The sequence below is a fragment of the Phoxinus phoxinus genome (genome assembly GCF_949152265.1).
Source record: "Phoxinus phoxinus genome assembly, chromosome: 4".
NCBI classification, from domain to species: domain Eukaryota; kingdom Metazoa; phylum Chordata; class Actinopteri; order Cypriniformes; family Leuciscidae; genus Phoxinus; species Phoxinus phoxinus.
Window position 1 is genome coordinate 37,600,952 of NC_136879.1, and position 144,179 is coordinate 37,745,130.

General features: G+C 38.7%; 8 protein-coding genes and 1 long non-coding RNA gene across 22 annotated transcripts; 5 read left to right on the top strand and 4 right to left on the bottom strand.

Annotated features, from left to right (window-relative positions):
* The first annotated feature begins 1,816 nt into the window (after nucleotides 1–1,816).
* LOC306996981 (claudin-4-like) lies at nucleotides 1,817–3,152 on the top strand. Its single transcript, XM_079609969.1, has one exon. It carries the CDS (start codon nucleotides 1,908–1,910, stop codon nucleotides 2,790–2,792), a length of 885 nt encoding a protein of 294 aa, XP_079466095.1. The 5' UTR covers nucleotides 1,817–1,907; the 3' UTR covers nucleotides 2,793–3,152.
* A 1,659-nt stretch (nucleotides 3,153–4,811) lies between these two features.
* cldn8.1 (claudin 8.1) lies at nucleotides 4,812–6,967 on the top strand. Its single transcript, XM_079609968.1, has one exon. It carries the CDS (start codon nucleotides 5,281–5,283, stop codon nucleotides 6,184–6,186), a length of 906 nt encoding a protein of 301 aa, XP_079466094.1. The 5' UTR covers nucleotides 4,812–5,280; the 3' UTR covers nucleotides 6,187–6,967.
* A 6,943-nt stretch (nucleotides 6,968–13,910) lies between these two features.
* On the top strand, nucleotides 13,911–17,408 carry LOC306996977 (claudin-8-like). Its single transcript, XM_079609965.1, has 2 exons — nucleotides 13,911–14,309; nucleotides 15,618–17,408. Exon 2 carries the CDS (start codon nucleotides 15,664–15,666, stop codon nucleotides 16,696–16,698), a length of 1,035 nt encoding a protein of 344 aa, XP_079466091.1. The 5' UTR covers nucleotides 13,911–14,309; nucleotides 15,618–15,663; the 3' UTR covers nucleotides 16,699–17,408.
* Nucleotides 17,409–17,468: 60 nt separating this feature from the next.
* LOC306997534 (general transcription factor II-I repeat domain-containing protein 2-like) lies at nucleotides 17,469–19,304 on the bottom strand (the record flags this gene model as incomplete). Its single annotated transcript, XM_079610839.1, has 2 exons — nucleotides 17,469–17,833; nucleotides 17,951–19,304. The coding sequence occupies 2 exons, from the start codon at nucleotides 19,302–19,304 to the stop codon at nucleotides 17,469–17,471; spliced, it is 1,719 nt and encodes a 572-aa protein (XP_079466965.1).
* A 3,922-nt stretch (nucleotides 19,305–23,226) lies between these two features.
* On the top strand, nucleotides 23,227–69,856 carry grik1b (glutamate receptor, ionotropic, kainate 1b). 5 transcript variants are annotated; one of them, XM_079609920.1, is made up of 17 exons: nucleotides 23,227–23,841; nucleotides 23,928–24,019; nucleotides 40,649–40,816; nucleotides 42,723–42,980; nucleotides 45,385–45,566; nucleotides 47,162–47,215; nucleotides 49,261–49,434; nucleotides 51,198–51,341; nucleotides 57,014–57,121; nucleotides 57,217–57,258; nucleotides 58,794–58,907; nucleotides 58,985–59,188; nucleotides 60,802–61,025; nucleotides 63,996–64,114; nucleotides 64,701–64,918; nucleotides 65,935–66,160; nucleotides 67,888–69,856. In XM_079609920.1, the coding sequence occupies exons 1-17, from the start codon at nucleotides 23,807–23,809 to the stop codon at nucleotides 68,175–68,177; spliced, it is 2,652 nt and encodes an 883-aa protein (XP_079466046.1). In that variant the 5' UTR covers nucleotides 23,227–23,806; the 3' UTR covers nucleotides 68,178–69,856. The 5 variants fall into 5 exon arrangements, with proteins under 5 accessions (XP_079466046.1, XP_079466048.1, XP_079466044.1 ...); XM_079609922.1 differs by having other exon boundaries at nucleotides 57,220–57,258; nucleotides 67,888–69,855; XM_079609918.1 differs by having other exon boundaries at nucleotides 23,227–24,019; nucleotides 67,888–69,855.
* Nucleotides 69,857–74,146: 4,290 nt separating this feature from the next.
* LOC306996949 (NACHT, LRR and PYD domains-containing protein 3-like) lies at nucleotides 74,147–101,505 on the bottom strand. 2 transcript variants are annotated; one of them, XM_079609909.1, is made up of 12 exons: nucleotides 101,364–101,505; nucleotides 87,750–87,894; nucleotides 87,461–87,571; nucleotides 86,805–86,921; nucleotides 86,317–86,433; nucleotides 85,339–85,389; nucleotides 84,140–84,226; nucleotides 79,471–81,270; nucleotides 78,451–78,630; nucleotides 78,148–78,321; nucleotides 74,645–74,823; nucleotides 74,147–74,285 (listed from the first exon to the last, which is right to left on the bottom strand). In XM_079609909.1, coding segments are annotated over exons 2-12 (2,874 nt in total). In that variant the 5' UTR covers nucleotides 87,806–87,894; nucleotides 101,364–101,505; the 3' UTR covers nucleotides 74,147–74,283. The 2 variants fall into 2 exon arrangements, with proteins under 2 accessions (XP_079466035.1, XP_079466036.1); XM_079609910.1 differs by lacking the exons at nucleotides 86,805–86,921; nucleotides 87,461–87,571; nucleotides 87,750–87,894; nucleotides 101,364–101,505 and adding an exon at nucleotides 86,711–86,724.
* On the bottom strand, nucleotides 91,490–99,738 carry LOC306997535 (uncharacterized protein; the record flags this gene model as incomplete). Its single annotated transcript, XM_079610840.1, has 18 exons — nucleotides 91,490–91,624; nucleotides 91,719–91,811; nucleotides 91,929–92,057; nucleotides 92,276–92,333; nucleotides 92,672–92,827; nucleotides 92,901–92,983; nucleotides 93,073–93,189; nucleotides 93,692–93,742; nucleotides 95,336–95,457; nucleotides 95,546–96,229; nucleotides 96,307–96,454; nucleotides 96,538–96,740; nucleotides 96,852–96,968; nucleotides 97,055–97,256; nucleotides 97,356–97,495; nucleotides 97,590–97,919; nucleotides 98,160–98,609; nucleotides 99,732–99,738. 18 exons carry the CDS (start codon nucleotides 99,736–99,738, stop codon nucleotides 91,535–91,537), a joined length of 3,180 nt encoding a protein of 1,059 aa, XP_079466966.1. The 3' UTR covers nucleotides 91,490–91,534.
* Nucleotides 101,506–110,658: 9,153 nt separating the features above from the next.
* On the top strand, nucleotides 110,659–113,904 carry LOC306996997. Of its 8 annotated transcripts, XR_013797226.1 has the most exons (9): nucleotides 110,660–110,726; nucleotides 110,843–110,937; nucleotides 111,028–111,166; nucleotides 111,546–111,586; nucleotides 111,873–111,900; nucleotides 112,025–112,143; nucleotides 113,131–113,230; nucleotides 113,313–113,408; nucleotides 113,547–113,904. It is a non-coding gene; the product is annotated as an uncharacterized lncRNA (long non-coding RNA). The 8 variants fall into 8 exon arrangements; XR_013797224.1 differs by having other exon boundaries at nucleotides 110,659–110,726; nucleotides 111,546–111,900; XR_013797225.1 differs by having other exon boundaries at nucleotides 111,873–112,143.
* A 2,541-nt stretch (nucleotides 113,905–116,445) lies between these two features.
* On the bottom strand, nucleotides 116,446–136,601 carry LOC306996953 (NACHT, LRR and PYD domains-containing protein 3-like). Of its 2 annotated transcripts, XM_079609916.1 has the most exons (9): nucleotides 136,151–136,601; nucleotides 134,555–134,645; nucleotides 133,972–134,049; nucleotides 133,354–133,545; nucleotides 129,230–131,014; nucleotides 119,922–120,095; nucleotides 118,761–118,934; nucleotides 117,888–118,061; nucleotides 116,446–117,099 (listed from the first exon to the last, which is right to left on the bottom strand). In XM_079609916.1, exons 2-9 carry the CDS (start codon nucleotides 134,590–134,592, stop codon nucleotides 117,003–117,005), a joined length of 2,712 nt encoding a protein of 903 aa, XP_079466042.1. In that variant the 5' UTR covers nucleotides 134,593–134,645; nucleotides 136,151–136,601; the 3' UTR covers nucleotides 116,446–117,002. The 2 variants fall into 2 exon arrangements, with proteins under 2 accessions (XP_079466042.1, XP_079466043.1); XM_079609917.1 differs by lacking the exon at nucleotides 133,972–134,049.
* Nucleotides 136,602–144,179: the final 7,578 nt, after the last annotated feature.

Sequence of the window (144,179 nt, forward strand, 5' to 3'; positions counted from 1 at the left end):
ATCTTATTTTATTAATTGTCTTTCCTTTAGGTTTGATGCATAATTCTTTGATTTTGGCATGATAGGATTTTAACTAAAAAGAGTTGCATTAATCAAATACACTCTACCCAGCTGTATATACAAAAGTAGATAAAAACATGCTGATAAATACTGGCCGTCTGCATGAGATTTGCATCTGACATGCTGAGATATTTGAGCAACACCCACATGCATTTATTAGCTGTAAGTGAAACTACATGTAAGCTATACACTGATGACTGATGTTAGATGGATTAGATATCGTGTGTGTGTGTGTGTGTGTGTGTGTGTGTGTGTGTGTGTGTGTGTGTGTGTGTGTGTGTGTGTGTGTGTGTGTGTGTGTGTGTGTGTGTGTGTGTGTGTGTGTGTGTGTGTGTGTGTGTGTGTGTGTGTGTGTGTGTGTGTGTGTGTGTGTGTGTGTGACACAAGCCATCTCAGGTTCCACCCTCTCCATCTCTTGTATAGCGTTCGTTGTATTTGCGTTTCTTACCTGGAAGTGCTGTAATACCTGACACACACCTGACCTCTCACTGAGAGACAGCAGCCGAAGCTCAGGGGAATCATGGTACATTTATGTCTATGAACCTTTTGATAAAATAAGTCAGAGATCTCCATATGAACTGAAACATTTCTCAGCAAATTCTTCCACAGATGAAACATTAAATGATCTGATTCTGAGCTGCTATCAGCATTCATTTTGTTTCTCTGTAGTTTTAATTGATGTAAAATATTGATATTGATTTTATTTTTTATTTTTCCTAAGAAATCTTAAAAAACACACGTATGAGACAAAGTTAAAACTTGAATGAAATATTACTCGGAACACAATCCGAGTATAGTGTAAAGTAATTATATATATAGTTTTGTCTATAATTTTTATATATTTTTCTTACACCTACAGTGCTAAATCATTTTTTTATTTTATTGCCCAAGCTGGATAATATTTATTTATTGAATTATTTACATCTTGGATTTGTTTATATTTATAATAATAATAATTGTTGTTGTTGTTGTTAAATGAGGAATAATATTGCATATACCCGTGTTATGAAATGTCAAACTACAGGTGAAACTCGAAAAATTTTAATATGGTGCAAAAGTTCATTTATTTCAGTAATTCAACTTAAAAGGTGAAATTAATATATTATATAGACTCATTACATGCAAAGTGATATATTTCAAGCATTTATTTCTTATAATTTTGATGATTAAGGCTTTTTTACTATTAGTTTCACCTTTTTAAGTTGAATTACTCAAATAAATGAACTTTTGTACGAAATTTTTTCCGAATTTAACCTGTAGTCATTGTCATTCACAAATGTATATATATTTATTGGTATTTATATTGTATTCATTTTATATTACAGTAGTCAACATTTGAAGTGGATCAAAACAGTTCATCAAAGTTGTCCTAAGACGAGAACGGGTATTGTTCAAAATTCATGTATAACTTTGATGAAAGGTTTTGATGAACTTCAGATGTTAACTACTGTATTTTTAGTAGTATTAGTATTATGTATTTTATAACTTGAAAATTACCTTGAAATCTTACCTTGAAAGTTACCATTTACCGTAAATTACATTTTAATTTAATTTTAAATAAATCCTATACACATCAACAAGCTATTTTGTGTTTGCATTGAATATAATGCTCATGTTTAGAAGTCACCTAATGGCAGAAGTCATTTGTTTGAATATTTCAAGTATCACCAGTTTCCTTCGAGGTGATTATCAGATGTTTTTAGGAGGAGGAGAACCAGTCTGATCACATAACATCATTAACATTTTTTCTTGGCTGTAAATATGTGTCATCTGGATTTTCCGGTCTCATTTGAGAAACACCGCAGTGAAGGAGAGCTGTGTTCTGTGTTTGGTTCTCCTCGACCATCATGTCTTACACGGCCGGGTCTTATATGGCCAAGTCCTATGCGGACAAATCCTACGCAGGCAAAGCCTATGGGGGCAGTGTGTACACGGGCTATCCCAATGAGAAGTCTGCGGAGGAAATATACGAGGAGCAGCTCAAGGTCGAGAAGAGGAAGAGACGGGAGTCCATGTGCTGTGAGGTGGTGGCGCTGGTCATCGGCTTTTTCGGATTGGTCGGCGTCGCCGCCGTCACGGGCCTCCCGATGTGGAAGGTGACGGCGTTCATCGAGGAGAACATCATCACGATGGAGACGCGTTGGGAAGGCTTGTGGATGAACTGCTTCCGGCAAGCCAACATCCGTATGCAATGCAAGGTCTACGATTCTCTGCTGTACCTTCCAGCCGAACTCCAGGCTGCCAGGGGTCTCATGTGCTGCTCCATCGCGTTGTCCGCCTTCGCCTGCATCGTGTCAGCCGTAGGAATGCGCTGTACCCGTCTGGTGGACTCCCGTCCCAGGACCAAGCACATTGTTTTGGTGAGTGGAGGGTGTTTGTTCCTGGCCGGCTGCTTGACCACCATCATTCCCGTGTCGTGGACGGCTCACGCCATCATCCGAGACTTCTACAACCCCTTGTTGCTCGACGCTCAACGCAGAGAGCTTGGGGAGGCGCTTTACATCGGATGGGTCACTTCTGCGTTGCTCTTCTGCGCCGGGGTGATTCTGCTCTGTCGACATGCCCCGCGGACACAGGACAGAGAGGACATGGCTGCTGTGATGTATCGTGCCGGATCGGCCCCGTATAACTACAACTACAGGCCCGGATATGGATACCCTTACGGACAACCCGCATATCAACCGGCCTATTCTTCCGTTCCACCCTCAGTCTATAACCAGCCGAGATATTAAAACACACACAGCGAGCGCTGCACTTTACCACTAAAACCTCCCAAAGAGACTCCAGTGCTGAAAGAACTTGAGATGGGAACGAACATTCAGAAGAAAATGGAGCCTATTTGTTGATAATATATGACTGTATATGTGATGCTTGATTTTTTTAATGCATTTCCTTCTTGCCTATATTATAAAATTCTGTTCATAATTTACACTTGTACAAAAATAGGATGAAATGTGCTACATTTAAAAACAGCAACGTGGGATATTTCCACACAGATTTAATGTTGACTCTGTGACTTTTTTTTTTCACTTTGTACATTTTTAAAGCACTGGTTTGACTTTAATTATATTAAAAAGATATTAAAAAAATTATGTGTAAAAAGAACTGTGGATGTACTATTTTCTGGTCTAGTCTCAAAACATTCCCTTCCTGGATCTAACAGCATGATTTTGCTGTTTTTTCGACCAGCATAGTTTTGGCGACGCTGGTCGAACCAGTTCAGGTGGTTTTCCAGTGTTTGTTTCTCTCGTGTTGTCAGAGGAAATGTTCCACAACCTCAAAATGTCACACCCTTAATGCAAATTTACCAGCAGACATGAGTGACAATGACTGTTTTTGTGTGACAAAAAAAAAAAGATGTGCAAGTGCATTAAATCTTGAATTACTTATGGAAATGAACTTAATACCAGAAGGTCATGGTCACACTTGTCAGTCGTCTTGTAGAGAACAAAAACTCGTTTTTTTACTTGTAGAGAAGAGAAACTCGAGTAGTGCTTTGACCATACAAATGTTGCCAGGGTGTTGCTTTGATGCTGTGTTCTGTGTATTTTTATTATCATGAATTAGAAACATGCATAGAAAACCTGGGTGGTAGCACATAGCAACAGGTTAAAAAAGTCAAATGGACTTACAAACATTCTTGCTAAGGCGTTCTGATTGTTTTTGATATGTTGAAAATGCTTGACCATACAAAGGTTGCTAGGGTGTTGCTATGCAGCTGCTAAAGTGTTCTGAGAAGTTGCTTTGCAGCTGTTTAGACCCTAGAAATCTCATAGTAACTTGATAAAACCACATTTAGAACACCTTAGAAAATAATTAGTTTCTTATGCTTGGCGGTTGCCCCAGAAAACCAAAGCAATTGGCTTTATGCCCAGCTGCACTACTTCCTGAACTTCAGCCAGCTTCTTTGTTTCCTGTCTTCCATTTTTGGACAAACTGATTAATCCAGGTGTGTCTGATTATTGTTACTGAGGTCAGGCACACCTGGATTAATCAGTTTGTCCAATAATGGCAGACAGGAAACAAAGGAGCTGGCTGAAGTTCAGGATGTAGTGCAGCTGGGCATAAAGCCAATTGCATTGTAACATTCTAAAAACAAAAAAACTCTTAAGCAGCTGCATAGCAACACCTGATCAACCACATAGTAACATTCTAAAAAAAACACACAGAACCTCTTTAGCAGGTGCATAGAAACACCCGAGCAACCACATAGTAACATTCTAAAACCACTCAAAACCTCTTTAGCAGCTGCATAGCAACACCCGAGCAACCACATAGTAACATTCTAAAACCACTCAAAACCCAGCAGCAGCTGCATAGCAAGACCAGAGCAACCAAATAACATTCTGAAAGCCACTCAGTCAGAACCTCTTTAGCAGCTGCATAGCAACACCCAAGCAACCACATAGTAACATGCTAAAATTCTTGAGTTTACAAAGGTTGCTAGGGTGTTGCTATGCAGCTACTAAAGTGTTCTGAGTGGTTCTTAGCATGTTGCTACTGTATGTGGTTGTTTTCAGTGGTTCCCCCAGAACGCCCTAGCAACCACATACACTCTAGAAAATGCTGGGTTCTTTCAACCCAATTTTGGGTAAAATATGGACAAACCCAAAGTTTGGGTTAAAAATGTAATGTAAAAATTTAACCTGATGGCTGGGTTTGTCCATATTTTACCCAAAATTGGGTTGAAACAACCCAGCATTTTTTAGAGTGTAGCAACATTCTAAACACCATTCAGCATCAAATGGAATAGCAAAAATAAATCTCCAATGGTGCAAAAATGACACGCTTCACCTTTCACTAAAAGCAAAACATCAGCGTTAAACCATCAGCTGATGTTTTTGAACATTTCAGACAGCAATTTAATGAGGCACAACACCAATGGCGTTAAACATTGACAGCAGTGTTGGCTTGTATCTGGTGGTTCAGTGATCCCTGCGTTTCCTCAACAGGATCTCTGCCAGAAAACATAGCCTGCTGAGCAAACATCAACACGGCTACGTGCTCCTCCTCCCCCCTGAGCGACACAAAACCAGACACAAACACTCACGGGGGGATTCGATTTCATAGCAACCAGCCTCGGCGTTCCCTCCCTCCCTTCAGCAAGAGGGCGGAGACTGGGAACAGGTGAACACCTAAGAGCTCCCATTCCAGCAGGATGCAAATCCTCACACTTGAAACCTGTCCTTGCTGATCTGTGGCACGCAGGCTTCTGGAGTCATGGCGAACGGCGCACTGGAGATTGTGGGAATGTGCGTGACTCTAATCGGGCTTATCGGGGCGGCGGCCAGCACCGGGATGCCAATGTGGCGGGTGACGGCGTTCATCGCGGAGAACATCATCACGATGGAGACCCGTTACGAGGGCTTGTGGATGAACTGCTTCCGGCAGGCCAACATTCGGATGCAGTGTAAAGTGTACGACTCCCTGCTGGCGCTGTCCCCGGACCTCCAGGCCGCACGGGGGCTCATGTGCTGCTCCGTGGCATTGACCGGTCTGGGTTTACTAATCTCCATCGTCGGGATGAGGTGCACGGCATGCATTCAAGACAACGACCGTGCCAAGCGTATGGTTCTGATCATCTCCGGTTGCATGATCCTAGTGGGCTGCTTCTGCTGCCTCATTCCCATCTCATGGACCGCACACGCCATTATACAGGATTTCTACAACCCTTTGCTTCTCGACGCCCAGCGTAGGGAACTTGGGGAGGCGTTGTACATTGGTTGGGTGTCGTCGGCCTTCCTGTTCGCCGGTGGTTGTATATTCACTTGCTGTAGCATCCCCTCGGACAAGGGCCCAGACCCAAGGTACATGTACTCCAGGAACGCCGCACCCTATGTGGCCTATCAGCCACAACCCGTGGCCTTCCATCCGCAAGCGCGGTCCGACTACAGCCATCCGTCAGGACCACCGTCATTCATTCAGACCTCGTATCAACCGTCCCGACAGCAGTCGTTCATTCAGCCGTCGCACCAACCAACCAGACAGCAGTCGTTCATTCAGACGTCGTATCAACCGTCCCGACAGCAGTCGTTCATTCAGCCGTCGCACCAACCGACCCGACAGCAGTCGTTCCATCAGCCGTCCCGACACCCGTCCGCCCGCAGCGCGGTGGCTTATCTCTGAAACCCACAGGCTTGTGTATTTGTGTTTTTGAAAGTTTGTGTGTGTTAGAAGAGAGATGGAAAGCGTGGACTTCTAAACTTTTTTTTTTTTTTTTTTAATAAAATTGTAACATTTAAATGGTTTTAAATGTAACACATTTAGTCATACATTTCATTTTTGCACATTTCATTCATGGGAATTTTTTATTAGAATTTTAATACAGTTTCTACTTTGGCTTTTTAAATATCTAAGAGCAAATGAGAAACAGAAAGGACAGACTTTAAACCAAAGGTTTTAGATGACGTAGTTACATTGTACTTACTCAAATAAGCACTGAGTAATATTAATGAACTTGTGCTTACTATAGAGTTACGGTTAGGGTTTGGTTTAGGGTTAGTTACTTGTAATTATGCATAATTTACTGTTACTACTATAGTAAGTACATGTAGTAACGTGTGACTACGTCGGTTTAAATGTAAAATAAGTTGCTTGCACATTTAATTTATTCCCCAAATCAATCTGTTTTTGACTATTTGAATGTCATTGCAACTAATTTTTTTATTTTTTTTACTTTGTAAGTAGGAGAATGTTTGAGAACTGTGACTGAGATAAAGATTATATATATATATATATGTATGATTGATCATACCTCAGGACGTTGTAAAGTGTGTTACTTGAGGCATTACTTCAAAGCTGTCTAAAATATAAACTAGGAAAAGTGTTAAATATTCAGATATTTTTGTAAATATCAAAGCACAAATCAATGATTTGAATCAATAAACATGTGAAATATCTTTTAGGATAACATATTTGCTTTTCCTCCTCATATCTTTCCGCATTTACAGCTCATTTTAAATGGTAGTGTTCTGTTTCCTTTGTGTATTTGCTCAGTAATAGTTCTTAGAAGAAATCTGTTCATCTCTAAGCTTCAGAGGACGTGTTTTCTGAAAAAGTCACGGGGTCTGGGTTACAGGCAGGTGCTGAATTTGGTGATTTAGTTCAGCTCAGTGCGTTCAAGATCTTTATGCCCTGCGGCTTTAGATAAATAGAAAGCCACTGTGAAACGTAAGACGGCTATTGTTTCTTGCGTCTCTGTGTAGACACACCCAGAGCGAGTGAGTTACACAAGAGCTGCTGGTGTTAGTATAGTAGTGGATCAGAACTTTCTGGGAGAGTCCAATCCCAGAATGCATTGTGATGAGCTCATTGAAGAAAGAAAGGGCAAAAAAAAAAAAAAGATGGTTTCATTTCATTCAATACCAAAAGTAATGATAAAACAATAGCTAGCACCCTTATAAACCATGTAACATACTATGTATGTATAGTAATTGCAATAACTGGTTAATAATAACTAGGTACTAACCCTGAACCTAAATGTAATGCATGTATACTTACAGTACCTTATATTACCCAGGTCTTTCTTTTCTTTCTAAGTACACATAAGTGCATGTACTGTAAAATAAAGTGCAACCCAAAATTATTTTACAATATATATATATGCACGCTGTATTTTTATGATTATAAGGGTATTGCATTATTACCTTGGCAATATGCTGAATGCAGAACACTATTTCAGTGCTATTTGTTTGAAGACAAAAGTTACTGCCTTGTGCCTCGGTAGAGCGTTATCTCTAAATCACTCACTTATGAGGTTATATTTTAGTTAGGATGCTTCCTTCGAAGTTCACTCTGTAGGCAGTATAAGGCAGCTCACTGGGTTTGAGAACGGAGCCTGTATGGACTGTGGTGTCCTCAGAGTTCAGGCCGCTAATGCAAAAGATGTGGGTCATCACCAGGGAGAAGTGACCTTGATTAGACTATTACTAAAGTCATCGTTGCTATGTTGCACTAAAGATGGTCTACAACTGGTGCTTTGGATCCAATGACAAATATAGCTGCAAGCAGCAATCACCGGGGCCAAGCGCAAGCAAGACGACAAGACATGCCAAAGTGGCTGGGAGTGTGAGACCCACTGCAGCAAGGAGCAATTAAAGACATTTGAAGATGAATTTTGGCAAAATGGTTGAAAAATCACATACATTAACTAAAAATATGATTATCACTTTCGACCAATAGGTGGCGCAGTTACGAAACTGATGTGATGTGGTCAGAGTGAAGTGACAATGACACTTACAAAGTTTGGTGTCAATATGTCAAGGCATTGCAGATATAAAGCCTGAATAGTCATTTTGGCATCATGCCTCAACTTTGCCACTGCGGTATACGAAAACGGTTTCGTCTATCGACACGAAATCCATAACTTTTACTCGGCACGGTCTGGAGATGACACGATCCGATTTTGGTGAAAATCGGACCTTCGGTCTAGGAGGAGTTCGAAAAAGTAGGTTTTAAAAGAAAATAAAGATGGCGGACAGGAAGTTTGGCTGACTATGGCAAAATTGGTATCTATGTTTTCAGCATAACCCAAGGAATCTATTGAGATCAGTGTCATTACTATAGGCAAATTTATTCAAAAGTTATTAGCATTTTTGGAAATTTCATTATAACTTTTGACCAAAAGGTGGCGGTGTCTCATAAATTTTTGAGTACCTTTAGGGCGTTGTACTGATGACCCATACTGAGTTTCGTAACGATACGTTCATGCGTTCATAAAATACAGCATTTTAGCACATAATTCAAAATGGCCGACAGCCAAAATGGCCGATATGGGAAAATTGGATATCAGTCAACTCAGCACGACGCCCTGAATCTAACGAGACCACTTTTGTGATTTTTGGACAAACCGTTCAGAAGTTATAAGCAAAAACATAAATTCTTCATATCTCCGGACCAGTAGGTGGCGCTGTGCCGAAACGCAGCATGTAGCCTCAGGTCATGCTTGTGATGACATGTACCAAATTTGGTCTGAATCCGATAAAGCGTTGTGGAGATACGGCCTTACGTCTGTTTTCGCAAGCGCTACGTAAAATTTATTTGCGCGGTATTCGAGAACGGTAATTCGAATCAACTTGAATTCCATAACTTTTGGTCGACAAGGTCTGGAGATGATCTGGTTCATTTTTCGTGAAATTCGGAGCAACGGCCTAGGAGGAGTTCGAAAAAGTAGGTTTTTCGGAAAATTCAAAATGGCGGGAAAACTATTATGACGGAAAATGACGTCATAGGCCCTGTCCCAAATGACGCACTTCATGTGGACTTTCGGTCTCGTGGACTTAAATTGCGCGTGCTCGCTGGGTCTACGAGTCCGTAGACCGTCCCATTCATCATGTTAACGCTCTGAAGTGTGCTCAGCAGCGCCCCCTTTGTACCCTTGAAGCGGTCTTCCGCGAAGCCCGCATAGATGCAGGCTTCACGCACTTTAACTACCCAGAAATCCTTGTGAATTTGCGAAAGGCCAATCAGACAACGAATGGGAGGAGCTTTCGCTCACGTTAACATGAGAAGAAAATATTTAAGTGTAAATATCATTATGTTTTTTATGACCTATGCCTACATTTTACCAGTTGTTACAGTTTATACAAACATATGGTCATCAACCAGTGGTTGATGTCTCAAACATAAATAAATATATATTTATATTTAATATAAACATAAATAGTGCACTGAATAATAGGCTACAATCGCATTATGATTTATTAAATAAATATAACCGAATGTCAGGGCTTTACTGAATCATATGTAAATGTAGAAATATAATATTTAAACAACAACCGCACCGTCTTCCTATTTCCGGCGTGGCGATCGAGTCTGTCCCAAAAGTACCTCTCAATGCGCCCTCGTGGACTCGCGCCAAGGGCCCTATAGGTCTGCACTACATGACGTCACCAAAGTGTGGACTCTGAGGAAGTCCACAAGTCCGGAGTGTGCCATTTGGGACAGGGCCATAGGGTGCAGTCGAATTGTCATGAGCTCAGGAATCAGAGGAAAAAAGAATTTTGTTTCTAGCCCTTGTGGTTCAAAAGTTATTAGCATAAACATGAGTGAAACTTTGGACAGCTGGTGGCGCTAGAGGGAATGAGTTGGAGACTCCAAATTTGCTATGGTGATAGTTCAGGCTGTCCTCTATCACTGTGCCAATTTGTATAAGTTTCCCGCAAACGGTTCTATAGGCTGCCATAGACGCCCAGTCGGAAGAAAAAGAAAAAGAAAAAGAAGAAATATAGCTGCAAGCAGCCATTACGGGGCCAAGCGCAAGCAAGACGACAAGACATGCCAAAGTGGCTGGGAGTGTGTGACCAACTGCAGCAAGGAGCAATTGAAGACATTTAAAGATGAATTTTGGCAAAATGGTTGAAAAATCACATACAATAACTAAAAATATGATTATCACTTTCGACCAATAGGTGGCGCAATTACGAAACTGATGTGATGTGGTCAGAGTGAAGTGACAATGACACATACAAAGTTTGGTGTCAATATGTCAAGGCATTGCAGATATAAAGCCTGAATAGTCATTTTGGCATCATGCCTCAACTTTGCATCTTCGGTATACAAAAACGGTTTTGTCTATCGACACGAAATCCATAAGTTTTACTCGGCACGGTCTGGAGATGACACAAACCGATTTTGGTGAAAATCGGACCTTCGGTCTAGGAGGAGTTCGAAAAAGTAGGTTTTAAAAGAAAATAAAGATGGCGGACAGGAAGTTTGACTGACTATGGCAAAATTGGTATCTATGTTTTCAGCATAACCCAAGGAATCTATTGAGATCAGTGTCATTACTATAGGCAAATTTATTCAAAAGTTATTAGCATTTTTGGAAATTTCATTATAACTTTTGACCAAAAGGTGGCGCTGTCTCATAAATTTTTGAGTACCTTTAGGGCGTTGTACTGATGACCCATACTGAGTTTCGTAACGATACGTTCATGCGTTCATAAAATACAGCATTTTAGCACATAATTCAAAATGGCCGACAGCCAAAATGGCCGATATGGGAAAATTGGATATCAGTCGACTCAGCACGATGCCCTGAATCTAACGAGACCACTTTTGTGATTTTTGGACAAACCGTTCAGAAGTTATAAGCAAAAATAAATAAATTCTTCATATCTCCGGACCAGTAGGTGGCGCTGCGCCGAAACGCAGCATGTAGCCTCAGGTCATGCTTGTGATGACATGTACCAAATTTGGCCTGAATCCGATAAAGCGTTGTGGAGATACGGCCTTACGTCTGTTTTCGCAAGCGCTACGTAAAATTTATTTGCGCGGTATTCGAGAACGGTAATTCGAATCAACTTGAATTCCATAACTTTTGGTCGTCAAGGTCTGGAGATGATCTGGTTCAATTTTCGTGAAATTCGGAGCAACGGCCTAGGAGGAGTTCGAAAAAGTAGGTTTTTCAGAAAATTCAAAATGGCGGAAAAACTATTATGACGGAAAATGACGTCATAGGGTGCAATCAAATCGCCATGAGCTCAGGAATCAGAGGAAAAAGGAATTTTGTTTCTAGCCCTTGTGGTTCAAAAGTTATTAGCATAAACATGAGTGAAACTTTGGACAGCTGGTGGCGCTAGAGGGAATAAGTTGGAGACTCCAAATTTGCTATGGTGATAGTTCAGGCTGTCCTCTATCACTCTGCCAATTTTCATAAGTTTCCCGCAAACGGTTCTATAGGCTGCCATAGACGCCCAGTCGGAAGAAAAAAAAGAAAAAGAAAAAGAAAAAGAAAAAGAAAAAGAAAAAGAAGCAGAATAAGAACGGGAACAGATACAATAGGTGCCCGCACCTTCAGTGCTTGGCCCCTAATAAGAACGGGAACAGATACAATAGGTGCCCGCACCTTCAGTGCTTGGCCCCTAAAGAAAAAGAAAAAGAAGAAGAATAAGAACGGGAACAGATACAATAGGTGCCCGCACCTTCAGTGCTTGGCCCCTAAATATAGCTGCAAGCAGCCATTACGGGGCCAAGCGCAAAAGCAGACGACGAGATATGCCTACATGGCTGAAAGTGTGAGACAAACTGCAGCAAGGAGCAATTAAAGACATTTGAAGATGAATTTTGGCAAAATGGTTGAAAAATCACATACAATAACTAAAAATATGATTATTACTTACGACCAATAGGTGGCGCAGTTACGAAACTGATGTGATGTGGTCAGAGTGAAGTGACAATGACACATACAAAGTTTGGTGTCAATATGTCAAGGCATTGCAGATATAAAGCCTGAATAGTCATTTTGGCATCATGCCTCAACTTTGCCACTGCGGTATACAAAAACGGTTTCGTCTATCGACACGAAATCCATAACTTTTACTCGGCACGGTCTGGAGATGACACGATCCAATTTTGGTGAAAATCGGACGTTCGGTCTAGGAGGAGTTCGAAAAAGTAGGTTTTAAAAGAAAATAAAGATGGCGGACAGGAAGTTTGGCTGACTATGGCAAAATTGGTATCTATGTTTTCAGCATAACCCAAGGAATCTATTGAGACCAGTGTCATTACTATAGGCAAATTTATTCAAAAGTTATTAGCATTTTTGGAAATTTCATTATAACTTTTGACCAAAAGGTGGCGCTGTCTCATTAATTTTTGAGTACCTTAAGGGCGTTGTACTGATGACTCATACTGAGTTTCGTAACGATACGTTCATGCGTTCATAAAATACAGCATTTTAGCACATAATTCAAAATGGCCGACAGCCAAAATGGCCGATATGGGAAAATTGGATATCAGTCGACTCAGCACGATGCCCTGAATCTAACGAGACCACTTTTGTGATTTTTGGACAAACCGTTCAGAAGTTATAAGCAAAAATATAAATTCTTCATATCTCCGGACCAGTAGGTGGCGCTGCGCCGAAACGCAGCATGTAGCCTCAAGTCATGCTTGTGATGACATGTACCAAATTTGGTCTGAATCCGATAAAGCGTTGTGGAGATACGGCCTTACGTCTGTTTTTGCAAGCGCTACGTAAAATTTATTTGCGCGGTATTCGAGAACGGTAATTCGAATCAACTTGAATTCCATAACTTTTTGTCGGCATGGTCTGTAGATGATCTGATTCAATTTTCATGGAAATTGGAGCAACGGCCTAGGAGGAGTTCGAAAAAGTAGGTTTTTCGGAAAATTCAAAATGGCGGAAAACTTTTCATGGCGCAAAATGACGTCATTGGGTGCAATCGAATCGTCACGAGGTCAGGAATCAGAGGAAAAAAGAATTTTGTTTCTAGCCCTTGTGGTTCAAAAGTTATTAGAATAAACATGAGTGAAACTTTGGACAGTTGGTGGCGCTAGAGGGAATGACTTAGACACACCAAAATTGGTGTATTTAATGTTGGGACTGTCCTCTATCCGAATGTCAAACCATTACAACTTTCCCGCGATCGGTTCTATGGGCTGCCATAGACTCCCAGAGCGGAAGAAGAAGAAGAATTATTTTTGGTACGGGAACAGATACAATAGGTGCCCGCACCTTCAGTGCTTGGCCCCTAATAAAAATAGACAATGCAATGAGCAGCAACCAAACCTCCTGTCCAAAATGGTCACTGACTATCCAGCTTATTTTTTAATGTTTGAGCGTGAAATTTGTAACTCACATGGTTCAAGTTATTTTAGTTGTATAAAAGCCCATCATGCTGATTAATATTGCAAACTTGTATTTCTTATCATATTATTTTAATTTTTCATTGTAGTCATGAACAGACTGATTTGTAGCGCAAATAGTTTTAGCGTTTTTTTTTTTTTTTTTTTAAATAGCTGACTTCTGCATTGGTGCCAGGTAAGGAGGATAAAAGCAACTCATTTCCGCTTCCAATGCACTACTTAAAACCAGACTGGCGCAGCTGCTCCCTCTAGTGATGAAGTATGAGGATCCTATAACTCTGTCTTAGTCAAGGTCATTGTTCATCTGAGTGTGTTTACATGAGAGATGCCATTGTTGACAGAATATGAGCACTGGACAGTAAACACACCATCAGCATCTCTACATACCCTCATCATCCTGGACCAATCAGAAGACACCACTGCCACTTTCCCATAACAAAAAGAGTTATCATTAAGATGTATAATAGCACACTGCCATGTGGATCTATGTGGACACTGACTGTCCAATTTGATATAGGAACAACATTTAGGCTACCTTTCTAACACACCTGTGTTTTGTGTTCAACACGCGGAGTCGGAGACCTCTGGATTTGGACACTAAATCACTGCCCAACAGGATTATCTTTGTTCAGAACAGGGTGAGTGGATTCCTTCATTTGTTGAGGATAATTTCCTGTCATTGGAGGAGATGTTCATTCAGGACAGGTTCTTTTGTTGAAAACAAAAACATCTAGACAGAGAACAACATCATTTTTGATAGAAGTCTCTTATGTTCACCAAGGTTGCATTTATTTGGTCAAAACTACAGTAAAACTATTGTGAAATACACTGCCACGGCCAAAAAAAAGAAAAAAAAGAAAGTCGCTGTTTGGATTTAAACAGGCAAATGTTTAAGAGTCTATGATTGGATCATTATTGCAGTGATTATTATATGATAATTATAATGATTATTCTAGCATGTTATATTTTTGGCAACAGTTCTTAGCTTTTCATTTCTTAAACATCCATGTAGGAAGATGCATCATGGCCATATTCCAGGATGACAATACAATACAAGATCTTGACCAAAAATGTATGCTATTTCCATCATGAGGAGGTGCATCATTTTTTGGTCCAGATCTTGTATTGTCAATTCAAGAGTCCAGCACTCTGTAAAGTCTCCTCCAGCACATCCCAAAGACTTTTAGGCCGTGTGTCCACCAAAGCGTTTTTAGCCAGCTGAAAACGCTAGGCGCTCTGCTGGAAAACGCCGAGCTGCGGGCGCTTGAGAGCGTTTTGGCAGTGCAATTTTTTTTTCCAGTTGAGATGCATCGTTACTATGATACAGAATATCCGTTGGTCCGTGTTGTATTAGTCCCGCCCCTCCTCCACTGTGATTGGACGGTTGGCTAAAAAGTGACAGTGATGAGCGCCTCGTTACGCTCCTGGCGTTCTAAAAACGCGGCGTTCCCATTGAAAAATCGTGAAAAGCGTGAAAAACACACGGCCTTAGTGAATTTAAGATCTGGACTCAGAGGAGCCGATTCATGTGTGAAAATGATTCTTCATGCTCCTCCCAAACATTCTTTCATAGTTTGATCCTGATGAATCTTGACATTGTCATCCTGGAATATGGCCATGATGTGTCTTTCTACATGGTTGTTTAAGAAATGAAAAGCTTCACACTCCATCAGTTAGGGTTAGAAGAACTGTTGCCAAACACATAACATGCTAGAAACATACTAATCACTGCAATAATGATCCAATCATAGACTCTTAAGCATTTGCCTATTTAAATACAAACAGCAACTTTTTTTTTTTTTGGCCGGGCAGTGTATTCAAATATCTGTTTTCTATTTGTAGCTAATTTATTCCTGTGATCAAAGCTGAATTTCCAACATCATTACTCCAGTCTTCGGTGTCCTTCATAAATCATTCTAACATGCTATTTGTTTCTCTACTTTTAGGAAAACCAATTAAATAGACAAAAGCGTGTGAGGCCGGAGGTCAGTGATGGTTCAGGGCAAGTGTGACCTCCTCGCTCTGTGCCTGGGCATCATCGGTCTGATCGGGACGGTGACCGTCACGGGCCTCCCCATGTGGAAAGTGACGGCGTTCATCGGGGAGAACATCATCGTGATGGAGAGCCGCTGGGAGGGTCTGTGGATGACGTGCATCAGACAGGCCAACATCCACATGCAGTGCAAAGTGTACGACTCGCTGCTGTTCCTCTCGCCGGACCTGCAGGCGTCCCGAGGCTTGACGTGTAGCGCTCTGGTGCTGTCTGCACTCGGGCTGCTCGTGTCTCTTCTAGGCCTCCGTTGCACGTCGTGTCTCAAGGATCAACCGCGTGTCAAAGGCATGTTTGCGATTGCCTCAGGGGCGATGCAGATTTTAGCGTCCTTTTGCGTTATCATCCCGGTCTCTTGGACGGCTCACACTATTATTAGAGACTTCTACAACCCTCTACTGCTCGACGCACAGCGCAGGGAACTAGGAGAGGCGCTGTATATCGGTTGGGTAGCTAGTGCTTTTCTTATGGCGTCTGGAGTTATATTTCTCTGTCGTCGTGCTGGTCCAGGCTCATCATTTTATCCACATCGACATGTTAATAAACCCGCTTTAAACCGCTTCCAAGTACCCTTTAACTCTATAAGACACCAGGCTGTGCCCCAGAACAACAGCCTCTCCATTCAGCAGCCTTATGCGTTCAGCTACGCCATTACGCCTTCTAGTGGTCAACATTCACCCTACAGTGTGCCACCGGTGACCACTGGGTCTTTAGTGTACAGTCACATCATCATGCCACCTCAGAACCTGAACTATCATGGCCCAAATATGATGCAAAGCCAGTATGTTTCCAGAAACACGCTGTACCCCCCTCAGCTTTCCTCACACTTCACAGGAAGCAGCGGCAGCGATCCCTACGCGTCCTTCACCTCCGGATCCGCATTTCACCCTGTGCCGCAGAACCCGCTCTTCATAGGGTACGGCTACTCCAGGGTGCAGTCGGACAGCTCAGACAGCAGCTTCGGATTGCGTATCTAAGTTTTTTTTTTTTTTATGTAACCCTATTTCAACATTTATTTTTAAATACTAATCATTTTAGAGAAACTAGAAGTGGCAAAGTCAGCATGAAACTAAGGTTGCGATCGTCTTTTGTTGTCTATTGTGCCGTTTATCCGAGTGAAATGGCTTCTCAAACAAGAACAAATGTAGGGCGGGACTTGATTTTGTCTATGGAGAATTGATTGGATGGTTGTGGTTTGCTATTGGTGGATCTCGTGGGATTGACAGGTTGCCCCGCCCTCATAAATGTCATCAGAGAGGAGAAGAGATGTCGCTGTGAGAGGAAGGGGAAGGTATTTTGCACTGATAAATCATAAATACTGCAATATTCTAAAAAATAAAACAATTATACTTCGGTTAGTTAAAAATTCAAAATTCCATAATTCCAGAAGGTTTAATAACTGCATATTCTTCTGGGTTTACCTCTTTTAAGTTCATGTTACATAACTTTTTTAGTTGTTCATGATTACATTTTGTTTTTTATTATTTTCACAAATAGCAAATTTTCAGCAATTTCAACCCGATAAAATATTTTACTGGGCCGCATCAAGTTTCCCCCCCCCCAAAAAAAAGGAGCACAGCTGATCCAACCTTCTCAATCTTTATTATTAACTGTTCTTCAACATGAATGTTTCTTTTGAACATAAACTGTTCCTCTAAATTTGAACATTCATTTCTGAACATGAACGGTTCTTTATGAGCTGTCCTTCTGAACATGAACGGTTCATCAGAACATAAGCTTCTCTTGCCTACTCCTTGCTGCCAGAGATCTGGCAGCGCTTCCTCTCACACAGCTGAGACACATTTGGCTTGAGGGAGGAAACAGTTGAAACCCTCAGTGTGGCTTGAAGATGCTCATCAGTAAGTCTGGACCTGTACTTTGACTTATTGAAGTTCATGGTGGAGAAGAGCTTTTCACATAGATATGTGCTCCCAAAAAGGCACATGGTCCGCTTGAACATCCTGGAGAGCTCAGGGAAGGTGGGTGGCAATTCTCTCAAAAAATTTCCAAGTTTGTCAGCATTTCCATTCACCTCCCTGAACTTGGCTTTGAGTTCAGAATTGCACTGCAGGTCAATGAGCTCCATCTGAAGTACAGGAGCAGCATCTTGCACTTCAAAGGAGAAGGGGTCAGCAAAAATTTGAAAAGTGGCTCTGTGCGTCTTGAAGTCTGCAAACCTGCGATCAAATTACTCCTGTAGCTTCATAATGGCATCAGCATACTTCTCACCAATGAATGGTGTGCCTACATCCATGAGTGCCTTGCATGCTGGAAAATGGCAGAGGTTTGTCTGAGAGAGATGAGCTTTCCATAACACAAGTTTTGTGGAGAATGCCCTCACATTGTCATAGGCAGCACTCACAAGCTGCCCCTGGCCTTGTAACTTCTTGTTCAGTACATTCAGCTCCTGTGTGATGTCAACAAGAAAAGCTAAGTCCATGAGCCATTTGGGATCACTTAACACAGGAACAGCCATCCCATCCTTCTCCATGAAGGCTTTCACTTCTGCTCTCAACTCAAAAAACCTCTTTAAGACGTTTCCCCTACTGAGCCAACGTACCTTTGTGAAGTAGAGCACATCCTCATATTCTGACTCTATTTCGTCCAAAAAGGCACGGAACTGCCGGTGCTTTAAGCCCCTAGATCTGATAGTGTTGATGCATTTCACAACAACAGACATCACGTTGTCAAACCTCAGGCATTTGCCGCAAAGGGCCTGCTGATGGATAATGCAGTGCATAGCAATGGCCTCCTCCACATTCTCCTCTTCCAATTTTCTTTGAACAAGTGCCACCAGTCCATTTTTCCTTCCTGTCATTGATGGCGCTCCGTCGGTCGTTATTCCAGCAAAACTCTTCCATGATAAACCTGCATCCTCAATAGCACCACACAGCTGGCAGAATATCTCCTGAGCGGTGGTTTGACCACGCATTGGAATCACAGCGAGTAACTCCTCGATCACTTCAAAATTGTCGTCAACACCACGGACATATACTGCGAGCTGCGCGGTATCAGTGTTATCTGTGCTCTCATCAAGAGCGACTGAGTATGCACAAAAACGTTTGGCTTTCTCACGCAGTTGATCATATATGTTTTCTGACAGGTCAGAAATGCGCTCTGCCACTGTGTTAGCTGAAAGGCTGATGTTGCTGAACTGACCCTTCTTTTCTGGACAGACTTTACTTGTAGCTAGTAAAATGCACTTTTTGATGAACTCGCCATCCTTGAACGGCTTACCGGCTTTCGCAATCATTTCACTCACCACATAGCTAGCTTCGACTGCTGCTTCATTCTCTTTCTTTGCTTTCTTGAATAAATCTTGTTGCCTCAATAGACATTTTTTAAGATTGGCGACCCGGTTCTTTCTCTCATCTCCCTGGTATTTTATATACTCCTCAGCATGTCTAGTTGAGTAATGACGTCTGATGTTGTATTCCTTGTACACCGCAACTTTCTCTGTGCATATGAGACACGTAGGGGTGCCCCTGTGCTCGACAAAAAAATATTCCGTCTCCCACTTTTCCTGAAATTGCCTGTGCTCGTCGGCAACCTTTCTCTTCACGGCACGTTTTGAGAGAGACATGACTGGAACTGGGTGATGGCATATATTTTCCGTTCGCGGTTGGCTATGACAACTATTGACAACAAACGCCCCTGGGAAGCTGTGACGAGACTATCTATGGTAGCCCATAAGTGATTTAAAAAAAACGCGCCACACGCAATGACTCAGCAAAAAAAAAGTGTGCTTCAGAACAACGCGCGGGCCGCACTAACATTAAACTTTTATGTCAAATAGGGGGCCACAAAATGAGGCCCGCGGGCCGCGAGTTTGAGACCACTGTTGTAATGAGTTGTTGAGATGGGTTTCTTTGTTCAGTTGACCACAAAAGAAGAATGACCAAACAGTTGTTGGTCACCATTGACTTCCATATTATGAAAAAAAAATTCAATGGAAGTCAATGGGGGCCAGAAACTGTCTGGTTACCAACATTCTTCCAACTATCTTCTTCTGTGTTCAACAAAAGAAAGAAACTTATACAGGTTTAGAACAGAATTTAGAGACAAAATGTACTTTTTTGGGTGAACTATTTCTTTAAAGTAGACATTTTGCCAGTGCCTTTTTTCATAATGCTTTTAAAAATGTGAAATGGATTAGACATCACAGCTGAGAACAGAAGCTACTGAAGGGTTTAAGACTGTCGTGGTGTCATTTTCCAGAGTCTTTGTCCCATGAGATAAAGTGTCAGAATGCAGGTAGTAAACAGAGGGTCCCGCACCAGATGAGCAACTGCCCTCGAGTGTGAAAGCTAGCGGATGGAGAACTCCAGGTAAAACTGTCAATGGATGCACATAAAGTTGTGAACTCAAAGCTGTGATTGTCTGTTATGAATCCAGCCCTCATAAACAACCTTTGTTTGTCATTGAGGCGTGTGGACAGCAAACACTGAATCAGCATCCAGCACATCAAACCGGTTTTTGCCCTGTGGGATGATATTTGCTGGCAGTTAAGAAGAGGTGTGTTAGTCTCTAAATAAACAGCTGTGAGTTTGTCCTCGAGCTGAGAATATGACAATATTTGAAGAGATATTCCCATGGTTCTCTCTTTTCAGCAGACGGGACAAATATTACTGTACTGTATTGCCACTTGTAAATTTGTAAATTATTTTATGCAAGTGTCTGCTGTTTTTCTCACTTGTGACTTGTGAATATGTATTAAATAGAGGAGATTGGCTAGTTGTCACAGAGTCTGTCTCAGTTCAGCTATCTTGAGTGTAATGGTTTGATAATGTGTGTGTTTATTCACCTTTCATTGCAATCCTAAAATAGGCTGTTATTGACTTTAAAAGTGTGATAACTTGCCCTGACTTTCATCGTCATTATGATGATTATCCAGTAGATGGCCTTACTGAGCATGTACTGTAGTTATCACCCATTTACAAGTGTAGCTTATTGAGGATTTCATCTATTTTTTGTTGTCATTTTGATAATTGTAAGTTGTTTTGCGAAACAGCTTACATGGATTTCTTCCCTTTGTTACACTCTAAAGAAATACACAAACAATGACAACAAAAATGTATTACAATTTGTAGTCGAGTGTGTTGTCAAAGTAAACACCTCTCGAGTAAATCATCCTGTAAATGCATTAACCAGCGTCATGCTTTATCTGGCTCTGTTTACAGGGGCTGAACTGTAGGCTATCCTCCCTCTCTAAATGATCTGTGATCCAGATCCTGTCTCTGTAATCCCTCTAATGCCGTATAGACCCACTGTCACAAAGAGCTAAGGGATACGGGTATAGCAATCACCTCTTAAACCACGTCCAGAGCGGAGGAATCACTTTCAAAAAGTTTTTTTTTTTCAGCTGACAAACAATAAAAACATTGACAGCCAATCAGTATCCACCCTGCTTTAAAGAGATTGAGCATTTAAAGGGTCCTTTTTTTTTTTTTTTTTTTACTGTAGTATAGGATATAAATACGATTATGTTTGCAGATATTTAAGAAACATGCAGAGTTCACATACTGTACTTGTTTCTCTGAAAAACTAATTTACTGCTAGTTATTCTGCTTTAAAATATATGCGTCACGTGTCAGAATGTCTGTTTTTATTTTGGTCTCTGTGATCCCACTAGTATTTCAACATCCCGGGTTGCCAGAAAGCACAACGTATTGCAACTATGGTCAGATATTGCACCTTTTTCCACAAACTAAAAAAACTCAATATCCATCTTAAAAGCTCAATCAGCCGAGGCATATTGAAACGTGGATAAATCAACTCAAATGATAGTTTAAGGCTTGTCGCCTTCTATTGTCAATAGCGCTGGTTCCTGTTGCGTGTCCTCAATCTGGCAACCCATGGAGCATTGAGTCTGAGGAGGGTGAAGAAATCCAAATTAAAATATTTTGAATTTGGACTGCAGTACCTATTTCAACCACTAGCTGTAAATATTACACACTGCACCTTTAAAGCCACAAACTATTGCTGTGTTCATGGCATGTCGTAATTACCGTAAATATAGCTCTGTATGCTTTCAAATTGCTCTTGCGGTACTTTGATACACCAATCGGTCTGCACAGCGCTGCTTCAAGTCAAACACACCTTAAATCTGCAGTGGTCAGGTGGTAGGCCTACAGCGGCCACATGGTACAAGTTTACGCGTTGTAATTACAAGTTCTAGAAGCACGTGAAGGCTTTTTACAGTTCAGAAGCGCTACAATAGTTACGACATGGGATCTTACATAACTGCTGCAGCACACGCTTACTTGCTTTGTTATTGTTATTGTAGGCTATGTGTAACACTAATTTTACAGATGTCATGAAGTCATCTTTTTTTGAGACTTTATGACGTTCTATTTAGAGTTTTTACCTTCATAGGACTCTGAATTATCTATGACAAACAATACTATCACTGCCAAATTAAAGTGGAGAGATGGTGGTTATGAGTTCTACGAGGGCGTGAACACTTTTCAAGTCTTAATCTCGTGATAACGGTAAATACATGGCGTGAACGCAACTTTAGATTAAACAGAACAGTATTGTGTGTTGGTGTATGCTATAGTTATCATTCTTGGTGTGATGGGACCTTTAGGCCTATTGATGTCCAAAACACAGAAATTGATTATTTGTGTGGGTTTTCTATTGCTTAATAAAATACATGTCCAGTTGATAAAATGAAGGACAATATTATGAATTTGGTGACATTTTTGAGACAATTTTTTTAACGATACTCCTTCTCTAGATGGGACATAGGCTGCATTTTTATAAAGAATAATGTTGCTTAATTTGGAAATGCATATCATGCTAAATGGTTAAAAAGTAAGTTTGCTCGTTTTCCGCTTCCGAATTTAGAGGCCCTGTCCCAAATGTACGAGTCCGCACTTTCGTGACGTAATGCCACATTGACTGTCTGTCGGGAAGAAGTCTGCTGCTTAGCTCGCTGATGGTCTGATGGACTTAACAGACACATGCAGCCTTTGTAAGTCCACAAGACCGAAAGTGCATGAAGTTTGCATTTTGCGAGCGACTCGTTCAAAAGAATCGGTTGAGTGAAGATTCAATGACTCAACCATGACACACAAAAGACGTTGGAAAAAAATATGAGAGAGGAGGAAAAATAATAAATCAATGCTTTTGCATTCTTTCCAAATGTTTTGCGTTCCCTCGCAAAATGTTTGCGTTTCCCCGAGAAACTTTGCGTTCGCATGCAAAATGTTTGCGTTTTCCCTGAGAAAAAATGTTTGCGCTCCCGTTTGCGAAACTTTGCGTTCGCTTGCAAAACAATGGTGTTCTTTGCGAGTGATTGCAAAGGTTTTCAGGGGAAAGCGAATATTTTGCGAACAAAGGCAAAGTTTCTCGGGGGAACGCAAAACATTTGCGAGAGAACGCAAAAGCGTTGCCAAATCATTTCCCCCTCCCATCTATTTTTTCTTCTTCATCATCATGTCCCTTTAGGGGCTCCATACACTACCAAAATTGCACTGCCATATTTTTATTTAGCAGAAATACTAAGAGTATTATGCTATTCGGAAATCAACCACTGATCAATCCGATCGAATCTTTTTTTAACTGAGTTTAAGATTTGAATCATTGGAATGAATCAAATCTCCACCACTAGCCTAGTTCACACACAACTTCTCACAGCTGCTTATCACTTCTGATCTGGTCGTTTTAGTTGAATTTTTATATAATGCGATTGATTTAAAATATAGATATATTATTAAAAGTGGGTTAACTGCTGTTGAATAAGGTGTCTTCCCCTTTGGCGAAATCACACAGCGAGTGACAGATAAACGGGTATTTAATCTGCTGGCAGATGTGCGTTTCCATCAGAGCGCCGGCACAAGATTTAATCATTTCCTCGGTGTACCAAAGAGCAAAGACGTTGTCGAGGTCGACCGCTGCCAGATTTGAAGTTAATCTTCACAACGGATCCATGTTTGCGGATCAGAGAGTCGCCAGTGCCCTCAATTGAGCTCGCGCGCACGGACTGGGAGTCGCGCGGTCCCTGTCAGAAACACCAGTATGTCCTGAAAGCACCGCGGGAAGGGATGACTTATTCTGGAAAGTGATGCCCAGTTAGCACCTATGGATGTGAGGATGGGTGATTCCCACCAGTACGAGTGAGTGGAAAGATGCTGCTCGGATGGAAATCATTCCTGTATGGATACACAGAGAAGAAGGATATGTATGAGTGTGTCTCCTGCAGGTGTCCCGCGCTGAAGGGGACAGGTGTGAGCTTCTTCCTGCTGTGTCTGATGGCAGAGGTCAGTCTCAGCGCGCAGCAGGTCTTGAGAATCGGTGAGTATCAAAGCCCTTCATTAATATATAACAGCTCTGTGTGGGATTAACATGTCTGGACTATGATGTTTCATGTTGGCCATTTCAGTGTCTCCAAACCTCTGGACACTTAAAGTGACTTTCTGATTGTCATTGCATTAGAACTTCTTTAGGTTTAAAATGTGCCTCATGCTTCTACGCGATAAAAGTAGTCCCCTATTTATCTCTATGAAAGTATTTTTTTTGACACTTAAAGGGATAGTTCACCCGAAAATGAAAATAATCCCATAATTTACTCACCCTCAAGCCATAGGTTTATATGATGTTATTCTTTCAGCCAAACACTTCTTTCAATCTTTGAAACTATATAATGGGAGTGAATAGTAGTTTTTGAAGCCCATAAAAGTGCCTCCATCCATCATAAAAGTAATCCATACGACTCCATTGGTTAATAAAGACCTTCTGAAGCGAAGCGGTGTGTTTTTGTGAGAAAAATATCCATATTTATAACTTTATAAACTAATCACTGGCTTCCGGTAACAGTCATACGAGTCCAGCGGTGACCTCTGACCCGACGCAACTTAACTTTTGGTCATCACATGTGATTGCATATGATTTTTCTTATTAGAAAATTATTTTTAACAATCCTGAGGTGATTAATGTCAATAATGGAAAATTAAATTGCGTAAGAGGTAGAATGTCGTTGACACATTTTTTGGGGGATAGTAAAACTAAATCTGTCTATTTTAAATCTAATCAGAATATGTAAAATCTTATGATCACACACACAATTTTGTTTTTGTTTTTTTTTCTATAATTTTCTAGTAGCCCAATTTGAACTATATAGATGACAGAATATCACCCATAAATTCTCAACCTGAGTCAATAATTTGTGTACCTCTTTAAATTGGGCATGCATGAGGTGATGCTTCCAGCTGCAGTATTTTCATTGGACTTTCCAGTTCATTCTATCTAATCTAATCCTATTGTTTTATGAGAGAGAGAGAGAGAAAGAGAGAGAGAGAGAGAGAGAGAGAGAGATATGGACCGATATATGCTAATGCAGGTTAATCTACTATCTAACAGCTTATGATCTGTTGTTGCGTTTATTGACCAGTATCCCTGATGTTTCTGATTTAATGCAGTCCAGTGTATGAATGTTGTAAGTTTGGTAATGCATAATTAATATGAAGCTCAACTCTGACCCTCGAAATCCACTTTCCTGAGTTTAGCTCCAACCCTTGTGAAACACACCTGAGCAAGCAAACCAAGACCTGTGTTCGAAACCGCCTCCTGTTCCCTCATTCCCTGTTCCCTACATCACTCCACTAATATAGTGCACTTGAGGGAGTGAATGACACTGACGGCGGCTGCTTTTGTGCTTGCAGTTTAATGATCGTTTGAAATGAAGCAAACGGGCAGCTCCAGTAGTAATGAAAAGATGTATCTTGAACTCTGTCATGGAAACTGGCATGCACAAATCTTAATTAAATTCATCTTAATCAATTTAATAATCAATTAAAAAGCAATGTATGATACATCGGACCAGCAGTTTGAAAAACTAAATGGACGATGGATTCGTATGCCGGCTCCATCTTCTGGCGGGACGTGGGAATTAAATCGGCACGACCCTTACAGTGCATTATGGGTATCCACTATGGTTTCGGCACCACTACTCTCAGATAATTCCCCATTAAAGGGTAAAGGGGGTGATTTCGGACATGGCCGAGGTCTTCAGGATCAGAAAGCTACACACAGGTGATTTGGGGCAAAACTCGCAGGACGGTTGACCTCCGAGTTGTAAAGATTGTGTGATGTTGTTGTTCACAACATAGTGTGGTTGTTAACTAGTTAAATAACAATTGAGATTTATGGACTGGTATACCAGAGGTGGCTGGTTATGTTTCTTTGGAGAACTTTAATAATGTTCTTTGTGCGTTTAATCCGCCGTTATAATTTCTGCTGGTCTTGAGGTCGAATCTAATCTTTTTTCTCTGCAAACGTTTAATCTGCTCCATATGGTTAGTGTTTCAATTAGTCCTCTCAGCTTTTGGGTTAGACACCCATGCAGTCGCTGGGTAATACTGGGAAACCGTCCCTGTTAAGCATGTTAAACACGCCGGGCTAATCTGCTTTCTGCTCAGAGACCCTCAGTGTGACCCTGCCAGCGCACCGCCAGCATGATGAGCAGCGACACATGCTTCATTGAGGAATATATTACGAGATGATCACTACATTTATTCACATTTACACTTATGCATTTAGCAAATGCTTTTCTCCAAAGCGACTTTACAAAAGAGGATGTGAAAAGTTGGATTTTATTACTTTAGAATGTTTAACATTTTATTTAAACCGTTTTAGAATCTAGAAAAGTAAGGATTTATGTCCAGGTCACATGTCACACCAAAATAAAATAAAAAATTCCCCTATGAATAATTCTCATTCATTTTAAATAATAATAATATTTGTAAAACAGTTGGATAATTGCTGCAAAACAGCATTCATAATAATTCTTTCTTTTTTAATATATTTTTTAATATTGTAATTATTCTATATTAAAATATTTGAATATAAGTACATAAATAATTTTTTATATATATACATTATATATATGGGGGGATGGGGGGTTAAATTTGCTAAATTGTCATGAAAATAAATAAGGCTCTATTTCCTCTCTGCAAAATAGGTACTTATTTATTTTATTTTATTTTTATGTGAAATATGACCGTGTTTTTGTCAGGACATTTTTGTGATATTCAGTGTATTTTGGAAAGCACACTCTAAAAAATGCTGGGTTGTTTCAACCCAATTTTGGGTAAAATATATGGACAAACCCAAACGTTGGGTTAAAAATGTAATTTAAAAATTTAGCCCCACGGGTGGGTTTGTCCATATTTTACCCAAAATTGGGTTGAAACAACCCAGCATTTTTTAGGGTGCATCACTGTAATGTTTATGAATTAGATGCTGTTATTTCATTCAAAAGAATCGTTTAGCTGCATCAGATTAGAGTTTAATTTCTCTGTTTACTCTGTGTTTTTAATCACAACAAGCTTCAAGCATCTTATTGGCCAGTTCTAGAGATCAGATACCCAGAACAGAGACATCTCAGTCTCACACACACACACACACACACACACACACAGACACACAGTGATGTGGGATTGTGGGATGTTGAATGAATGGAGGGAACAACTGCATCTTTGTCCTCCGCTCCTTTAGCTGTTGGCTCACATCACAGTGAAGACTCAACACACACGTCCACAACTCTCACAGTCTCACACTGCACACTGGCACAGTCTCAGGATTATATGACACAGATTTCAGGAAGATCAAGATGGCTTTCACCAAAAATCACAGTTTTTCTTCAAAGCCTACATTACTGGTCAAACGTTTGGAATAAATAAGATGTGTTTTTTTATGTTTGAAAAGAAGTCTCTTCTGTTCACCAACTTTGCATTTCTTTAATCAAAAATACAGTAAAAACTGTAATACTGCGAAATATTATTACAATTTAAAAATAACTGTTTTCCATGTGAATATATTGTAAAATGTAATTTATTCCTGCGATCAAAGCTGAATTTGCAGCATCATTCCTCCAGGCTTCAGTGTCACATGATCCTTCAGAAATCAGTATAATAGGCCTATGCTGATTTATAGTAGGAATAAATTACATTTTAAATAAAAAACTGTTTCACAACATCACTGTTCACTGTATTAATGCAGACTTGGTGAGCATAAGAGACTTCTTTCAAAAACATAAAAAAATATCTTAATTACTCGAATCTTTTGACCAGTAGTGTATATGTGAGGTTTTGAAGTATAGGTGGCGCTAGTGGGTTTGAAGGACTGATATTGCCATCAGGAATGTTCAGATTGTAGAGGCCATAGATATACATAATAAAGGCTAGATGTCTCGTCCGCGCTGCTGGCCAATGGAGGTCGACGTCCGCACACGGCGGCCATCTTGTCACGGTCAGCTCACTCGTAACATTGTGTTTTAATGGTGCATGTACTTTTTAAATAACCATAACTTGCTCAATTTTCTACCGATTTTCAAACGGGGTGGTTTGTTAGGCTATAAACGTCAGAGATGTATTTATGACACTGCATACTTATGAATAATTATAATATTATATATTTCAACATGTTCAAGCATCCAGAATTATAGCCACGTTAATAACGTTTGTAAGAAACCAAACCGTTTCTAAATCCGTCAAGATTTCAGCGAGATGTGTAGATCACTCGCCTTACTTCAGGTACCACAGAGCCCGCCAGAAAGCTTGCATGTGACAAGATGGCCGCCGGTGATGACGTTAGAGACTCCGCCGTAAGACATCTAGCCTTTATTGTGTATATAGAGGCGGCCTTTGCAATTCGGAGGCCCGTTTTAAAGAAACATTCAGAGAAACAATGTTATCTCATATTTCGCTCTTTATAGTCTATTTATAAAAGCACTCTATCTCTTCAACCGCAACTGTTCTTACATTCACAACTAAAAACAAAAACAGCGTTCAATCTTCGTCCTTTAGCTAAAATGAAATAATACTAAACCCGCCAGTAGGTGGCGGCAAATCACTGCCTTAATGATTATTGAATTATTGAATCATTGAATCATTCAGTCAAATGATTCAATTAAAAATGGATGATTCAGAGACAACGTGACTGAGCGATTCGTCGAGTCACGCGTTAGAACGATTTTTTCAAAAACGTGCGGATTCATTCAGTAACAAAACTGAAACTGTGTTGCTCGGAGACAATGCCTTTAGGCCATTGGTTCCCAACAGGGGGGTCACGGCCCACAAGGGGGCCTCAGCGAGCTCTGTGGGGGGGGGGTCGCGTCATATTTTAAAAAGTTTTGAGCAATGAGCATTAAATAGAAGTCCTTAACTTTTTTCTGTTCAAAATGTACAAAATTTATATAATGTGCGAGTTCATCATGAATCCATTTTCCAATCCGTGTTTTTGTCTTACACTATGGTACTCCTATAGTGTTTACATTGGGACTATTTTACACTGGTTCGGGTGCGCAGTAGCCCAGGACCTGCGTGACTCCTCATAGACATACACAGAGAGAAGTAGATCCGGCTACAATGTTCTTCCGAAAGACGCATTATTCTGTTAATAAACGCAAGTTTATTATCGCTCGCTATAGCGCCAAAAGCGCCAAAAATAAAGCCTCACACTGATAAAGCCTCACAAATAACATGCAAGTATTGAGCTCCCAGACAACAGTCATTTAGTAATAGCCTATATTCTTTCTTTTTTACCTTCACACCAGTGTGAATATTTTTGTTATTGTATTTCAAATAGGGCCAATTTATAGGCTACTCCTAGGCTCACGTTTTTAAATTACAAAGGGCCTACTGATGTTTTGTTATTGTATTTTCAATATTATAGGCTATTATTTGTGCATAACATATCTGGTTATAAACATACCGTTTGTTTTAAAACAACATATTTTGTCATCCTTGCTGCAAGCTTACAAGAGCGATAATATCATTAAATGTAAAGGGGGGCCCTAAAATATTTTCTTGGGAAAAAGGGGGTCTCAGACAAAAAAAGTTTGGGAACCACTGCTTTAGGCTACTGTCTGGAACTATTTTCTTTGGCAAAATTGTGTCTAAAATGTAAGTCAGCTAATAGCCTAGGCATATGTTTTGCCTTATTGTTTATTGAATTGTTGTTTAAAATCATTATCATATTTCCAAACGTGCTGATATTCGGGAACACAGCACTTTTGCTCGTGTGATATTGCTAATAAAAATAAGAACTTATACGGAGACTTAGTTTTGCACTATATCTTGGTTTTTGGAAGCATTTTTATTAATAATATTGGTGTCATTTTTGCCCCATTGCCGTGTTAATTTATTTGAAGATGCAGTTGTAGCTATTATTTTATATACAATTTATGATTTGTAAAATGCAGCTTTAAGTAGAATTTGTGCATTTGTTTCATATTTTAATGGAGTTTCAGTCCATAAGTGAAATACATCTTTATTTCGATAGTCAACAGTCTCAAAGACACTCCAAGGTTGTCCGTGTGACACGCAAACATTACAAACCCCGAGCCTGAAATCAATTAATTCCGATTTATTCCACTTCACGGCGGATTGTGCAATTTGTCAAAGTCACGCTTTTGATTGATGCCTTCATTTGATTAGCATCTCATTACCCCAAACCCCTGCGATGATGTCAGAGCTGAAGACATGTCTGCCAATGAGATATACTGTAGAAGCCGGTTGAAATCTGAATGAACTTCATGCATGATGATGATGATGTGTTTAAGGTTCATCAAGTGTTTCTGAAACTGTGCCCAGTTTGTTCCCAGATTCTAAGATGCATGTTTGTTTAATTGGTCTGTGATTGGCTGAGCTATACATGTGAAACTCGAAAAATTTGAATATGGTGCAGAAGTTCATTTATTTCAGTAATTCAACTTAAAAGGTGAAACTAATATATTATATAGACTCATTACATGCAAAGTGAGATATTTCAAGCATTTATTTCTTATAATTTTGATGATTATGGCTTACAGCTTATGAAAACCTTTTCACAATATTCTAATTTTGAATTTGGGGTTTTCATAAGCCATAATCATCAAAATTATAACAAATAAAGGCTTGAAATATCTCACTTTGCATGTAATGAGTCTATATATTTTATGAGTTTCGCCTTTTAAGTTGAATTACTGAAATAAATGAACTTTTGCACCATATTCGAATTTTTCGAGTTTCACCTGTATAGCTCAGCCAATCATATCATTTCTCTCCGCTTGAAGGTCCAACCCATTGTGTGTTACTGTAAATTTCTGAAGGTTAGACATGTTTTGAACTGTGTTTTGAATGATAAACACTATATTCAGGTTCTGATGCATCCGCTCTCTGAATCGGAGAACAGCAAAATTCAATAGAAACCACTATAATCCGAACATCCTTTCTAAAGCAGGTCAGCACAGTGGAACGCTTCTCTAATGAAAAGCAATCCTCATTTGTGCTGCTACATCTCCTCTGGAAGTCACACGAAGGTGAGGATGTTAGAGGATTCGGGCATGTTCAGTGTTTCTTGCTTGACTGCTCAGCTTTTCATTTTCGACACCGCTGTAATTCGCTTATAATGCTCTGCTGCTTTTGAGGTGATATTTGCCCTGTACGCAAATGTCAGATTAGGGGTTTGAATAGTATTCTTAAGATGACCTCCATCTTGTATTTGTAAATAAGTAAGTTCTGCACATGAACAGGAGAGTTTGAGAAAGAAAAGTCTTGTTTTATTGGACGTGAAAATGAAAAATAAACTGGAAGTGAAAGTTAAAAGTTATAAAACATATTATTAATAAAATATAAAAATAAAAATTCAAGCAAGCCTAGCCCAGGTGAGAAGGGCTGCAAAATATATCGAAATATCGCAAATGTATATATCGCGATATGCATATCGCAACAGTTTGCAATAACTGGGGTCATGAACAAAAGATAAAGTTTTGTAACTTTAATAAGTATCAGGATATTTAATTCATACAGTGAAAACTAAGCAATGTTTTATTTTTACATTTTATGATTCTGTATATTTTATTAAATAAAACTAAAGTAGGATAACCTGAAGCCCTGAGGTTTACACTGATGTTATAATAACACTTCTTACGCTATACAGTAAAACACTGATGTTCACTTTCACAAGTTATAAGGATGTTTTATTGTCATAAAAAGAATGTGAAACACATGTAGGTTATATCATTTTAAAGATATTTTAAAGATAATTTAAGTTTATTATACACACTTTAAGCATTATCGTATCGCATATCGAATATCACATTATTTAATGAGTTATCGCATATCGCATTTTTCTTCAATATTGCATAGCCCTAAGTAGCGCATCACATTAGTTTCCAGAACACAATATTGTAATATCGCACACCTTTTAAAAGTAACTTTCCTCAACACTGCATATAAGATTGTAAACTGGGAAGCATGCAATTTTACTGGAATTATTAAAAAGTATTACAAATTTAAATATATATTATTATAAAAAAATTATATATTTTTTAAAACATTTTTAATTTAATTTATTTAGCAAACCCTGAGTGATTACAAAAGTGTTTCAGTTTTACATATAATTTTGCAGTGGTCAACAAACTGCAAGCATGCAATGTATGTGTAAAGTATTAAAGTAAATGTATTTAGTTACTATACTGTACTGAGTGGCAAAGATATTAGCAACTTTTACTCTCTACTTGACTACATTTTTGAATAAGTAAGTTTCTCTTCCTGTCTCCTGAGCAGTGTTGTGGGTAACGCGTTATAAAGTAACGCGTTAGAGTACTCTAATTACCTTTTTCGTGAAATGTGTAACTTAACGCGTTAGTTTTGTGCGTTAAGTAATCAGTAACTTCGTTATTTTTTTAAAAAAGTAATCCGTTATTTTAAGGAAAGGAAAATCCCGAATAAAATTTCCCCAGGATCAAGACAGTGTTTCTGCGCTTCAATACCCCACCACCCTCCAGCGAACCCGTGGAGAGGCTTTTCAGCCTCGGGAGTCTCGTTTACATGCGCTTCATTAAGGCACACGCGCGCGGTCTCTTGCTCTCTCTCTCCCGCTCTGCCATGCACGCGCTGCGCGGTTTGGACATAGACAGTATATAAACGGGTTTGGAGCACAGTCTCTGTCTCGCGGGCGCGCTCGCTCTAGATTCCGGAGATTTTAACTAATTCGCGGGCATCAGTGAGCCGCTATCAATATGCGGGAGACTCCCGGAACTTCCGATAGACTTGGGATGTCTGCATTTCTATACTGAATTAATATTGGCATTATAATTATTGATTTTTTTATTGAAATAATAGCCCATCCGCGCATCTCTACTACCAGGGCTGGGAAGGTGTGAATTTTGATTAATATGTTCTGTGATAATAAATAAATAAAACGCTATGTGGAATAGCCTATGACTGTCTTTCCTGTTATTGTTATCCTGCAGTGTTAATTTAGTCGGATGACTGACGTTATTCATTGCCAGGAGTCACGACTTCTAGGTGCATTTAAAGGGGGCCGTGTCTGTCAATCAAGCTGCAGCATGTGTGAGGCGCTGCAAACGGCTTTTAATTTTTGGTAACGCATGAGTACTCTAACGCGTTACTTTTATGAATAGATAACGCAGTAACGTAACTGATTACTTTTAATTGATGGTAACGTTGTAACCTAATTAACTACTTTCCAAAGTAACTATACCCAACACTGCTCCTGAGAGACCTTCATCTGATGGATATTCGAAGGCAACATAGATGTATCCTTCGCTGCCTTTGATATCCCACAATCCTGTGCGTTCCATTCTGTGACAGATGAGCTAAAAATAAAGATGGCGTCTGAAAGTTGCGTCTGGTCATCAGTTTGTGTGTAAATGTACATTTTTGATCAACATTTTCCACTTATGGTGTAATTTCTAGCGAGAAATTACTATTGTAGTCATTACTATTAAATACTACTTTTCACCAAAGCTCGCTCTATTTAGCTGTTGATCATTAAACTGTTACGCTGCCTCAGAAGTCTGTCAGAAATGCGCAGATGCTGCCTGCAAAGTCATTGCCTGATAGGGCAGCGAGGCAACAAGTCACTTGCTGGCAAATTTTTTTCTTTTTTTTTTCTCCTCTGTTTTTCCTCTCTTCTATAGGTCTATTGTCTTGATTTTCTCTTTATACCGACTGACCAGGTGTTTTCAATTTGATTAATTAACTGTTGTTAAAAACAAACCTGAGATGTTGTTGGTTACACACCCTGACGAAGGCATGTAGCCGCAACGCGTAGGTGGATCTGTCACCATTTTTAATGTTTTGAGCCATTCATTAAATAAAGGCCTTTTAACTTTTTTTCCACATATTTCGAGTGCCTTGGAGTTCCTAATTTAACCAATTACAGTTTGTTTCGTTGTTTCGAAATGTCTCCACAACAACAGACCGGCTTGCAACAAGTCTCCACTAAGTGTCCCAAACAAAACTCCCAAAAATAAATGCTCATTGTCACTCATGTAAACACAACAGTTTTTCTTCCGCAATCACACATCTGCGCTTTGTCAACGTCTGCGCTTGATTTAGTTCCTGTTTTCGGTAGAAGTCCAAAGTAGTCGATTGTCGTGTTCACGCGCATAGGTTTAGTTACCTATGATCACGCGCGTGCACTCGACAATCGACTACTTTGGACTTCGACCGAAAACAGGATGTAAATACAGGTATTTGCGCTGGCTGATATAACATCATTTTTATTCATATCTTTCACATCTACTGCAGTCAGATTCACTCGTGTTCACTCTGAAGGAATCACTCAACATGGCTGGGCACTTGTAATGACACATCAAGGATGTTAAGACTAAGAACTGGTTAAGTTTAAAACTTGCCCCATTGAAGTCAATAGGGTGCAAATTTTAAAAAGAGGATAACACGGTGTAGGCAACACTGATTTTTGTCGTTGTTCTCTGTATTGACAGCACTCCAAATTTACTAAAAAATTAGCTCAATGTTAAAATTGACCGGAGTTCTCCTTTAAGCCTACATTAAGTACGATTAAAATACTTGAAACTTGTAATGGTGTCATTTTCGCTGTAAGGTGTCTGTACTTTTACTCAAGTATGGTTTCAGGTTTCTTTACAGGTTATCTGCTGGGAAACGTATAATGCAACCATTGTTAAGTATTACCAGATATAAACAATGAACAGGAGAGTTTAAAGGGGTGGTTGAATATGATTTCACTTTTCTAACTTTAGTTAGTGTGTAATGTTGCTGTTTGAGCAAAAACAACATCTGCAAAGTTACAACGCTCAAAGTTCAAAGCAAAGGGAGATATTTGCTTTTAAAGAAATCGCTTTTTAAGGACTACAACAAACGGCTGATAGGGACTACACAACATTCCTCCCGGGTTAGTGACATCACCAACCCTAAAATTTACATTAACCCCGCCCCCGGGACACGATTTATAGATTATCATGACAGAATATGCTAATCAATGACTAGAAGATAACTACACATAAGCTTCATCAATTAACCATTCAGAAATGTCCTGTTGCTTCTACATGTGGTCACTTCTTCTTGAGTCTCTCCATCTTTCTGACTTTGAACAATTTTCAGTGCATGTGTGTGTGAGGTAAAAGGACACGAGCTCTTGAAGCTCCGCCCTCTGTGCTGGGAACAGCAGCTCATTTGCATTTAAAGGGACACACATAAAAACGGTGTGTTTTTGCTCACCCTCAAAAAGTGACGATTTTAACATGATATAAAAAAATATCTGTGGGGTATTTTGAGCTAAAACTTCACACACACACTCTGGGGACATCAGAGACTTATTTTACATCTGGATGACTCCAGGTTGTTTGTCAGGTGTTCGTTGGGATCAGTGGGTTTTCCCTGATTATTCCGAGCTCATGAAGCTCATGTCGACAGCGGCTCCACGCTGGTACAGCAAATCATGCAGGTTTACATGCAGCGTCTTGTGGAAACTGGTCGCTTTAAGGTACTTTGCGGATTTGCTGTTCATGAGGTAGTTCATCTCAAAATGGTGCGTGCTGTGTGTTTACAGACGTGGATTAGCGTGTGCACAAGGTGACTTTGAATTTGTAGAGCGCTTCCGCAGAATAAACAAGCCTGTAACGGTTGGATTTCTTTCTTAACTCCTGATGCAAGAGCTGTTGTGATAGTAAATGTGCATTGAGTTGGATTTTGCCTTTTTTATTTGAAAGATAAAAGAGCGTCAGCTTTAAGAGGATCTCATGGTTTCAGACTAGTTTGTACTGTAAAGTATTATTGCTATTTTCAAATAGGCCTATCATGTAGCCTACAGTATTTCCAAGCTCAGCAAAACCCATTGTGTTTGTTGGCCCGTGTGAGGCATTCCTGCCCTGTGAACCTTGACGGTGCATTAGTTTCTGAAGATATTGGCTTTACACACAGCTCTGTGAAAACCAGGTGCCTTAACCAGTAACCCGGCAACAAGCAGATCAGGACCCGTCGTGGTTGACTTCCTCGCTTCCTGAGAGAGAAACTGCTCCTATTTAAAGGGTTAGTTCATCCAAAAAGGAAAATTCTGTCATTAATTACTCACCGCCATGCTGTTCCAAATCTGTAAGACTTTTGTTCATCTTCTGAACACAAATAAATATATTTTTGATTAAATCTGAGAGATTTCTGTCCGTCCATCGACAGCTACACAACTGACACTTTGATGCTTTTAAAAGTTCATAAAGAGATCGTAAAACTGAAGAGTTTCGATCGCTTTATACTGAATGATGAACATATAAAAGTCTTCCTAAGATGAACAAATGGTTCATTCGCGTGTTTGTTCGCTGATATTTAAATGTTTAAATGTCAATAAAAGCCTAAATTAAATCTGTTCATCATATAAAGCGATTGTGTCTCTTCGGAAAATTTGGACAAAACCGCTCAATTCATGATTTATGATATTTTTTTCTCTTTATGAACTTTTTGAAGTGTCGAAGTGGATGCGTAGCTGTCAATGGAGGAACAGAAAGCTCAGATTTCATCAAAAATATCTTTATTCCCAGGAAATGAACGAAAGTCTTGCATGTTTGGAACGACATGAGTGTGAGTAAATCAGGACAGAATTTTTGGGTGAACTAACCACCGTTTAATGAAATAAATAATGAATGTTGTAGTTGCAGAGCTGCTCTACATTAATATTCTACCATAATCTGGTTGAAGAATGAATAAGAGAGTGTGTGATTGCTGTCATGTATTTTCCTTTGATTAAGGGCTCAAAGAGGTGTTTATGCTTTTCTAACCCTATACCAAATATCTTAAGTGTACATATATGACCCTGGACCACAAAACCAGTAACAAGGGCACTTTTTTTTTAATTGAGTGAAAAAATTAGCTGAGTAAATAACCTTTCCATTGATGTTAGGATAGGACAATATTTTTCAGAGATACAACTTGAAAATGTGAAAATCTGGAATCTGAGGGTGCAAAAAAATCAAAACTTTGAGAAAATCGAATTAAGTTTTCCATTTATGTTCGCGATTGTGCCGCATTCACTCACAAAAATTCTTATTTTTATATATTTATGGTAGGAAATGTACAAAATATGGAACATGATCTTTACCATTTTGTGCCGGATGCTGCGCGCCGAAACATTATATCTACCGCCGGTTACTGCGTTGCGCAACTCTGAACCTCCTGCCGGCTGCTGCGTAGCGCAGCATTTTGTATTCGTCATACTTTTAATGACACGTGCAGCATATAATGCACTGTCATAGGTTCAAATACACACGAGGTGGGTCTTGTTGAGTTTTCAAAGACCACGTGACCACCCAAATGTACTGTGGTTCGCTGAAAATCACGTCAATCAATCAGACATACACGCGCATTTGTTTTGGATTTTTGAAGACGCGAGTGCGAAAATGGCAACGACAGAAGAGGATTTTGACAGCGAGGGCAGTGACATTGACTTGGAAGATAGTGAGGAGTTTGGAAGATAGTGAGGAGTTTAGTGAGAAGTTTTGCACCTTCCTCTGCACCGCGAGTGCTTCATGTACCAAATGTACCACGTCGTTCGTCACAAATGATTTGATCTGACTCTTGTCTGTCTCTCTCTCTCTGTGTGCGTGTGCGTGTGTGCGCGTGTGTGTGCGTGTATGTATGTGTGCGTGCGTGCGTGTGTGTGTGCGTGCGCGTCTATCTGTGCGAGGATAATGCTGATAAAGCCAAAGAGGAGAGATTTGAGCCATGGAGCTCAGAGACTGATACTCTTCCCAGTTCCTCCTCAGGACTTTCCCCACCTCTCTCTGATAACAAGATGCCTTGTTCAGTGTGTTGGCATGTTTAAAATGTTATTTGTTATATTTTATATAATTGATTTATATATTAATATATATTTTTTTCTTCCCCATATGATTTTGAGAATTTTTTGAAAAATGTGTTGTTATGTTAGTGCTAAGGGAGCATGTTTTAATCAAACCTGTGATTCTTACCTTCAAAATGTATTTTATTTCATGTTTCTAAGTGCTACAGAGGCTTAGATATTCAGGTTTTGGTAGACGTTGACAATTCGTAGTATTTTTTCAGAAAACCCTCAGGAGATAAGGACATTTATCCTAGAATAACATAGGTTTTTATAGGCGTTTTTAGCAGGCGTTTTAGGAGTAAATGGGTTAATATCCTAATGATTTTTGGCATAAAAGAAAAATCGATCATTTTGACCCGTACAATATATTGTTGGCTATTGCCACAAATATACCCGTGTGACTCGTGACTGGTTTTGTGATCCAACATGAGCTAAATATCTGTCATGCACTCTATGGTTCTTCTGTCCAAAAACCTCTTGATCTTCCTAAATGAAAAAGAACATCATAAGGATTATTAGGAGCATTATTTGGAACACCAGATAGATAGATAGATAGATAGATAGATAGATAGATAGATAGATAGAACATGTTGATATAAAGATATTTAGCTGTCTGTTTTTTTACACAATGCATTCTTTGCTAAATAAATAATGTAATTAGTTCATGCAGCATATCATAAGATAAAGCATCATTAAATCAAACATGGCAGCTGAACAGTGGCACGATGAAGCTGTAAATACAATTGAAATGAATTTGAGCAGTTCCACTGGAATAATTTGAACATCTGAAGCTTTAGTACATATTTGATTTCCATGCCCTTTTCACACGCGCCTGTAAGTGGTTCTGCTCGAACAGCCACAGTGAAATGTCATTACCTTGAGCTTACCGATGAGAAAGTCTGTATTTTTATCCCTCCTGTGAGAATGAAATATTCCCCACGGAAGAGAGCAGCTCCTGCGTGGTGTGGTTTGCTCACCGTAATTAACCCCGGTGTTTATCGGGCTGGATGTGAGCGTGTTTCTCCCACACAAGGGTCTCTCGGTGGAAGGAAAAGGTCTTTCACAATCAGAGCCCAGAGGGGAGGCCTTGCCCTCTCGGTCTTTACCTCTCTTCTCTTATAACATCAATCACGCTCTCCTAAAAACCCAGCTGAAGTTGTTTTTCGAGCCGATCGCTGGCGTCTGAGGGATGATTGCTCCAGAGTTGTCATCTTTCAAACAGGCGACTGAAAAAACAATGTGCTGAATTGATGTGGTTCGTGGGGAACAAGAAAGGTTAACTAAACTTTTAGTTCTTTTTACTCATCGTAACTCAATAAAATGACTAGAAGCCCATTTTGTCCCATAGTTAACAGGTGTTTCCACCCTCTGGTCATGTTTTATGTCACTAGGGCACCGAATGTTTATATATATATATGTGTGTGTGTATATATGAAAACTTTTGATGCAAAAGCCTCTAAGTGGTAGGGCTGTAAACGATTAATCGCGATTAATCGAATCCAAAATAAAAGTTTGTTTACATAATATATGTGTGTGTATTGTGTATAATTATTTTGTATATATAAATACACACACATGCATGTATATATTTGAGAAATATTTGCATTTATATACTGCATATATATTTTTATATGATTTATATTATATATAAATAACACATTTTTCTTAAATATATACATGCATGTGTGTGTATTTATATATACACAGCCCTACTAGGTGGCATCTGAAATTCTCTCCTAAAATGATCATTTTTATCAAGCTCGTATATTTAAGTTCAGTCATTTCACTTTAATGACAATTAATAGGTCATTTTCATTGCCATTAAAGTGAAATAACTGAACATAAACATACAAGCTTGATAAAAATGATCATTCTAGAAGAAAATTTCAGATTGCACTTAGAGGCTTTTGCATCTGAAGTCTTCATATATATATATATATATTTATATATATATACTGTATAAATATAACATTAGGTCAAATTATTGTCACATACATACAAGTCATGACCTTCACTGGAGGTTTGTCAGGTTATATCAGATGTACGTCATTAACAGGATTGTAATTGTTTGTCCTTTAATTTGTTTGAAGAATGGAAATGTTAAACCTTCATTTGAAATGCTGCTCAATTGGCTTTCTGACACGTAAAATAAAGGATCCAAAAGTTTGTTTGTTTTTTCCCCCTCACATGAGAACCATTTTTGATTCCCCAAAGAACCTTTCAGTGAAAAAATGTTTTCCAATTTTTCCAATCTAAAGAACATTTTGTCCAATGGAAAAAAGTTCGGTAAATGTTAAAGGTTCTTTAAGGTAGATGCATCCATAGATGCCAAAAATAACTTTTTTTTTTTGCATATAGTCAACAATGCTTGTATGTTGTGCATTTATCATCACACTACTGTATATGTGTTTTCTCTGAGGTTTGACTAATAATAATAACGTGTGCTCCTGTACAGATATGCGTGTATGCTGTGCACTAAAGCAGATTTTGTATTTGTTTTGTCGTATTCTGTCTGTAGTCGTCATGTAGATGTAAGGTCATTTAAGGATTAGAGACGTCATGGCCGAATATTCATAAAGTGTTTTGTGCTGCCGCAGCTTGAGAAGACAACAGAGACTGTGAGATGATCAGTATGGCTTGTGTGTTTGGGGAATAAATGTTTCAATTGCAGAATTGTAACATTCACCATACACGTATACGTTACCTTATTGGTTTCTGTGTTTCAATTTTTGAAGCATGATTGTTGAGATCTCTAAAGGAGATTTGAGGTTACTAATGTCTTTTTTGACCAAACAATTCTTCCTTTTTCTGTCTGTGCAGGGGGGATTTTCGAGACACTTGAGAATGAACCGATTAGCGTGGAGGAACTTGCCTTCAAATTCGCTGTAACCAACATTAACAGAAACAGGACTTTAATGCCCAACACCACCCTCACCTACGACATCCAGAGAATCAACCTGTTCGACAGCTTCGAGGCCTCCAGACGAGGTGGGATTCTTACATTTACACGTTTGTCCGACACTTTTATTCAAAGCAACACGGATCAGTTCATGCATTCCCTGGGAATCCAACCCATGACTTTGGTGTTGCAAGCACCATGCTTTACCATTTGAGCTACAGGAATGGTAGCAAAGAGAGCTCAAGCAAATCCTAATATGATTATATACATTGAAAAAAAAAATCTTTTTTTTGTTGTCTGTTTTAAAAAGAAAATACTACTTCAGTTTTTCACATTTCAAAATTTCACATTTAATTTAATTTGTTGAAAACATATAAATCATAAAACTATTGCATATGAAAAACATAAAGCTATTAAAAACACATCTGTTGAATTAAAATAAAGCTTAAATAAAATGAAATATTAGTTTATATTGTAATATAAATATTTGAATTAGAAAAAGGTTGCTTTGGAAAGTTATTAAATAATTTACTGGAAATAAATAAAAACTAAAACTTAAATAAAAATAATTAAACCTAAATAACAATATTTAATAAATAAAAAGTAGTACGGAAAACAGACAAAAGCACATAACGAAATGACTAAAAGTTAAACTAAAATTAACATGAAAACTAAAAGCAAAAGCTAATTCAAAACAGTAATAAAACTTGAATAAAACTAAAATTAAAATAACACCGGTGTTACTTGCCGTGAAATTTACTAGAAATTTCGGAGTGAAAATTGTTTCTACACCAAATTTTTTTTTTCAGTGTACCAATTAGTAGTTTATTTTATATAATTGCATTTGAATATGCACTATAAAAATTATATGATCGATAAGTTATTGCATAATGTTTTTTCCAGTACTTTACCTCATCAAAATAAATGAACCAATTTCAACTTAATTTAAAAAAAGTTGTATACAAGATTCAACACTCTTAAAAGTAAAGGTCCTTCATTGCCATCGATAATTCCATAAAGAACCTTTCAAATCCATGGCATCTTTTCAAAGCACAAAAGGTTATTTTTAGTGGAAAAAGATTATTAAATGTTCTTCACACTAAGGCCGTGTGTCCACCAAAGCTTTTTTTTCACGCGGCTGGCGTATTTTTTCAATTGTTTTCAATGGGAGCGCCGCGTTTTTAAAACGCCAACAAAATTATTTAAAACAAGAGCCAGAGAAAATACATAACATTGTATCGACATTTTAAAGGTGGGGTATGTAATTCTCTTTTTTGGCCATTTTTTCAAAATCACTTAAAATCCTATTCCTAACCCACTTACAGCCACTGAGTTAGAAGCACTGAATAAGCAATTTAATCATCTGGGGAACAGGCAGGACTCGAAAAACTCCAGCCAATCATTTCCAAGACCACCCAGAATCATTGGACAGTAAGTGCGTCAATCAAACGGTCGTACCATCCCCCCTCCCCCCATCCATGTCCATGTTCTTTGAATGGGTGGAGTCAAAGGAAAGAAGGTAGGACCATTTGAGTTGTGTATTTTCAAAATCTGCCGGCCATTTTGCAAATCACATACCCCACCTTTAATATAGAAACAACACAGAAACGAAATATGTGTCAAATGAGATCCTAGTAACACTTTCGCGGATATTCCATATCATAACAAGCAAAGTGTCTCAACTGAAAAAAATGTTACGCTGCCAAAACGCTCAAGCGTCCATAGCTAGGCGTTTTCAGCCGAGCGCCTAGCGTTTCCAACTGGCTAAAAACGCTTTGGTGGACACACGGCCTAAGAAAATAATGTTTTGGGAATCCCTTTGGAACCTTTAATTTCAAGAGTGTAGGCTAGATTTAAACAAATGAGTTGAAATTACTTGTACAGCCAGTTTGATTCTACTTAAACATTTAAGGTTAACATTTTAAGTTGAATTAGAGTGAATATGTGATCCGTGTGTTGATAAAGTCACTGATGTCCTGTTGGTCTCGCTGTCAGCCTGTGATCAGCTGGCTCTCGGCGTGGCCGCGGTGTTCGGCCCGTCCCACAGCTCTTCAGTGAGTGCGGTCCAGTCCATCTGTAACGCGCTGGAGGTTCCTCACATCCAGACCCGCTGGAAACACCCGTCTGTGGACAACAAAGACAGCTTCTACATCAACCTGTACCCAGACTACGCCTCCATCAGCCGCGCCGTGCTGGACATCGTGCAGTTCTACAAGTGGAAAGCCGTGACGGTGGTGTACGAGGACGCAACAGGTGCGCAGACTCCTCAGAAACACCTTTTATTGCTCAGGTGTTTCTCTTTCATTTCTCAGGACGATCATGTTCTCAGATATAACTCAAGTATCAACTTTGGCCTGTATGTATATCTCCTAAAAAAAAGACATATATAAATGTGTGAAACAAAATATAGACACAAATGAAACTATAAATTCAGTGTGCTCTCTTAAAAATACAAGTTCTTTATTGGATTCATGAATAATCTTTAAGATAAATGGAAACTTTTCATTGCACAAAGTACTTTGTAGTGGAAAAGAAAACAAAAAATGGTTCTTCTATAGTATCAATACCAAAAAAAACCTTTTGAAACCTTTATTATTATAATATAGAGAAATGTGATGAGAAATGTTTGAGGTCATTTTGAGATATCTTACTTTTGATGGCAGATTTTGGTATCTTGGCAAATCTTAGCGCAGTTTAAGACTGTGTTGAGATCTCTTCTGAAACGCTTATGAGGTTATTGGGGTTGTTTACATTTCTAGTTTGTCTTTTCCTTAGGAGAATCAAAAATCTCAATTTGCTCAAACAATCAATCAGCATAATTTCAGTTCTCTTCCAGGGCAAAGCTAGTCTCAGTCTCAGACGTCAAGGACCGTTGGCTGAGCGTCTGATGGGATATGGCACACAAAATTTAAACACTTCAGTTTCAAAAGTGGTCATCTGATTGGTTGAATTCTACAGGATTTTCGTGAGACGTGTGTGTGTCGTGTTCTTTAACGATACGCCTGGAAACAAAGCCGTCATGGAAGAAGAAAGCAGTCGTGTTTACAACTGTGACAATGAAATAAGGATTAGGGTTACAAAGGGGCGGAAAATAATCTGGGGAATTTTGGAAACTTCATGAGAATTTTCGGAAATTAATTGGAAATTTTTGCTAATTTATACAAGCTGTATCATATACAAACATAAATATAAACATTTTGTTTGTTGGTCATATTATACGCAGACTTGCATGCAAACTAATGCAAATTTAAAAAATGATATTTTTGAGTAGAACATACCCAAAAAAACCTACCATTCAACATGTAAAATGAAAGCAGATTCAGGGCCGTGGCCTCAATAGTTCTGCAGTTAGTAGTTCACTGTGAGCATGTGATGGAGGAATATGCAGGGTAGAAAATCAACTCAATTTGCATTAAATCTGGTTGTATTAACCAAGATTATACAGCAAGATGTTTTTTTTTTCAACTACATTTAAGTTCCCTCTTATAGGCTAACATGCAATATAAAAAATTTATGTTAATTCTCATATATTCCCATTAATTCCCATATATTCCCAGTCCAACTTTGAAAATTCCCTTAATTTTGCAACCCTGATCAGGATCAACTAAACACTGGATTTTTTCCCCCAGTTTGTTCAAGTTAACTTGCACAACATCTTGAATTAATCATTTATTAGATGCACGCCGGTCTGTAATTGTAGGGACATCGACTTTATATTTTTATGCCCATAAACATGACGCGGAACAAAACGAGCTGTGATTGGTTGCTTTAAATGTCATTCAGACAGCCTCTGAGCGGACCGTGGCCAATGAGAGTCCAAACCTTCTGCCGTCAGTCTGAAAGAACGGCTACACAAGACTAGGTCAAAACTGACCCGAACATGAAAGGTGTAACAATTTAGCTTGTCTTTTTCTCGGAAAAACATCTAAAAAGTAGCAGCACCTAATAAGAAATCTCCATTTGCTCTCAGTTTTATTTAGAGAAGCAAGTGAGTTTTTGAAGCGATCTCACTGGTGATTTTTTTTAATTTTTTTTTTTACTGTATTTAAAAATAATGATTTCTAAATGCATTTACAGGCCACATATATTTAAAATGATCCTGAATATGTACTCTTAACTGAAAAAAAAAAATACTTTAATGAACTTTTTCAAATGTGCAGGAATTAGATGCATCTATCATCAGCATATCAGTGTGTGTAATTTGTTTTTAATATTTATAAACCAGTCCATGAGTGTCAGATGGTTGTGAGGATCTCGGTGTTTCATTAAAAATGTAATTAATTCACATTTCTGCTCTGAATGTGACATTTTTGTGTAAACTGTTGTGGTTAATAATATTGACTTTGTGATCATATCTGGGATCATTTGTTTGCTGAAATAACATTTCTTCATTATTAATAGGATTAGAATGTGATTAACTGTGTAATTTTACAGGGCTAAAAAATATTAAAAATCAAAAACAGCAACATCCCTGTTTGGAAAAAGGACATAACTTTTTATTTTTTTATGTAATGAGTATTTTAATTAAGGCCACTGTCACTTTTGCTCAATTTAATGTATTCGCTGAATTAAAGTAGAAATGTCTTTAAAAAAACAACTTTTGAATATTAGTGTGTTTCTATCATCTTTGCTGATTTTGTCTATGCAATATTTTTAGGGCTAATTCGTCTTCAGGAGCTGATCAAGGCTCCGTCGCGGTACAGTATCAAGATCAAAATCCGACAGTTACCGATAGGGAGTAAAGACGCCCGGCCGCTTCTTAAAGAGATGAAGAAGGGGAAAGAGTTTTGTGTCATCTTTGACTGCTCGTACCAGACCGGAGCAGACGTCCTCAAACAGGTACAGGAACACACCGGGACTGAGACACATTCACAGCTGGGTTGGGATGGCCTTATAAATTCTTTAAAAAAGTGAATTCCAATTTGAATGTTTGAATGCATTCATGCACTGCAAAAAAAAAATTAAAAAAGGATTTTTCTCCTGTGAATTAAGTTTTGTTTTCTGACCCCTTTGGAAAATGTTTTAAGCAAAAAAATAAAAAAAATAAATAAATAAATCAGAAAATAAGACTATTGGCCCTATTTTAACGATCTGAAACGCAAGTGTCAAAGCGCAAGTAACTTTGTGTTCGGGTCTTGGGCGCTGTTGCTATTTTCCCGGCCTCTTGCGCCCCGGCGCAAATCTAAAATGTGTTGGTCTGAAGTAGCTTCATTATTCATACAGTAGGTGTGGTTTGGGCGTAACGTGAAATAAACCAATCAGAGCGTCCTCTCACATTCCCTTTAAGAGCCGGCGCGCTTGTTCCAACGCGTATTGCTATTATAACGGTGGATTTGCCAGCGCACGCCAGGAGCGGTTCACAGCCGAGGAGAGCGACGTTCTCGTCAGGGCCGTAAAACACAGAGAAGTGACATTGGGGATGATGGGAGAAAGCCACCCAAATTAGCTTCGGTTAAACAGGCGTATAATTTGGGTAAATGTGTAGCCTAATCTAGATTTTTTTTTTTTATCTAGATAGATTTTTTTCCACATCTTCATGGACACAACAATGATTTCCCTCGTGTGCTAATATTTTTCCTTGTAATAATGTATGATTTGCAAAAATGAAAACTGCTGCATCTGTTTATAATTATTAGAGAATCAAAGTGTATGCGCGTTACCACGCTACATTATGGCCAAGCACGCGCCCTTAAAATAGCATATGACTAACGCACAACACGCCACTGACTTTAGACTGGGTTTTTCCAGGTCAGTGGCGGAATTGCTTTCTAAAACTGGAAAATAGCTCCATGGAAGTTTTGCGCCGGAACACGCTCCTCTTTGCGCTGAACCGCCCCCGCGAGCGCAAGTTCATTCCCTAATTTACCGACGTGCGTCTGTGGAGGGAAAAGTCCGCTGTGCGCGGGTGCAAAATAGGAATGATTATGCGTCGGTGTACAACGTCAATTGCGCTGGATGCAAGATAGGGCCCTTAATATCTTTAGTGTGTTTGCTTCTCAACTAAATGTATCCTGATTTAAGAAAACAAGACAAAAATACTGATTAAGAAAAGACTGGAAACTGGAGAACTAAAGTCTGTCAAGACAAAGCCTTGTTTGAAAGATTAGTAGTAAATAGATTTGTAAAGTAATAGAATAAAGCATTGCCTGCTTTGAATTTGATATCGTGTGATATTCTGACATTATTCTCTGATGTCATACATGGACGTCATCAAATCTCATTTACTGTTACAGCAATACAAATATAAATCCCCGAACTAAATCCCCATCAGATGTGATGCGTTTGATATTGCTCCAGTGTGTGGCTGTCGTTACAGAAAGACACAGTCATGCTTTATTCCAGTGCTTTGAGTTCAGGTCTTGTGGGGTCAGAGCAAATACTGTACATGTGTGTCTTTAGATATCTAATGCTGGTTCTCTCTCTTTCTGCTCTAGCTGTTGTCGATGGGCATGATGACAGAATACTACCATTTCTTCTTTACCACTCTGGTGAGTTTCTTACACGATTTCTTTGAGTTTTTCCAGAGACAATTTATATAAGAGTTGTGCCACTTCCTCAATCCTCAATACAACTGTATAAGGAAAACCCGTAACGGCAAAGATGGCGGTTGTATGCACATGTCCCGCCCCTCCCGCTGGAGGGCCAATCATCTGCTTTTAACAGTCAAGCCGGGAAACATTTAAGCCTATCGTCTGGTTCCACTGACGCATGCGCACAGTTGAGGTTTTGCCTGTTGGTGTCGTGAACCCTTGCGCATGTGTAGTAAAAGTATAACCTGTGAGGAAAAAGGCGTTTTAAACCTTATTTTGGGGCAAAGTCATCAACTTTTTCAGCGATTTTTATCATATTTTACTGCCGTTTCTATACATGCAGTTTTTATGTCCCGGTGACCAGTGAAAGTGCAGTTCTGACTCTCTGCCCATTCATTTAGATAGGAGCCTGGTCTCATTAGTCCGAAATAGCTGCCCGGAGGCGTTGCCAAGATGGCGGCCGAGTGGCACGACTTGCCTAAAAGGACTTTGGTTTTTCTTTGGTTGTGTCATTATTTCGACAGGGATTTCTGCTGGTTTGCATTTAGTGTTCTGCAATGTTTTCAGCCACTAGATGCTGCAGTGAGGATGTGTTTTTGTAGGCCAACCTGTCAGTTCGCATCACCCTGGTTCCCTTGATAAAAACCCAATAGGATTTTTTGATTGGCATTTGGATTATTGCAAAAAAAAAAAAAAAAAGCTCTGCGATGAACAAATTTGATTGTTACACATTTGGTTCATCATGATGATATTCACAAGTGAACACAACTTTTATGTATTTTGAAGCCTAAATATAGTCATCAGAAGTAAAGAGCAAAAGTTAGGCTATTTACAAGCTGGTAACACTTTCATTTGTTAACATTAGTTAATGTTTTAACTAACATGAACCATCAATGAGCAATGCATTTGTTACAGTATTTATCAATCTTTGTTGATGTTGGTTAATAAAAATACAGCTCTTCATTGTTTGTTCATGTTAGCTCACAGTGTATTGACTAATGTTAACAAATGAACCTTATTGTAAAGTGTCACCAACAAACTAAACCATGACCGCATGACTCACTGCTGTATTTAATGTTGTAGAATAAAACATGAAAATATCTTGAGCTTCTGTTAACCAGACCTTATTTCAGGCATTTAAGCAAAAACTCATTGACTTCAGGACGATGGAACGTGCTAAAATGCTCATTTCTGGGGTTTGGCCTACAAAAATACATCACCCCTGTATGGAAGCTAGTTTCTGCCACAGAATGAAAAATAAAAAAGGTTATTGTGACTTTTTATCTCACAATTCTGACTTTTCTTCTCAAAATTTCGTGATATAAAGTCACAATTGCAGGTTATAAAGTCAGAATTGTGTGATATAAACTCGAAGTTGCGAGAAATATACTTGAAATTTTGATTTTTTTTCTCAGAATTGCATGTTTATATCTCACAATTGTGACTTTATAATACGTATTGCGTGTTGTAAAGTCAGAATTGCATGATATAAAGTCGCAATTGCGTTTTGTAAAGTCAGAATTGTGAGATTTAAACTATTCTGAGGTAAAAAAAAAAATCAGTCTTTTTTTCCTTAGAATTGGACTTTATAACTTGCAATTGCGAGTTTACATCTCACAATTTTGACATTTGGAATTGCGAGATATAAACTCACAATTATGTGTTAGGCTATATAGTTAGAATTGCGTGATATAAAGTCACAATTGCAAGAAAAAAGTAAGAATTGTGAGTTTTTTCTCTCGCAATTACTTTATAACACGCTATTGCGACTTTATTTCACGCAATTCTGACTTTATTTCACGCAATTCTGACTTTATATATGTAAATTCGCAATTGTTAGATAAAAAGTCGCAATTATCTTCTAAAATGTTTTATTCTGTGGCGTAAACAAGCTTCCATATCCTGACCCTGCTTGACTCAATAGCTAGAAAACAAATATTCTTTCTAAAGCGTTTCATTCCATCTGTAAGGAGTGTGTTCATGCGTTGATATGTATGCCACAGGATCTGTTTGCGCTGGACCTGGAGCCGTACAGATACAGCGGGGTGAACATGACGGGTTTCCGTCTGCTCAACATCGGCAACCCTCAGGTGGCGTCAGTGGTGGAGAAGTGGTCCATGGAGCGACTGCAGGCGCCACCCAAACCTGAGACCGGCCTGCTGGACGGCATGATGACAGTCTGTCCATCCTCTACATATATCTCAGAATATTACAGATAATCAAGTTTTACTCTGTTCTAGTACAACAACAAAACCACTATGGTATTTTGACATACTGTATACTATCCCAGCAAACAGGGAACGTTGCCTGTTCTTCAACAATGTTCTCAAAACGTTAACATACAGTGTACTAAACCAAGAAAGTACTGGTAATATAAGATGGGTTAAGGTTAAGTTTAGGGGTAGGTTTAGGGTTAGTGCCTAGTTATTACAGTTATTATAATTACTATAATAAGTACATATGTACATGCGGAACAGGACTGTTAAATAAGGTGCTACCAACATTATTTATACATCGTTCAAGGAGCGTTTTTTTCCGGAAGCGTTTTAGTTCGACGTCCATGTTCATTTTTTTATGTTAAATGTAAATGTTTAACATTAGAATGATAAAATGTAATGTTTCCTTAACATAATCAAGGGAATTTTTTTTTTTTTTTTTTTTTTTTAGCTCATTCCATTTCAATTCATTTCAAACCATTTTGTGGAGATATCTTTTTTGGACTATGGTAAAAACATGCTATTCACCTTGGAGTGCTGTGATATAATATATATATTATACATATATTATATTATATACAGTGCTTAGAATAAGTGAACACACCCATGCTAAAGTTGAATAAAAAGAAGAATAAAAAATCATCTTTTGAAAATGGATCTTAATGCCTTAATTTAAAAAATGAGGAAAACTCCAACCTTTAAGGACACCAATTTTCTTTGTGAATGAATAATGTATCGTGAATAAATAAATGTTCTTCCTTAAAACACAGGGTGGATAAGTCAGGACACCCCTGTGTTAAATTCCCATAGAGGCAGGCAGATTTAAATTTTTAAAGGCCAGTTATTTGATGGATCCGTGATACTATGCATCCTGATAAAGTTCCCTTGGCCTCTGGAGTTAAAATAGCCGCACATCTCATCACACACCCTTCACCATACCTAGAGATCGGCAATCTCTAATAAAAATCTGACGAAAATAGATGATTTTATGATGATGATCAAAAAAATTGTATTCCTCTTTTTAGTCAACTTTAGCATGGGTGTGTTCACGTATGCTAATCACTGTATATAATATTATATATATATATATATATATATATATATATCATATATATCATGATATCACGGCACTCCAAGGTGAATAGCATGTTTTTACCATAGTCCAAAAAAGACATCTCCACAAAATTGTTTTACCGTAATACTTGATCAAATGATACATTATTGTGCATTGACCAAATCCTCACATTTATTTGTTTATATACTGATGTTTCAAAGCAGTTTCGCATTAACAGACACGAAAAGCAAAATTCTTCAATTCTTCATTCAGCTCTACAGAAGAAAAACCACAGCTGAGTTTAGTTTAGTAACAGTGTCGCAAAGTTCATCAGTTATTATGAAATGAACTGTAAAGCAGCTCTATAGAAGATAATAGTGTCATTGAGTCAGTTCAGTGTTGACTCAGCTCAGTTCAATAAGTGTCCATCAACTCAAGTTTTCTCGAATGAATGAAGAATGAGGGGTTTATATAGCGCTTTCATATGTAGTACTGTACACCCAAAGCGCTTTACAATCACATCAGGGGATCTCTTGTCCCGTTCTCTTGCTGATCTCATGTTCAGCAAGTGTCTTTTGAACCCAGAATTGAATTTAGAAAGAAGTGAGTGATTATTTGAACAGATGGATCTAGTGTAGTGATGAAGCATGTCTCTGTGTGTGTGCCTCAGACTGAAGCGGCGCTGATGTACGACGCGGTGTATATGGTCGCGGCCGCGTCCCAGCGAGCGTCTCAGATCACCGTGAGCTCACTGCAGTGTCACCGGCACAAACCCTGGCGCTTCGGGTCCAGATTCATCAGCCTGTTCAAAGAGGTAAATGCTCCTGATGTAACACTCGGAACAAAATGAAAAGGTTCAGCCAAAAAGAAAATTCAGTCATCATGTACATTTGAATGACATTTGGATGAGTAAATGATGACAGAGTTATCATATATAATCTTTTAAACTGTGCCAGACACTCCTGAACTCGGATAGAGGGTTTTTCAGTTTTCTGGAAAGTGTTTTGAGGCACTTCTAAACAGCTGCAGTGATTTATGTACAGACACTCTCTCTCTCTCTCTCTCTCTCTCTCTCAATGACATCTTCCAAGTGTTCTTGTCTTCCTGGTTTGGAGGAGGTATTGTTGAGTCAGCATTGGCATTGCAGGCTGGAGGATGAATGTGTGTTGGACGAGTCGAGTGTGTAATGGCTCCAGCTGAATTACTGATGCTGGCTGTGTGGATGAACTCATTAAAGTTGGGGATATCTTCATCTAAAAGTGAAGCGTGTCATTTCTGCTCCACTAGAGGCACAGAATGGTATTGTGACCGAATGGGCTGATATAACATGAACACCAATAGAGTGACTTTGGCAAGAGCCAAATTATGTCCACCTCTGTGGACCTATGGGTGTGGAGTTGTGTTTGGTGATAGGGTTATGGGTGGAGTTGTGTTTGGTGATAGGGTTATGGATGGAGTTGTGTTTGGTGATAGGGTTATGGATGGAGTTGTGTTTGGTGATAGGGTTATGGGTGGAGTTGTGTTTGGTGATAGGGTTATGGGTGGAGTTGTGTTTGGTGATAGGGTTATGGATGGAGTTGTGTTTGGTGATAGGGTTATGGGTGGAGTTGTGTTTGGTGATAGGGTTATGGGTGGAGTTGTGTTTGGTGATAGGGTTATGGGTGGAGTTGTGTTTGGTGATAGGGTTATGGGTGGAGTTGTGTTTGGTGATAGGGTTGTGGGTGGAGTTGTGTTTAGTGATGGTAGGGTTATGGGTGGAGTTGTGTTTAGTGATAGGGTTATGGGTGGAGTTGTGTTTAGTGATAGGGTTATGGGTGGAGTTGTGTTTAGTGATGATAGGGTTATGGGTGGAGTTGTGTTTAGTGATAGGGTTATGGGTGGAGTTGTGTTTGGTGATAGGGTTATGGATGGAGTTGTGTTTGGTGATAGGGTTATGGGTGGAGTTGTGTTTGGTGATAGGGTTATGGGTGGAGTTGTGTTTGGTGATAGGGTTATGGGTGGAGTTGTGTTTGGTGATAGGGTTATGGATGGAGTTGTGTTTGGTGATAGGGTTATGGGTGGAGTTGTGTTTGGTGATAGGGTTATGGGTGGAGTTGTGTTTGGTGATAGGGTTATGGGTGGAGTTGTGTTTGGTGATAGGGTTATGGGTGGAGTTGTGTTTGGTGATAGGGTTATGGGTGGAGTTGTGTTTAGTGATAGGGTTATGGGTGGAGTTGTGTTTAGTGATAGGGTTATGGGTGGAGTTGTGTTTAGTGATAGGGTTGTGGGTGGAGTTGTGTTTAGTGATAGGGTTATGGGTGGAGTTGTGTTTAGTGATAGGGTTATGGGTGTGGAGTTGTGTTTAGTGATAGGGTTGTGGGTGGAGTTGTGTTTGGTGATAGGGTTATGGGTGGAGTTGTGTTTAGTGATAGGGTTGTGGGTGGAGTTGTGTTTAGTGATAGGGTTGTGGGTGGAGTTGTGTTTGGTGATAGGGTTATGGGTGGAGTTGTGTTTAGTGATAGGGTTGTGGGTGGAGTTGTGTTTAGTGATAGGACTATGGGTGGAGTTGTGTTTAGTGATAGGGTTATGGGTGGAGTTGTGTTTAGTGATAGGGTTGTGGGTGGAGTTGTGTTTGGTGATAGGGTTATGGGTGGAGTTGTGTTTAGTGATAGGGTTGTGGGTGGAGTTGTGTTTAGTGATAGGGTTATGGGTGTGGAGTTGTGTTTAGTGATAGGGTTATGGGTGGAGTTGTGTTTGGTGATAGGGTTATGGGTGGAGTTGTGTTTGGTGATAGGGTTATGGGTGGAGTTGTGTTTAGTGATAGGGTTATGGGTGGAGTTGTGTTTGGTGATAGGGTTATGGATGGAGTTGTGTTTGGTGATAGGGTTATGGGTGGAGTTGTGTTTGGTGATAGGGTTATGGGTGGAGTTGTGTTTGGTGATAGGGTTATGGGTGGAGTTGTGTTTGGTGATAGGGTTATGGATGGAGTTGTGTTTGGTGATAGGGTTATGGGTGGAGTTGTGTTTGGTGATAGGGTTATGGGTGGAGTTGTGTTTGGTGATAGGGTTATGGGTGGAGTTGTGTTTGGTGATAGGGTTATGGGTGGAGTTGTGTTTGGTGATAGGGTTATGGGTGGAGTTGTGTTTGGTGATAGGGTTATGGGTGGAGTTGTGTTTGGTGATAGGGTTATGGGTGGAGTTGTGTTTGGTGATAGGGTTATGGGTGGAGTTGTGTTTAGTGATAGGGTTATGGGTGGAGTTGTGTTTAGTGATAGGGTTATGGGTGGAGTTGTGTTTAGTGATAGGGTTATGGGTGGAGTTGTGTTTAGTGATAGGGTTGTGGGTGGAGTTGTGTTTAGTGATAGGGTTATGGGTGGAGTTGTGTTTAGTGATAGGGTTATGGGTGTGGAGTTGTGTTTAGTGATAGGGTTGTGGGTGGAGTTGTGTTTGGTGATAGGGTTATGGGTGGAGTTGTGTTTAGTGATAGGGTTGTGGGTGGAGTTGTGTTTAGTGATAGGGTTGTGGGTGGAGTTGTGTTTGGTGATAGGGTTATGGGTGGAGTTGTGTTTAGTGATAGGGTTGTGGGTGGAGTTGTGTTTAGTGATAGGACTATGGGTGGAGTTGTGTTTAGTGATAGGGTTATGGGTGGAGTTGTGTTTAGTGATAGGGTTGTGGGTGGAGTTGTGTTTGGTGATAGGGTTATGGGTGGAGTTGTGTTTAGTGATAGGGTTGTGGGTGGAGTTGTGTTTAGTGATAGGGTTATGGGTGTGGAGTTGTGTTTAGTGATAGGGTTATGGGTGTGAAGTTGTGTTTGGTGTTAGGGTTATGGGTGGAGTTGTGTTTGGTGATAGGGTTATGGGTGGAGTTGTTTAGTGATAGGGTTGTGGGTGGAGTTGTGTTTAGTGATAGGGTTATGGGTGGAGTTGTGTTTAGTGATAGGGTTATGGGTGGAGTTGTGTTAATTGATAGGGTTATGGGTGGAGTTGTGTTTAGTGATAGGGTTATGGGTGGAGTTGTGTTTAGTGATAGGGTTGTGGGTGGAGTTGTGTTAAGTGATAGGGTTATGGGTGGAGTTGTGTTTAGTGATAGGGTTGTGGGTGGAGTTGTGTTAAGTGATAGGGTTATGGGTGGAGTTGTGTTTAGTGATGATAGGGTTATGGGTGGAGTTGTGTTTAGTGATAGGGTTATGGGTGGAGTTGTGTTTAGTGATAGGGTTATGGGTGGAGTTGTGTTTAGTGATAGGGTTATGGGTGGAGTTGTGTTTAGTGATAGGGTTATGGGTGGAGTTGTGTTTAGTGATAGGGTTATGGATGGAGTTGTGTTTAGTGATAGGGTTATGGGTGGAGTTGTGTTTAGGTATAGGGTTGTGGGTAGGTTAGGGTGTGGTTGGATCTTCTAGCTCCACCCATCGTCTTTGCAGTGAGCAACCTCTCGAATTTGTGGGTGGTATTACCTGTTTTTCTGAACCATGACCGGTGTGGAAGGCAATTATATATATATATTTTTTTTATTAAATTAATTAATTGAAAAGTGTAATATTACAAATGTTTTTTTCAATTTTTGTTCAATCTCTGTCAGAAGAGATGTTTTCTGACAATTTCACTGAACTCAATGTTAGTTAATGCATCTCTAAAGTTCTTTAATCCAGTGCTGGTGCTGGTGGTGGTGATGACGATGATGATGATGATGATGATGATGATGATGATGATGATGATGATGATGTCATCTTCTTGATCTCAGTGAGAGCCACTGGTACAGTTATTACAGGCTCTGCTAACGCACCGCTGGGTCTGGTGTGTTTAATCTTGGCCTGTTGGTAATTGGAGCTCACTGCACATGCGGTCGAGAGCAGGATGTGATAAAAAGGAAGGATCTAGTGAGATTTACACTAGAGAATAATGACTAGAACCAATCTGGACAAAGGTCATGCGGGCCTCAGTGTGAGTATATGAAGCAAGTCTTTAAGATCTCCACTAATGTATGTGAAGATTATGGATGCTACCCACCCCACGGCAAATTAAAGAAATAATCCACTGGATTTGCACGTCATCAGGCTTTATTGAATGTCTGTTGACTGTATAAGCGCTGCATCCTTGTAAATGAACATGTTCTGGGTAAAAGATCCGCTGTTGTGGAGATCGGTCTCTCCATTTGGCTCGCATCCCTCAGCCTGGGCTCACGTGTCCACTTGGGGAGGTTCATTATAGAGTCCATTTACTAACAACTCCTTGCAGAACAGAGCTGATCTATTGCTCTGGGCACTTCGTTGATCATGTGACTGTTTGTGATCTATGGATCTCTGGGTTGTTTCTCTTTGCTGTTTGTCACTGTGTGAATGGGTCTGCTTTAGACAGATGAAAAGCAGAGATAAATATGGAAGGTAGGAGGTTGAAGACACGTGTAGTGGTAGCAGGCACTATAAATAAACAATGTTTAATAAGCAAAGAGAACAGGGATTCGTCGGAGAAATATAAATCTTAACCAAACATAGATGCCAAACAGGGAGTATAAACGCTGAGAACTAAACGAGACACAGGTGCAGATCATTAGTAACCATGGAAACAAACTAGGGAATAATGAGTAACCAAGGAGATTATGGTTTACATTTCAATTTGACATTACACATTACAAGCCTTATCATCAAGGTCCTGGCACTGCAAAGTGCTCATTAGTCATTTATTTATTTATTTACTACAATTATTATTAACTAGAATTCATTGAATTAATAATAGAATAATGGGATTTTTTTTAAATGTATTTTACGATTATTTATTTATTTACAATGATTCATTAAATTAATAATAATTGTATTTAATACAAATATTGATTTATTTAATATAAATTCAAGGTGCTTGTTAGAAAAATAATTGTATGTTTTATATAATAGCCTAAATAAATAAAGGCATTCATTTATCAAAAGTATTAAATTAATTATATTTTAATTGAATGAATTAATGTATTTAATTAATTTACTTATTTAAAATTAATTAAATAAATGATAATAATAGAATAATAAAAATATTTATTGAATGTATTTTAAAATTATTTATTTATTTATTTATTAAATTAATAATTATTTTATTTAGTAAATATGATTATTTACTTAATATAAATACAAGTTTTTTTTTATTTGTATAAAACGCATTCAATTAATCAGATTTTGTTGTAATTTTTTTGACTAAAATTAATTTGACTAAAATAATCTATTGAGAATCTCATTCCCTCTCTCTCAATCTTATACCCTTGGCTTATGCTATAAAAAAACAATGTCAGAAAGCCCCCCAAAACACACAACTAACACAACTAAACACAGCTGTGTGTGAGCTAACACAGCGAGGTACAGTTATAAACACTGGGCTGGTGATGTGCCAAACACACACTCTCAACTAATGATAATGATAATGCTTTACCTGGCCTCTAAAGTGGGACTCAAAACTTGTAATGATACGACACCGTCATGTTTCATCTAAAACCAGACCCTCTTTTCCCTCCTCCTCTCTTCTTGTAGGCTCAGTGGAACGGCCTGACCGGACAGATAGTAATAAACAAGTCGGACGGCTTGAGGAAAGATTTTGATCTCGACGTCATCAGTCTGAAAGAGGATGGCATGGAAAAGGTAAAAGCAGAAGATGCTCCCGTGATCCCACGTCTCTTAATATCTCTATCATACTGTACATGTCAAATCTTGGCTTTTTCTTTTCTTTTCACAAGCAGTTTATGGAAAGTGGTCGTTTTAACAAAGTATGGAAGAAGGTTTGTATTGAATATCAGTATTGTGACATTCACGTCCCTTTTCCCCTTGCAAAAATGTACCATGGTACTGAATGATTGCCATGTTCATGTACTATGGTATTTTCTAAAAAAAAAAGTTTCTAAAAAGTACTTTTTCATCTGTGCCCCGCAACTGGTTTATAGATATTATTGATGTCCCATGAGAAACACTTGGCGTAGTTATGGATTATACTTAGTTTTGACACTCAAATTTATCACTTAAACTTATTTCCTTTTATAACATTGTCAAACTCTCAGTCTGTGGCTCAAAGCCTGCAGCTTCCAGTTATGAAATATCACATCACTCATAGAGTCAACAATGCAGAGAGCTCATTTTATTAAACATCTGTTTATGAGCGGTAATCGCACGCCGAGCGCTCAGCTTGAAGACACTCTCATAATGTATGTTTGAAAACCGCTATCAGACAGAGGTGACGTAGCGTAGCGAATGAAGCTTTACTGCGGGGCGCACGCACACACACACACACACACACACATACACACACACACACACACACACACGGAGCGTCTCAGAGGAGAGACTGGATTAATATGAGTTGCTCGTGTAAAAGAAGGACTGATGATGTGAAGCACTTGCTTTTGCTCGATAAAATAAGTGGTAGATAACTAACAAATTCAGTGTGTGTTCTGCACTGTTATAAAGTGCTTCGCTTTCCATGTTTATTTTCCCCTACAGTTGATATAACGCATTCATTTGCTTCATTTATTTAAAATTCTCCCTTGTCTTGTTTTTCTTTTACCTTGTAAGACTTCAAACTGAAGTGTTTTTTTTCTATTTGTTTATTTATTTATTTACAAGAAGTAAATAAATATTTAATAAATGTCTTTATTTATTTAATATCAACACAAGGTTCTTGTTAGGAAAACATAATTTAGAGTATTTATATAATAAATAAATATTAAACTAATTTATACTTATGTAACAATTAAACAATTTATTAAGAAAATATTTTTGTCTCATAATTATGATATATATGTATGTATGTATGTATATATATATATATATATATATATATATATATATACATATACATACAGTACATATCTCAATTATATTATATATAGGCTATTGTGTATATATACGCGTGTGTGTGTGTGTGTGTGTGTGTGTGTGTGTGTGTGTGTGTGTGTGTGTGTGTGTGTGTGTGTGTGTGTACATAAGTATTCAAATGTCTGTGGTTTCAAATTATATTTAAAGATGAATTGTGTAATTTCTGAATTATAAAATATAGTATAATTAAGAGATATGTACTGTATATCTCTTAATTATAATATATTATATTTTATCATTCAGAAATGACACAATTCACCTTTAAATATAATTTTAAACCACAGACATTTGGATACTCTACTTACATTTAAAATCTCTGATTATATTTAAAGGAACAGTGTCATCCTAGTCAGGTCCATAATGTGTGAATTATTCCTTGAATCTGTCCTAAAAATCAACAGTTTTCAGCATGAAATGTTCTTACTGTGGCTTTGCATGTGTTTAGATTGGTGTGTGGAACTCCAACACTGGCCTTAACCTGACAGACAGCAACAAAGACAAAAACGCCAACGTGACCGACTCCATGGCCAACCGGACACTCGTTGTCACCACAATTCTGGTAGGAATCCGCCGACTCGCTTCATCAAGACCCAGAGACTGCACATGCTGGATCTGATAGTGTTGTTGCCCTTGCAGGAAAACCCATACGTGATGTACAAGAAGTCAGATAAGCCGCTGTATGGGAACGACCGCTTTGAAGGATACTGTCTGGACCTGCTGAAGGAGCTGTCCAACATCCTGGGCTTTTCCTATGAGGTCAAACTGGTGTCTGATGGGAAATACGGAGCCCAGAATGACAAAGGAGAGTGGAACGGCATGGTCAGAGAGCTAATCGATCATGTAAGTCAAAATAAAGAGTTTTGTGGCTTTTAGTCCATGGGGCTTTCGCACTGGAGGAACCATTTAATAGTTCCTAGAACTATTGGTGTAAGTTCCTGGATTTTGGTGCGTTCACACCGCAGGAACTAGGACCGATTTTAGTTCTAGGAACTCCTTTTAGAGGAGCTAATTTTGCTCATACTTCAGAGTCGGTCTAAACCAGCACTATTGACCCCTTTTGCGCCGACGTCACAGTTACGTCACGCCGCTAGCTGGATGCAAAACAGTGTGAAAACTGGAGGCGGCCAATACAAACCAGCACAGATTCATCTACATAATAAGGAGCTTAAATTACTATTATTATTATTATTAAATGTCATCTTGTTGTATTTTTGGGTTCTAGAATCGACGGAGTACAGGCTCCAATTTTACATTTTATCGCATAATGTTTTCTAAATTATTGTGTTTATTTGTGAATCATCTCTGATTGTTGTTTTGATTGATTGTGACTTGACTTTTTGAAGAACCTGGTAAGAAAGGGTAAGCAAAAACATAGTTAAAAAATGAATATGCTGTATCTGGAATTTTTATTTCTAGAAAATATTCACATAATTAAAATTGCACCGTAATGTCACTCTTTACATTGTCTTGTGCGTGAGCATTCAGCACATAGTTATAGGCATCTGAAGATGTATATGCCCTCAGTTTCTCTTTACGCTCGGTTTCTCTATCGGTGTAGGTGTAGAAGTCAGCTTCTCAACCGGAGGTAACCTAGCATTAACGTTAATCCTGTCAGATCGACCATCCATTGACTGAGCGTGTACGGGTCAGATCTGGTTCTGTCCGTTAAAATTCACTTTTGAAAATAACAATCGCGGCCCTAGACAGTGAGTGACCTTGCACATTAAGATAAAATCATTGTTAAAAAACAAGCTAACAAAACTGGCAAACTAGCGTTAGTGAAGCGGCCAGAGGGATCTTTCTGCAACCAACTAAGCTCCGCCCACAAAAACGTCATTATGTTTACTAACTGAAAAGGGGTCTATAGGAACTACCAGTGACGTTAGTGTTCGCTGATTGGCTGAAACACCAGCACCCGCCATTTTTAATAAAGCTGTGTAAACACAGATTATAGCCTTTATATTTACTCCAGAAACTAATAACTCTATGAACATGGAAAACAGTGATAGATGAACCTTAACCTTTACGCTGAGGAGAAAATCCAACACAACTTTGAGGAGACCAAGCCAAACATGATTATGTATTTCTGCTCAGTTAGCGACACTGGACTCAACCACACGGCTAACGCTAATAACTTTTAATTACTGTCTACTTTACAGTTCTCGGGGAAACACCCTGGTGGCCAGTTCCTAGAACTACACTCTATAAAATGCTGGGTTGTTTCAATTTTGGGTCAAATATGGACAAACCCAAACGTTGGGTTAAAAATGTAATTTAAAATTTTAACCCAACGGCTGGGTTTGTCCATATTTGACCCAAAATTGGGTTGAAACAAGCTCCTAAAACTACCCGGTGCGAAAGCCCCTTATGTTAGTGTCCTCAACCAGCCATTTGATGTGATCTTAAGAAGTCAAGCAAGTTCCTGTGAGTTAATTGTCCCTGCTTCATCACAGGTGGCAGATTTGGCCGTAGCGCCGCTCACCATCACTTACGTGAGAGAGAAAGTCATCGATTTTTCCAAGCCCTTCATGACTCTGGGAATCTCCATTCTCTACCACAAGCCCAATGGCACGAATCCAGGTGTGTTCTCGTTCCTGAACCCGCTCTCTCCGGACATCTGGATGTACGTGTTGCTGGCCTGCCTCGGGGTCAGCTGTGTGCTGTTCGTCATCGCCAGGTACTGGTCACTTTAACACAATTCAACCTTTAGATTGGATTCAATTCTTCAAATTGGACCGGATTCAGGCTTCTATATGTTTTGCAGTTAATTAGCTCTTGTTTTACTGCCAGTCTTGGCCAGCTCGTTTTAAACACAAATGCAATGGTACTTTTATTACAGTTAACTTTTCTAAAACTTCAGTTAACTTTTCTAAAACTTCAGTTAGCTTTTCTAAAACTTCAGTTAACTTTTCTAAAACTTCAGTTAGCTTTTCTAAAACTTCAGTTAACTTTTCTAAAACTTCAGTTAGCTTTTCTAAAACTTCAGTTAACTTTTCTAAAACTTTTCTGTCAAATTCAAGCAAATGTCCAGTATTTAGAATGCCCAGATTGTGGTAATGATGTCACTGCATTCTAAATTCTGTTCTATTGCTTTGATAAAGTTTGCACTTTAGAAGGTGTTTTTAAAAAGGTGTTTTCAGTTACCTAAATGTAAATGGCTAAAATCTGTGGAATAAATACTCAATATTTTCAGAAATATAATATTTATCTGGATGAACCGTGGAGTCATGCTATTTTTTCTATATATATTGTTCCTCTCTGCGGTATGGTAATATATAATTTCCTCCTTTGGTCTCCTGCCTGTTCTGTGGGGTTTGTTGTTTTTGGACTCTATTTGGGCTCTTTATTGGGTGTCTAAAAAATATTTAAAGGGGTGGTTGATTATGATTTCACTTTTCTAACTTTAGTTAGTGTGTAATGTTGCTGTTTGATCATAAACAACTTCTGCAAAGTTACAACGCTCAAAGTTCAAAGCAAAGGAAGATATTTGCTTTTAAAGAAAAGGACTACAACAAACGGCTGGTAGGGACTACACGACATTCATCACGGGTTAGTGACATCACCAACCCTAAAATGTACATAAGCCCCGCCCCCGGGAACAAACAGTCCATGTTGAGAAGAGGAAGAGTTGCTGTATAAGAGACATTTGTGAGTCAGCTCAAACTTTAGCATCCATCTTTTCACATGCAATAGAAAGTCACTCTGTGTGCATCTCACAACAGTTCCTATACGAGCGATTTATAGATTATCATGACATAATATGCTAATTAAAGATAGTTAACTCCACATCAGCAACATAAATTCATCAACTAACCATTCAGAGACGTCCTGTTGCTTCTACATGTTGTCACTTCTTCTTGAGGCTCTCCATCTTTGTCTGACTCCGTTTCAACATTAAAGGCAGAACAGTTTCTGTCATTTTAGTGTGTGTGCGTGAGGTAATCGCAGCTGCTAACACACACAAGCTCTTGAAATCCCGCCCTCTACAGCAGCTCATTTGCATTTAAAGGGCCTGGCACAAAACGGTGTGTTTTTTGCAAACCCTCAAAAAGTGACAACTTTTTTATAGACAACATGCTATATACAAATATCTGTGGGGTATTTTGTGCTAAAACTTCACATACACACACTCTGGGGACATCAGAGATTTATTTTACATCTTGTGAAAATGGCATTTTACCACCCCTTTAAAGAAAACCCTTATTTTTGTGAGTGGGAACAGATCAGGATTTTCCTCATATTGTGACATAGGCTAAATAAATTTCTAGGCCCCTCCAATACAGCCCAGGGTGGGAAAATAATATAATATGAAATAAGTTGAGAACATGACACCCAAATTATCTTGAATATAAAAGATTGCTTTGTAAATTATATCAGTATTCAGGATGTCTCTTATATATATATATATATATATATATATATATATATATATATATATATGTGTATTTATCTATTGGCAGTCTCCAACATGCCATTCATCTACAGTATGCGAGCAATATTAATTTATTTGATTTATTTGAACATATAACAGCCAAAAATATTGGCAATAGTGTCCAACAGTGAGCACTGAGCAGCCACATTTTTGTTTTAAGCAGATTCAGAAAATATTTTCCCATTTGTCTTTTCTCCCATATCATCTCCAAGATGAATACCATTGCAATACAAACTTTGATTTTTAATGAGGGTGGAAGAATAAACAAACATTTTTTTATTGTAAAATCGTTAAAAAAGGGGGGGTGATGAAAATAAAAATGGAAAATATAAATAATCAGTTTAATACATGAAAGTAAAGCACAAAAAAATTCAGTGCCACATATTGTCCAGATGGTCCAGTTAAATGCAGTTATGAGTATGAATGTTAGAAAGGGAGTTGATGGAGGGAATATCAAATTTTCTCGAGTCTAATGAAATATGAGGCATTATAAATCCATCAAGAATGTGATCGTGAATGGGGGATTTTCCACTTAAGCAAGATTTGCCGTCTGGACAGCAATGTGAGAAATGCAATAAAGTCATATAGAGAAGTCACAGGACACCAAATACACCAGTGGCAGTGAAACAGTGAAACTGAAGCATGAGGGCAAAATGTGAGAAGAGGAAATTGCTGAGAGCAAAACTATGCAATGCAATTATGCAATGTTAAATTATTGATTTTATGGATGTTTTTGTCAGAGTGAAATACAGTTTATTTGAAATGTATTGTGAAGCAGTGGCTGGAATTTTTGTTGGTAACGGTTAGTGGTGATAATATTAGAGGCATTATATTGAATATTCACAATTATATTTGTGGTGATTTGTGATTTTGCTGGTAAATTTTAGAATCATTGTGGATATTGTGATTTTATATTTTGTTGCAATTTTTACTTGACATTTATTTAAGTGTTGTGTTGTTTTATTAGTGTCTCTGTTTTAAACTTCACAAGCAAACTCTGTTAGTGTTGGCAAGTAGGAAACCGTTAAAATATGTTAACATAATTGCATTGTTTAAGGATATTATGTAGATAATTCAAATTACATCAAGGGACCTTATTATTAACTTTGGATTGACTCAAAACTATAATTCAGTGGTTCTGTCATCAATGACAAATGTCATATATTGAAATGTGAATGATGTGCATATACAGTAAGTGTGTGTGTGTGTCTGCAGGTTTACTCCGTATGAATGGTACAACCCTCATCCCTGCAACCCTGATTCTGACGTGGTGGAGAACAACTTCACCCTCATCAACAGTGTTTGGTTTGGGGTCGGAGCCCTGATGCAGCAAGGTGATCTATCTATCTATCTATCTGTCTATCTATCTATCTATCTATCTATCTATCTATCTATCTATCTATCTATCTATCTATCTGTCCGTCCGTCCGTCCGCCCGCCCGTCCGTCCGTCCGTCCGTCCGTCCGTCCGTCCGTCCGTCCGTCCGTCCGTCCGTCCGTCCGTCCGTCCGTCCGTCCGTCCGTCCATCCATCCATCCATCCATCCATCCATCCATCCATCCATCCATCTATCTATCTATCTATCTATCTATCTATCTATCTATCTATCTATCTATCTATCTATCTATCTATCTATCTATCCATATATCCATTTCTTTTTTTACAATTTAGATAAAGTGAGTTATTTAAACCACTTACATTTTTTATTTTTTATTCATTTAACTACTTAAGACCACACCTTTATTCATTTGTTTTCTTTTTTTAAATGAAAATTAAAAATGTATTATTTATTTATTTAATTTTATTTTTGAACACACAAGTAGAAACAAAACAACTATAAAACAGTGCAAAACATCCTTGATTTCTAACCAGCATTTTCAACCACTGGTTTGTTAACTGCGTGAATATGTCTCGTGGTCAGGGTCGGAGTTGATGCCCAAGGCTCTGTCCACCAGGATTGTTGGAGGGATCTGGTGGTTCTTCACCCTCATCATCATCTCGTCCTACACGGCTAACCTGGCCGCCTTCCTCACCGTGGAGCGGATGGACTCGCCGATAGACTCGGCCGATGACCTGGCCAAACAGACCAAGATCGAGTACGGTGCCGTGAGGGACGGATCCACTATGACTTTCTTTAAGGTTGGGCCACTTTCAGGTCTCATACACACACATTCAGTCTGTTTAAACACTTTCTGCAGGATCTGTGTGTCTTGTGATACGTTGAATTGAGAGAGGGGGTTTGAGGTTGGACGGGTGAACAGCAGTTCCTCCTCCAGACACTCAGACCTGGGATTTTACATGCACAGATTGGCGGGAATGATTACAGGACACGAACTTCAGCCCGCGGGAATTCAACATGTACAGAGCGAATTAAAGCAGCTTATAGAGGAAGAGAGGGTTATGAGGACATCTGTCACAGCACTGACTGACCTAGACCAGCAAAGGAGGATTTTATGGCATAAGCACAGGAAGTCCAGTAGTAAGATCAGCGTACTGTACATTTATTCACAGCGGAAACAATAAACGGTTTCTTCTAAAAAAACATTTGGAAAATTTGCACAATGGCTGTAAATAATTACATTAAGTGTTTGAAAACAAAGACTAATGAACTAGATTAATTTGCAGAAAAATACAAATATTTGTAATGATTAATAATTGGTGTCTTTTATCATATTGTGTTGTTGAAATTTTATAAAAGCAATAAAACACTTTAGATAGTTTTTAACAGACAATCCTGGTGACTGATAGCCTACTTTTATTTTATTTTAACATTCAAAACTATAAAATTGTTGATATACTCACAAAAACAAAGGCTAGTGATCTAGATTAGTTTGCAAAAAAAAATAATTAGTGTCAATTTTTAAATTGCTGTTGCTTAAATTAAAAAGAAAAGCAATAAAACACTTTGTTTTGTAAAGATGATCCTGGACAGTGTATATTTTATTTTATTTTATTTTTTTATTTTTTATTTTATTGTTATTATTATTATTTTTTTTTTTGCACTTTATTTCTCTGTCTGTCGCACACCTTCTAGTGGCTACTTTCATTAAAAGTGTTAATTTAAGCATTTGTCATTTGGGTAAATATATGGAAATATAATATATATGTAACCCATGCACATGCTCTACAATAATGCCATGACACATCTTTCCCAGAAATCCAAGATCTCCACCTACGAGAAGATGTGGGCGTTCATGAGCAGCCGTAAGAACACCGCGCTGGTGAAGAATAACCGAGAGGGAATCCAGCGTGTGTTGACCACAGACTACGCTCTCCTGATGGAGTCCACCAGCATCGAGTACATCAGCCAGAGGAACTGCAACCTCACGCAGATCGGCGGACTCATCGACTCCAAGGGCTACGGAGTGGGCACTCCTATCGGTACGCTCACGTTACACTAGATCGGCAAAAAACACTCTAATAAACTGCATCAAAAATATTCCATATACACCTAAGAAACTGGATCATGTAGTAGCATCTTAATTAAATGGTGTTGTTTAAAAATAATAAGTTAATATGATTGAATCAACCTTACTAAATTGGGTTACACCAGTGGAAATGATTTTCAAATCTGGTGTGTATATATATATATACATATATAGACACACACACACACACACACACACACACACACACACACACACACACACACACACACACACACACACACGCACACACACACACACACACACACACACACACACACACACACACACACACACACACACAGTACCATACTTACAATTTTCACATTTAATTATGATGTATCAATAGATATCATTAAATTGATAAGCACTTATTTATCTTTGTTAATGTTAACAAATAAAGCCTTATTGTAAAGTGTTACCAATAAATCTTTATGAATATTTTTGGTCGCAACTTTATTTATTAGGTTAATTTATTAATATGTGTCATATTTTATTCATTTAAAACAATATGGTGCTGATTACAAAAATGCAAAAATGTAACACTTCACCTTGCTTTTTTTAACTTGTAAAATATAAGTACTGGCCATATGAAAATATTTACAAAATACCAATCCTAAAAATATATTTAATAAATATATTTAATTAGATAATTTTTTTTATTTATTTTATATTTTAAGTTTTATATTGTAGTTAAAGTTTTAGTGTTTTTGTATAAAATATTTAATTAGTTTAAAAAAAAAATTAGTTTTAGTTTTTTTAGTACTTTATATTAAAGCAGTGTTATTTTAGTATAATTAAGATACTATTATAGTTTTTATTAATATTTTGCGTCATCTTGAATTTTTATTCGGTTTTCGATTACATTTTATTTTAAGTTTTATTTGAGTTGAGTTGTGTGTTTTTGCCATTTTAAGTAGGTTTTTTTAGTTCTATATAGTTTTTATTAATGTTGCCTAAAATAAAATAAGTTAATTTAAAGGTACGATTAGGCAATTATTTTTACAAACACTTTTTGTTTGTTATATTGGTTGAAACTCTCTTCACATCCTGATAGCAACCAATAATAAATCTAAATATTAAAACATGTACATATGTGACCCTGGACCACAATACCAGTCACATGGGTACATTTTATGAAATTGAGATTATACATAATCTGAACACTAAATAAATAAGCTTTCCATTGATGTATGGTTTGTTAGGATAGGACAATATTTGGCCGAGATACAACTATTAGAAAATCTGGAATCTGAGGGGGCCAAAAAATCTAAACATTGAGAAAATCTCCTTTAAAGTTGTGCATTTATGTTCACGATTGTGCTGCATTCACTCACAAAAATACATGTTTTATATATTTACGGTAGGAAATGTACAAAATATCTTCATGGAATATGATCTTTACTTAATATCCTAATGATTTCTGGCATAAAAGAAAAAATTATAATTTTGACCCATACAATGTATTGTTGGCTATTGCTACAAATAAACCCGTGCGACTCGTGACTGGTTTTGTGATCCAGGGTCACATATCTCTTCTGTGGAAGTCTCATGACCAAAACATGTGTAATATAACGCTTTACAGACTCAGCTCTGGCTGTGTGTGTTCGTGTGTTTTTCAGGAGACGCTCTTTTTCACGGCTTTAGTTTCAGATGGTGACAATAACCCTGTGTTTCTGTCAGGTTCCCCGTATCGTGACAAGGTGACCATCGCCATCCTGCAGCTACAGGAGGAGGGGAAGCTCCACATGATGAAGGAGAAGTGGTGGCGAGGGAACGGCTGTCCCGAGGAGGACAGTAAAGAGGCCAGCGCTCTGGGTGTGGAGAACATCGGAGGAATCTTCATCGTCCTGGCGGCCGGACTCGTCCTCTCCGTGTTCGTGGCCATCGGGGAGTTCATCTACAGGTCCAGGAAGAACCTGGACATCGAGGAGGTGAGCGTGGGACAGTGTGAGTGGCACAATAAATACTGATGTGGACGTCACAGGACTCTGTGTGACTCTCGGCTCTCCTAAACACGGACATACACTGACTGAACATTACCCGCGGTGTTATATGATGTCAGCTGTGTTATAACTGGGGGCGGCGTTGGACACTGAGCCGTTTTAAACATCAAAAAAAATCTTTTTACATTTTCAGATGTATTTTCAGAGATGGACAATGAGACGAAAAGTCAGTGAAATATGAATAAAGTGTTAGTTTAAGGTGAACTGCAGTTCAATTCTCACACCAGTTAATATATTGTAGAGTAGCTCACATCCATGTAGTTTGTATTTAGAGTTAAAGGACTTGAACATTTTATTCTTTACAGACATATTCCTTCTTAATCTAATTTATGATAAGACATGTCTGTGGGTTTTATTATAGGTGATGTGTGTAATTCTTCCATGTTAAAATGTCCATTTCAAGTCGAGTCATTTATAAGTCATTCATTCATTGGTTGATTTCCCCGAACAACGGTTTTAACATGCCGGAGATGTCGAATGGTAGACGGGAAACCTGTTTGAAAACAGTCATGTGGTGATGCAGAGATTACATACTTCACCTTTAAAGGCTCATTCGGACTGTTTTAGCCTTTCTATGATAAAATGACTTACTTTATTTCACGACTGTTGGTAACATTTGTCTTAAAGCCGTGTGTTATATGAACCCCTTTTTTTAAATAGTGAGAACAAACAAACATGTTTATAATGCAGATTTAATATGCAGACCCAGCATTGCAACTTGTCATTTTTCTGTCGATTTTTCTGAAATTGAAAATGCTGTGCAGATCATATGTGACGTTTAATATGCAACGTATGGATTTATTTGTGTTCGCAGAGATTTTAAACCTCAGATTAACAGACTGGTTATGTTTTATTCAGTCTACAGGTGCAAGACTTTGTCTTCTTTCATCATCAGTTCTGCTTTTGTATTGTTTGACACTTATGGAAATGCATATAAATATTTGATCACATTGAAATGATTTCTTTACGAGAACAATATATGTGTTTGCTTTGTATTCTTGGTTAATTTCCTTTTTTATTATTTGCCTCTTGTAGTCGATCAGCGCTTTAATGATGTCTTTTTCACAGATGGACTTTCTGTCTTCTGCGTCTGAGACTAAAATGGACTGAATTGAGTTCAAGTATTTTATTATTGATCCACTTTGGTGATGGGCTTATACTGAGAAAACCCCATCATTGGTTTCTATCAATAAAATCAAGCAATGAAATTGACATTATAGGTCAGACAATTGCATTTTAATTCCATTTCCTCCATTGTTAAAGGAAACATCCAGCCAAAAATGAAAATCATCATCATTTAGTCATTCAAAACTTATGGAAAAATTATGAATAATCTTCATTTAGGTGTTTTTTTTTGTGTGTTAAATACAACAACAGTTAATAGTAACACAGCTGTCTGTCTCCAAAGAACAATAAGAAGCAACATAAAATAAATTCATATGATTTGTGCACAATATTTCAAGTCTCCTAAAGTCGTACAATATCTTTCTTTGAGGAACAGGTTCTCTATTCTCTGAAAATCTCCCGTATGCTTCAGCTCTCATTACACATGTGTGACCCTGGATCACAAAACCAGTCACGAGTCGCACGGGTTTATTTGTGGCAATAGCCAACAATACATTGTATGGGTCAAAATTATTGATTTTTCGTTTATGCCAAAAACCATTAGGATATTAAGTAAAGATCATGTTCCATGAAGATATTTAGTAAATTTCCTACCGTAAATATATAAAACATGTATTTTTGTGAGTGAATGCAGCACAATCGTGAACATAAATGCACAACTTTAAAGGAGATTTTCTCAATGTTTAGATTTTTTTGCACCGTCAGATTCCAGATTTTCTAATAGTTGTATCTCGACCAAATATTGTCCTATCCTAACAAACCACACATCAATGGAAAGCTTATTTAATCAGCGTTCAGATGATGTATAAATATACATTTCAGAAAATTGACCCTTGTGACTGTTTTTGTGATCCAGGGTCACATATGTCATCCAGTCCTGTTTGGTGTCAGTGATGTGAAACCTTTCACTTTTGGGTGAATTTGCTTTAACTCCTTTACCAAGTCTTTTCTGAATAAATCAAGAGCAGGTGACCATGTGGAGGAACTAGTATGCAGCTTCTTCAAGGACTCGATGTCTCTCCACAGCTTCTCCTTGAGACCTCTGTTATCTGCAATGAAGGTGCCGGTTTTTGTCACTTTTTCAGTTCTCATGTCTCACAATTTCCATATGATTATGAGCGCTGGCTTCAGGGCTCGACCCATCAAAAGAATCACCTCTGAATTCATAAGAGGCCTGTGAAATGATTCCATGCAAATGAAGATCAGACCAGACGTGTGTGTGTGTGTGTGTGTGTGTGTGTGAGAGAGAGAGAGATTTCTGCCTCCCTTCAAAGGCATTGAGGGTTTTAAGTGAGAGAAAACTGAATGGGAAAAGTCTTGCATCTTCGTTTCTTCCACCCTTTTCTGACCTTTTAAATGTGTCCATGTGATGTTCATGTTCTAGAACCTGAAGGCCGAAACAAACTCCACAAAAATGGGTATAAATTGAAACTATGGGTATAAATTTACTCATACAGTCAGTGACATAACAACAACAACAACAACAAACAAACAAAAAACATTAAAAGTAATTTAGCACAATATTTTTTTGTAAAGTGCAGATTTAATTCTTGATCAAATGCAACAGCAGTCAAGACATAAAAATACCTTTTGGGTCAAAAAACACTTTACAATTAGTCAGCCATTAAAATGAAACTGTATAGCGTATTTTTGTCTAGTTTGTGAACAAGGGAATAGTATGGAAGCCCATTTCTAACACATAAGAGGGGGGAAAAAACAAAAATAAAATAAAAAGTCATAATTATGACAAACTGAATTATGACACACAAAAAAAATACTTTTACTGTCATGACTTTTTATTTCATAAATTGGACTATTTCCTCAGAGCATCTCTTCGGCTGAATGCGAGTTTGAGCCGCACAGAAGTTTCAAAGAAGCTTTCGCATTAATCTGCGGTGGAGATGACAGTCTGAGGTTTGTGTATTTTGATGAACTCTGGGATTGAGTTTAAAACTGCTTTCATTTTAGTTCACTGGACCGTAATCCTCTAACCCTGCTTTCTTAATCAAAACTGGGAGTTTTTAATCTAGCGTTGCGCAGCGCAGGATTACGGCTCTATGACCTTGTGCCGCAGCACAGCTGTTTCCTCCTCACAGCAGCTCTCCTGTTGTAGCGCTGGTGGCGGCTGGAATAATCAGAGTCTGTGTCTTTCTCTCTGTGTGTGTGTGTGTGTGTGTGTGTGTGTGTTTGTAAGTTGTTGTAGACAAATTGTACGTCTTCATATCGGTGGTCTGAATAGAAGGATTATCAGTGTGTCTGCACATTAAAGGGATAGTTCACCCAAAAAGGAAAATTCTGTTATCATTTACTCGCCCTCATGTTGTTCTAAACCCGTAAGACTTTTGTTCATATTCGTTAAAAAAATAAATCTTTATGATTTAAGATTGAATTTAGTTAAATTTGATTTAGATTGCTTGACATGCATGAACCAATGAGGTTCATTCTGGTTTTACGCATCACGTTAGAGCTTCAGCGAGAGCCAATGAGGTTAATTCTCGTGTTACGCATCACGTTTGAGCTTCAACAAGAGCCAATGAGGTTCATTCTCGTTTTACGCATCACGTTAAAGCTTCAGCAAGAGCCAATGAGGTTCATTCTTGTGATACGCAGCACGTTTGAGCTTCAACAAGAACCAATGAGGTTCATTCTTGTGATACGCATCACGTTTGAGCTTCAGCAAGAGCCAATGAGGTTCATTCTTGTGATACGCAGCACGTTTGAGCTTCAACAAGAACCAATGAGGTTCATTCTCGTGTTACCTAGCACGTTTGAGCTTCAACAAGAACCAATGAGGTTCATTCTTGTGATATGCAGCACGTTTGAGCTTCAGCAAGAACCAATGAGGTTCATTCTTGTGTTACGCAGCACGTTTGAGCTTCAACAAGAACCAATGAGGTTCATTCTTGTGATACGCATCACGTTTGAGCTTCAGCAAGAGCCAATGAGGCTTGTTCTCGTGTTACGCATCACGTTCGAGCTTCAGCAAGAACCAATGAGGTTCATTCTTGTGATACGCATCACGTTTGAGCTTCAGCAAGAGCCAATGAGGTTCATTCTTGTGATACGCATCACGTTTGAGCTTCAGCAAGAGCCAATGAGGTTCATTCTTGTGATACGCATCAGGTTTGTGCTTCAACAAGGACCAATGAGGTTCATTCTTGTGATACGCATCACGTTTGAGCTTCAACAAGGACCAATGAGGTTCATTCTTGTGTTACGCATCACGTTTGAGCTTCAACAAGGACCAATGAGGTTCATTCTTGTGATACGCATCACGTTTGAGCTTCAACAAGGACCAATGAGGTTCATTCTTGTGATATGCATCACGTTTGAGCTTCAACAAGGACCAATGAGGTTCATTCTTGTGATACGCATCACGTTTGAGCTTCAACAAGGACCAATGAGGTTCATTCTTGTGATACGCATCATGTTTGAGCTTCAGCAAGAGCCAATGAGGTTTGTTCTCCTGCAGCAAGTAATTACGGTTGAGCATGTTTATGTTCGCTGATCAACATTTTTGACCATGCTGGCAAAATGAGTAGGAATCATAGACTGTTAAAGAAGATGGATGATGCACATTCACTCTCTTTCATTGCAGAAAAGTGAAGTCGCCAATGTCCCAATTTTGCCCCGCCCACACTGCCGTAGAATCGGTTAGTACAGTTTACTGCAGAACGACTCATGATGTCGGTGTGAAATAAACAGTAATGGAAATGTAGAAATTAAAGTTCCAATCTCCTCATCATAATCCCGAAAAAAAGTCAGTTGGTGCCTCACTACTTCACTCAGAGATGCTGTCAATCTCAAATGTCAATTATGACATCACACTGATACAACCTTTAATGTGAGCTAAACTGTGGATCATTTATCATTGCTTTGGCACAAAATGCATTCAATGACTACATTATTAACATTAATTCATTAATACAGGACAAAACTGGTTTCAAAACTGTTAAACTTAAGTTCAAAACAACAACATAATACAAAACTGTATATGACAGAATTTTGCCACATTTCTAGAGTAATATTGTAATGAAATATATTTCGAATCTAAAAATTAAATGGTATAAAACCAATTGGACCAACCACAGCTGATTCCTATTGTATCTGTATCTGTGGATGGTGTGTAGACACATTTTTGTACTTACTCAGTGCAAAAAAAAAAAAAAAAGACAAAATATATATATATAAAGTATTGAAGCATAGCATTCCAGTAATTCCAGGAATTCTAAACAGTAGAGAGGTAGAAGAAAAAGCATTTACAGAGGAAAACATTGTATAATGCTACCTCTAGTTTGTGTTTTTTAGGTCATTGTTTTGTGGGTGACAAAGTGTGCTTGTTGGCTGTCAACCTTTGCTAGTGTTATGGAAGAATGTGTTGATTTGAGACATGTATGAAGAGATTTGGTAGTTTTAGTGCATTTTGAATGTGAAATGAACTGCTGTGCCGAGCTGAAAGTTGGTTAGGAGAACTGAGTTTTGAAAAAGTGATTGAGAAATGTGTCCTAGCGACTGTAAAAAAAACTGTTAATTACAGGATTACAGTTACACCTGTATCTTCATCTTCATCTATATATACATCTATATATACATCACTTGAAAATATACTAGAAAAAAAGTAATACATAATTTGCAGCTTTTGTCGCCATCTGCTGGTAAGACAATAAAGGCAATTCTTTCCCTCAGTAACAAGGAGTCTAAAATGCTTTCACCTATACTTAAATGTATAGAAAATGTATATACGATTTTATACTCTTATTTTAGCAAGAGTGTAAGATCATTAGGAAAGCAGATGTAACAATAAAAATACCAGCACAAGGAGAAGGACACAACGTCACACTTGTCAGTGTGATCGCGGTGTGTTTCTGTGTCTTCGGTCTCTGTAGCGGCTCTTTATTCACCATCAGCTGATCCTGAGGAAACTGAACTGACGTCTAAACACTGAGAGTCCTACAATAAAACACACAGACAGACACATATGAGTATGAGATATTACTGCTGTCACATCATATCTGGAGATCATTTGAGGAAAAACAGCCAGAGATATTAGTAATATAATAAAGATATATTACAGTCAGAGATATGAATGAAAAACTGCTAATAGATTAATAACAATAAATGATAAACAACTCTTTCTTAATCACTTGCACAGAGACACAGTAAAAGATGGAAATATATTAATATATTCATAGATCAGTCACATCACAGAATTAAACTAAAAGTACAAAGACAAGTGGAGTTACAAACATATGAGACCTGTAACTGAACTTGGGCCAATTTATAAGCTTTAAATAAAAAAATATACCCACAGTAGCTTAGATTCTCCAGTTTATAATGCCGATCATCCTTTAGATTAAAAAGTATCTGCACTTCAGTAGTTCCTAGGTTATTCTCAGACAGATTGAGTTGTCTCAGGTGTTCAGGGTTTGATCTCAGAGCTGAAGCCAGAGCAACACAACCTTCAGCTCTGACGCCACAATCCCTCAACCTGTTGAAAACAATAACAGTTTAAATTGTAGTTCAAATGTCTGTAGGTTGTGCTTCACGCTGAGGAGATATAACGACAAGCATTGCCACAAACTGCTGCTGATAGAATGAGATTTCTGCATGTTGATGATGCTCAATGGTGCTGTTTGAAACGGTCATGTGCTTCAGGACTGAACAGACACAGTTGAATGCGAGATATTGTTTCATAGTGATATAAAAGTCGGTTCTGACTGGAGAAACGGTCACTTGCTCCTCTAATAAACTCCTACAGGAGGACATTTGCTTCACAGGACCCACGTGTTCCCCATTACATATAATTTATTAACTCTTGTGATCAAACACACGCTTTGTCTCATGTTTTGCTCTCATCTGGCAGCTTAGAAACTAAATAGAAATGTGATGAACTCAATATATATTGAAAGTCTTAATGTACAATGTAAGAACTAAAGCCTAAAAATGCACTGAAATCATGTTAATGAACTTCATTTCCTCCAGATCATCACCCAATTAGGGTGAGGGCCTTTCCTTTTATTGAAGAAATCTAAAGTGATTTTAATTGATCACCGTATTAGTGAGTTCAAACTAAACACATATTGGGGCTGTTTACACCTGGCCACTTCATGCGTTTTCTGTGACTCGTATAGCTATCCAATCGTGAAAAGACCATGTGCAAATGCCATTCGAAACATATTCTAGATTGATTTGAATCCGATCGCTCAAACCACTTCAGGTGGTGGTCTGGGCCGCATACCAGATTTGCAAACCAGCATCTGGTTGTTGAAACCACATGTGTAAATTTTACTCCTCCCAAAAATACTAAAAAAATAAACGTGTGAGAGTATAATATAGGCTATATGTCGTATTATAGTCAGATATGACAGCTCTACTGCATCACCGCAGAGGAGCAGCTGAGCATCTATTCATCAAGCCAACGTGCAAACTGTCGCAAATCAAAGTGAAAGTAAGTCGCAGACACTTAACACACAATCATCTTCATTAAAAGCAGTGTTGGGAGTAACGCGTTACAAAAGTAATTAATTACTGTAATGCATTGCTTCTTGCTGTAACGCGGTAATGTAAGGCATTACAGGGGGAAAAAATGTAATATTTTACTCGGTACATATGTCAGTAACGCGCGTTACAATGCATGTTAGTTAACCCGGAATAAAGTGGTAGTTTTTTCTTCTTCATACAAATTCGCCAAAATCACCGCGAGATCAGCAGAGGAAAAACGTCCGCGCATTGCGCACAAAATGTTTCACTTCCTGTAGTCAGACAGAGCAGAGATGAGTGAGCCTGCAGCTGATCTAACATCGCCGGATAGTACATTCTCCAGATGGGCATATGCCCATTACTTTAAGTTTGTGAAAAATAAGGATATTAAGAACATCGTAGTCATATGCACTTTGTGTGTTACACCTAAAGAACTGTCAACTTCCCGAAATAGCACCAGTAATTTAACCAAACACTTACAGAGGTGCCACAGTCACGTGAAGTTAGCAGCAAAACGGAAGAACGCAGAGGATGACAGTGGCGATAACACGACGATGAAGCAGCTAAAATTAACGTTCTCCCGATCTGAGATACTACTTCAGCCTCAAGAGGTGAGGAGACTTGTGGCGGAGTATGTTGTTGAAGATGTGCTGCCGCTTTCAACGGTGGAATCGCCAGCTTTTCGGAAACTCGTCAACAAGATCCCTGTCGCCACAAGCAGCAGCAGCAATAATTTTGTACTATCCTGTCATATCTTTTGACATTACGATACAATACAGTTCAATTAATGTTATTATGAATAAAGTTAAAGTTGCATTTCTATCAGAGTTTGCCAGACTTTGACATTTTGTCTGTTCTTGGGATGATTGTTCCTTGTATTGCACCATGAGCCATCACTGTAGCTATTATATCTTACTGTTTTCAACCACAAAGCTCAGTCGGATACCACATCACCTTCTACTGGATGTGTAATGAGCTAATTGAGCATCATGAGCTACATTTAGATTGCCAAATCCATATTTGCAGTTATTTTGGTGAGAGTAACTTAAAAGTAATGCAATAGTAGTGTAATGCCTTACATTTTAAATACAGTAATATTGTAATGTAACGAATTACTTAAATGACAGTAACAAGTAATAAATAACACATTACAGTTTTGAAGTAATTTGCCCAACTCTGATTAAAAGTAAAGAAACAAAATGATCTTACCAGGGCTGCCGCTCTCTCTTATTACGTTCTTTGATTTAGAAATTTTAGCTGATGATCAATAAAATGCAAATCATATCTGTTGCTTTCGGTGACGTGAACTCCATTAAAGGAACACTCCACCGTTTTTTTCATATTAAACTATGTTATTCCCATAACTGAAACTAGTTGATAAATACCTCTCTCGTCTCAGTGCGTGCACTCAATCGCTCTGGCGCGCGGCGACACTTTGATAGCACTTAGCTAAGCCCAGTTCATTCATTAGGATCCAGACAGAGATGAAGTTAGAAGCGACCAAACACCTCCACGTTTTCCCTATTTAAATATTCCCTATTTAAAAAACTCCTGAGTGATGATATATTCACTCAGTAATATCATCCTCAGTGCTGGTATTACTGCGCTGAGTCGAAGTGCTGCAAGTGCTATTCCGCCATACATTATAGTTATCCATTTTACCCGCTTAGAAAAACGCCACGTTTTATTTTGTGTCACCATACTTGGTCGTGTAACTGTATTTAAATAGGGAAAACGTGGAGGTGTTTGGTCGCTTCTAACTTCATCTCTGTCTGGATCCTAATGAATGAACTGAGCTAAGCTAAGTGCTATCAAAGTGTCGCCGCGCGCCAGAGCGATTAAGTGCACACACTGAGACGAGAGAGGTATGTATCAACTCGTCTTAGTTAAGGGAATAACATAGTTTAATATAAAAAAAACGGTGGAGTGTTCCTTTAAATCTGCATATAGCGCGGGAATTGAAGATCAGATTTATATTCCTTTTAGCAAAAACACATTTATGTGACCGGTGTAAATGGAATCGTTTTGATAAATCAGATAGCTATCCGATCTGAGAAAACGCATGAAGTGGCCAGATGTAAACAGCCCCTTAGACTCTTGTCTAAGTCAGCCGAGTCAGCCGTCCTCTGCGTGGTAAGTCACAGAGGCTTTAAATTACTATTTTTAAACATTAATGTTATCTCAAAGTTTAGTATTGATTAACTTTTGTGCTGAGATTTAGTGTGTTTAACAGAGCATTCATTTATAGATGATTTTAGTCTTAGAATTTACATTAAAGAACTTGTCTGGCTGAGGACAAAGACACGTGTGACTATCAGAGAAATGATCTTACCATAGTTTCTCCAGTTTACAGTGAGGATCTTTAAGTCCAGTGCAGAGAACCTTGACGCCCGAATCTCGTAGATTATTCCCAGACATAACCAGTTCTCTCAGGTGTTCAGGGTTTGATCTCAGAAATGAAGCCAGAGCAACACAACCTTCATATGTGACGCCACAATCCCACAACCTGTAAAGAACAACAACACACTCTTCACTCCATATCATCTCAACGTGTTTAATCATTTACAGCTCAATCAGCTGAACTCACAGCAGCAGACTTTACATAGTTTCATGTGAGAGTCAAATATTATCTTACCACAGTATTTCCAGTTTACAGTGAGGATTCTTGAGAGCAGCATAGATAAGCAGCTGCAGTATACCAGAACTTCCTAGTTTATTCCAAGACAGATCCAGTTTTCTCAGGTGTGAGGGGTTCGATCTCAGAGCTGAAGCCAGAGCAGCACAACCTTCAACTGTGAGACCGCAGTCACTCAATCTGGAGAGAGATGAAAATCATACTTGTAAACACTGAAAACATAGAACAACAACAAAAATGTACTTCCTGTAATAAACAATAAATTGCATTTCCAATGTAATTCATTCATTCTGTAAGAAAAAAACTATTCACTCACATTCTTTTCCGAGTTTCAATTTGAATGAAATCAATATTTTGTATTGATTCATTTGTAACTTTAAACTTGTTTAAAACTAATCTGCAGATAGAACTGTATAGAAAAAACATACAAATACTGACACTAAACTCTCGACAACATCTGCAGCACTGAAGCTTTCTGAGCTTTTAAAGGTTGTATCAGCGATTTCAGGCGCAAAAATAAATGATCACATTCATCTAATCTTTCCTAACGATCCGCTAGCTGCCCGCCCCATAAGCAAGCTGTCAAAAAAACGCGTCTCTGTAGGCAGCCTAGGCTCTGAGATCTGCACACAAAAACAATCGGCTTCACAAACACTCAAAACCAAAATAAATAGTGTTCAACCAATCACCGACAGGGGTTGGGTGTTGTGAGGTTTTGCGCTCGTGCACTCAGCCCTCACAACACACAGCCCCTGTCGGTGATTGGTTGAACACTATTTATTTTGGTTTTGAGTGGTTGGTAAAGGCAATTGTTTTTGTGTGCAGATCTCAGAGCCTAGGCTGCCTACAGAGACGCGTTTTTTTGACAGCTTGCTTATGGGGCGGGCAGCTAGCGAATCGTTAGGAAAGATTAGATGAATGTGATCATTTATTTTTGGGCCTGAAATCGCTGTTACAACCTTTAACTTAGATTTTTTAAAATGTTTAAACAGTGAAGTGATTGTTCTCAGTGATACTTACTGAACTGATCTGGACTCTTTAATCACAGGCAGCAGCTTCTGAAAAACACGCATATTTTCAGCTTTATTGTTTCCTACAACAAATGTCTTGAGGTCAAACTCATCCAGCTTCTCCTCTGATGTCAACAACACAAAGACTACAGCTGACCACTGAGATGAAGAGAGTTTGACTTTCTTTATCGTTCCAGATTTTAGATACTGTTGTATTTCCTCCACTAGTGAACGATCACCCAGTTCATTCAGACAGTGGAACAGATTGATGGATTTCTCTGGAGAGTCAATGGTCCTGATCTTCTCCTTGATGCAATCAACTGTTTCCTTATTGCTGTCAGATCTGCTTGTCTGTTTTATCAGTGGTCGTAAGATAATCTGATTAGACTCCACTGACAGACCCAGAAGAAACCGCAGGAAAAAGTCCAGATGTCCATTTTTACTCTGTAGAGCCTCATCCACAGCTCTCTGATGCAGCTCAGATAATGAAACATCTTCTGATGAATTGTGTTTAAACCAGTCCTTAACTTTAGACAACAAACTTTGTTTGGTGATAGGGTCAAACGCATTTCTGTTGTTGTTAGTACAGGAGAGATGCACATATAGAGCCGCTAGATGTTCCTGAATGCTGAGATGAACAAAGCAGAAAACTTTCCCCTGATACCAGCCAAACTCCTCTCTGAAGATCTGAGTGCACAATCCTGAGTAAACTGATGCTTCTGTCACATCAATGCCACACTCTCTCAGGTCTTCCTCATAGAAGATCACATTGCCCATTTCCAGTTGCTCGTATGCCAGTTTCCCTAGTTTGAAAATCATCTTTTTGTCTGTGTCCTTTTTGTACTTTGTGTCTTTGATGCTAATCTGTGCCATCAGGAAGTGCGTGTACATCTGAGTGAGAGTCTTGGGAATCTCTCCAGTCTCTGCTTCGCTCAACATCTTCTCCAGAACAGTGGCTGAGATCCAGCAGAACACTGGGATGTGGCACATGATGTAGAGGCTCCTCGATGACTTCAGGTGTGTGATGATCCTGTTGGCCAGACTCTGATCACTGATTCTCTTCCTGAAGTATTCCTCCTTCTGTGGATCATTGAAGCCTCGTACCTCTGTCACTCGATCGACACACTCAGAGGGGACGAGATCGGCTGCTGCTGGTCTGGAGGTGATCCAGATGAGAGACGAGGGAAGCAGATTCCCCAGAATGAGGTTCATCAGCAGCACATCCACTGAGGCTGATTCATTTACATCACACAACCTCACATTACTCTGAAAATCCAGAGACAGACGACACTCGTCCAGACCATCAAAGATGAACAACACTTTATAATCATCACTGGATATTTCCATTTCTTTAGTTTCAGGGAAAAAGACATGAAGAAGATCTGAAAGACTGAGTGTTTGGTCCTTCATCAGATTGATCTCTCTGAAAGGAAGAGGAAATATGAACTGGACGTCCTGATTCTGGTTCTCTTCAGCCCAGTCCAGGATGAACTTCTGCACAGAGACTGTTTTTCCAATGCCAGCGACTCCCTTTGTCAGCACAGTTCTGATGGGTTTGTCTTGTCCAGGTAAAGGTCTAAAGATGTCGTTGCATCTGATCGGTGTGTCCTCTGTTGCTGCTATCCTGGATTGTGTCTCAATCTGTCTCACCTCATGTTCATTATTGATCTCTCCACTCTCACTCTCTGTGATGTAGAGCTCTGTGTAGATCTCATTCAGGAGTGTTGGGTTTCCCTGCTGTGCTGTTCCCTCGTAAAGACACTGAAACTTATTCTTCAGATTTGATCTAAATGTGTTCAGGACTTTAAGGCTGTAAAATGAAAATACCACATTATTACACTTGTGCACATGACAACTCTCTAATTTATTCAAAATACTTATTAAAGCGATAGTTCAACCAAATATTCTCTCATCATTACTCACCCTTATGCCATTCCAGTTGCATATGACTTTGATAGCTGTATGTTTAAAAGTTTAAAATAGTGCTGTGAAAAAAGTGTTTGCCCCATTCTGATTCCTTCTGTTTTGTGTATATCTCATACTAAACGGTTTCAGAAATAACTAAATCTAACACAAATCGAGACTCTGTGTCATAGTAGCGACGGTGTGAGAACACCTCTCTGTGATTGCGTCTTGAAGCACGTGTGAAATCAGTCCAATGCCAATGGCAGAACGACTTTTTGTTCCCTTTTCAGGGAACAATGGTTACAGTAGTAACCTGAGACATTCCCTTTCGATGAGAACTCACGCTGTGTCATAGTAGTGACACTGTGGGAACGATAATACCCACTCCGCCGTTGTGTACCAGTGTCTTTCTAATGTAAATTATGCGAGCACAACTATGACATGAGCACCTGGGAACCTGGTGCAGAGCCCATCTTGAAGAGATCCTCCTGACAAAAAGGCTTTAGACGCCACCATACTTCTCGATGATTGAGCTCTGACGGCTGTCCAGAATTAATTTAAGCAAGAGAAATAGCCTCGACTATCCACTTGCTCAGTGCTTGGTTGCAGGCAATCCTTTTTTTAGGCGAACCAAAGCGGACAAATCACTGATCTGACTTTTCGCCACAGGGCAGCTCGGTGGACATAAGTGTCCAGTGCTCCAACTGGATACACAAAATTAAGCTTCTCCTGATCCGATGAACCAAAGGGAGGAGAACAGAAAACCTGCAAAACTATAGGCCATGGCACATTGGTAGGCACCTTAGGCACATAACCCGGTCTTGAGTGTAAGAATGCTTTTACCATTCCTGGTGCGAACTCTAAGCTCGACGGGGCAACCGACAAGGCCTGGAGGTTTCCTAATCTCATTAGAGAAGTAATAGCTAATAGAAACACAGTCTTAAGAGTCAGAAACAGTTTTCATGGGCTCGAATGGAGCCATAGAGAGACCTTCTTATTGTAATGCTATTATGGGTGGTTGCCCTGCACGCTTAATAAACAAACTACAGCTGGTCTAAAACGCAGCAGCTCGAGTTCTTACTAGAACCAGGAAGTATGACCATATTAGCCCATTCTGTCAACACTGCATTGGCTGCCTATGGAACATTGTATACATTTTTAAATATTGCTGATTACTTACAAAGCACTAAATGGTTTAGCTCCCCAGTGCTTGAGCGAGCTCTTAGCGCATTATAGTCCTTCTCGTCTATTGCGATCTCAAAATTCCGGCCAGCTATTTTGTTCTTGTACAAAAGGCTAAGCTTTAATGACGCTGGTGCCCTCTGCTGGACATTTAATTTGTTGCACTTTAGAATACACGTATTATCTCTGAATCACCTGACTATCATTGCTGCAATTTCATTGGTTTAGATCGGGAGAACTGAATGTCAATAGAAAGTGTTCATGCCCAGACATATAACTATGTTGCTAAATTCTGCGGCAGTTTTGTATTGATCTCCGAGCTGATCTGGTCCAATTTCTAGCGGATTTTTGTTCATACTGTGTGCGTACATCTTAAAAGTAAGTAGTTAAATACTCTTTCATGTATATATTGGTAGATTTAATTGCTGCTACGTTATACGGCAGTTCTAAAAGTTTGTTTATTCCTCTGAGGTAGTCAATGCACACGTAAGCTTGATCGTACATTCATTTCAGCATAAAACACGCTGAATTAGACTTTGAATGTTACTTTTTGAATAGTAGGGAAATTGAGAAGTATGTGAATAAATAGTATATTTAATTCTATTTCATCTGATAGTTTATTTAACGTGAATATGTGTACAAATCTGAGGAAATTTACAGCTGCTGGACTTGTATAAATATGTCCTTATTTTTATGCTATTGCATTACTTTTATATTGTTCAGTTATTACTGTTTCTGCCTCATTGTATCTATATTCATTACTGTTATTATTGTTCATTTATAGAACCACACCCATACTGATGTATGAATCGAAAGACAACAGTAAAGAACTTTATTGTGGACATGGACCAAGTGATTTATTGTTCTGCCTGAACAATCTGTAGCGGTTGTCACCTAGTTAAAGATCCACACCTCAAAAGCTTTCATACAGTTCTTGCTGTGTTTAAATTTTAAATTTTAAAATATAAAGTTTAAATTGGTTTAAATTCTAAATATTTTTTCAATCTCATAATTTTCTGAAGAGAGAGAAGAGAGAATTGAATCGCGCTGCTTCTCTCGTGAGAAATTAACTGTAGTTTCACTGTTCCTCAGCATGTGATTGGCTGTTCACACTGATGTCACACCTAAAATCAGGATCAAAGCCTGAGTTGACAGAGAAAGTTGATGATCAGCATCATGGTACCAACAAAGCCGGATTGGATTGGTTTGGTTTTGTCAACTCGAAACTAATCCTGTAACCCTGAGTTTGTTCAACTACCATCATGGTACAGGCCCAAGCTTAAAGACTTGTGAACATCTCTGTAATGCTGTATGTACTTTTTGGAGCTTAAAAATTATGGCACCTATTTTCTTTATTATAGACTCGCAAAAGTGGGTTTATTTTTATTTTTTTCTAAAAGTCTTTGGTTGTATTCATATGACTTAAACATCTAGCATGCCATGAGGGTGAGTAAACAATGAGAGACTTTTAATTTTTTGGGTGAACCATCCTTTTTGGGTGGTCTAGATTTGTGTATGTTGTTGCTGTTACTGCTGAAACAAACAGACAAAATTAATGCTGGTACTGAACACATATTCAAACATAAAATCACCTGTAGGCAGATCTAGACAGGTTGTTCTGTGGAAGAGGATGGTAATCATTTGGAACACATGATGATCTATAGGGTCCGGCTGTAATGCTTAGATCCACAGAAGACAAAGATGATTATAAAAGAACACAAGATTTATTATGAACTCAGAATAACAAGCCAACATACGAAACAATGTGTTAGTGCAAAGACAACAACGGACAATGAAATGAGGGACCAAAGGAACTTAAAGGGATATTTCACCACTGGAAAGATTAAAGTGTATTTAAATTGGGTCATTTATGTAGTAGAAATGTGAAATTATTTTAGAAGTTGGTGCCTTCTAGACTGAGAAAAGCCAGAAAATGTATTTTTGGCTCATGTGGATGAAAGACAACAACTCCCAGAATGCACTTGCTTCGCTGCCCTACGAGGCCACTCCCAAGCCACGCCTACTGGTTACAGAGGGCAGTATTGGAAGAAATTATACAACTAGGCTACTTGTTGACTCAAAACTGAAAAGACGCCCTATGGGCGGGTCGAAAACATGCAGAACTTGCTCCTACTACTGGCTGTAGTCACTAGCCTCTGGCCAATAAAGCCTCAGATGACGATAATGACAATTTTTGCGTCATCAGAGGTTTTTTTCCAGGCCCACAATACCGAAATCTCTCGTCTCAGGGGGACATGAGGGAGGGAAGCACGGTCATTCGAAAATACTACCGGGTTTCTACTGATACAAAGCTTAATGCTAATCGGTGAAGTATCCCTTTAAGTAGTGGTACAAACAAGGTTAATAAGGAGACACAGCTGAACTAAGACAACTAATCATATCAGTAACCATAACAATTTATAAGTGGTGGGAAACTAGACAAAGGAAGCACATGTGACTGAATGAAAACAAAAGAAACTGACCTTGACTGTGATACGACATGTTATTTACTGTATGAAGCCTCTTATAGTGTAAACATCTATTAAAAAAAATCCCATATTGCTACAGTAAAAAAAGCAGGTTTTTCAGTAACTATGACTGAAAATATAAAAACATTTAAACCAGCAGTCATTTCCCATGTGGAATATATAAAAATATCTACTTTTACACTATATAGTGAGGCATACAATCTTAATATTACAGTTGGCATGCCTAGTAAAAGTCATATGAGGTGTATGAAATTAAAAAGAAATTTAAACATTGAATTAAAAAAAAAAATCTCTCAGGTTACCTGAAAATAGTTGATGCAGCTTTTCTCCGGTATGGATGTCCTATGTATAAACTGAGCATAAAGGTGAAAAACAACTGGTGAATGATAATGGTACTTAATAAAACAGGCTGTGACTATGAGGAATGATTACCTCAAGATGTACTTCCATATGTAAGTTCGAGGGACTTTCTTTTAATTAAATACATACAACTCATTAACGTGCCAGTGATTATACCATAGAACACAGGTTTTCAAACCCAGGGTCACAGACTTAAAAAAAAATGGGTCGCCAAGATGATTTAAGAAAAATGTATACGCATGTAAGTTACATTAAAAATAAAACATAGCAAAATTTGTTTTCCAGTGTTTAGTTTTACATGCGCAAATATCAGCATAAACAACAGAACTAGCATTGCTAAATTATGTTGAACTTCAGATCGCAGCCTGTTCATTATCAAACATATAAAAAGTTACCCTGCTCAATTTAAATGTGCGTAGTAGTACAATGCGCAGTTCAGCCAAGCACATTTTTGCAAGTGAAGAATGATTTTTTACGTTAATATTGGAGTACAAAGCCTAGTATACACATTATAGATAATAGTTTAGCATCCAAACATGGTGAATATAGAAACATTTGGATTCGTACCTAATGAGAGATGTAGGCTACGTGAGCCCAAAGCCGGTTTCTCTTTCAGTTTCGTTTTAAGTTTATTTATAAAATTTATTTTGGCTTGATAATAGCTATATTTTAGCAATTTTTGTTTTGTTCTGAATACCGTTAAATTGAAAGGATTTGTTGTGGAGTGAAGGGAACTAAAATAGCCTATAGCAAAGTTTATATTTTCCTATATATGCCTCCGAATCCCCCTAGAGGGACCAGTGTCCACCCACCACAGTTTCACAAAATCCTGTGCGAAACACTGTAGGCATATTTATTTGTATAGCATGTTTTATAAATGTTACATACATATTTTGAATATGTTTGCAGAAAAATTGTACCTGCAGCCAGATGAAGTGTTTCCATTATTAAAACGTTGTGGCGGGTCCATAGACTGATCACTCTTCATAGACACACAGCTGGGCTCTGGAGATGCTGTTCTCTTATGATGGACTGAACTGTAAGAGTTTAGAGATATAGCTTTATAAAGCAGATTGTATTATATTAAAACATATTGTCCTTAGGTCAGGAAGAACAGAAGGCTCACAAAAAGCAGAAGTGTAAATATGTATCATGTAATTAGTGCTTTTGTGTGAACAGCTTCATGAACATGAAAACTTCAGATGACAATTTAAATGGCTGCATATAGTTCACACTATAAATGTCCTATCTCAATCCACAATGTATAAAATACTGATCTATACAATACTGATCGTATGTTTGCATAAATATTACCTGTATCTGCAGGCAGATGAGGCATATTTATTTTTATAGCATGTTTTATAAATGCTGCATACATATTTAGAATATGTTTGCAGAAAAATTGTACCTGCAGCCAGATGAAGTGTTATCGTTATTAAAACGTTGTGGCGGGTCCATAGACTGATCACTCTTCATAGACACACAGCTGGGCTCTGGAGATGCTGTTCTCTTATGATGGACTGAACTGTAACAGAAGGCTTACATAGAGCAGAAGTGCAAAGCTATAATCTGTACTAAGTTATTTTGTGTGAATAGCACCATGAACATGACATCTTCAGATAAATAAATGGTAGGGGTGGGAATTGGCAAAAATAGTATTGATAGTCGATAGTATTGCGATATTTGGATGAAGATGAAGTGTTTTCGTTATTAAAACGTTGTGGCGGATCCATAGACTGATCACTCTTCACAGACACACAGCTGGGCTCTGGAGATGCTGTTCTCTTATAATGGACTGAACTGTAAGAGTTTAGAGATATAGCTTTATAAAGCAGATTTTTTTTATATTAAAACATAATATCCTAAGGTCAGGAAGAACAGAAGGCTCACAAAGAGCAGAAGTGCAAAGCTGTATCATGTAATTAGTGCTTTTGTGCGAACAGCTTCATGAACATGAAAACTTCAGATGACAATTTAAATGGCTGCATATAGTTCACACTATAAATGGCCTATCTCAATCCACAATGTATAGAATACTGATCTATACGTTTGCATAAATATTACCTGTTGTTAATATTCCTATTGTTAAAACGTTGTGGTGGATCCATAGACTGATCACTCTTCATAGACACACAGCTGGGCTCTGGAGATTCTGTTCTCTTATAATGGACTGAACTGTAACAGTTAAGAAACAGCTTTATGAATGAATGAATGAATGAATGAATGAATGAATGAATGAATGAATATTGACATATATTTACTAAAATTGAGTACCTGAGACCAAAACATGCGACACCAATGTGATATTTTATTGCAGCATCAGTACATTTCAAGTCTTTAAAGAGTAGCCTACCTGATTCCTGAACAAAAATCTCCATTAGGCCAACTGGATGTCTGTGTGTAATCCATATTGAAGCTGCATAGGTGGATCAGATGAGTCTTATCTTACATCCATCCACATCATTTTTCAGTTTATTGAGAGTTGAGAAGAGTTTTGCCTAATGGTTGAGAAGTACACATAACCAACTGTAAAATCTGCCGACTGTTGCATATAGAGTCCAGTGATAGACATTCATATTTTATGCAGCAAAGGTTTACCAAAAATGTAATTATTTAAGGCTAGTAATACAATGTGGTTTTCATTCTAGTTTATAAACAAGAAAAAAAAAAAGATCTTATCTTGTGTTGGGAGTGGGACACATGCTAAATTATAAAAAGCAAGCAAGAAGAAAAAAGTTTGCCCCCTACCTGGATAAACTTTTACAGAATGGTGATTGAATTCTTATTAATATTTATTTTTATAGTGTCCTTAATGTTAAATACTAAATAAACTATTCCATTTAAAATATTTTGACAATTGTCCCAGGGGGCAGGGGCGTGTCTAGAGGGGGGGCACCCCCCCCCCCCCCGCCCTGGAATATGATTGGCCCCCCCTGGCACCCCCCCCCCCCCCCCCCCTACCCTGATTTGAGACTCGCGCGAATGCGAAGAAGTGATCACAGTTGCGCATTTTTAATCAGGAGGAAAGAGACACCACGACCACGGACCATTTTGCAAGATGTAAATAACACTGGTCCAGAAGCACTTCCTGTTTCAGTTTTTTAACACTAGGCTACATAAACGTTGGGATAATATACAACCAACAGAACATTTTAAACTGAATCAAAAAGTTAAACAAACATATTTAAGATGTTTTCTTTACATGTGAAATAAAGAAACCAGTTACAAACTGAAACAGGAAGTGTTGTGTTGTTTACATCTTGCAAAATGTTCAGTGTTTACGGTATGTAAGTTACACACTAAATATATTTTGAATGGAAGCTACAAGCCCAGTGTGAATTCCCGCACGACGCTGCAGTTAACAGTCATAAAGTGCGAGATAAGATTTAAATAGCTAAACTAAACAGCTATACAGTAGCAGTTTTAACATTAAGTGACATGGCATCTGACGCACAGAAGCCAATGGCACATGTCACTATGCGTATTGGCACATCCGGTGGCACATCCGGTCTTCATTGGCATGTGCCAGTGGATAGTGGCATGTGTCACTGACACTATTGGCATGTGCCAGTGGTGGAGTGGCATGTGTCACTGAAATCGCGACACGCTGACACTGACATGACACCTGACTGACACCGAGTCGCGGAACATGTCACCGTGTTGCGACACCTCCACTAGTGACGGACAGATTAATCGAACACCTATAGCCTACTGACGTAATTGTGGCACGAAATCCTAAATAAATTGCCTAATTTTGTGATATTTAAAATATCAATTAAACGAATTAAAGTGCATTAATATTTTTTCAAACGTGTTATTTGTGTCACGTCTGTATTTGATTGGTATGTGCCACTGAATGTTTTGTAATACCAGTGCTACTTTATGTTGTTTATCTCGCAAGTCACAAACTGGCCATTCTAGGAAAGACATGAAATAAATCTATCATGGCATGGGTCACTACGAATAACGCGTCCGTCACTGTAACCTTTATTTTTGCATGATGCTCCATGCACGCCAGTAGGTGTCAGTAAGTCCACACTGGCTAGCGCAAAATAACCTAAAACTTGCGACAGTTGAGGAACATCTGGCGGTGGTGGTGTATTTGTTTGCGAGAAGACGCTAGCAAAAAACTAAAAACAAATAAATAAAAAAACTATAATCTTAATCAGAGTCTGATATCGATATAAATAATTAGTTAATAATTTATATAATATAAATTATATATCATCGAGCTATAATTAATGTAAGTAAATTTACTAATTAATTTATAAAACATAAATAAATTATTAACTTATTATTTATATCATGTTTTTGCTTAAAGGCCTACTCATCTGGCTTTAATATTTTACAAATACATTTAAGGAATTATGTAATAAGAAATAAATGTATACATGCATTCTTTCTGTAGATGTCATAATGTCACATCTAGCGTACATAATGCTACGTTAGATAGCGGCATGTGTCACTACGCTACTGGAGTGTCATAACATACGGCGACATAGGCTACCGCGACAATGTCAGTGGCACATGAAGCAATCCGTGGACATGTCACAAGTTTTACTGAAACATGCCACTATCCACTGACACATGTCACAAGTTTTACTGAAACATGCCACTATCCACTGACACATGTCACAAGTTTTACTGGCACATGCCACTATCCACTGACACATGTCACAAGTTTTACTGGCACATGCCACTATCCACTGACACATGTCACAAGTTTTACTGGCACATGCCACTATCCACTGACGCATGTCACAAGTTTTACTGAAACATGTCACTATCCACTGACACATGTCACAAGTTTTACTGGCACATGCCACTATCCACTGACACATGTCACAAGTTTTACTGGCACATGCCACTATCCACTGACACATGTCACAAGTTTTACTGGCACATGCCACTATCCACTGACACATGTCACAAGTTTTACTGAAACATGTCACTATCCACTGACACATGTCACAAGTTTTACTGAAACATGTCACTATCCACTGACACATGTCACAAGTTTTACTGAAACATGTCACTATCCACTGACACATGTCACAAGTTTTACTGGCACATGCCACTATCCACTGACACATGTCACAAGTTTTACTGAAACATGTCACTATCCACTGACACATGTCACAAGTTTTACTGGCACATGCCACTATCCACTGACACATGTCACAAGTTTTACTGAAACATGTCACTATCCACTGACACATGTCACAAGTTTTACTGGCACATGCCACTATCCACTGACACATGTCACAAGTTTTACTGGCACATGCCACTATCCACTGACACATGTCACAAGTTTTACTGGCACATGCCAACGAAAACCGCATGCGCCAGACGACTGCAACATGTGCCACTGACATTGTTGCAGAACAATTCGCTGTTTAACAGCACATGCTGCTGTCTGTTATGTATGGTGTGATGTACGCACTTAATGGCAGAACATTTTATTAATAATACGATGCTTTCAGACATTACATCCCGGTGTTCATTTTTACAAACATTGTGCTTCGCCATATTTTTTATATCGTGGTCTGTTGTTTGTATTTATATTTACTATGGTTCTTTTTTATACTTTTGACAATGTATTTACCTACATATTGTAAATTGTATTTTTTTCTATTTGCATATAGGACTGACAGTTCACCTGTGTCATTTGTAACTATAAAATTATATAGAAACTAGTATTTAGCCTCAACTAAAAAAGTATAATGTTCTTATTAAAGTGGTACTTACAAGCTGGAGTATGTTGTTTGTGCACAACAAATTGACAATTACCAATCAGGTATTTCAAATAATTGTAAACTAGCAAGAGATAAAATGCCACAAACCATTGTAAAGTGACACTTACCATTGTTAAATGAATTATGAAAATTGGCACCAATCATTCAGAAGTATGCTGAACCTTGACACTGGGTTTGTTTTCACAATGCAGAGTATATATAAAATTAATTTGTAGTTCTTGTAGACTAATCCCCAATGTTTAGTCAATGATAGCTTATAAAATGTATACACCTTTTTCAGTAAGCAGAGACAGAAAAAAGACTCAACAAATATGTAAATTAAAGTAATGGCTTTCCCCCCATTTTTATAGATACAGTAGATCATGCATTAGCATACTTCAAATTAGTGAAACTTGACTATGCCAGAGGCCATTACAACTTCAACTGCATAGCGGCAAATCTTCTCCAGTCTTTGTACAAGAAGTATGGTCACCTTAAAAAAAAAGAATTTAAAAAGTTGTTTTTCATCAAACAACAAAAAACATAAATCAACTTCAATCATTAAGATACCGGTAATTACCACATACCTCTGGAATCATAACATCAAATATGTAGTTCAGGTTTTCAAGATCCTCATCTGCATCCACTGCTCTCTTTATTTTATCAGCAAGTTTGATGAGCTATTAAATATGAGAATATTAAATCGTTTAGGATAATAAGGAACTTGTTGTAATATAACAATAAAATATACTGCAAGTAAAATGTGAAACGCTTAAAACAATGAGCTTATTCCTCACATCACTTTCGCTGAAATGGCACTGTTTAGGCTTTAAGTGCTGCTTGAATTTCAGTGATGTCTCAGGATGTTTCCACAGGTAAAACCGACAGGATTTGATGTCTCCATTGTGAAAAGCTTCATGTAAAGCCTGTTGGAACAGATTATGTTAAAATGGTGTGTGTGTGTGTGTGTGTGTATATATATATCTATATATATATCTATATATATCTATATATATATATATATATATATATCTATATATATATATATATATATATATATATAGATATATAGATATATATATAGATATATATATATATAAATACACATGGCAAGAAATGTTAATTGTGATTTTATAGTACTCACTTTTATGTCTTGATCTGAGATTATGTTTTCAATTCCAAGTCTCAGAGCCTTCCGAGTGCTACAAAGAAACAATAATGTAGATGTCAACATCCGGTTATGACATAGCATAGAACAAAAAACAGGCTATAGAATAGTTGCTGATTATTCAGAAGATAGCAATAAGCCAGTGGCAGTACAAAAGTGGTTAATAAGTGGTTAGCTAAATCAAAGTTTATGTAGCTTTATACTGATTATGTAACATGAATAGAAGTACCATATTATTAATGTTGAGTATCTTTTGTTCCTATTTTTTTCTAGCATAAACTTTTTAGTGAAAATAAAAATGTAATTCTGGCCTAGACTATGATCCAACTCCACGTTTCTTAATGACAGTAAAAGCTTTCTATTTAAACTTACTCATCAAAAGTGTATGGTTGTGTCAAATCACATCCACATTTGAAAGTGCCTTTTTTAACATCAGCTTCTTTCACTCCAGCACAATCTGTGTGTAGCCAGCCCAAACACATGTCACACTGTACCCACAAGGTCTTCACAACACTGGGATACAATGGCCTGTGAATAAGATACACATGGTATAATTAGTGTTTTCACTTAAAAATATACAATAAAAACAAACATGGCCTACCCTTTGCCCACTTTCTGAAAACAGCACACATGCAAGTCCCCTGCCATACACTCCATCGGTTTTTCTGGTTTTTTCATTGAGTCCTATGATAAAAAATAATAATAATGTTCTGTTCCTGTAAATTACTAGTCTGAAATTTTTTTCAAGTTAAAACAATAATAAGACAACCAACCTCTACAACAACATCTTTTACTAAGTCTGTTGCATGATATTCTCGTAGATATTGTGCTTGTGACAGACCAATGGTCTCTTTGCTCAACCTGAAGCCCTTTAGCTCCATTTCTGCCATCTGTTAAAGGTGAACAAAAATTAAAGATGAAACATTAGTTGTGTATTTTTTAAATCATTCAGACCATTACATTTTACCTGTCTTTTTCTGATGAAATAAAAACAATGCTCTTAAAAGCTAGCTGAAAATTTTGGAACTACAAATATAAAAAATATTTGGTAACACTTTACAATAAGGTTCATTAGTTAACATTAGTTAACTACATTAGTTAACGTTAACTAATAATGAACTGCACTTATACAGCATTTATTCATCTTTGTTAATGTTAATTTCGACATTTACTAATACGTTATTAAAATCTTGTTAACATGAGTTAATGCACTGTGAACTAACATGAACAAACAATGAACAGCTTTATTCATATTAACTAACATTAACAAAGATTCATAAATACTGTAACAAATGTATTGTTCATGTTAGTTAATACATTAAATAATGTTTAATAAATGAACCTTATTGTAAAGTGTTACCCAATATTTTTACTATAGTCTTTAAGTCTTACAGTGCACACAAACACTCCACAGTTGTTTGCATCACCCTGGCTCTGAAGCCACTGTGGTGGATAAGAGACAATCCAATCAGCAAGTTCCCATGTGTTAATGAAGGCATCACTGATGAAGAAAAAGATGCATAGACAGTCACAGACAAGAACATTATTAGACACTGCTGATCTGAATGTAATAAAGTGCTTTTAGACTGTACTTTTATATTGAAAGTTGATTCAGATTACCCTGCCTTTATATTAATGTGAAATAAACCATACGTAATAGTCATTTATGACTAAGAGATTACACATGGTTACTTTACAGTAGACAAAAATACATCTTTAATACAGTTTGACTGAATGGTCAATGTGCTTTATATCTACCTACCTACCTACCTGTGTTGCAGCACAGAAATTTTAAAAAGGGTACAAATACATTACCAAAGTATTTCCATATGACGTTTTGGTATATCTTTGTGAAGCTCCATGGAATCAAACACCCGGATCTCATGACTTTGACCACAGAACTCCTTTGAGTTTGAAGATATCAAAAGAAAAGATACATAAAAATACACTTGAAAAAAAATGTTAAAAGAAATTTGTAGGATCTAATTATTTCAACTAACCCACAAAATGAAGTGGTTCCCAATCTCAGGGCTCTCACTCGTACTGACACATCGAGGAAAAACCACTGTGTCGCTTCCTTTAAGGTTCTTCTCAAAATAAAAAATAAGAAATTCTGTGTAATAATAGCTATTTCCATAACAATCTATAAACATACAAAACTACACATATATATATGAACAGTATACCTTCAAGCATGATACATTCCGCGGGGATATTTTTGTTTGTGTGATCCAGTCTCTCCACCAGCTAATAAATGTAAATGTTGGGAGCATCACAACCTTGCAGAAAGTTGATATAAATAATTATTACATACATAGATACATACATACATACATACATACGTATATATATATATATATATATAATTAATTCAGTATTATTTTTAAATCTCTTGAAAAATAGTATAATGTACTTACATTGGGTGTTGTAGATGCAAGCTGTGCTACTCTAGTATTGACAGCCTATTACACATAAATACGTGTTAATGGTTCATAAACACACACACACAAACACACACACACACAAATATGTGGTTTAAGGGGACTCTCCATAGGCGTAATTATATACTATACAAAATGTATATTCTATCTCCCTACACTAACCGTACCCCTAAACCTACTCATCACAGAAAACTTCCTGCATTTTTAGAATACAAAAAAGAAGAGTATATATTTTTTAAGCCATTTGGTTTACAGGAAGTGTCCTCGTAAACCATGTTTATATTGTAATACCCATGGCACACAAAAATACTGTACATACATCATCAGTCAGCCATGGTTGGTTGGGTAGGATGTCTTCTGATTCAGGTGCAGGATAGATTGACTTTAAGTCTTTAACTGTTGCTGTACAGTTGCCAACTTGCACAAGGACTGAAGTATGATTTTGTACAGTGTTGTACAATTCAGAAAGCTTGTCCTACGGGTAAATAATGACATGTAGAATGATAACACACTATGATAACATTTCCAACATGACATGATTTTGTTATTGAAAATCAATTTGTGCTAAACCAAATCTAAATATTTGCAATGATACCTTGTTTTCCTTCAAGATGGGGAAAAGTGATGTGCTAAAGTGTAGTCCTTCATCCGAGATTACTTCTTTTTTCTTTTCCTTGACATCCTCAGGAATTTGAAATCTTGAGTCAGTGCCTCTATCTGTAACAATTCACAGTGATTAGAACAACGTTTCTGCAAGATAGTTATAAGGTTAAATGCACAAATTAAGATAAGATATCAATCTCACATGTAGTGAAGAGACTCAGCCTGCCATCCAGGCCAACTTCAGCTGCGCCTTGTGTCTGTCTCATCATTTTGTCCATGAATGATTTATTCACTTTACTGTTATGCAAATGGAACACCAAACGAAGTGCAAACATAAAATGAACATCTTTCAGCTGACAAAGAAAGTATCGAGAGTTGGCAAGTTCCCGATTGAGTTGCTCTGCCATTGAAGAGTTAATGAGACCAAGGAGCTCTGGGACAAGATCAAGGCTTCTCAGTTTCTCTTTTTCCTGTTTTTGGTTACGTTGATGGAAGCGGTCATACAGTGAAAGTCTATCTGAAGTTCCAGTGATAGGGTGAGGTTCGTCAAGTGCTTCAGTGGTTTCATTACCTTGACTCTGGACACGTCCACCTTCTATCATGGTTTTAACCCAGGGTAAATGGACGACAAGCTCCTTGGCTGAGGCCTTGGCCACATTTTCAGCTGTGGCCTCACACAGTCTGCCATCAAAAGGTCTGAAAAATGCCTGTCGAGTTCTATTGTTAGCATGTCTTGCAACACGTCCAGCTACATCTGAAATGTAGATAGTCGGTGGAGTTTTTAAATTCAAAAGCGCGTCAACGTGGTCCCTCGCTGACTCTTGCCACCAAAGAGGTGAACAAACGTAAACAATGGCATGTGGGCAGCCAACATGGAGAACACCACCTGAAAAATGTGTTCGACAAAAGCTAAAACATTTCTTCTAACGAACTCAATTGAAAAATTTTACATGGTTGCCATACCTCCAGTCTTCTGTAGTTTGATGAACATTTTGGGGTAAATGTCTTTGTATAGAAGTAGCTCCTCCAAGCGATTAATGATATCTGAGGCAGAGCCAGCAACAGATACTCCAAGTTGTGCACATGCTGCCAGCAGCTCACTTTTGGAAGGCTTGAAAAAGAAATGTAACTATTTAGTTTTTTGATTCACAATAAAATATGTTTATACAAGTAATAATTATGGCATAGTAATACCTTTTTTGATTCTAGCAGTTTCAGCACTGTGTCCTCAACAGCATGCGAGTCCACAGGTGGCGACTTGTCACTTAGACGATCTGAAAACCCTTTGAGGATCTCTGTTTTTGTTAAAACTTTTCCGGCTCTGCAGGAGGATCCAAGCCAAGGGGCAAAAGATGAGTAGGACAGTTCACTGGAGAAAGGGTTTCTCTCTTTTGTTTCTATAGGTGATGAAGGGGGAAAGGACAAATTATATATCTTAGCAATTATGTAGTATTTAAATGACAATCCATATGATCACATAAATTAATGTTTGTGAGTATAGTTCTTACCATAACTGAAACCAACACAAATTAATTCCTTTTCCAATGATGAATATCTCTCATCAACATCAACTGTAAGGTCACTTGGTTGTACATTCTCAGTACATGGTCTCTTCAGGAGATTGACTAGTGGAAAAAATTATGTCATAAATTCACTACACCAATCATAAATGACTTATTTATATACACTGTAATTTCTATTAATAGCTTACCAGGTAAATCAAAGGCCACCTTCCAATTACCATCAGCAATTAGGATAGGTGGTTCATGGCCACAGCGAATACAAGAAAAGTCATAGCTATATCTGGTCATTGCCCAGAAATGAAAAAATGCTTTCCTCAGGGTGTTGTGGTGAATTGTCACTTGAAGAAGGTCCTCCATCATTGACAAAAATCGCCCAATGGCTGTGTTTGTCTTTAAAGTGTGGTAATTAAAAAAAATATTCCTTAAAATACATACTTTAAAATCAATTTGACATGCTGTTCATATGTATTACAAATAACTTTTTATTACCTTTAGGCCAGATGTCATCATAGCACATAGACGAGTAGTCAAAATGATTTTATTATTGAAATTATGAAAACCTGAAGTGTATTCCTGAAATCTGACTGGTGTCTTGCAGATCAGACAGTATTTAACACACACTGTAACACCTTTATTAGGAGAGAGAACAAAAAGAAAACATACTTTACTGTGGCATTATCATACATTCACAAATGTTTGAATTTTTAAATTTAATATACAAACCTTTCTTCACCGAATCTATATCATAGACTGACGCAGTCTTTGTGACAACCACTGGTTCTGTGAGACCTGGTGGGGTTGGCCCAGGGCAATAAGGACATGTTGCCTCTTTGGGCTCAAACCTAATTGGGACCTGACTTGCCTGAGTCTTTAATTGCTGTGGCAAAGTTTCTGGTATTCTTTTGTTTTGCCAGAGATAGTCGGTCATGGCAACGAGTTGGTGCTTCTTTAGTCCTTCCCCTACAACACCAACTTCAATCTCTTCATTTTCAGAGGGGTCCCCTGACAAGTCACTGTCTGCTCTGAAAGACTCAATTAATAAATCTTCTCTTTCTTGGAAGAGCCACCACATTGCCATATAGATATGGACACATCGATACTGTTTCTTTGTGCTTTTACAAAGACAATACCAGTCCCCCAACAATTTGTCAAAGGACACTCTTGTCCGCCCAAAGAGGCACCATCTTTCTTTCTTTCCCGAATAAATGGAAAAGTAAACAAATCTGCCAGAATATCCATGTTTCTCAAAGAAAATAGGAAAAACAGAGCAGATTCCCTCTAATGACGCTGAACTGTTAAGTTCAGTGCACTCCGTCAGTCTGGTGGTGGAAATCAGTCCTTTTTCCTGCATCGTCTTCAAAGATTCTTCTCTCACAGGCTCAGGAGGAATGTATGGTGGAGCAGAAGAAACTCTTATTAAATGCTCACACTCTGCACCAGGCTTTCCACTAAGTTTGGCCAGAGTCATGAACTCCCTGCACTCTGCTACTTCACAGCCAATGACTTGAGAGGTGGTGCTTTTCTGCATATGTATTGGGACTCTTTGGCCCCTACTATTTTTGGCTGTGATGAAGACGCCTTGCTGTACATCAACACAGTAAACAGGATCTGATGTTGCATGAAACTCCTTTTCATGTCTACGAAGACTCCCTGCTGTAGTGAAAGAGGATGAGCAGTGGCAACACAGAAAGCTCTGCTCACCAACAGGAGCACTCACTGCATTTTCATTTTTCTTTGGCTCACCTAAAAATGTAAATAAATTACAGCAGTTTCAGAATTAGCGAGTGAGTTTGATTAGTATGTCATATGTTGTTATGTACCAGGCTTAATTAATAGCTATGGACCATGTTATGTACACATTCTATAGAGACCAAGACTAAATGTTATCTGTTACAACAATCAGTTTCCAATTTAGATATTATGAAATGACAGAAAACATTAAGTGTCGTAGGCTTGAAATATTAACAGAAAATTATAACTGCAAATATAAAATTAACAAATGCATACTTTTATCTGGCAGGTCTCTGAATGGTGTTACCATGCAACCTGCAAAACAAGTATTAAGTCAGTGAAAACAGTACTTTTTTTTAATAGGTTATGTGTTTGGCAATAGCATGATTAATAATCGCATAATTAATTCCTACCATGTTTCTGCAGATGATCTTCAAATGCATTTCGCCTTTGTAAAATCCTGTCACACTTAAAGCAATGCCAGTGACTTCTTTTTAATTTGTCAATTTTGTCACAAAAGCATGGTACAGTGAACAGAACTGTTAAAAAAAACACAAAGAGAATAGTGTATAATAAAACTAATAATTTAGTGAATAAAATATGTTTCAAAATCAACATATGCTCACCAAAATCCCCATCTTTGAAGTGCACAGCATATTTAAAATGCTTTTTTTCAAGGTGCTCTTCTGACCCATCCACAACCTGTCTGCATAGCTGGCAGTTTTTCCCTTCATTGGCCCTAATTAAACTAATATGGTCTTTGAACGTTTGAGGACCTAAGGGACAAAACAATACAATACTGCACCTAATAAACAATTGCGTTTATATAATCATATATTTTATAATATAAGACTATATATTTACAATTCTAAACTATAGCTTATAAATTATAGTGGTATGTGAATATAACATTTTACGATTCGACTGAAGTAGGCCTACGCTCAGCCAAGCTAGCAGGCTATACCACTGCATGACATGCATATTATACATAATGTAATAATCAATGGAATCTACATCATTCTACGTTATTTATATTTAAGGGTATTTCATTTTTGGGAATTTTTATCTCGATGGCTTACATTACATTGACAAGTTACTCATCCTCAGTATCGACGAATAAATCGCTTGACTTACCGTTCATGTTTGACCAAAATTATTGTGGTATATAGTGATAGTTTATGATTATAATGAGTATAATGATTATAGTGATTATGATTATAGTTTTTTTTTTATTGATTTTTTTAGTTTTTGCTAGCGTCTTCTCGCAAACAAATACACCACCACCGCCAGATGTTCCTCAACTGTCGCAAGTTTTAGGTTATTTTGCGCTAGCCAGTGTGGACTTACTGACACCTACTGGCGTGCATGGAGCATCATGCAAAAATAAAGGTTACAGTGACGGACGCGTTATTCGTAGTGACCCATGCCATGATAGATTTATTTCATGTCTTTCCTAGAATGGCCAGTTTGTGACTTTGCGAGATAAACAACATAAAGTAGCACTGGTATTACAAAACATTCAGTGGCACATACCAATCAAATACAGACGTGACACAAATAGGCAAGGCAAGTTTATTTATATAGCACATTTCATACACAATGGTAATTCAAAGTGCTTTACATAGAAGAAATTAAAATAATCAAATATACAAATATTTGATATAATATCAAATAACACGTTTGAAAAAATATTAATACACTTTAAATCGTTTAATTGATATTTTAAATATCACAAAATTAGGCAATTTATTTAGGATTTCGTGCCACAATTACGTCAGTAGGCTATAGGTGTTCGATTAATCTGTCCGTCACTAGTGGAGGTGTCGCAACACGGTGACATGTTCCGCGACTCGGTGTCAGTCAGGTGTCATGTCAGTGTCAGCGTGTCGCGATTTCAGTGACACATGCCACTCCACCACTGGCACATGCCAATAGTGTCAGTGACACATGCCACTATCCACTGGCACATGCCAATGAAGACCGGATGTGCCACCGGATGTGCCAATACGCATAGTGACATGTGCCATTGGCTTCTGTGCGTCAGATGCCATGTCACTTAATGTTAATACCGCCTCTCCAGCTATATTAGATAGAAGTTTAAACGGCATGCCCCCGAACCCCCCTAGTAAGATCACTTTTGAGACCTCAGTAGGCTATTTAGAAAACTCTGCATACGACTCTGGGTGAAGACCATTTGTGCAAAATATATTTCAGTACCCGCTCCCTCATTAACTTTGGGCTCAGTCACTGTTATAAATATGAGGGGGTCCTTAGAATTTTTTTTCCCCTTATAAGAGATCCCTGGCTCCAAAAAGTTTGAGAACCCCTAATCCATGCAAAAAAGAAAAATGTAATACCATCTATATTAGAGCACGTGGCATTGCACAATATTTGCTTAATATTTTCTAAACCAGTATTTATTTTCAGTTGAATTTTCTGATTGCTGGTTCTTGGTGCCCCCATAATTTATATCCTGGAATCGCCCCTGCCAGGGGGCATCATAGGCTACCCTATGTTACCCAGGCTACTTCATATTTAATAACCCACACTACACAAATATGTGATTAAATATGCTAATAAACAGAATTAACTTACTCAAAGTTTAAATAGACAATGACTAACATTCCTATGTAGGCTACATTATGATCCGTATATTGTGATACTGCCATAAACGGGCCACACAACAAAAACGTCTTTCTACGGTTTTCCAAGCAAACTTATCACATATGCTGTTGAGTCTATAAAGCAATCATCTTTAATACTCACTCTCTTTGCTATTTTGACAACGTGAAGGTCTTGTATGGACAAAATGGCCCCTGACAAAAACGAACTTTCACTTTGAGTCCACGTCGGGCAAAATCATTTAAATGGTTATAGCCTAATTACAAGATTGAAAGATATTAATGGAATGAATAAATACAAGTTGTAAAAGACATTCTAAAAGAAGAATAAATTGTAAAATAAGTCGGCATATAGGCCGATACCAGAGAATATACCAGAGAAAATGTCTAATAAGGGGAGAAGTTTCACTCTCACTAGACTAACGGTGTTACGGATCAACTGGGGATCATGTTAACTGGGGAACGCGCGTGCACGCAGAAGGTTTACCTGGAATTCCAGCAGATGTTAGACGGCTACAGATTCGTCTCATGACATTTTTCACGGATCACTGATTAAAAACGAATGTTTCACCAGTTGTATACACGCTGGTATGCATAATAAAGCGATTTGTTTTGTAGTGTATATTCCTGCGTATTTGACGCAATTTCGAAGAAGTCTAACATACTTTTAGTGTCAAGCTCAGAAACCACGCCTATGTTAACATGGGGCATTCAGTTTCAATGGATGAGCAGACTTGTGAGCGCACGTCAGAAGAATTAAGAATTTACACGTCTCATATAGCCTACTGTATGCGTTCTGATCACAAATAACAACAGATGTAGATTAAGTTAAATTAACAATAGGCCAGGCTACCTAAAGAAAACATGAATTGCAAAGTAATTTACATTTTTTCAACAAGTTGTATTTATTGATCTGTGTATAGCCTATAATGGATATATTATCTTTATATAAAAACACTTCTCAGTTTATTTTACTCGCTGATTTTATTATCTGATCTATTGCTTGTACAGCAAGCTCTGAGGCCTTTGTATCCATTTCCCTGGACAGAAAGCAGCTGTTCTTATAGGGTCATGAAGGTAACTATCTCATGAACATTTTCAACAGATTTATATCTGTTTATATGTATATATGTATATATATTTTTTATCATTTTGACTCTGCTCTGTATGAAGGAATTATTCTTCTATCCTCTTGTTTTTGTTCTAGACTCCAGTTGAATTAAGCCAAGAAGTCTTGATAAAATTCAATCTTGAATCTTGAAAATCTTGAATCTTTTAATATTGTGATTGCAGGGCTTCTTTGGAATTATACAAGGTGTCTGATTATGCCAATGAACTCCAGTAATGTTCATTCTGGTTGAGAAGGAACACTTCCACTTCCACCACCAGCCAACCCTCCTCACCCTGCAACAATGGTACAAACACGAATGAACCCAGGCCCACAAACTACTCCCTCTTGCTCCCCAGACACCTTCCCTGTGTCAACATATTCTGAAGAACAAGGTAAAAAATTAAGTGGTTTGGTTATATTTCACTGTGACATGGCTCAGAATTTTACTTTGTATTTATTGTGCTTATTTTAGTGATACGTGATATATGGGAGGGCAAGAAACAGAAAGTGCTGTGGAGTAAAATGGGCCCCTACAAATTGTACACCAATAACCTGATGGGTCTGGCACCAGGCAAATGGTTCGAAAGTGAGGTAGGGTTGCATTCTCAAATTGTGTGGTTACCTTTTTTTGTTTTGGTTCCTTGATTTACCAATCCAATAGCCTTTATTTTGATTCTTTTTGTAAATAGGTTGTGAATGGTTTTCTACACAATCTTAAAAAAACGGTTAAATGTGTCAGGAATGAAACGGGCATATTTAATCAATTTATACCAGATGACTGCAATCTTGAATGGAAGCCAAAAAAGCTTGAAAAAGGTTTTTGCATTTAAACACAAACTTCAAAGTGTTTTAGTATATTGACAGTTTTTAAAACTGCTATTGTATTGTTTGTTGTTTGATCCATCCAATTATGATGTTCTTTTCGGGGCTGTTTGTGTCAACGACAACCATTAACTTTCTCAACTGACACCGAAGTAGATGCATGAATAGATGGTAATGCAGACTTAAGATTAATTATCTAATGAGTTAATGTTTGTTTTAGGCAATGTTCCCAAAATTGTCAAAATCCGTATACATTGACCCTTTTGGTGCTAATGAATCCGCAATTTCCAAATGCAAGGATGCTACAAGGCAAGTATTGTATGCAAAGTTTCTTAAAACGTTGAAGTATCTGTTGTATTTTATGTATTGTGGCTTAATGTTGAGTGCACTTGCGCACACACTTCTATTTAATAGATCTTTCCTTAGGACGAAAGGTCTGAACATTTCCAGGTGGGGATGCCACTCAGTTGTGCATCCTATCCAACAGGATTCCACATCATGTGGTGCATTTGTTTGCAAAGTAAGCTTTATGTACTTGTATAAATCTTTATTGATAAAACATAGGCTAATTAATGTATGGGATAACTGCTCACAGCAGAGCTGCTTCTTATGGAGGAAGAAACGACGTTTCCAAATGAGGAAGGCGTTATTTTACTGCGCCTGGAAATTGCAAAAGGGCTTTTAAGAGAAACTGGTGAGAAAGAGTCCTTTACATTTTTTATAGCCTTGACTACCTTTATTTAGCTATAAAGTTTTCTGGGCATGACATGACTCCCTCTACATATTATAGATGACCTTTCACTGCTCTGTCGTTCGTGTGGAGAGCAGCATAGACATGAAGGCCAAACCGTGCAATGGGTAAGAACAATTTATAAATATACATTGCAAAACACACACTTAACAACTCATTTATTCTAATGTTTGTTCTTCCTTCCTTAGATTGAATGTACAGAATGTGAAAGGTGGTACCATTGGGACTGTGTGGGTAGACCTTCCACAGTTGGCAAATACAGCTGCCCTGCATGCATGTAGTTAATTTGTCCTGGCTAATTTTTTTGTTATTGTTTCTTTAATATATGTTATGCATGTTTGTTGAACATTCCCCTAAATAAATGCTGTGGGTAACACTGGATCCTACCTGTATGTCATTAATTATACAATTATATTTGCTATATAATTATAAAAGCTTATCACTTTTAACCACTCTTAAGGAATATTAATGGAGTGCCCTGTTCCTGTATGCTTTAACTCATTCCTCAGCATAAATAAATAACTTGACCACAAAAATAACTTGTTCTTTTAACCACAGTGCATTGCTGCTCAATTTAAATTAAGCCACAAAGCAGGCATCATAAAACTAATCTGCGAGGACACACCCACTGCAAAGACACAATGTCAATACTTTATTTAATGTTGCTACTTACAATTGTCATTTAGATACGAATTCTATTGAAACGAATGTAACAAAATGATGTGGGCGTGGTCTGTGTCGCGAAATTGAAATAACTGTAGATGTGCACAAAACAGAGGAGTCGTTTGGTAGCTTTTATGACGAACTCACTTTTAATGTTACACAGCGAAGCCTCTCAAACAACTGCCTCGTCTCCGCCCCCCGACCCTATCCTTAGTAATATGCTGCACCCGTAAATATAAGAATAGGTGCGACCCCACATATTCTACATCTTTCCTTTTTTTTTTTTTAAGTGCGAAAAAGAACTTGGCACAAACAACATAGAACACATGCTCACATCTGCTATAAACACAGCTGTCTTTGGAATCAATCAGTGCGTAACAAAGTCTTTGAACCTTGAATTAGGCTTGGACACCCTTCCTGATCGAGTAACAACAAACGGAGCTGGATTCTCTTGCCTGGAACTGTCGCTGTTTTGTGTCGAAGGCATGTCAAATGCATTTTCTGAAGTGTCAGGTGACATCACAACACATGGCCTTGCTTGAGTCTCTGGAGAGATCGCGGGCATGGACATGATGGTGGTAGCCGGACAGTATGATTCAGTCACACGTAGAACGCATTTCCTGACACTGTGGCCAGCTTGTCAAACCCACAGGTTGTCTCCATGCGTACTGTCTGCCCAGGCTCCAGAGGTGAAAGGCGTCTGGCAGATTTGTCATGGCTAGCCTTTCCTTTTTGTCTGAGTGCTGACAAAGCAGCCTGAACATTGGTCTGAACTCTCGGTGTGAGCTGGGATTGTACCATAGGAATCAAGGACCTGGTGCGTCGGGACAGTAGACGTTGTGCTGGAGAAGGCAGGCCATCCCTGGGTGTGTTGCGCAGGTTGAGCAGGGCGGCGTGAATGTCAGAACCATCACGTGCACACTTTTCTAGGAGATGCTTTGCAGACCTGACACCCCGTTCCGCCAGACCGTTGGACCTAGGGTAATGGGGACTACTCGTGACATGCTGAAAGTCCCACTGGTGAGCAAAGTTCTTGAATTCCCTGCTTGAAAACGATGTTGCATTGTCAGTCATTAACTGGTAGGGGATCCCATGTACAGCGAATTGCCGTTTCAGGTGCCTGATCACAGTATTACTGGAAAGGTTCGGAAGAGCATCATACTCCCACCAACCAGAGTACGAGTCCACCAAGACCAGGTAAGTCTTGCCTGACCACTCGAATATGTCAGCCGCTGTGATGGACCATGGACTGTCTGGTATCTGATGAAGGTGCAAAGGTTCTCTCATCTGGTGCTGCTTTAGAGCATTGCACGGAGCACATTTGGAGACTTCCCTTTCAATGTCACTGTGTATTGTAGGCCAGAACATGGTCTCGCGTGCCCGTCGCTTGGTGGACTGAATGCCAGGATGACCTTGGTGAAGCTGTGTTAGGTAATGTTTCTGGAGCGAGTGGGGGATTACATACCTCTGACCACGAAGAATCAAACCAGTATCCACTGTCAATTCATCCCTCATAGCGTAAAATGGGCGGATGTCATGTGGAACGTCCTTATATGAGCTAGGCCAACCAGTGAGAATCGTGTCTGCAAGGCGTTTGCAGACAGCATCGTCCTGTGTGCTTTGCCTGAGTTCTTCAATCCGTCTAGATGACAACACCCCTTCCAGAGCTAACACATCATAGTCCTCGATGGTTTCAGGACTGACAGTGGTGGGGAGGTGTGCACGTGATAGTGCATCCGCAACGTACAGTTCACGGCCTCGTTTATAAATCACATTCAGATGATAACGCTGAAGTTTGAGCATCATTCTCTGGATGCGCACCGACGCTGTGTGCAGAGGCTTTCTCAGAATGGTTATGAGGGGTTGATGATCCGTCTCCACAGTCACTGGGCGGCCGTAGATATAATCATGGAATTTTACACAGGCAAAGACTAGTCCCAAAAGTTCTTTCTCAATCTGTGCGTAGCGCGCCTCAGTGTCAGTGAGAGATCTCGATGCAAATGCAACAGGCATGCCATCCTGAAGACAGACTGCTCCGAGACCATGCTGGGAGGCATCAGCAGATAATGTCACCGGCTTGTGCACATCAAAATACTGTAAGACGGGTGGACTTGTCAGTTGTTCTTTGAGTGTGTCCATAGCAGCAGAATGTTGTTCAGTCCAACACCATTGTGCATCTTGGCGCAGGAGCTGACGAAGGGGAGCCGTTGTCTCGCTGTATCGATGGATGAATTTTGATAGATAATTGGTCATGCCAAGAAACCTCTGCAAAGCATGTTTGTCTTCTGGAGTGGGCATCTGGCGTATGGCCTTTGTTTTTTCTGGGTCAGGTTTGACACCTTTATCTGTGAGAAGGTGGCCTACATATGGCACCTCTGAGACCCTGAAACGACATTTCGTCGGGTTCAGCTGCATGTTGATGGCTCTGACACGGTCTAACACACATTTGAGGCGTTTGTCGTGTTCCTCAACAGAAGAGCCCCAGATCAAGATGTCATCCACAACTATTTCACACGGCTGGCCAGAAAAGAGCTGTTCCATGCATCTCTGAAAGACCTCACTTCCAGTTGAAATCCCATATGGCATTCGTAGAAATCTGTACCTTCCGAACGGGGTCATAAAAGTTGTGAGTTTTGATGATTCCTCGTCCAGAGGGATCTGCCAAAATCCACACTTTGCATCCAGAATGCTGAAAACCTTTGCCTGTGGCATATCAGCGATTACCTGCTCTACAGTCTTTAACGGGTGATAAGGCCTCAGGAGAGCCTTATTGAGATGTACTGGGTCTATGCATATGTGTACCGAACCATCCTTTTTGACAGCAGCTGCCATGGCAGACACCCACAGAGTAGCATCCTCCACTGGCAAAATAATGCCCATTTTAGTCATTCTTTCCAACTCTTGTGCAACTTTGTCTTTCATGGCCAGCGGGATCCTTCTGGGGGCACACACAGTCGGATGCACCGATTCATCCAGGCGCATGTGATATATAACTGGGAGCTTGCCAACAGTTTCAGTACGAAACAAATCCTCATAATCACTCATCTCGGGAGCCTGTTGTTGTACAGCATGTACTTCTGGGCTAAGTTGTATGAGATTTAACTTCATGCTGTCTGGTAGGCCTAACAGGCTCTTAACATGTCTATCCACTATGTGAAAGTGCAATTTCCCCCTTGAAAGTACTAGGGTGGCAGTGCCCAGTGTCTGAATTGTTTGACCACCATAAGCTATCAGATTCACTCTGTGTGACTGATCAATTTGGGCATTTGGGTCAATGTACTGCAATGTGGATAGAGACATAACATTGCATTTAGCTCCAGTGTCTATTTTCAGCTTAACCTGCTTGTTACAAGTCGTTGTGAGAGTGATGAATATTTCTCCTTTGTTTGCAAGCAGGTCCACACTTTCACAATGAAAATCATCTTGGTGAACTTCACTTTCCACTTCATTTACTCTGTGTAGGTTTTTTCCACTAGATGGCGCCATCCTCCCACCTGTGTATTGGGGCTTTGATCTACAACACTTGGCAAAGTGATTCCATTTGTTGCATGAGTTACAACGTTTGTTAAAAGCTGGGCATTTGTTGCGCTCAAAGTCGTGCTCACCTCCACAATTGTTACATCGCCTTTTGTTCTGCTGCACTGCAAACACTTCAGACTCTCTTTTGAGCTCCTTAGTACCCCTTTCCGAACGCTCAAACAGCATACATATTCTGATTGCTGATTCCAATGTCAAGTCTTTTTCCCTTAACAGTTGAGAACGAACTGCATCATTATGGATGCCACAGACAATTCGGTCGCGTACTAGTTCATCAGTTAGCGTTCCAAAGTCACATTTTTTTTGCCAACAGTCTTAACGTGGCTACGTAAGACTGAATTCCTTCGTCAGGTTTTTTGCACTGTGATATTGAATGCATGTCTGTCCATTATCACATTCCGTTCTGGCAGGCATATCTCATCAAATTTTTTTATTAACACATCAGGATCCTCTTTGTCCTCACCTTCTTGAAAGTGAAATGACTCATATTTATCTAGTGCATCTGAACCGGCAAAATTGAGGAGAGTGTAAGCTTGCACCTTTTTTGATTTGTCCGACAGTCCTGCTTTGCTGTACACGTCCCATTCCCTCTTGAATTTTAGCCAGTTGTTAGCGATGTCGTCATCAAATACGAGCGGTTCTATGCGCCGTAGACTTTGAGCCATGATTTGTCAGCAATCTCACTTCTGTCACCATGTAGATGTGCACAAAACAGAGGAGTCGTTTGGTAGCTTTTATGACGAACTCACTTTTAATGTTACACAGCGAAGCCTCTCAAACAACTGCCTCGTCTCCGCCCCCCGACCCTATCCTTAGTAATATGCTGCACCCGTAAATATAAGAATAGGTGCGACCCCACATATTCTACAATAACAAAACAAAAACATAACTTCCCTTAAACAGCGTCTGAAACATACAGCGGAGCAGCGACAGAGGAAACATCAGATCCCTGATATGATGCAAACATTCATTTACCAATAATATGGAAAGCTTTCTGCTCAGTGGAAAATTGATGAATCTGTAGCCGTCTAACATCTGCTGGAATTCCAGGTAAAACTATCTGCGAGCACGCGCGTTCCCCAGTTAGTGATCCGTAACACCTGCTTCTGACTGGTTGCAGTTCCACTCTGATACCATATGAGGGCGCTCACAGGACGAGTGCAGAATGAATGGAGGTCTATGGAGCTATAGAGAATTACCCCTCTCTATACGCCTCAAAATCCACTTTTCTCAGGATATAATTATTTGTCTAGTAATTTGAATGTTGTATTCGAAAGGAGATGCAAAGAAATTGCACATTATTGGGTGTTAGACTTTTTAGAGTCATGTTCTACACCCATCTTTGACATATTTGTCAGTAACCAGGTTTTGTGTGCCTTTATTTAAAGGACAGGGCACCTATGTGACCCTCTCTTTCAATCTCATTTCCTTAACTGACTTTGGTTATCTTTTGGAGAAGTCTTAACACAGTTTCACATACTATCCTGTCAATGATCAGGTATTGTCTTCAATATGATCACACCATCTTCTTCACTTTCTTCTTCACAACTCAAAACCGCAGTTATATTTCTGGATATAGTATTTCTGTATATAATTGGGAATTCATAAATATGAAATAAATGTCTACAAGCACAAACTGGACACAGAGCACAAAGCTCCTGTCCTTCACCTCAAGTGAAAATAGTGTTAATTGTTGAACTGTTGTTAATGTGTTTTGCACAAAATTTGAAATGTTTCTTTGATTTAAAAATTATCTTTGACATCATCAGTCAGGGTGTCAATTACATTTCAGCTTATAATTGAATATAGTTAACCCAGAGGTACATGTTGATTTATGATACATGTCATGAGTGTATCATTTTAACAGTGGTGAATTAATTGTTACTTTACAAATATGTCAGAATATTTATTTAAATGGACTACTGAAATACAGTGTCAGTACACTGTAAATACAATATACACTATAATATATAAATAAAACAAAGATTATTAGAGTACAATTTTACAAGACGATGCTATTTCAGTTTTTCTAGTTTTCTAAATTTAATTCAATGGTAGCCTAATTGGTGTTTCTTTGTAAGTGTTTGAGAAATGTATAGTCTTCAATTATAATATCAAATATAATTGAAAAGTAAATTATAATTTACTTTAATTGACTCAAAAAAATATCAATTATATTATATTTTTTTATTTCAGTCTACAAAAACATCCTCCAGCACTATTGTTATGAAGCACAGACACGTAATACATGTCAACACAGCATAGCCTATTAAGTTGATATGGAAAAAAATGTAAAACATAATGACATCGGCAGTTTAAATTAACCCATCATTTACACTTTTGTATGAGCAGTGTATGGTATGTGTTGGGTTGATGTTCAATTAGCTGCACAGTAAAATCGGCAGTGTAAAAATTGCAGTGTTAAAAGTTATTAATTCCCAAAGAGTTAAATTAACAATCAACAATGTTAAAAAACACTCCTCTTCAGTGTAGTTACAAGTGTAATTTTATTTTTACACTGAAAGTGCAAAAAAAAAGAAGCGCCGAATTGTATTGACTCCGCCCCTCGATGACTGCTGTCTCGAAAGACGACGACGCCATTTTATCTTCATGCGAGCGAGACGGTAGGTTGAATTGCTTTTTTCTTTCTAAAATAAAAAAGTAAATACACTTGTTAACATTTTTGGTAAAATATGGTGGTGAACACATTTAGAAATGATAAACTGCGCGTTTTTGTCAGGATTAAGGAAGCTCGTCAAGTTCATGAGATGCAGAGATGTAACGTTACAGAATGATGTGAAGGTTTCTCATGACGATTTGATTTCCTGGATGAAGGTGATTTAACGTTTAAAATACGTTTGTATTATAAATTATATTTGTATTACAAATATATTTTTAGCTCATTTCATTTTGGTTTGTTGACAGAAAGCCTTCCCGCCCTCAGTCGCGCCGAGGCCTCAACCGGTCTTACGACAAGCCTGGCAGTAAAGTTGATGAGGAGGTCTGAAACAGCAGCAGCATTTGGGCCTCTTTTTTCTGCGCAGATGAGAGAATTCTTCAAATGGTAAGTTTATATTCGTTTTGTGTGTATAAAAGTGGCTGTGTTATACATGAACGCGTTAACGGTTCCGTTTTTGTGACGCATGCGCATTATTAACAGCTCGTTTAAGTATCTTGTAAATTAGCGCGCAGTGCAAACAACAAATGCACTTTTTGTAGACTGAGGTGAGGGAGCGTTTAAAAACGTTTTATTCGCCCTATGTTTAAGTGAGAATTACATATCTGTATGTTTGTTCTTATCACTGAATATCATGTCGTCATATCTGCGCCGTCAAGACACAAACATACGAACTTCCCATCAAGTTTTTTTTTTTTTTTTTTTTTTCAAACATTGTGAAAGTGCATTAAAGCTAATCTGTAAATCCATCTGTCTTCCAATTCAGTTTACAGGTAACATTTGCGTATGCACTGGCAGAGCATACAGGTACTTTAGCTTGAAATCAGTCTTTATCAATTCATACTGCATGTTATTTTGGGATAAATTATGTCCTAACTATTTATCTGTCTGCATTTTATTATTATGAATCTGTATGTTCTGTTCACATTATAAATACCATTAATAAATTATGGGTAAAATAAATTCTAAATGCGTATTAAAATCAAGTTAAATTTAAGATGCCTTATTACTCATTTAACTTATATAAATGTATTCAATAATCAGATTAAATGCACATTTTGAATATAAATAATTTTACACCCATGCTTTATAGACATCTCTCAGCATAATCGAAATTAAGGGTAATCACAATAATCACAATTATTTTTACCTTATTTACAGCCCCAATTTAAATTGTATTGCATTACTGAATTTTGGAAATATTAGCATCAACTGACATATTTTTTTCAAATCCTTTTTCAATAGATTTGGCCCAGAACCCTCCAGTGTCAAGTGAAGGAAGCTCCTCTCATGAGATTGCTACAGAAACCAAGCAACAGAAATAAAGACGAAAGCAACAGAATGCTGAAGATGAATCCAGAATCGTGAGTGTCATTATATTTTATTCTATGTGCAGTACAAATTTTAATACATGACGAATTAACATGAAACATTTAAACCTAACTGGGCAACCACACAATGCCTTTGTTCTGACCTGAAATGTACATGTGTCTTGGGTGATTGATGTATCTTGATTGTCATAATTCATGATGACACATCAATCACTATGTCATTGTGTTAATTCAAGATATTAAACTGCAAAAAGTTAAAGGGTTAGTTGACACACAAGTGTAAAATTGTTGTAATTTCTCACCCTCATGTCATTCCAAACCCGAAAAGACTTTTGTTCATCTTCGAAACTCAAATAAATATATCAAGAATACTGCACGCAACTACCACTTTGACACTTCAAAAGGTTCATAAAGAGATCATAAAACGAACCCATATGAATTGAGCCATTTAGTCCAAATTTTCTGAAGAGACTTGATCGCTTTGTGATGAATAGATTGAATTTAGACTTTTATTCACATATAAACATGAATCAACCAACATAAACAGAAGAAAAAGAAAATTTGGACTAAACTGCTTGGTTCATGGATTAGTTTTAAGATCTCTTTGTTAACTTTTTGAACCGTCAAAGTGGTAGTTGTGTAGCTGTCAATGGAGGGAAAGAAAGCTGTCAGATTTCATCAAAAATATCTTCATTTGTGTTTCAAAGACTAAAGAAAGTCTTGCGGGTTTGGTACGACATGAGGGTCAGTAAATTACTGAATTAAAATTTTTGGGTGAACTATCCCTTTAATAAAAAAATGTGGCCTAGACCTCATCAGAACAATCGAATCTCAATGCGTCTTGGGTGCGTTTACACCTGTACTTCGAGTTGTTCGCTTGTGCAAGATGAATGTTAATGCCAGGTGTGAACGGTGCTACTCTGTGACTACACAATCATCTGAACAGAATTGTTCCTGAGAGAGATGGTTGTCATTATGCTATGTAACTGTTTGATTGTTTTTGTTTTGATTTTTGGTTAGAAGACCTCCGCTAAGTTCCTGGAAAGGCTTCTCCCAAGACCTTCAAGGACCTGATTGACTGCAGAATCTGCTGTGCAAGATGATGAAAATGATGATTCAGGTTAGACTATAGTTCAGAATAAGATTATCTATACACGTTCATGCATGAATGCATTTTGCTGAAGTTGTCACGTGTTATTTAGAATGGGGCAGCGATCTTGCATCAATTCGTCTCCTGCAAGAGACCTGGAAAGATGTCCTCATATCAAGCTGAACAACACCTTGTCGTCTCCAAAAAGGTACATTTGGACATTTCTGTCACACTGCCTATTGTCTGCCTCAAAATATTGCCATTTGTGTTGATTGTATTGTGGAAAACGAATATAAAGACGGCCAATTGGAGAGCTGACTTTGAGTGTTATTTTTGTCTTTGGCAGGGACCAGCATACAAGACCACCTTGACTGCATTGAAGAGACCACACAGCATACCTGCTCGCGGCCGGTGATGCTGATATGGCAATAAACTCAAATACTACTTCCTGTTCGCTGAATGGGACAAAGAGGAACTGCATACATGGATGCTACACAACTGTTGACAAGTAGTTTTCTGCAATCTTGTTCAAATCTACCTGTCATATTTCTTCATGTCTAGGCAAATTAACATGATTTTATGTTTTTTCTTGACTTTTTTTTTCTTGCAACTCCTCATGAATGTGATAATTTGACCTTTACACATCTGGCATATGTTATAAAGGAGCCACTTTGCCTATTTGTTAAATAAACTTTGGATTTATACATCTGTCTGAAGACTCTTGATTTTATCTTGTACATTAACACTATATAATAGTGTAAATAGTTTTTGCACTGAACAGAATACTTATAAATAACACTTATAGTGTAATCCAATAGTGTAAATCCAATGGAATTAAATCAACACCAGGGGTGTTAAAAACCCCAAGTGTAAAACTTAAACAACAATTTAAGTGTAACACTTTACACTCGAAGTGTAATTTTTCTACACTGTAAGGTGCTATATTAACACTGTAAATTCAACACTACAAACGGTGTACTTTTTACTCTAGATAGATTGGGACCATATATGATCCGGAGTAGTGTTAAAATTAACACTTTAAGGGCCAATCCCAATTCTACCCCTTCCCCTCTGTTTTGCTCGTGCACGTGGAGGGGTAGGGCTGTCTCGATTCTCTTTTGGTTGGAGGGGAAGGGCTAAGGGGAAGGGCCAGATAGCCCTTCAAACGAAGATTTTTCGGGACCACACTTCAAACGAAGGGGTATGAGAAATGTCACTGCATACACCGGCTACAGACGCAAAATGGCTGCCCAAGCAAAAAATTAGACCATAAATGTAAGAATTGTTGACTTTAATAAGTATTTTAACGACAAATAATTATTTGCTTTATGTTACATTCAATCTTGTGTTCATATTTACGGTCAGTTCCTTCAAAGAAACGTTTGTAAAAAAATCTCTTCTCCCCCGAACAAAGCACACAAGCTATTAGTACGTTCAAGTCATCTCGTAAAGATCGTATTTATGAGCTGAACGCACATGAACGCCACACAATGTGGTATTTCACACAGTTTCACACAGTAAATAAATAAATAGGTCAAAATAGGACAAACATAGGTCTGTACCTCCAACATGTTAATACAACACCACAGAAAATAAGTCCTGTGCATCTTGGAAGTTTGTGATAAACATCGGCGCATCTCCTGTGACGTAGGCGACGACGTATAATGACGTGTAACGGTGTAGTAGTGGTGTCCCATTTCTTAGGGGAATATTTTCACCCCTACGCCTTGCCACTCTGTTTCAAGGGTCAAGGGGAAGGGGAAGGCGAAGGGTTAGGGGTAGACGAAGGGGAAAGGGGTAGAATTGGGATTGGGCCTAAGTGTTAATTTGACACTGCGTTTTTTACTGTGTGATCATCATTTCCATTGACATAAAGAGTTATGTATGTTCATACATATAGAAATAATAACACTGATTTCTTGTAATAAAAATGCCAAATTAAACAAGAAGATAACTGAAGGAGAAATAAAATGCAGTAGTCGTACAATGTATGCAGTTCACATTAAAAAAAAAACAATGGCAAAAATTATTTCTCATCTCCATCTCTCTAATTTAATCAACGCAACAGCACTAGCAGTGACATCTTGGCCATTTCTGGGAAGTTATTGGAGTAAAAAGGAGTTACATTACATTTAGTGTATAGCACTATATACAATAATACATCTGATGCACTGTAATAAACATGAAAACAGAATCAATGATGCAAACTTTATAAAAAAATTATACAAATTCGGGTCTAAAAAGACAACATTGTCATTATGTGTGTGTGCGAGCAAGTAACGTTTCATAGAGTGTGGTCAGAAATGTATGGTATCATATATACAAGAGAGTAATGTTATAGAGTAGCCTATATTAACTAATAATTCACATTCAGTTAGAGATGGGGGATATGACCAAAATCTTGCTTCCTAATTAAAAACATTGTATTTAGCAATAATGATACACACATCACTATGTTATTTTTGTTATTTTATTTTTGTTATAAAAAACAAGAACAAAGAAGCAAATTTAAAACAATAGGACAATAGAACAAAGGTAGAAATTAAATACACAAACATTTTTCAGGTTTATTGTATTGTGTAAAAACGTAAATATAAATAGAAGTAATAAAAATAAAATGTAGTAAAAAAGAAGTACTATAGAAATTGAATAATATAATTTAAAATCCTTTCCCCATTATATGTAAAACATCTTCACCCTAGGAATAATCCAACAACATAAGACAAAGAGAAAATCACTCACTGCTCTTGACTGAATTTGCTCGTCTTATGTTGTTGGATTAACATTAAAGGATTAGTTCACTCGAGTTAAAATTTCCTGATAATTTATCTTTCAATTTCCTGATAATTTATATGTCTTTCAAGATGTCCATGTCTTTCTTTCATCAGTCGAAAAGAAATGAAGGTTTTTGAGGAAAACATTCCAGGATTTCTCACCATCGTCTTTAGAGTCTCTGCTGCTTTACAAATTGAAAGAGCCTTATCCAGGTCCACATCCTGTTCTCTAAGTAACCAACTCCCTCCATCCATTATCAGGTATTCCACACACAATTCTGTCTTTTATCAGGGAATCTCCAAACTTGCACGTTTTACTCCCATATCTTAGCTCAGTCAGATACCGATCAATAGTCTACCCACTTTTCTGGGTGCCTCTCATAGCTAACATTTCTCTTCGGTAAGCAAAATGCTTCAAACTTATCCATTATTGACTGTAATCTCAAACAAACTTCATCGCCATTCGCCAACCACATGAAGCAGTAATGCTTTAATTTTTCTGACTTTCGATCTCCATTAATTGCAGATAAATACAGAAGAAATCTTTGTTTAAATCGTCTGCAATTTTCAGTAACATTACTTGAGAGTTGAAGCTGCAATCCCTCCATTTTCCCTGTGTTTTCTTGTCACGCGCGTGCATGTAATCCTCAGACTTTTCTTTTCACTTTTATAGTCTGCATCACCCATGTGTTCCTTTCAAAACCACTTCTGACACCATGTTTTAATTTGAAGAGGAACATTGACATGTATTTACTGCTGCCAAAACAGTGGTGTGCTGCCACCATGTACACTAGGCCATCTCTGCTTACTCTCCACACATGCGCCAACAAATACTTAACAGAATCGGCACTACTCAGTAAAACAAACCATCATCATTATTAGTGTGTATTAGTCCATTCAAGCGCAATAAGCCATTGAAGAGAACTGAATTCAGGGATCGCTTTCTGATAGAGGCGGCCTTCTGTGCGTGTTCTTCAGGTGTGTGTCAGTCAGAGCAAGCACTGCAGGGACTATTAGAAAGTGGCAAATTATTCCGTAAGTGTGTGGGGGCGGAGTCGGTGCGCATGCACTCCCACAAAGTTGGTGCCAGGCAAATACGAGAATATCATCGGATGCTTGTAAAGCCTAAAAAAAAACACAGTCACATGTGTAAAATCAGAAATTCATTTGTAATACTAAACGTCTCAAATATATATTAACTCTTTTAAAACAGATAAATTATAAACAAGCCTGATCATATGCAAAAAGAAACGGTCTGAGCCAAAAATTTGTTATTAGGGATTTCTTGACTGAAATCATGTACAAATTAGGCCAGAATGATACATGACTATTTAAAATTAGCCTTTCTTTGTAATAACTACCAGTTCTATGAATGTTATAATATACAGTATATATGTGCACTGTGCAGTATAAGTTAATGTACAATAATAGGAAAAATACTCAAATTAATTGACAAAAGTTTTAAACAGGCATCTTATTATATATTTTTGGACACACTATTACAATATGTAGAACATGTTTATTCAAAACTGATTTTTAAACAATGAAATCACATCTATACTATATTTATATTTATATACTATAAATATATTTCATGAGATACTGTGTTAGTCTCTGCGAAATTAACAAGTGCATTTGTGCAATCTTTTTCAAGGTCTTTATTAATCTTCCAATACCTTAGATATATGTGATATTTGAATTGTCACATTGTGAGCACATAATTAGGAAAAGCTAATTTAAAATGAATTTACCCATCAACTGGGAATTTTGGTGAATGAAATTGTGGCACATTTTACTGAAAACATTAGATCAGTCACATTAAAATTCTTCATGAAAATATAGGCATATAACTATTTAAAATGTTAAGCTACATGAAAAAAAAAGAGTATTTATTTGAAATTATTAGTACTTACAGTAGTTTCTCTAGTTTAAAATGTGGAGAATTTACTAGAGCAGTGAGAAGTTCAGATCCAGAATCTCCTAGTTTATTCCGAGACAGATCCAGTTCTCTCAGGTGTTCAGGGTTTGATAACAGAGCTGAAGCCAGAGCAGCACAACCTTCAATTGTGACACCACAACGACTCAACCTGTGGAGAACAATGACACACTGTTGTTGAGGATAGAGATGTGCGGTACTGCTGCTGCAAGTTGGCATTGGAAATACTAGTTAGTCCATATTGTTTCCAATTAAACATTTCAATATTTTATTTTAAATGTAACAATACAATTATTTAAAAAGTTTAGGTTTTGGATGCTGCCTATAATGTAACAAATATAATGTAATATTATGTTTATGTGTATTATAATGAATATTATATTGTAATGCAATTATTAACATATTTAGTTGTAATACTAGATTAAGTTTCTTAATTTTAAGCTTTTTCCGCCACGAAAAAAAAACAAAAAAAGTAATTGCAACTTTTTATCTCCCTTTCTGACTTTTTTTCTCTCAATTGCGAGTTTATTTTTAATTATATATATATATATATATATACACACACACTTGTAATTGTGCAAAAAAAAGTTAAAAGTGTGAGTATAAAAACTTAAAGTTGTGAGTTATAAAATGCAAATTGCGAGATATAAAGTCACAACCTGCATTTGTCAAAATTGTGAGAAGTCGCAGTTACCTTTATTTTTTTTATTCTGTGGTGGAAACAAGCTTCCATTATTCCAAGGATAATGTATTTTTTTTTATGTGTGTGTGCCCCTGACCACTGCTGTGTTGGTTCATAACAAAATTATATTAAATTGAATCACGTTGATTCATCTGAGAGATGTCTTACCCCAGAATCTCCAATTTACAGTCAGGATTCTTGAGTTCAGCAAAGAGAAGCTTAACTCCTAAATCTTTTAGATTATTCTGTGACAGATCCAGTTCTCTCAGGTGTTCAGGGTTTGATCTCAGAGCTGAAGCCAGAGCAACACAACCTTCATCTGTGACGCCACAACACATCAATCTGTGGAGAACAATGACAGACTCTTCACTCTCTCAGATCACAACACACAGGTCCATCCATCCATCTATTCTCCATTCATCCATCTATCTAACTGCTTGTCCTATAGGGTTGTGGGGATGTTGTAGCCTATGACCTCAAAGTATGTAATTTATCCTGCCCACATCTGTATGATCATATTTAAAATTTTTGAGTTAAGAGAGCTTTCTTACTCAAATAAATATAATTTCATATCGTCCTAAGACAAAAGTCACTTACTACATATATGTGCTTTTCCAAATGTTTCGATCAGATGGTTTATTTGTTTTAAACCACATGTAAACAAAAAAAGTTACATTTACGAGACATACTTATCTAACAGGGACGAAGAATTATCTGTCTTACACACGTCTGCCATGTTTGTAGTTCTTTTTAGACCAATAGTAGACCATCCGGGTATTTTTGGGATACATACCTCGATTTGGGACCACACTAATTCTAATCATGTATAGTATTTAGGGTGGATAGTATGCAAATTGGGACACAGGATTAGACTTTTCCTACTCACTTTTCAGATTGTTCCTAGGCATGTAACATAATCGTAGTAATACAGTGTACACATCACAGTGTAACATGCTGTGTTTGCTTTGTATCCGTTAAATTTTAGTAAAATTTGGTCACCACCCAAATTAAAGGGGGCATCACTGAAAAAAAAATCTGTTTTGTTGTCAGATAAACAGGGAATTCCACAGAAAGATGATGAGTTTGCAGCACTAACTTAACATTTTTAATCAAAATCTTTTGTTGATTATCCCCCATAATTTGCTTCACTAAAAGAGAATTTGTCATAGCTGATAGCCTAGTGATCAGCGTTCTAAGACAGTGACCCGAGATCATATCCCAGGAAGCTCCTGGTGCTTTCTGATCCCAAAACCATCCTACATTGCTTCCTTAAATCTTAAAAAAAGAGAGGATTAAAAAAAAGAGTACCAGACCATGTGTGATTCTCACCTGAGTATCTCCAATTTACAGTAAGGATCCTCCAGTACAGCAGAGAGAAGCATCACACCAGAGTCTCCTAGTTTATTCAATGACAGATCCAGTTCTCTAGGGTGTGAAGGGTTTGATCTCAGAGCTGAAGCCAAAGCAGCACAACCTTCATCTGTGACGCCACACTTACTCAACCTGTAGAGAACAATGACACACTATTCACTTTCTTAGATCAGAACACAAAGATCAGACAAATTAGTCACAATAAAACAGAAGTAGCGACAGATATTTTCTTCCATATTGTGATGTACATCCGGGTGAAACAAATTATATATATATAAAATAAAAAAAAAGGTTTTATAAATCGGTTGTTAATTGGATTTTGAGATGTGGGCATTGCACGTGAGGTTGCAGAGTTTTAGCAGACTAAATTATTGGAGAAGCCTTGCATACAGTACCAGAGAAAAGTTTGTTATTTTCACCGGAAGGTCCGATTATGGAATTTTGATTAAACATTGTAAGGTAAAAAAAATAGTTTTTTTTAAACAAACATATGAATGTTCACAATAAGGGGCCCTTTTTTAATGATCTGAAACGCAAGTATCAAACTCGAAACGCAAGTAACTTTGTGGGCAGGTATTGGGCGCTGTTGCTATTATACCGGCGGGATAAATGACTCTTGCTCCCGACGCAAATCTAAAATGGGTTGGTCTGAAGGCTACATCACTCATAGGTGTGGTTTGGGTGTAACGTGAAATAAATCAATCAGAGCGTTCTCTCACATTCGCTTTAAGAGCAGACGCGCTTGTTCCATGGCAGATTGCTATTATAATGGCGGGTTTAACAGGCGCACGCCAGGAGCGGTTCACAGCCGAGGAGACCGACGTTCTCATCAGGGCCGTAAAAGACAGAGACGTGTTACATTGTATGGGGATGGGAGAAACCCACCCAAATTAACTTCGGTTAAACAGGCGTATAATAATTTGGGTAAATGTGTAAACTACCGGTTTGGTAATGTGGTGTTGAGACGCATGGTGTCGAAGCTCCGCATTATTTCATGTAATCTCTTCAGTATACACCCTATTTTACCAGCACATTGTATTCATTGAATCCTTTTTGTATGTTTGAAACATTCCGCCTTCGGAATCTTTCACTTAAAATGAGCAAGTCTACGAGGAAACAACAGTCTCAAGTTCAAGAAAGCAGCAAAATGGCGGAAAACGAGTCCGTATCTGCACAGCTCACAATCGAATCTCTAGTTAAAGAGCTCGAAAAATTCAGAAAAGACATGACTGGTGAGTTCGTTACACTTCTAAATAGTTCTCTGGAACCAATACGATCTTCAATTGAATCGATTGGTGCGACCCTGACAACACAGGCAGTGACCATAAGCGAGATGGAATCGGGTCTCTCAGATCATAGCGACCGAATAACTCAGCTCGAGCATGATGTAAATGCTGTTCAATCAAAACTGACGACAATGGAAAAGGAAAACACGGCGCTCAAAGCTAATGTAGAAGATCTGATTTCTCGCTCGAAGCGCCATAACATACGAGTGGTAGGCCTTCCTGAGGGCCTTGAGGGAAAAAACGCAAGGGAGTTCATGACTAACCTGCTTTCTGAACTCCTCGGTGACTCCCTTACAGAACCACCTGAGCTGGATCGCGCCCACCGTAGCCTGAGGCCCAGACCTCGCGCAGAGAAATCTCCACGTCCGCTTATTATCAGATTTCACCAATACATCGCTAAGGAAACTGTCATGAGTTGGGCTAAATCCCACAAGGACATGTCTTACAAGGGCCACAAAATCAAGATGTACGAGGACTTCAGCACCGAGGTGGCGAGGAAACGAGCGGCTTTCAATAAGATCAAGAGCCTATTTTACCAGCAAGGAGTTGCGTTTTGGAATGCTGTACCCTGCTCGCCTCCGAGTGAGTCGTAACGGCGTGGAACGGATCTTTGATTCCCCTGAGGCAGCGGAGACGTTTTACCATCAAAACTTTCCAACCTAAGTCGTGGACTAATACGCGTGTCCGAATTGGGATGGTAAATTCAACAGGTACAAGCTGCTGTAAATAATGTAAGGACAGTATTAAGCTCTCACGTTACTTATGATTGGCATTGAGGAAAATTAATCTGTCACACTACGAGTGCATCTGTCTGCTTTATTTGGATGTTATTCACGCATCCCCATATTATATATTTTATGGACTGCACATAAGTTATCCGGTTGATAATTTTAAATGTCATACCACCTGATCCATGTTGGCAGTGCCGTCTTGTGGCGGATCGCTTAATATAGTTTGCCAACTTTAACTATTTTTTTTGTTTAATGCTTTCTTATTATCTAATGTTACTAGTTTTTTTCTTCCTTATCATAGTTTATCGGCACATCTAAGCCTTGATAGCTGCTTTAGGTGTATATTTAACTTTTAGGAGTTGACAGTTATACGTGGTTAATCGGTTGTGTGAATCGTTGTTCTGGCTACTCGTCATGTTCAAAAAGACGAGCATCAGAGTTGTAAGTATAGGTTTCTTTCCCCCCCCCCCTTTTTTTCTTCTTTTCTTTTCTTTTTTTCCCTTTGATAACCCTGCTTTTATGACCTCGCTCTTTTCCCATCTTCCAAATTTGGATACCCATCACCTTATTTTAGGTGGGGATCTTAATTGCACAGTCAACCCAAGTTTGGACCGCTCACAGCCCAAGTCATCAGCTCCTACGTCAATGTCCAGATCCTTCTCATCTCTAGCAGATCAGACGGGGTGTGTAGACCCTTGGCGCTTTCTTAATCCAACTTCAAAAGAATTTTCTTTTTTTTCAAATGTCCATCGTGTTTATTCACGTATTGATTATTTTTTTATTGACAAGGCTCTTCTATCTCAGGTTAAATCCACAGAATATTCAGCGATAATTATCTCAGACCATGCCCCACACATTTTAGACCTCTCTTTCCCACAAAACTTGTGTAGACATGCTGGAGGCTGGAAGCTCAATACTGGGTTGTTGGCTGATGAAGAATTTTGCGATTATATTTCTAAGAACATTGATTTTTTTTTGGAAACCAACAAATCAGATTTGGTTTCGTCATCTCTTCTATGGGAAACATTTAAAGCTTTTATACGTGGAAGGATTATTTCCTTTAATGCATATTGGACTAAAGCTAGGAAATTAAAACAGCAGAAACTCGTTGACAAAATTCTAGAGGTAGATAGGCTAAATGCCAGGTCACCAAACCCTGTTTTGGAGACACAACGGCTAAAACAAAAAACTGAATTCGACTTATTGACAACCAACAAGGCGGAGTTTCTGCTAAAACTCACAAGAGCAACCTACTATGAGCATAGAGATAGAGCTGGTCGTCTGTTAGCATCTCAGCTCAGACATCAAACTGCTTCTCAGTTAATCTCACAGGTGTATGACTCCTCAAATAACCTTATTACCGATCCGGTTAAAATAAACACAGAGTTCTCTTCTTTCTACTCTAATCTTTACAAATCAGAAGCTAGTGTGGACATTACTGATATTGAGTATTTCCTTTCTCTTTTAGAAATACCTAAGATAAGTCCTGATATAGCCAGCAGCCTTGATGAGCCTATTAGCTTGGAAGAGATAACCTCCTGTATCCTAACCATGAAAAATAACAAAGCTCCTGGCCCTGACGGCTTCCCTGCCGAATTTCTTAAAAAGTTTTCCACTCAGTTATCCCCCTTATTATTAGAACTGTACAATCACTCCCTAGATCAAGGGTGTATTCACACCAGGAGAGTCCGATAGTTCACTTGCTTTGGTCCGGACCAAATAATTTTTTTTGTTTTTTTGTTTGGTACGGTTCGCTTTCACACTGCTCTTTTTGCAAGTGAACCAAAATGTGTAAACAAAACCACACGTGTGCTAAGGTCGTCCATTCATTGGACAAGGATTCTCAAGTAGGGAAATCAGGAAGTGCAACAAAAAAAAGGCTCGGAGATATAAAAAAATATAAAAAAAAATTAAAAATAAATTTGGAGATATTTCGTAGGCTACTGCAATATTTGTTCTTTTACTGTCTTGTTATTTCGAAATAATATGTGTGCGTGCATCTGTAAATCCGGTGACACATGTATTGATTTTTATTAATAAACAAGTGTTTTCTCTAAAAGTGTCGACTCGGCTGCAAAGATGAAGTTGACGATCGCCATCTCCGTGAGAACGCGCTTAGAGAGAAATACACATAAATAGGCTAAGCCTATGGATTACATAATCAGAAAGTAGCCTTTTTCTTTTTTCGTTTTGAATTATTTCGTTTAAAGACATTTCAAGCTTTGTGTATTTGATGTATTTGTCATGTCTGTGTGAGGCATACACTGAGATTCGTTAAGTTAGGATGTGCTCAGTTCACGTGCAATGCAAGTGAGCGCGCGGGCGCCTCCGTTATATTTGTTTCGTCGGCCTATTCATTAAATACAGGCTATTGGTTGATGAAAAATGTATTAAAATTAAGATACAATTTATACAAAACGAAATTCACTTTAAAGAAAGGCTTTCTATAACAACTTCAACTTCAACGGTCAAAATCATGTCTGACCCGCTCCATGTCTCATATTGCGCATCCTATCTCGGTCGTGCTGTTCACTTTTCATAAATCAACATAAATGGAAAAAAAAATAACATTATAATATTTTAACAAATATGAAACGCGCTTTTTTAAATGGCTACAACAGTATAGTAGGCTAGGCCTACATATCCTACTCTCTATTTGTACAAATTTCTGCACATTAATTTAATTCTGAATTTTGCACACACAAGTTGAAAGGCATTTGTTCAAATCAAGTTCACGGATAATTGTGCGTGCATTTATTAGCCTAATCAATCATTATGATACTAAAATCCTAACAAATAGGCTATGCTATGTACAAAAAATCAGATGAGTTCTCTCGAAAAATCTCTCGTTCACGTTCATTGTATTAAAAGTGATTCGTTCAGCGTTCGGCGAAAATATGAACGCGTTCAGTGAACACGTTCATGCACAACACTGCCAATGATGCACACACGACGCGCAGAATGACGCGCAACAGTGGCCTATCGTGTGGCCAGACAGCGCGCCGGAATGGAATTCTCTTTCGCACTTGAATGAACAATATTGGGTCGATATTGATATTGGGCCGATATTGGGTCGGTTCATGTTCACATCGTAAACGAACCGTACCAGAGTTCGTTTGGAACCGTACCGAGACCACCTCTTCAGCTGGGTCTCGGTTCGATTGTTTGGTCCGCACCAGAGTTCGATTGCTGTATTCACACCTGCCCAAAAGGTCCGCACCAAGGGGGGAAACGAACTAGAGTTCGATTCAATCGAACCAAACAAGGCAGGTGTGAATACACCCCAAGGCTTCCTATCGTCATCCTTAAACCAAGCTTTGATTTCCTTAATATTAAAGAAAGACAAAGATGCTAAATTTTGTGGCAGCTACAGACCTATTAGCCTAATTAATAATGACATTAAATTACTAGCTAAAGTATTGGCCAAACGCTTAGAGGCTCATCTCCAGTCCATTATATCAGATGATCAAACTGGCTTTATACTTGGTCGTCAGTTGTCTTCCAATATACGTAGACTCCTAAATGTAGTCTTTACTCCATCGAAGTCATCAAGGCCAGAAATGGTTATCTCGCTAGATGCAGAGAAAGCTTTTGACCGGGTGGAGTGGGATTATTTATTCACGGTCTTACAAAAATTTGGATTTGAACCTAAAATAATATCATGGATTCGTCTTCTATATTCCACTCCATCGGCTTGTGTGAAAACGAACTCTGAAACGTCACCTTATTTCTCTCTTTCTCGTGGCACCCGTCAGGGTTGCCCACTTTCGCCTCTCCTCTTTGCTTTAGCTATAGAGCCTCTCTCTATAGCATTAAAATCATCTTCAGTGTTTTCAGGTATTTATAGAGGAGGAAGGGAGCATCGTGTCTCATTGTATGCTGACGATCTCCTGTTATATGTCTCAGACCCTCTTAAATGCATAGATAATATAATGCACCTGTTGAATGAGTTCGGATTTATTTCAGGATATAAGTTGAATTTTGCTAAAAGTGAGTGTTTTCCCATAGATGAATTGGCAAAACAAATTTCTCCAGCTATGCTCCCTTTCCACATGTCCCCTATAGGTTTCCGTTACCTAGGGGTTCATATTTCAAACTCATTCAAGTCATTGCACAAAGAAAATTTTACAAAATTAATGGACCGCATTAAAGTAGATCTCCAGCGTTGGAGCAATCTTCCACTTTCTTTAGTAGGTAGGATTGAATCAATTAAAATGAATATTCTACCATGAATACTTTTTTATTTCAGACTATTCCTATTTTTCTTCCTAAATCTTTTTTTAAATCATTCGACACCATTATATCCTCATATATTTGGGCTGGTAAGCCTCCGCGTGTACACAAGTCAACTCTTCAAAGAACCAAACAAGATGGGGGTCTCTCTCTTCCAAATCTCCTTTTCTATTATTGGGCAGCTAATATTCAGAAAATATATGCATGGTGTAATTCTCCGAATATTGATTGGTGTATGATAGAAGCTAACTCCTGCCTATCATCCTCGTTATCGGCATTAGTTTTTGATCCCAATTTGAGACGCCCCTCTAGATACACCACCAACCCGATTGTGCTTTCATCGCTCAAAATTTGGAAACAGTTTTGTCATCATTTTAAATTAAACACACTGTCCACCTTAATGCCTATTTGCGGTAACCATCTTTTTGTGCCTTCTACTTTGGATTTAACTTATGCACAGCTCAGAGAGAAGGGCCTAGTACTGTTTCATGATTTGTTTCTTGATGATCATGTATTTGCGTCATTCAATGATTTGATGAGTAGATTCAAAATTCCTAAATCCAATTTATTCCGCTATTTTCAATTGCGTGACTTTGCTAAAGCACATTTTGCTACCTTCCCTCACCAACCAATGAAAACTTTAATTGAAGATATAATGTCACTCCCGAAATCACATAGCCATATTTCCTCAATTTATGGCCTGTTACAATCTTCCCAGCTCCCTCCTCTTTTTGCACTCAAGGGAACCTGGGAAAAAGAGCTAGGACTGGAGCTTGAAGAGGAGCTGTGGAATAACGCTCTAGCTAAAATTAACTCTGTCTGCATCTGCGCTCGCTTGAACCTTATTCAGTTTAAAGTTGTTCACAGAATTCATTTCACCAAAGCAAAATTGAAGAAACTCTCTTTAACAGAAGATGATAGGTGCAATAGATGTTCGCTCTCCCCAGCAGATCATACTCATACATTTTATACCTGTCCTAAATTGTATTCATTCTGGTCTTCATTTTTTGCTACGCTGTCAAAGGCTCTCAATGTCTCTGTGACACCCTGCCCAATAATTGCAATTTTTGGAATAACACCTGTTGATGGCTTGTACAACAAGCGTCATGCTGACATTATTGCTTTTGCTTCATTGGTAGCCAGAAGACGAATACTGTTGCACTGGAAATCCTCATGCCCCCCTTCTAATTTCTCTTGGCTGAAAGACCTAATGTCCTTTCTACACCTGGAAAAAATTAAACACTCCATCAGGGACTCTGTTAACTTATTTTATAAAACGTGGAATCCTATTATTTCCTTTGTTGAGACTGTACCTTCATTGGAGATTTGAGTTTTTTTTTCTTTTCTTTTTTTCTCCCTTTTCTATTTATTTATTTATTTTGTGGGATGTTTAGGGTTGGGTAGAGTTTAGAGTGTTCTGTATATTTGTATAATTTTTCTTTATTCATTTTTATGGATGTTAAAAAAAAAGCAGGTTGTGATGTTTTTCATATATGCCATGCACATATTGTCATCTAAAAATCTGCTCAATAAAAATATATATATTAAAAAAAAATGTGTAAACTAGATTTATGCCTATTTTTTCACATCTTCATGGACACAACAATGATTTCCCTCGTGTGTTAATATGTTTCCTTGTAATAATGTATGATTTGTAAAAATGGAAACTGCTGCGTCGGTTTAGATGAGAGAATCAAAGTGTATGCGCGTTGATCACACAATAATGGCCAAGCACGCGCCCTTAAAATATCATAAATAACACGGGCAACACGCCACTGACTTTAGACAAGTTTTTTTCCTGGTCTGTGTAGTTGTTTTTTGAAACAACAAAATAGCACCAGGGAACGTTTGCGCCGCTGAACTGCCCCCCCCCGCGAGCTTTCATTCCCTAGTTTACCGACGTGCGTCTGTGGAGGGAAAAATCCGCTGTGCGTAGGTGCAAAATAGGAATGATACATGCGTCGGTGTACAAAGTAAATTGCGCTGGGTGCAAGATAGGGCCCAAGATCTGTAACACGCATTTAGAAAATAGATAGGGTGAATTTTAATTTCATGATGGTTTCAAATTTCAGTGACTGCAGTATCATCATACTGAGGAGCTTAGTGTTTAAACATTAACAATCAATCACCAGGGGCCTCATGAATAAACATTAGTGTTTATGTGTATCTTCATGTGGCAAGATATACACTCTAAACCTAATAATTATTGGTCTACTATTACAGAAACAAAATGCTGTCAGCTAAAAATGTGTGAATGAATACAACAACACAGAACTAAACTCAGCAAAATTAATTCCCCAAATATATGTCCCTTTACAATGGCCCCAGGATACTATTTTAAACTTATTTTTGTAAAATCCAGATAAGCTTTACCTATCTTTATTGGAAAGGTTTTAAACAATGTTTTTCATGCTTGTTCGATGAACCATAAACAATTATTTCATAATATGTAGTACCTGTGGAACAGTCCGAAAGACACTAACAGTTTACAGGCAGTAGAATGTTACAGTAACTTAGGACACTAAAGAGACCCTTCTAAAAAAAGGTATGTGGACAAACAGCATTACTAGCTTCACTTATTACTAACCAGTTTGACTTTATTTCTGTCATACATCTACAGAAGTTATAATTGAGAATTAACAGGTTTAGATGTTGACGCTTTATTGAAAATAATAGTTTAGTTTCAGTTTGCTTTAGTTGAGCAGTTTGATTCGACTTTTTTATGTTAATTTTTCTCTGGCTGTTGCAACAGTGTTTATAAGACACATTTGTTTGATAAGACACATTTGATCAAGGATTTTGGCTAGAGTTCCCTCTATGTCTTTACATAGCTGTGCTCATGAATACAAATAAGATTTAGGTGGAAGATATGCTACACAGCTTGGAAGAGATTTTTTCCTCAACACTAAAATAAATAATAAATAACAGTATCTGCATAACTAAAAATTTGTGAGATATACTGCTTCGTTTTCTTTTCATCTTTAACAGTCTAGTTATTCTTCTTAGTGATACTTACTTAACTGATCTGGACTCTTTAATCACAGGCAGCAGCTTCTTAAGAACGTGATCAGCTTTATTTTCTGCTCCAACAAATTCATTCAGCCTAAACTCCTCCATCTTCTCTGATGTCAACAACACAAAGGCTACAGCTGACCACTGAGAGGAAGATAGTTTGACTTCCTTTATTTTTCCAGACTTCAGATATTGTTGTATTTCCTCCACTAGTGAACGATCACCCAGTTCATTAAGACAGTGGAACAGATTGATGGATTTCTCTGGAGAGTCAATGGTCCTGATCTTCTCCTTGATGTACTCAACTGTTTCCTTATTGCTGTCAGAGCTGCTTCTTGTCAGCATCATTAGTCCTTGTAGGATAATCTGATTAGACTCCACTGACAGACCCAGAAGGAACCGCAGGAAAAGATCCAGATGTCCATTTTTACTCTGTAGAGTCTCATCCACAGCTCTCTGATGCAGCGCAGATAATGAAACATGTTTAAACATAAGTGGAAACAAGTCCTTGACTTTAGACAGCGAACTCTGTTTGGTGTTTGGGTCAAACACATTTCTGTTGTTGTTCGTACAGGAGAGATGCACATATAGAGCCGCTAGATGTTCCTGAACACTCAGATGAACAAAGCAGAAGACTTTCCCCTGATACCAGCCAGACTCCTCTCTGAAGATCTGAGTGCACAATCCTGAGTAAACTGATGCTTCTGTCACATCAATGCCACACTCTCTAAGGTCTTCCTCATAGAAGATCACATTGCCTTTCACAAGCTGCTGAAAAGCCAGTTTCCCCAGTTTGAGGATCATGTCTTCATCTGTCAGGTTCTTCTCATAGTCCTTCTCATGTTTGATGTTGGTCTGAAGGATCAGGAAGTGTGTGTACATCTGAGTGAGAGTCTTGGGAATCTCTCCAGTCTCTGCTTCACTCAACATCTTCTCCAGAACAGTGGCTGAGATCCAGCAGAACACGGGGATGTGGCACATGATGTAGAGACTTCTTGAGGACTTCAGGTGTGTGATGATCCTGTCGGCCAGACTCTGATCACTGATTCTCTTCCTGAAGTATTCCTCCTTCTGTGGCTCATTGAAGCCTCGTACCTCTGTCACTCGATGGACACACTCAGAGGGGACGAGATCGGCTGCTGCTGGTCTGGAGGTGATCCAGATGAGAGACGAGGGAAGCAGATTCCCCGCAATGAGGTTCGTCAGCAGCACATCCACTGAGGCTGATTCACTTACATCACACAACCTCACATCGCTCTGAAAATCCAGAGACAGACGACACTCGTCCAGACCATCAAAGATGAACAACACTTTATATTCATCACTGGATATTTCTTTAGTTTTAGGGAAAAATACATGAAGAAGATCTGAAAGACTGAGTGTTTTGTCCTTCATCAGATTGATCTCTCTGAAAGGAAGTGGAAATATGAGCTGGACGTCCTGATTCTCTTTCTCTTCAGCCCAGTCCAGGATGAACTTCTGCACAGAGACTGTTTTTCCAATGCCAGCGACTCCCTTTGTCAACACAGTTCTGATGGGTTTGTCTTGTCCAGGTAAAGGTCTAAAGATGTCATTACATTTGATCGGTGTGTCCTCTGTTGCTGCTCTCCTGGATTGTGTCTCAATCTGTCTCACCTCATGTTCATTACTGATCTCTCCACTCTCACTCTCTGTGATGTAGAGATCTGTGTAGATCTCATTCAGGAGTGTTGGGTTTCCCCACTGTGCTGTTCCTTCATACAGACACTCAAACCTCTTCTTCAGACTTCTTTTAAGTTTAGATGTACGACTGTAGAATTAAAATAACACATTACATTTCAGTCGACAAAAAAAGCAACTTTACATAATTGTGTACAACATTCATATTGTAGAGCCTAATTGGCTCCAGAAATTCTAAACCAACAGACATCACATTTAAACAAGAAAAACAATGTGATGTTTCTGGTGATGTGGGGAGATGCTCTACCAATATAAAATGTATAGTAAAACATCAGGTGAGGATTAAATTACTAAGAAATAATTTACAAGAATTTACAGTATTGCAATAAAAATGTAGTAAGAATTGGATCAGGTTATATCCTTTCTAGTATATTCTGTACACATGCTACTCTCTTGTATTGTTTTGTTATTGTTGCTATTATTTTATGTTGTTTGCACATTGCACTTATGTATGGATATACACCTTGCAGAATTTACAAATGTTAAAATTCTCTTTTTAATTTTTTTATTATAGTGCGTTGTCATGAAGAGTGACAGGAATGCATAGAAATAGAGAAAGAGGAAGGAGATCAGGACATGGCCCAGTGTACCAATAGCTCAGATGATACATGTCGCGCGCTCTACCGTCTGTGCCACTCAGTCTGACAAATCTGCTAAATGTTAATAATTAATAAACAATGTAATGCCCTTTACCTATGCTCGATTTTTAAAGGGGTCCTATTATGCCCTTTTACAAAGTCTTGATTTTGTTTTGGGGGTGTACTATAATATGGTTTCATGCTTGATTGTTCAAAAATTTTACATTATTACAGCTCCTCTCTCCCCAGTCTGTCTCGAATGTGTCATTTTCGATGAAGTCCCTCCCTTTGAAATATGAAATGTGCTGTGATTGGTTAGCTGGGTGTGTTGTGATTGGCACTGCTTAGCGTTCACGCCCCTTCATAACCGCAAGCTCTACTCAGATGTATATATTAATGATGGCGTCAATTTCAAACCAATTCAAGCTCGATTAAGACTCTGAACGAACAAGAGGATCGTGCTAAACGGATTTCATGTATGAACTTTGCAAGCACGGATTTCACAGGACTTTTCAGAGTGGCATTCTGATGTTAGTCTGATGTTATCCTAAGGGTCGGTGAACAGTCTTACAAAAGCGAGAGCTTACAAAAGCTACAGTAAACAAATACTACATCAATATTGTAATGTTAGTTAGCAGGCTATCAGAGGCAAAGCTTTGCCCTTCGTTTACATCATAGCTATTATAACAACTACATAAAGCTCATGATGGGAACTGTTAATAGAACACACAACTACAAATAATAAGACAACAGATTGTCCAGACAAAATGGGAAAGGCTACGTCTTTCAGGGAAAGCTTTTGTGTGTATAGCCTGCATTGTACTCGTTTATGGAAGCTGTTCTCTGTAAAATGTGCAGCGCACAGACAAACATTGAGGTTATAATGTTCAGGGACAGTTTAAAAGTAATTTTTAACCACTCTAAGTTCATTAGCCTTAGGACAAACTTTTTCTGGGGGGAAAAAAAACGGCGACAACACTCTTCATCTATTCTAGTGCAGCTTAAACAGGCCTCACCAACATTTTTGTGTATTCCATGGGTGGGGATTATTTAAATGAGAAACATTATGATTTCATAAGATCCAGATAAAACCACATTGTAGTCCAAACGAGTCATTCGTTGGAGTTCTTGAAAAGTGGATTCTGTTCAATAAAAAAAACTCCATTTGGAGTGGACTTTGAGCTTTGTAACATTGCAGATCTTTTTTATGCGCAAACACCAACATTACACACTAACTACAAGTTTAAAAAGTGCATAATAGGACCACTTTAATACTCTGTGTATCATTTATTTGGATGATCCACAGCTGTCTTTTAGTTTTGTGATAGTTGTTCATGAGTCCCTTGTTTGTCCTGTGCAGTTAAACTGTTTTTCAGAAAAATACTCGAGGTCCTGAACATTCTATGGTTTTCCAGCATCTTCTGCACATTTGAAGTCTTCCAACAAAGACTATGATTTTGAGATCCATCTTTTCAAACTAAGGACAATTGAGGGACTCATACACAACTCTTACAAAAGATGCAAACACTCACTGATGCTTAAAGCAACACAATGCATTAAGAGATAAACTAAAGGGCTAAATTGTTTGTTTGTTTTTTTGTTTTTCTTCTGGGAAATATAGAAGTATTCTGTATTACTATTTATGTAAATCATCTGGGCACATTTAAACAAAATAAGAAATTCACACATCTCAGGCCTTTTCAAAAGTTTACATCCCCCAGCTCTTAATGAGTTGTTTGTGTTTGTCTTCTTGAGCATCAGTGAATTTTTGCAGCTTTTCCTTAGTGTTTGCAAATAATACTGATACCAAATGTATGCAGAAATATTGTACCGGAGTGAAGATGATATATAATGTGGTGGCGGATCCATAGACCAGTCACTCTTCATAGACACACAGCTGGGCTCTGGTGAGTCTGATGGTTTCTTTTGAGCATTAAAACGTAGTGGTGGATCCATAGACCAGTCACTCTTCATAGACACACAGCTGGGCTCTGGTGAGTCTGATGATTCCTGCTGGACTGAACTGTAAGAGAGGAGTGTAACATTTAAACTGTAACATTTGTCTCACCTCAATCACATTCACATTCAATTTAAATAAACACATAATATACAACAACCTGTGACAGAAATCCCCTCAATCATCAAACTGAACTCTAGTAAGAACCACTTCAATCTGTAAACACATTTAATTATTTATTTATGGCCCAAACTTACAGGGACACAAAAATGTCACTAAATTAGACACTTATAGCACATTAGCAAAACGAACAAATAAACATACACTTCCACTTTCAAGAGACAACAATTAAACATTTATTTGTGTGAAGATGTGCTTTCCAATCTATATTTAAAATGGGAATAGCATACTAATATAAATGACAAGAATTTCCAATTTCATGCAAAAAACATACTGTACAATACACAAGTTCTGCTATTAGTATATCTGTACCTGTAGACATTTATGTGATGAATAGACAAGTGAGAGATGATCTCAACTATTTCTGAATCTGATAAACTTGATGATCGTCTGTGAATAGAATAACAGAAGTGAGGGTCATTATAATGGACACCAGTTAACATGTTCTTCACCATCAGTACTAGCTGTTCCCACACATGTACCAAGATGTCTGTTTATTTTAGATTTAAAACACACCTATAAACATAAACATTTACTGAAGACATCAATTTTTATCCATTATATAAATATGGAATAATGGCAAGGACCACTTGGTTCCCATTATGTGTTTTTTTAACATATTTTTCAATAAGTTAATGTTCCAGAGTTAATTATTCTGCATATAGCATATGGTTGCAGCATAACATTATAGCATTTTACAAGTTTTTGTTCCTGAAGCACTTGTTTATAAACAATTTATAATACTATACAAGAGAGAGATATAATACTATACAACTATACAATTATACTATAATATAAAACAAGCAGATCTTTATACTTAACTTCACTGTGGCATTTTACTGGTGTGTATCAATATTTAGCCTACTATTTCAAGTCTTTAATAAAATAAGAGTACCTGGTTTCTTCATCACTGGATGTCTGAGTGTCATCCATATTGGAGCAGGATAGGCGGATCTTCCACCTCACCAAAACACAGGCTTACAAAACTAAACCAACACAAGAGTCACAATAATAATAATTAGTGTTATTTTAGACAATTAGTTGAGTATTTCTCTTTTTGTAAACATTATGGAATTTTGAAAGTGTTATGTAACGTGTAAAATCTGAAAAATATGGTCATCGAAAGCATTTTTTTTTTTATCAAAGCAATGACCAATTGATCCACAGATTAATCTTCAGACTCTGCTGTTGTATTGACATTCTGAGGAGTTTTGAAAATGTCTACTAGTACTGAGAAATATATGTAACTAATTGTTTATATATATTTTAAAAAACAAGCACTGTGGAAATGTCTACTAGTACTGAGAAATACATGTAACTAATTGTTTATAGCCTATATATATTTTTTTTTAAAAACCACTGTAAACAAAGATTTTGCTGAAAGGACTGTACTGCATACAGAAGGGGTTTTCAGAATCTTAACTTCCCAAAACTTGTGTAGTGACACAGGATGACTTAAGTCCTAATATTTGAAAAAGCATATATGAACTGAAGTCATTAAGTTAGAAATGACTGAATTAGCCATGTAAAAGTTACTTATAAATTATAATTGCAACAACACCAGCTGTCCACCACTTCCTGTTACGGTACCTTATTGTTCATATTTTCCAAATAATCAACGGACCACAACCATAAGTTAGTTGTTTTGTGTTCACCCTGTTACTTGAATAGACTTGGTATGACCAAATATGGGGCGGGAGTTATGCCAGCCCCCTTTGAAACAGCCGCACCCTCATTTATAAAGAACTGCAGCTGGGAATGAAGACTGTGAGCCGCATTGGAAAGTATTAATTAAAAGAGTTGCTGACATGATTATTTTCAATTGTATGTAGGCATAGTAAGTAAAATTTTAATTTAATTTTTAACTTAAACATTTTTTTTAATGTATACTCTTGGGGAGCAACTAAACAAGCAGAAAATAACATTATACTGATGAAGAATAAAAGTGGTTTAGTGATTAAAAATGCAATGTTTCACAGTAGCCTACATTACCTGCCAAGGTGTTAATGTAGCTAGGCTACTAGTTGAAGTGGTGGTGTGAAACTTTGGTATAATGTTACGTCTATGGTGACTGGTGAGCAGTTCGAGGTAAACTTAGCAGCTTGAAATATAGGTAAAAGGCATTGCGAAAAGGAAATAACCATTACAAAAATAATCTTACAGCAAATGCAGAAATAAACAACTGAAATAGCGCGTAAAGATAAAAAATAGGAGGTAACGTTAAGTTAACAAACACGTGTATGCTAATAAACAGAGTTAAACTCAAAAACCCAAAGCTAAAATGGACAACGATTAAGATTACGTGCAGTATGATTCGATAAGGTCACTATAGGCCTCGGACGTCGAACAAGGACTGTAGGCTAAAGCGCTCGATTTTGTAAGTTACGGTGAAGAATCACCGGTATGCTTTTAGTTTAGTACAATATACGTACTAAACTAAAAGCAATCTTCAAGAATGCTTTTGTGAATAATTTTGAGATTTGGTACTTACTCTTGTCTTTATTCTTTGAAAATGTGACGCAGATATTTTTTGGTATGCTACAAAATGGCGCCCCGAGTCCCAACAAAGATAAGTTTCACTTTCGATTTGGACTGTGGCCAAGTCATAATAACAGTGGAATAAACCATTGCAGCTGCAGTGGTGGGGTGCTTTAACGAGTAAATCTGACTGTCAGTGTTTTACCATAGGGAAATAACTAAACAGCTAAAAAATAAATTTCTAAAAGTTTTGGAAATCAATTTAGAGTTTTTATTTTATTTTATTTTATTTTATTTATAAAGAGGCTTAAAGGTGCTGTATGGAGTTTTGTTTGTTTTCTTGTTTTTGTCTTTCCCCACGTCTACTACTGCTACCATTCTGGAGGTGTATTCCCATAGGCCCTATGCACAGCTGCACTACTTCCTGAATTTGTGCAGGCTCCTTTGTTTCCTGTCTGCCAGGATTGGCCAAACTGATTAATCCAGGTGTGTCTGATTATTGTTATTGGTCAGACACACCTGGATTAATCAGTTTGGCCAATCCTGGCAGACAGGAAACAAAGGAGCCTGCACAAGTTCAGGAAGTAGTGCAGCTGTGCATAGGGCCTATTCACCTCAGCTTCACTGATTGGCTGCAGTCAGGAGAAAGACAGTATATAAATCTTATATATGACTTGCCACACAGACTTTTCTTCCCCTGCTCCAGATAACTTGGTTCAATTGTGAAACTCTCTCTCTCTTACAGCTATACCCATACCCCTATACTAATAGAGTCTGACACAGTAGGCATATGCATTGTGTTTGATAAATAATGCAGAGTATTAAAGTGTATATACTTTGTATTTTTGTAATAAAACTACAAACAGGCTACCAGCATTTACTTTTTTAGACGTTTATTGTTGCGGCAAACACCCGCTGTCACGCCCCTCGTTACGCGGGAATGAATGCCAGGTGAAGCTGGTCTCAATCAGCGTGGCATGCACCTTGGGCTTTGAAATGGTGCTTGCACCGCTCATTTCATTGTGTACTGTGAGCAGCGTGGACGCAGTGGAACGTTGGGTCAAAGACTTTTATTTAAACTGCACGGGATCATGTTGATTTCTGAAGAGACTGCCGGTAAGAGGAAATGTCTGCGGTGCGCTAAGCACTAACTGCGTTGGGTGGCTTTATGTAAATATGCATGTTATGCACTTAAGTTATTTATAGTTGTTATAGATTCGGTATTTGTGAATTTGTATTTGTATTTAAATTGCTGAGCTAAGCGTGTAGTATTGTTAACAGTCATTTTAAGAGTCTATTATGAAGTAATTCATAGTCAATTTGCTCATTTTTGATTCTGTCAAATTCATTCTTAATGTGTAATTAATTAGTTAGAATATTTATGGTAAACCTCGTTAAATCTCCTTCTAATGAAAATGCAAGTCTGGTGATTAAAAGCTACTTCTTTTAAACTTATTTGATTTGGTGTAAAATGGTATTAGTAAAAAGAAATAGTATTGAGTTGATGCTTACCAACTTAAACCTGTGTATGTAGTATGTACAGTGTGAGATTTGTGGTGGTTTAATTATTGTGCATTGTTGTAAATATTTACACTGGTTTCTGTGTGGTTTTAAAGGTTTTTCACCTACTGACTACTGAGATTCTACAATAAATTAAGAAAAGTGAACACACGTCTCATTCTTGTGAGTGGAACCCAGTGTTCAATTCAGGAGTAAGGAATCCCTTTTCAAGTGAGGGACCCGTGCAGATCAAAACACTTGACAGTGAAAAACCGCGTCGACGCTCCAGGCCCCAAACGCAACGCACGCTCCAGGCCCCGACACAACGCACGCTCCAGGCCCCGACGCAACGCACGCTCCAGGCCCCGACGCAACGCACGCTCCAGGCCCCGACGCAACGCACGCTCCAGGCCCCGACGCAACGCACGCTCCAGGCCCCGACGCAACGCACGCTCCAGGCCCCGACGCAACGCACGCTCCAGGCCCCGACGCAACGCACGCTCCAGGCCCCGACGCAACGCACGCTCCAGGCCCCGACGCAACGCACGCTCCAGGCCCCGACGCAACGCACGCTCCAGGCCCCAACGAAATCATGGCGGAATCAAGAACTCTGCAGGAATTGAAAACGGAGAGAACGACCGCTAAAAGACTGTTTTCTCGGCTGGCTAACTCTACTGTTAGATCATGTAAGAGTATGTCGGCGGATGAACTCAGGGAGGCTCTGAGTAAGTTGACACTAGAGTCAGTCAAAGTAATTGAAGTAAACGATGAGTTGGAAGCTGCCTACATTGAGGCGGGGGTTGGAGAGGAAGAGTCCACTGTAGCAGAGGAGCAAAGGGCAGACATCAGAAAGACAACAAAAGAGTGTGAACAGAAGCTGGAGGAGATGGAGGGTATTATTTACAAAGCCCTTTGGGAAAAGTTTGGCAACCCTCAACTTTCCCTGGCATTAGAAGTGGCTGAAGAGGAATGTGAGCGAATTTCAGCTGTCCAGCCTGGAGTAAAGCTAGACGTGTACGACTTTATGCTTGGACACCTGGAAGGACAAGTTAAAGCTGCAAAAGAAGCTAGCTGCCAGTGGATCCGGTGGGCCCCACCCGAAGAGCAGAAGGATTTGCAGTGTCGGCTGAGGGAGCTGGAGATCAGTGTGCCTAGATTGATATCAGGGAAGGCTGCCCTAATGCAGGCAAAGATCGAACAAGAGAGGCAACCTGTCACAACCCACTGTCCCCAAGTGGCTAGCATCAAATTGAGACCGACGGCGCTCCCAAAATTTGATGGAAACAAGCGGAACTTCCACCGCTGGAGAAAGGATTGGGAGGCACTCCAGAGGCAAGGAGAGCCTACCGGTTCCAAAGAGGTCAGGAAGTTTCAGCTGCTGGACAGTCTTGAGGAGAAAGTGGTTGCAGATTTTCGCCTCTCAGACTATGGGACAGCAGAAGAGATCTTCCAGATTCTAGAAAACCGTTTCGGAAATAAAACAAGAATAGCTCTGGAGATCATTGAGGAGTTACAGTCGTTACTTCCGGTAAAAAGCCATCAGCCCAGAAAAATTGTGGATTTAATACAGATGGTCGAGAAGGCTTTACACGATCTGAGCGAGCTGGGAGATACGGACGCTCTAAAAAATCCCCTTGTCACGAAGTCGCTGGAGAGTAAGCTGCCAGAGGTCTTGAAAAAGGAGTGGCTGGTTTATGCAGCAGAAAGAAAGGACGAGGCTGGACCTAAAAATCGGTTTGACAAGCTCCTCACATTTTTGAGAAGCCAGGAGGAGATTTATGAGCAACTGGAGCAATTAAGGGATGATGAGCCCAACAGGAGGGAGCTAAAGATCCCACCAAAACATGCCCGGACGAAGGCCACCAAGTCCATGGGTCCCCAAATGGGCTGCGTCGTCTGTGGAGAGAGCGGCCATAGAAGGAAGTTGTATTATTGCAAGAAGTTTAAAACTTTGAACCCTACAGAAAGGAAAGATGCAGCGAGTAGGATTGGGGCCTGTGGAAGATGTCTTGAGGTCCACACTAATGGGGAGGAGTGTAAGACCACTTACCTGTGCAGAGGTGAGGGCTGTAAAGACAAAGGGCCAGGTCATCATTACTACCTGTGCCCCAGGTCTGGAAATAAGGGCCCATCCCAGAGGAGGCCAAAGTCTAGTCCAGAAAGAGGAGGAAGCAGAAAGGGTACCGATGCCCAGGAAGATTTCCTGATCAAGCTTCCCCCAGAGTTAGCCCAACAATGCCGAGATGTCTTCTGCAATTCAGTATCAAGGACACTCAACTCGGCAGGAACAGAGTGTGGTTTGTTGGCAGAGAGTGGTCTTCAAGAGTTTCCTGTCATAATGATGATCCTTGAGGTCACTGCAAATGCCGGGCAGAAAATCGGGACATTGATAGATCTGGCATCGGACACTAACTACATCACTCATGATGCAGCGGATGAGTTAAACCTGAGGAGTGAAGACGTGACGTTGATTGTTCATGGAGTCGGAGGGATGCAAGTCACGGTGAAAACGAAAAGATACCTCCTGAAGATCCGGGTCAATACACCAAAAGGCACCTTAAGATCTCATCAGCTTGTGTGCTATGGGCTTGATAGTATTGCGGAGGTCCATCGTCATGTGTCACCTAAGAAACTGCAGAAAATCTTTCCTGAAGTCCACCTCCAAGAGTTGGTTAGACCTTCACAAATCAAGCTCCTCATCAGTCACAAGGAAGGCCAACTTGTACCTCAGAAAGTACGCTCCATTGGGGACCTTGTCCTGTGGGATGGTCCTCTAGGCAAGACGGTGGCAGGTTCGCACCCGGACCTTCTGGAAAAAGTTACTGTCACAGCCCATGCATCCAGGACGCATTTCGCACGCTCTATGCGGGCGGCAGCAGCGAGGTACACAGAGCTCACCTGCAAAACCCAAACTGATATGCCCCAAGCCATCCGGGCTTCCACATCAGCTGTCTGTCGGGACTTCCTGGAATGGTGGAGATGGGACAGCATCGGTGCTGCCTGTGAGCCTCAGTGTGGTGGCTGCCGTTGCGGAAAGTGCCAGCCTGGGGGAAAGGAGATGACTCTCTCAGAGGAGCGGGAACTGGAGCAGGTGAAAAGTGGGCTGACTTATGTAGCTGGAGATCATCACTGTGAAGGGCCTCACTGGCACACTAAGTACCCTTGGACAGAGGATCCAGCCTCTTTACCAAATAATAGGAGGGCTGTTGAGGCGACGTTTCTAAGAACTGAGAGACAATTAGCCAAGGAACCGGAATGGAAGGTGGCCTATGGAACGCAAGTCCATGAGATGGTTCAAAGGAAAGCCGCAATCAAGCTGTCAATAGATGTGTTGGAGGGCTGGACTGGGCCAGTGTGGTATATTAGCCATTTGATTGCACCAAATCCCCACTCTGTTACTACTCCAGTCCGCCTTGTTTGGAATAGTAGCCAAAAGTTCAGGGGCCAGAGTTTAAATGACCTCCTCATCAAGGGTCCAGATGTCCTCAACAACATCCGGGCGGTCCTCCTGCGCTTCAGAGAAGGTGTTTTCGCTGCACTCGGTGACATCAAGAAGATGTATAATTCAGTTTGGCTCGAAGACCGGGAGGTGCATCTTCATCGCTTTCTCTGGAGAGACTTTGAGGGTGACGACATTGATGAATATGCAATCACAAGAGTAAATATCGGGGATAAACCAGCTGGTTGCATTGCTCAGGTTGCTATGCGAGAGACTGCAAATCTGCATAAGTTTAGCCACCTCAAGGAAGAGCGTAGGATACTGGAGGAAGACACATACGTGGATGATGTTCTCACCTCCCATAATGATCAGGGCCTACTTAGACAAATGACATCTAACGTTGAGCAAATCCTTGAGGCCGGTGGGTTTCATATGAAGCCGTGGGTCTATTCTGGCCAAAGTGGGAGGAAAGAACCCAAGGGCCAAGAAAAGAGAGTACCTACGACTATGATCCTCCCAAATCAACTTACTGAGGAAGAAAATAAAGCACTTGGCCTTGGCTATATCCCTGAGGAGGACAAGCTCCACTTGATGGTGGCCGTGAACTTTTCTAAGAAGAAAAAGAAGATGAGGCTGGGTAAAGATCTGCCGAGGGAGGAAGTAAGAGAGCAGGCACCCAACCCGCTCACCCGAAGAGAGCTATTGAGTCAAGTCTCTGGGTTATATGATCCCCTCGGTCTCGTGACTCCTGTTAAGCAGAGGGGAGCCATTCTTGTGAGGAGGGCATTTCAGGAAGCGAGAGTAAAGTACAGTCCAACTGAAAATACCTGGGACACCGCTTTGTCCGAGGGACTTCGGCAAGATGCTATCTGCCTCTTGGAAGATTATGCTAACCTGAGCCAGTTAAGGTTTACTAGGCCCCTGACACCTCCTGACCCAAGTGGCGAACCTTGTGGCGTCACATTCTCTGACGGCAGTGAGCATTCTTATGGAGCTGTATTATATCTGCGTTGGCGTTGTAGACAAGACATTACCATAAGGCTAGTTGAATCCAAGGCCAAGCTGACACCACTGGACCAGAAGGGAGATGCTGTTAAAGCAGAGGTCTGTGGAGCTGTCTATGCGGCCCGGCTGAAAAAGTATTTCCAGAGGCACAGCCGGATCCGTGTGGAGAAGTGGTATCACCTGGTCGACAGCCAAACGGTCCTGGGAGCAGTTCAACGGGAGAGCTATGGCTATCAGACGTTCTTTGCCAACAGAATTGGGGAGATTCAAGGGAGCACAAATGTCCAGGACTGGTGGTGGATCCCCGGGCCACTTAATATAGCAGACATCATCTCAAGAGGGGCTAGCCCCAAGGCTTTGGAAGAAGGCTCTGAGTGGCAGATGGGCCCCAAGTTTTTAAGCCTCCCAGAGAGTGAGTGGCCGGTGAAGTCTGCTAAGGATGTTGCTGTTGCAGCCAGAGAGAACATACTAAGAATCCAGAAGAAAGCATTTGTTGCTACACTTACCCGGGCCGGCACAAAGCAGGAGCCGAAGCAGGACCAGAGTCAAACTCCAACAGACCTGCATAGACCACCAGCAGGCACTGCGGTTACTATACTTATCGATGTCGAGCGGTTCAGCAACCTAAGACAGCTTACGAAGGTAGTAGCACTAGTCTGGAGAGCGGCAAAGAAGCTTCTTCGGGTCAAGGCCGACGGAAGATCAAAGTGGGAGGCAGTCCAGTCAAACGGGGTCATCACAGTGATAGAGAGAGAGGATGCTTTCCGAGATCTCTGCCTTGCGGCTCAAGAGGGGGTAACCTTTAACAGCACCACATTGAACCGTCTTGTTGTATACAGAGATGGAGCTAGTGGGCTGCTGGTGTGTGGGGGTAGAGTTCAGTACTTCAGAAAGGATCACACGGCTGTGCCATTGATGCCTTTTGATACCTGGCTTGGCACTTTGGTGGCGCGTGAGAGTCATCAGGAGGGGCATGAAGGGGTTGCTGGAACCCTGTTGAGGATGCGGCGCAAGGTTTGGATTGTGCGAGGGAGAAGACTCGCTCAGAAAGTTGTCAACCAGTGCATTATCTGCAGGAAAGCAAGAGCTCGACTATGTGGGCAAGTGATGGGTGACCTACCTGTGGAAAGATCAAGGCCTGCTGCACCGTTCCAGTTCACTGGCGTTGATCTGTTTGGACCATACCTTGTGAGAGACGATGTTAAAAGGAGGGTGTCCATGAAGGTCTGGGGGGTCCTATTCTGCTGTATGGCAAGCAGGGCCATACATGTGGAGCTGGCCAACAGTATATCTACAGAAAGCTTCTTGATGGCCTACCAGAGATTTGCCGCTATCAGGGGGCATCCCCTTAAAGTTTGGTCAGATCCTGGGACCAACTTTATTGGCGCAAGGCCCGTGTTGGATGAGCTGTATGCCTTCCTGCAAGACCAAGAGACAGAAAGCCTGGAAGAGTATGCAGTAAAAAGTGGTACATGCTGGGTTTGGAAGGTGCTCCCTGCCGATTCGCCACACCGTAATGGAGCTGCTGAAGCTGCAGTGCGGATTGTGAAGAGAGCCCTTCAAAGTCTGGGGAAGTCAGTTGGCCTTACATTCAGCGAGTTCCTCACAGTGCTTCAGTTGGCGGCGAACTTGGCTAATGAGCGCCCGATCGACGCAAGGATCCAGAGTCGGGAGGACCGCATCCAGTATGTGACGCCAAATGCACTTCTTCTTGGGCGTGCGTCTCAAGAAGGAGACTTTAAGACCTTCAGTTTTACCAACTACCCATACAAGCGTCTTCGAGAAATCCAGGTCCAAGTCAACAGCTTCTGGAGAGCCTGGTGCCAGCTTGCCGGACCAAATCTCTTCATCAGAAACAAGTGGCATACTACAGAGAGGAACGTGGCTGTAGGAGACGTTGTCTGGCTTTGTGATCAGAACGCACTGCGGGGTCAGTTCAGGCTCGGCAGAGTTGTCGCTGTTGCTCCAGACTCCAAGGGTGTTGTAAGGGATGTCGACGTCCTAGTCACTCCGGGCCACTGTGTTCCAGTCCAATGTCCAAAGGCTGTGGACCTGAGCTTAATGCCTTCCCGTGACAAGAAGGGGAGCTCCAATAGCA

Coding starts and splice junctions, on each gene's coding strand:
- LOC306996981 (XM_079609969.1), top strand. CDS start 1,908: ATGTCTTACACGGCCGGGTCTTATATGGCCAAGTCCTATGCGGACAAA.
- cldn8.1 (XM_079609968.1), top strand. CDS start 5,281: ATGGCGAACGGCGCACTGGAGATTGTGGGAATGTGCGTGACTCTAATC.
- LOC306996977 (XM_079609965.1), top strand. CDS start 15,664: ATGGTTCAGGGCAAGTGTGACCTCCTCGCTCTGTGCCTGGGCATCATC.
- grik1b (XM_079609918.1), top strand. CDS start 23,854: ATGCTGCTCGGATGGAAATCATTCCTGTATGGATACACAGAGAAGAAG. Junction 45,567..47,161: donor GAGCAGACGTCCTCAAACAG/GTACAGGAACAC, acceptor TTTCTGCTCTAG/CTGTTGTCGATGGGCATGAT. Junction 47,216..49,260: donor ATTTCTTCTTTACCACTCTG/GTGAGTTTCTTA, acceptor TGTATGCCACAG/GATCTGTTTGCGCTGGACCT.
- LOC306996949 (XM_079609909.1), bottom strand. CDS start 87,805: ATGGATTACACACAGACATCCAGTTGGCCTAATGGAGATTTTTGTTCA. Junction 85,390..86,316: donor AACACTTCATCTGGCTGCAG/GTACAATTTTTC, acceptor CTTTATGCTCAG/TTTATACATAGGACATCCAT. Junction 78,631..79,470: donor AAAGAGTCCAGATCAGTTCA/GTAAGTATCACT, acceptor ATCTCTCTCCAG/ATTGAGTGACTGCGGTCTCA.
- LOC306996953 (XM_079609916.1), bottom strand. CDS start 134,592: ATGGATGACACTCAGACATCCAGTGATGAAGAAACCAG. Junction 131,015..133,353: donor TATATATCATCTTCACTCCG/GTACAATATTTC, acceptor TTAATTCTACAG/TCGTACATCTAAACTTAAAA. Junction 117,100..117,887: donor TTTAAACTAGAGAAACTACT/GTAAGTACTAAT, acceptor GTTTTTTTTTAG/GCTTTACAAGCATCCGATGA.